Source organism: Choloepus didactylus, chromosome 3 (genome assembly GCF_015220235.1).
Source record: "Choloepus didactylus isolate mChoDid1 chromosome 3, mChoDid1.pri, whole genome shotgun sequence".
In the NCBI taxonomy this organism is placed as follows: domain Eukaryota; kingdom Metazoa; phylum Chordata; class Mammalia; order Pilosa; family Megalonychidae; genus Choloepus; species Choloepus didactylus.
In genome coordinates, this window is record NC_051309.1 from 72,209,096 (window position 1) to 72,320,351 (window position 111,256).

At 37.3% G+C, this 111,256-nt stretch overlaps 1 protein-coding gene, 1 long non-coding RNA gene and 1 pseudogene across 5 annotated transcripts; 1 reads left to right on the forward strand and 2 right to left on the reverse strand.

Annotated features, from left to right (window-relative positions):
• Nucleotides 1–4,563: 4,563 nt before the first annotated feature.
• LOC119530295 lies at nt 4,564–6,549 on the reverse strand (annotated as a pseudogene).
• Nucleotides 6,550–11,087: 4,538 nt separating this feature from the next.
• On the forward strand, nt 11,088–31,274 carry LOC119529465 (UDP-glucuronosyltransferase 2B31-like). Of its 4 annotated transcripts, XM_037829905.1 has the most exons (7): nt 11,109–11,929; nt 13,457–13,605; nt 23,938–24,069; nt 25,602–25,689; nt 26,545–26,764; nt 28,770–29,080; nt 31,055–31,274. In XM_037829905.1, the coding sequence occupies exons 1-6, from the start codon at nt 11,209–11,211 to the stop codon at nt 29,047–29,049; spliced, it is 1,590 nt and encodes a 529-aa protein (XP_037685833.1). In that variant the 5' UTR covers nt 11,109–11,208; the 3' UTR covers nt 29,050–29,080; nt 31,055–31,274. The 4 variants fall into 4 exon arrangements, with proteins under 4 accessions (XP_037685836.1, XP_037685833.1, XP_037685832.1 ...); XM_037829904.1 differs by lacking the exon at nt 31,055–31,274 and having other exon boundaries at nt 11,111–11,929; nt 28,770–29,191; XM_037829907.1 differs by lacking the exon at nt 31,055–31,274 and having other exon boundaries at nt 11,112–11,677; nt 28,770–29,191.
• Nucleotides 31,275–34,662: 3,388 nt separating this feature from the next.
• Nucleotides 34,663–107,184, reverse strand: LOC119529468. Its single transcript, XR_005215871.1, has 3 exons — nt 107,055–107,184; nt 75,634–75,718; nt 34,663–35,296 (listed from the first exon to the last, which is right to left on the reverse strand). It is a non-coding gene; the product is annotated as an uncharacterized LOC119529468 (long non-coding RNA).
• Between the last annotated feature and the right edge of the window lie 4,072 nt (nt 107,185–111,256).

Consider the following 111,256-nt stretch of genomic DNA (forward strand, 5'->3'; position numbering starts at 1 on the left):
TTTACCAGACTGCTGCTTTTACAGCCTGAACATGGCTGGTGGTCTTGTTAGATTCATTTGGGCTCAACGAAAAGCATATCAGAGGGAAAATATCATAATGGGACCCCTTTGCTGCATGTTGCATGGCATGGAATTGCTGATTGTCTGGATACGAAACTGAAGAAATAAAAGCCTACTATCAACCTGTTTCATAAATTTAGATTTTGTAAATTGTTACTTATCGTCTAGAGACACAACATTCAAGCGATCTAGACCGTTATGAAGTTAAGACCAGTGCCATTACATGTGGTCATTTTAATGGCAAGATTTCACTGAATCTTTCCATTATCCTTTTATCATTGTATAAAGTTACCCATGCAAGTTCTGTGTTTTATAATAACCACTTTAAAAATTAAAATTGGTAGGACATATTTCCTTTTAATTGACCCAAATAAAATTTGCTTTTTAAAAAATGCAATTTTATTGAGATACAGTCACACACCATTCAATCCATCCAAAGTATACTTTTGGTGGCTCACAGTATCATCATGTAGTTGTGCATTCATCATCACAATCAATTTTAGAACATTTTCATTACTCCAAAAAAACAGGGGGGGGGGGATAGAAAACCTGAAGCATCCCATATCCCTTATCCCTCCCACCCCCATCACTGATCCCTAGGATTGGCATGGAACATTTTTTACTGTTGATGAAAAATATTAAGATATGACTGCTAATTATATTCCATAGTTTGCAGTAGGTGCTTTTTTACCCATATACTACTGTATTATTATCTCCTTGCAATAGTTTCATGTGCTTGTTCTAGTTCATGGAAGAACTTTTTTCTATTTGTATGTTTGCACAAGTCTCCATCAACTGTGAGAGTTACTGAGTTAAACAGTCCCAAGCTTTAACCTCTGGCTTTCCTTCTGGTGACATATATGACTCTAAACTTACCTGATCAACCACATTCATACAGAATTCATAACTAAAATTTGCATTTCAGCTGATAAAATTTAGAAGCTTGGCTAAAATAAGATATGAAAACTGACGTGAATGGCCAGTGTCAAATATTTTGCATAAGCCATTTTTGTTCCATTTAATGAAAGGCTTTGGGAAAAGAAACAAGACAGAAAAGTGATGAATTTTAACTCTCAAATTAAATTATGTTTAGTGTTCAACTAAACAGTGTTCAACTAAAAAATGATTCCCCTTTTCTCAGTGCATTCTGCAGTTGGGCCGCCAAGCTGTAAATAGCAACCTATTTCAGGAAGGATGTCTGGATCTTCAAGTAATACTAAGAACTATAGTAGAACATCTATATTAGGGTCTTAAAAAAACAAAGGTATACAAATCATATTTGCAAAGGATTTAACAATTAATTCATATAATTTGATATCACCATTAGTATTTTCTAGATATCTGGCAGTTAAATTCCAAACCAAAATAAAATTTTTTGATGTGCATGATTTGGGGAATTCTTTTTGCAACATACTCAAAGAAATTTAAATTGAGGAGAAATTTTATCAGTTTTAAGTTTACAATGGCATCATTTTCTTCAGAGAAATAGTTTTGATATCTCCTTTGCAAAAGATTTGAGATATAGAGGTTTGGCTCAGTGAAAATATGAGCAATAGTTAAATTTATGTGCACAGAGAAATAGATAATATATTATCATACTTTTAAAATGACAAGTCCTTTTCAAAAATTATGTAGGAGGTGTTTCAGCATTCTTGGGCATGTATATCTATGTTAGCCATTTAATTAGAGAAAGTTAAGAAGTCATGACTATAATGATGCTTCTTAATTATACAAAGAGAGCAGGTTGTTCGTCTTCCACATCTTTTCTCTCTCTTCTCACAGCACTATGTAAAGTGTTCTGTATATAATAGTCTCTCCATAAATGTTGTTGAATGGCTCTTCTATTTTTGTATTATGCAGAAAGCACATCTCTATTTTTGTTTACACATTCTTTTTAAGAAGTAATCCCAGCTTTCACACCAAACTTCATTTAAGCAAGTTATTTAAACACTGTAACCTCAATTTATTCACCGATAATAAGTCAAGGATAACAGTATTTACCTCAAATGATTGATGCTTTTCATAGTTTTTGGAACACAGTAGATGTAGAGAAATGACAGCTATTATAACTGTTGCTGTAATACAACAGTTTAAAAAATTTTGTTTTAAACAATATGGTTCTGGATCACAATAGGTTGAATAAACAGTTTTAAAATGAGAGAAATCAAAGGTTCAGCAGGTTTCTTGTTTATTTCTGAGTCTACAAAGCTTTTATTAGAGTTATTAACAAGCATGTTATTTATCCAAGTGTTTTGTATGACTGTGAAGGCTTATTCTAATTTTTCATTTCAATATTTAAAAACTCATAATCCTTATAATCACATAGCATTGGAGTCATATCAGGATTTCCAGTTTAGTTCAAATGAATCTCCTTAATAAAACTTTCACTGATTGCTTCAAATGGATGGAACATTGTCTTTTCTGAAATTCCTTAACAGTATAAAAATATTTTATTTTGAGATAATTATAGTTCACATCAGTTGTAAGATATACAGAGATGTTATGTTCTCTTTAACCAGTTTCTCCAGTGATATAGCCTGCTTGATAGTCCATATCACTACCAGAAAACCGACATTGAGAAAGTCCATCAACCTTATTCAGATTTCACCAGTTTAAAAAACATGTACCTATTTGTATGTATGTGGATGTGTGTGTGCATATATTTAGTTATATAATTTGATCAGATGTGTAGATTTATGTGACCACCATCACCATCAAGATACAGAACAGTTCCCTCACAATTGCCCCTCATGCCACAATCACCATCTTTCTTCATCTTTCCTTAGTGCCTGACAACCACTAATCAGTTCTCCAACTCTATAATCTTGTCATTTCAAGATGGTATGTAAATTGACACATATAATATGTAACCTTTTGAGATTGGCTTTTGTCAGTCAGCATAATTCTCTTGAGATCTATTCAATCTGTTGCATATTTCAATAGTTCATATCTTTTTTAATTGTTGGGTAGCAGTTCATGGAATGGATGTGCTATAGTTTGTTTAGCCACTGACCTGTTGAAGGGCATTTGAATTGTTTTCAGTTTTTGCCTATTACCAATAAAGCTGCTAGGAACATTCATGTACAGGTTTCTGTGTGAATCTGAGCTCTCATTTCTTTGCATAAATGTCTGAGTGCAATTGCTGAGTCATATGGTAAGCACATTTTAGTTAATTTTTTTACTTAGACTAACCAGTTTTTACAGTCTCTGTCATTATCACTTTCTACTAATGTGTTTTTGTCTTCAACTTCTTTATTAAGTTGGTTGCATAAAACACATACATTCTCTTATTGACAATTTTTATCATGATCAAAAGCAGCAAAATAAGGTAATGGCAAGATTTGCTTCACGTATAAACAATCATACTATAAGAATAGGAAATATGGATCCCTGTACAAGAAAAAGGTTAGGAAACTTGCTGATAACCCTGTACTCAGAATCTATGCAAATATATTTGCCTGGACTGCACACACATAATATAGTTCACTTAGGTGCTTTTGTGTATGATGCAGAATTCCTTAATCACCCATTTGTGAAATAAGAATGAACATTAAGAAAATGAAATCTGATCAGCATTTATTTTCACAATATCAATGCTAAACTCAAAATCATAACTTTATTGATTGCAAATATTAATCTTAATTTTTTTAACTCTCTGGGATCTGCCAAGAAAGGTAGACTATTTCACTCTACTTGCAAGGAGACTAGACAGCCTGTGCTTTTGTAGCATGAACAACAAAGGATAACGAACAAGTATCACCAAGAATAATGCCCATACATATCAAGATGCCTAGTTGAGCCACGTTCTTTCTACTTATATAGCTAGACTGTTAAGCAACCAGTATAAGGAAAGCTTATACAATAGACTTTTACAGATGTGTAAATTAATTACACATCTACCTGAAATTTCTAAACCCCTGCTCTCAAAACAATTTTAGTACACCTATTAAGCAATACAGGTCATTTAGAAAAGCAGAAATTAAATATTCACACAGTCTTGCAATTTAAAATCCTTCATAACATATGAACAATGTTCAGATATAAATTTTGAACTAATTATACTTTTTAAAATCTGATTCATGTAACCAAGGCTTCCTAAACAAAGATCTTAGGTATATGGTTTATACACACTTAGAGAAATGTATATTTTAAGTAAAGATTTTGTTCCTACTATGATATTACAATACAACTATTTTCTGAGTAAATATTTATGCTAAGGCTTAAGAAGTAAACTTGTTGGAAGGCAAACAATTTGTGAAGAAATTACCAGTCATTTAAAAATGTGTATTGTCTCAAAATAGGCCCCTAGACGTTCAAATTTATACTGATAATATATTTACATCTCAAATTTCTAGGAAAAGCATAGGCTTTATTTAAAGAAGCAACAAAATTTTAAATCTACCAATTTCTTGAGAAAGTTATTACTTTTACTAGAAACAATCAGTGCTTCTTAAGGTGTTGGCAGCAGGTCATATATTTCACACAGGGTATTTTTCTGTTTGATTATAATCCAGCAGGAGGGGGAATATCTCTTTCACCATGGGCAGAAATATTTGTTGGACTGTGTGAGCTCGTCTCCTTGTACACAAACCAAGCATTTCCTCTCTAAATTATCATTTTCAGAAAGTCAAATATCACAGACACAGGGATCCCATACCAGTGACAGAGCCAAAATAACACATCACTTCTTGATGCTTGGTACAAGGCAGAAGTTCTTGAACAATACTGTGACCAGTAACTCTTTTAATATCTGTAAGAGCTTTAGCCCAGGCTGAAGTACTAACCAACCACCAAAAAGTGGCAGCAAGGGTAATAATGAAGTCAACCATGGGCAGTTTTCAACTATCCCAACATAGGTTCATGTAACCAACATAAAGGAGTAACACAGCAATGCAATACAGGAAAACAAAGACAGCAAATGTAACATAAAATTGCAAAGAGGAAGAGTAATCTCTTATGAGGATATGACTTTTCCAATTTACATGACACACATTTACTGGAGCTGACTGAAATGATGCCTGATTCAACCTGAATGGATAACTGGAAGTGGCTATAGCAGTTCTCTTTTCACTAATTTTAAGAGCACAGGTCACTAGAATTTCCGTTTTACTCTTTAAACTGCCACAGTTGGCAAAAGATGGAAGCAATCCACTCGAGGACCTTGATGAAGCCAAGTGACTCCTCGAGTGGGTTGAGGTTGATCTGGAAAGCGGATGTCCTCTAAGAGAAGGAAGGTGAGTCAGGCTGGCAGGCTGGAGTTGGGTGTGGGTGGAAGGTCAGCCAAATATTTTTCTACATGTGTTAATAAATCTGATTCGAATAATTAAATTTTAAGCTCCTTGGGTTCATAAGACATTATTTTTTTTTATCTTTTGTGGTTCATTAAAAGACTTTATTAATTATAGGAGCTCAATTGATATTTGTTGAATTTAGAGAGACAATAGTGGCAAAAGCAAGCAAACAAGGTAAAATAAAAAAATGGAAAAACTTTAAGCACAAAAGAATTAACATTTTTTCTTTGGTAAATGTATTAAGGCTCGTTTTCTGCAATACTGGGCTTTGCCACATGTACCTCCAAATATCTTATGTTGCTTGATATAAAATCATTCCTACATGGCACACAATCAAACACAGACTAAAATCATGGTTTGGGAGTGAAACTATGCCAATGTCTGAATATATTTCCTGACATGGAATCAACCTAATAGGTTTGTAACATATCTGTATCTGTATCAGCTTCTACACTGTACCTGCAGAATAAATAAGGGTATGATCAATAAAAATTTGTTGGCCTTAATTTAATTTTTATAACCATGACTCTGTAATTTGTTTGTTCTAACATACTTTTTATTATACAACTCTTAAGTTGTAGTGAAAGACAGAGGCTTCTGGCATGCAATCAAAAGTCTCCTTTAGTTGTGACTGATCCATTAATTGGTAACTCTGGTATAGCTGTTTGCAGCTTAACTTCCATAGCCAATCATTAAAAACACTGCTCTGCCTGCACAATTCACTCCTTTGCCTCTTTCTTGCTTTGCACTCTATAATGCTCTCTTTTTGCCACAACCCTTGTAAAATCCAATTCTCCACCAACCCTTCCCTATATCCATAAAGCCAAACATGGTTTTAGAAAAATATACAACCACACTGACCAGTCTAATTTCAAAATCATGATCATTAACATTGTGGGAGATTGACTCGTGTCCCAAAAAACATATTCAAGTCCTAACCTTAGGCCCTGTGGTTTGGACTCATTTGTGAATAGGATCTCTGAAGATCCTATTTCGATGAGGCCAAATTGAATAACAATGGGTCTCAATACACATGCCTGGAGTGCTTACAAGCAGAAGAAATTCATACACAGTCAGCAGAAGCCAGAAGTCAGTGGAAACCAGGGGAGCAGATGAAAGGAGGAGAGAGAGATCACCATGTGATGGATGATTGCCAGAACACTACAGAGTCTGATAGAAAACCCTGCCAAACCTTCATGTTGGAGTTCTAGCATCAAAAACCATGAGACAATACGGTACAAGCCAACCCATTTTGTGGTAGTTGTAATAGCAGTCCTGTCAGACTAATGCAGCCCATCTTCGTCTGAGGAGACTTACTCTGTTTTGCCCGATGAACCAAATCTGTAGTTATTTTCCCAGTTTGAGAACACATAATTGGAATATACATAATCAGCAGCTTGAAGAATCCCACATTGGTTCCCTGACCTGTGTGATGAGGGTTATTATGGTAGGAAAGACCAAGTGGAAATGTCTAGAACTGCTATTACTGAGCAAAATAATAACCCAAAAGCAATATCATATTCCTTCAGGAACAGCAGAGATTAATGCCATCACCAAGGACATGAAGAATGTAGGAGTGATGATTCCCACCACATTCCCATTTAACTCTTCTATTTGGCCTCTTCAGAGAGCAAATCAGTCATGGAGAATGACAGTGGGTTATTGCAAACTTAACCAGGTAGTGACTCCAGTTGCTGCTGTTCCACATGTGGTATCATTGTTTGAATGAATTAATACATCTCCTGCTGTTGATCTGCCAAATGCTTTTCCTCAATACCTTTTAATACAGATCACCAGAAACAGTTTGCTTTCAGCTGACAAGGGCAGAAATATGCCTTCACTGTCCTACTTCAAGGCTATATCAACTCTCCAGGCCCATATCATAATTTAGTCAATAGGGATCTTGATCACCTTTTCCTCCCACAACACATCACACTGGTCCATTACATCAATGACATTAGGCGAATTAGACCTAGTGAGCAAGATGTAGCAACCACTCTAAACTCGTTGGTGGGAAATAACCAACAAAAATTTAGGGGCTGTCCACATCAGGGAAACCTCTAGGTGTTGAATGGTGTGGAGGTATGTTGAGATATCCCCACTAAGGTGAAAGATAAGCTGTTTCATCTTGCCCCTCTTACAACCAAAAAAGAGCCATGACATCTAGTTAACCACTTTAGATTTTAAGGTAACATATTCTTCCTTTGAGTGTGCTACACTGGCCTATTTTTGAAAAGATGCTAGTTTTGAGTGGGGACTGGAGCAAGAGGAGGCTCTGTAATAAGTCCAGGCTACCTTTCAAGTTGCTCTGCAAGTTGGGCCATATGATGTTGCAGATCCAATGGTCCTTGAAATGTCAGTGGCCAATAGAATCTTCAGCAGGAGAATCACAGCACAGATCCTTATGATTTTGGAGCAAAGGCCCATCATCCTCTGCAAATAGCTAATCTCCTTTTGAGAAACAGCTTTTGGCTTGCTACTGAGCTTCAGAAGAGACCAAACTTTTAACCAGGGGTCAGCAAGTTACCATGTGAAGTCAGCTTCCCACCAAGCCATGAGTTTGGATGTGCACAGCAGAACTCCATCATCAAAAGGAAGTGGGTTATACAGGATCAGGCTTGAGTAGGCCCTGAAAGCACAAGTCATTTACACAAGGAAGTGGCCCAAAGACCAAGGCCGCCACTCCTGCCAAATTATTTCTCTCAGCACACAGCCCCTTAAGAGACTGCCGACAATCAATGGATTGAAGAAGGAAACATGCAGGCCTAGTTTACAGATGTTTCTGCATGATATATAAGTACTGCCTGAAAGTGGACAGCTACAGAACTACAACCCTCTCTGGGACATCCCTGAAGGAAAGTTGTGAATGAAAATCCTCCCAGTAGGCAGGATTTTGAGCAGTGCACCTGGTGGTTTATTTTTCTTGGAGGACAAATGCTTAGAGGATATGCATTTATATATCAATTAATGGATTGGCTGGATGGTCAGGAACTTCGAAGGGAAATGATTGGAAAATTGGTGACAAGGAGGTCTAGTAGAGAGGTATATGGAAAGACATTTATGAATAAGCAAAAAACATGAAGGCATTTGTATCCCAAACACAACAATGATTTCGTTGAACTGGAAGCTTACACTGCCACCCACCACTTTGGGCTCTTCATGCCTCTGAATTAAAGTCAAAGAAGGTGTTCCTCTACTGGCTTGGGGATTTTTTTTGTTTGTTTTTTCACTTTTACAACCCAATAATTTATTGATTTTTAGAAATTGTTGGTGTGAACATTTTTATTTCTTCATGCATGTCTTTATTTTATTACTTTTGTACCTATACACTGGATAAAGGGAATGTCAGTCACAAGGATTTACAGTCACACAGTCACACAATAGAAGCTATTTAGTTCTACAATCATTATCAAAGTGAAGGCTACTAGATTACATTTCCACAATTTCAGGTGTTTCCTTCTGGCTATTCTAATACACTAGAAGCTAAAGAGAAGTAGCTGTATAATGAGACTCTAGTCATAATCATTTGCTAAATCCTAATTTCTTGGTTACACCTCCTCCCTCTCTTTTGATCATTGTGTCAAACTTCAGGGATCTGGGCAATGGACGTTTTAACTTCTTCATGCTAGAAAGGGGTGTAGACCTTATAGGGTGATGGAATGACACTGGTTGATGTTCTTGGAATGACTGATGCCTCCGGGATTCAGGGCTTACCTGGTCTGGGATCAATCTGGAGGCTTTTAGTTTCTGAAGAAATAACTTACCAAGAAAAACTTTTATAGAGGCTTATATTAGGGTTTTCAGGAATACTGTTGATTGGGAGTGGCATACTGTGGCCATTTGCAATATCTGGCTGAAGTTTGCCTATGAGTGACCTCCAGAATGTCCTCTCAACTCTATTTGAAATCCTTAGCCACTGAAACTTTATTTCATCATTTCCTATTGCACTTTTGGTCAAGAAGACATTCTCAATCCCATGATGACAGGGCCATATTCATCCCCAGGAATCATATCCCTTGTTGCCAGGAAAACTTATGTCCAACAGAGGGGAGAGGGTGGAGAGTTTATCTGCAGAGTTAGCTTAGAGAGAAAGGCCACATCTGAGCAGTAAGAGAGGTTCTCTGAGGGTGAATCTTAGGGACAATTATAGGTAGGCTTAGTTTCCTGGCTGGAGTGATTTACCTTGATTTCCAAGAGGAAACAAGACTGCTGCTACACAATGGAGGTAAGAAAGAGTATACTTGGAATATAGGATATCTTAGTACTGCCATTCTCTGTGATTAACATCAGTGAGAAAGTACAACAACCCAATCCAGACAGAATTATTAATGTCCCAGACCCTTCAGGAACAAAGTTTGTGTCAGTCCACCAGGCAAATAACCAAGACCAGCAGAGGTGCTTGCTGAGGGTAAAGAGAATGTGTAATGGGAAGCAGAAGAAAGTAGTTACAAATACCAGCTATGGCCACATGAACAGTTGCAGAAATGAGGGCTGTAATTGTTATGAATATTTCTTCCTTAATTTGTTATGAATATGTTTGTTTGTGTGTGTTCATATTTGGAAAATGTCCAAATCAAGGCATCATTGAGGCAATGGTCTCTTCTTGTTGACTGGCTGCCAGTTATCCTTGGCTCTCCTGTCACATGCAAGGCACAAAGGGGGCATTTGATGCTCTCTCCCTTCCCTTCAAGGTTTCATTGATTTTAGCTTCTTGCTTCTATGGCTTTCTCTCTCTCTCTCTGTCTGAATTTCATTCTCTTTTAAAGGACTCCATGTATAGGATTAAGGCCCATCCAGATTGAAGTGGGTCACGTCTTAACTGAAGTAGCCTCATGAAAAAGTCCTATTTATAATGGGTTTGCATCCATAAGAATGGACTAAATTTCAGAACATGGTTCTCTGGGGTACATGCAGCTACAAATTACCACATTGTCTTGTTCCCTTATCACATAAGTTGCTTTAACTTCTTGTCCTAGTACTTACACTAAAAGATACCAAAGATAAGAGTGAATATTACCCAAGGACTTGCATTCTATTCTGGGAAAAGTGTTATTGCATTTTCATTTGTATGCAGGACTTTTTGTAGGCAAAAATATGTCAATGTTATTGTATTTATTTGGAGATTAGGTATTTTTTAAAGAGATGTGTATGGTTGCCAAGTTGACAAGTGGACTGTGATGATGAAGTTCATGAGTTAATTTGGCTAGGTTATGGTGTCTAGTTGTTTGGTCAAGCAAGCACTGACCTGATTTTTATTGTGAGATATTTCTTACATATATTCAAATCTATAATCAGTTTTGTTTTTGTTTTTTGTTTTTTTTTTTGCATTTACAATCAACAAAGGTGATAGTCCTCAGTAATGTGAGAATTCTCCTCATCCAATCAGTTGGACATCTGAAAAGCCAGAAGTGATGACTTCAGCCAGCCAACATCTTCTGGGAAATTCAACATTAATTTCATCAGAGTTTCTAGATTGTGGCATGCCCTATGGAATTTGGACTTTTGGACTTGCCAATCCCCATGGTTGCTTAAGCTGTATCTTATCATCAATCCATCCATCTTTTTATACTCTGTTGTGTTTATCTGAAGAACACTGACTAATACAGTTGTTGATTATTAACTGGGTGATAGTACTTATGATGACAAATGAGACCTTACATGCACTCATTTAAACCCAAAGTTATCTGCCTATTGCTTCTTCCACTTGCAATCTTCATGCTCTGACTAGTCATATAATCTGTTTACTTTGACATGTAAGAGTTATATTTTCACTTCTTGATTGATTTTTACATCAATATAAGCATGAGCAATTACAAACGGAAGAGCAATTTGAAAGGAAGCAGCACATTTAACCAGGATGCCAATGAAATGGGCTTCAGTTCTTGTGCTGATACTTCTGAGTTGTTCCTTTACCTCTGGGAGTTGTGGAAAGGTGCTGGTGTGGCCAACAGAATTCAGCCATTGGATCAATATGAAGACAATACTGGATGAACTTGTTCAGAGGGGACATGAGGTCACTGTTCTGGCATCTTCAGCTTCCATTCTTGTTGATCCCAATGAATCTTCTGCTATTAAATTTGAGGTTTATCCTACGCGTCTTATTAAAGATGCTTTTGAAAGGCTTTTCATGCAATCGGTGAAGAAATTGACATATTATCCAAGAGATACATTTTGGACATATTATTCACTAATGCAAGAAACTGCTTGGGAATATTCTGCTAGTATTAAAAAGTTGTGTGAAGATGTAGTTTCAAATAAGCAACTTATGAGAAAACTACAAGAATCAAAGTTTGATATTGTTCTTGCAGATGCCATTGGTCCCTGTGGTGAGCTGCTGGCTGAGCTTCTTAAAATACCATTTGTGTATAGTATCCGGAACACTGCTGGCTATAACTTTGAAAGATATAGTGGAGGACTTCTATGCCCTCCTTCCTATGTTCCTGTTATTTTTTCAGAATTAAGTGATAAAATGACATTTATGGAGAGGGTAAAAAATATGTTATATATGCTTTATTTTGACTTTTGGTTCCAAACATTTAATGTGAAGACTTGGAATCAGTTTTACAGTGAAGTACTAGGTGAGTCATATTTTTGATTGGTAGCATGAAGTACTAACTTTCCTTGTGCCTTTGAAGAGGAGCTTGTAAAGATATAAAATCAGATTAACTGATTTTTTGTTAAGTACAATGATGAAATTAAAATATAAATTGATCTATCAAACTGATATTATGGAAAGGCTTATACTGTATGGTCACTTAGAACCATGTGCCCAAATACAAGGACAGGAAGTTCCAGGGAGCCATAATCTGTCAAATTAAGGCACTTAAGATTTCTTTAAACTGTTGCATATAATTTTACTATACCACATTTTTCATTCATGGGTTTTATTTGTTTCCATAGCAGGACTTCTGTGGCAATGTACAATTGATGGGATCCAAAGGTAGTTTAAATATAAAATGTTGAAATATTTTATAGAATAATTCATCAGTGAGTTAAGACTATTTACTTTTTTAAAAATATTTTTCTTTTGTATTGGGTGAGGGGAGAGTGATGGGGCAAGGTGTTAGCAGCTAAAGGAGGTTCAATATAATGTTGTTTCATGTTTTAAAAAGTCATTAGAATCTTCACTAAATGTTTTGATGAACATAGGCATGTAGACTGAGGAGTCACACACATATTTCTAGCATAACTATCTATGTAGTACAGGAAAATTGTTTCCCCTGGTGTAGCTCAGTTTTCTTATTTAGAAATCAAAATCTCCTGCTATATGACCTGAAGGATTCCTTCTCAGTGAGGGATAGGGCAGTTCTATCTCAGACTCAGAAACCTATAATTTGTGTCTAAAATATCTTATTGATCTGTTAGCTTAACAGCACCAATTAAAATAAATCCGTATAATTAGTACTTAGTGAAACTTGATGTTATTAATGATTTCACTTTCTTTCCCTAAATGCTTCAAACCATACGTTTTAGTGATCTAAAGTCTTACTGTAGGATTAGCATACAAGTTATCACTATGTATTTTTGGAAAACTATGTGTTTCCATCAAAAAATAAAGAGCCAAAATATAAAAGTGAGCCCATATCTCTATTTCCATAGATTCTGAAAATCCCCAGCTGCTATTTCCATATATTTTTAATTAATAAACTAATGTTATTAAGCTCCTAACATGTACCAAAGGCAGTAGTTGATATAAGGAATTCAGTCATACTCTCCAGAAACTCATAGTTTAGTTGAAGAATCTGTGACCATTGACCATCTTACTAAATGGTGGAAACTAGTCCAAGTACTCCTTGGAAAGGTGTTACAAAGGGTCTGATTGGATTAATTGATTGTGGAGGTCAAAATTCAGTTGTTTACCTTTGCATCTGTTAATTTTGCAGCTTTGGAGAGAAAACAAATGCATGTTAAATTCTGTGGTGGCTAAGGCTTCATAATTGTTTATGGTTGTGAATGTATATATAAATTGTGGTTTTATCAAAGCAAAGGTACTTTTAAACATCTTTGGTTATATTGTTCAAACTTCTTTCAAAAAATTACCTGGTAAATTCAGATGACAATTTTATCAAGTTTTCTCCATTTTTTTCCCACTCTTTTCCTTTCAGGAAGACCCACCACATTATATGAGATGATGGGAAAAGCTGAAATGTGGTTCATTCGAACCTACTGGGATGTTGAATTTCCTCGCCCACTCTTACCACATTTTGAGTTTGTTGGAGGACTCCACTGCAAACCTGCCAAACCCCTGCCTAAGGTAAATCTACTATGGTTTATTCTCTTTGATTTGTTTTGGATTTCCAGTTGGAATGATTCTGCATTCTTCATTCAGAGTGCTTTACTAAGAGAGAGATATTTGAAGTGGGGTAAAGTGACCTGTAAATTAGAAATGCATCACTTTCTAACCACAATATCAAGTATTTAAATTTCATTATTGCTATAGAATTAGGTGAGATTCCCGAGAGACTGAAAATAGGGGAGTTATCCAACACATAGGAAAGAATCAGTCTTTGTATTAGGGTTCTCTAGGGAAACAGAATCAACAAGAGATATTTATGAATATAAGCTATTATAAAAGTGTCTCATGCAAATGTGGGAATGCATGATTCCAAATTCTATTGGACAGGATGCACAAGTCCAAATTCCATATGGCAGGCAGTGAACTGGCAACTCCAATGAAAGTGTTTGATGAACACCTCAGGAAACACTTCACTGGCTAGCCAAAGAAGTGAAGGTTCTCTCTCTCTCTGTCTCTCCCTCTCTCCCCCTTAAAATCTTCACCAGGTTGGATTAAATCCAGCTGACTGAATTCTCTCTTTGAGGAAGACACAGCCTTTGTTGATGTAATCACTCACAGGTGCAGTCAATTGACTGATGATTTAATAAATCATTCTTCTGGTTATTCTTCTGCAGTAATTGTTAGGCTAGTGCTTGCTTGACTAGACACCATCACCTGGCCAAGTTGACACATAAACCTAACCATTACAGTCCACCCCTTGACAACTTGGTGGTTATACACCTTACCTTAAATCATACTTCATCACTAAGTTGAGAACAATAACAAGCATATATTTCACCTAACAATACCCAGTTGCCCATGTAAAACCAGAAATTAACTAAATCTCTCCAGGATAGGGTGCAAATCCTTGGGTGACATTGACTCTTTATTTATTTATTTATTTATTTATTTATTATTAATGCAATTTTATTGAGATAGATATATCCACATACCATACAATCATCCAAAGTGTACGTTCAGTTGTTCACAGTATCATCATATAGTTGTGCATCATCATCACAATAAATATTTGAACATTTTCATTACTCCAAAAAAATAAAAATAAGAATAAAAAGGAAAGTAAAAAGAACACCCAAAACATCTCATTCCCCATCCCCTCTTCTATGGTTTTTTTTTTTTTTAATTCAGTCTTATTGAAATACTTTCACACAGCATACAATCATCCATGGTATACAATCCACTGTCCACAGTATGATAACATAGTTATGTGTTCATCACCACAATCTATCTCTGAACATTTTCCTTACATCAGAAAGAACCAGAACAAGAATAAAAAATAAAAGTGAAAAAAGAACACCCAAATCATCCCCCCATCCCACCCCATTTGTCCTTTAGTTTTTATCCCCATTCCTCCACTAATCCATACACTAGATAAAGGGGGTGTGGTCCACAAGGTGTTCACAATCACACTGTCACCCCTTGTAATCTACATTATTATATAATTGTCTTCAGGAGTCCAGACTGCTGGGTTGGAGTTTGGTAGTTTCAGGTATTTACTTCTAGGTATTCCAATATATTAAAACCTAAGAGGTATTATCTACACAGTGCAAAAGAATGTCCACCAGAGTGACCTCTAGACTCCATTTGAAATCTCTCAGCCACTGAAACTATTTTGTCTCATTTTGCATCTCCCTTTTGGTCACGAAGATACTCTCAGTCCCACGATGCTGGGTCCACATTCATCCCTGGGAGCCATATGCTGCATTAGCTGGGAGATTTACAATCCTGGGAGTCAGGTTCCATGTATGGGGGAGGGCAGCGAGTTCACCTGTCGAGATGGCTCAGGTAGAGAGAGAAAGGGCCACATCTGAGCAACAAAGAGGTACTCAGGGGGAGACTCTTAGGCACAACTACATGCAAGTTTAGATTCTCCTTTGCCGTAACGAGCTTCATAAGGGCAAGTCCCATGATCGAGGGCTCAGCACATAAAACCGCGAGTCCCAAAGTTTGTGACAACATCAATGCCAGTGCAGGTGAGGATGTCCAACACATCCGCACCTTCCCCCAGATCCTTGGGGCTGGGGAGGGGGAGGCTGCGAATATATTTTTTATTATCTGCCCAAATTACTCTGGGATGTGACATTGACTCTTAAAATTGATTTCTTTTAGATTAAATACTGTGAAATGAACAATACAGTTTATATCATACGATAAAGGGATAAGATAGAGGAGAAAACAAAAATATTTGCTCTCTGGGCAAATACAAACATACTCATAACAAAACAAGGAGGAAAATTTCATGCCATCGTAGTCCTTGTTCCTGTAACTGGTCATATGGTCATAGTTCATATTTATCACTACCTTCCTCCACTACCCATTCCATGTTCCCTTTACCCTCAGCAAGCAATTCAGCTGGCTGTGTTTCTTTGCCCAGTCAGGTGACCCAAACTTTCATTCCTGAAGTTTCTTGGGCATTGGTGGTCCTGCCTGGATTGAGTTTTTGCAGTTTTCCATCGACTTTAATCACAGGGCATGGTAGTACTAAGAGACACCCTGGGGATCTCCTGTATTCTAGGAAAGCTCTTCTTTACCTCCATTGTGTAGTTGCAGTGCCACTTCCCCTTGATAGTCAGGATCAATCACCTCAGCCAGTATAGTAATTCCCTTCCTTGTCTGTTGATTCAGAGGCATGTGAAGCCCAAAGTGGCCAAGTGGCAGTCTGAACTTCCAGTTCAATGGAATTATTGTGTCTCCTGGTGGAAGCACTCCTCCTTTTGGAACTGAGACTTGAAGACCAGCAGAGCTTAAGGTTGCAGGGACAGGAAGCAAAAATTTTCATAGTGAATCACTAGGAGAAATAGTGAGTGATGCCATTCCTATTTCCACCCCATGATTCCTGGACCCATGAATCCTGGCTATGGGAAAAACAGCTCCATAGAATGGATGCTGATTGAGAGCATACACAGCTTCCTGGAGTACACTGCCCTATCCCTGCAGGTTATTGCCATCTAGTTGGAACCATAATTGAGTCTTCAACAGGCCACTCCACCATTCTATCAACCCAGCTGCCTCTGGATGATGGGGAACATGGTATGAACAGGGAATTCTGTGCACATGTGCCCATTCTCTCACTTCATTCACTGTGAAGTGGGTTCCTTGTTGAGAAGCAATGTTGTGTGGAATACCAAGAGTGTGGATAAGGCATTCTGTAAGTCCATGGATGGTAGTTTTGCTAGAAGCATTGTGTGCAGGAATGGCAAACCCATATCTGAATATTGTGTCTATTTCAATGAGAACAAATTGCTGCCCTTTTCATGATGGAAGTGGTCCAATATAATCAACCTGCCACCAGGTTGATCACCTCAGGGAATTGAGCCATACTCAGGACTGAGTGTGGTTCTCTGCTGTTGGCAGATTGGGCACTCAGGAGTGGCTATGGCCAGGTCAGCCTTGGTGAGAGGAAGTCTACTTTGCTGAGCCCATGCATAACCATTCTGCCATGACCACTTTGTTCATGCAATGACAGGAGTGGCTGGGGAAAGAGTCTGAATATTATACACTGAAAGGGGCATCTTATCCACTAGATTATTAAAATCTTCCTCTGCAGAAGTCACCTCTGGTGAACATTCAGATGGCAAAAAAATACCTTCATGTTTTTTTCTCAGAGAGTTCTACACACATAAATTTTCCCCAGACTTCTTTGTCACCGATTTTCCAACCATGTTATTTCCAACTCCCTGACCATCCAACCAAACCATTAGCAAAAGCCCATGAATCAGTATACAAACACCCCTCTGGCCAGTTCTCCTCCAGGCAAAATGAACAACCAGGTGCACTGTTCAAAGTTCTGTCCACTGGGAGGATTTCCCCTCACAAGTGTCCTTTAGGGACATCCCAGAAGAGGACTGCAGTGCTACAGCAGTCCGCTTTCTGTTTGTGCCTGCATGATATGCAGAACCATCTGCAAACCAGGCCCAAGTTTCCTATTCCTCAGACAACTGATTGTAAGGAACTCCCCAAGATGCCATGCCTGTGGGCTGGGAAAGAGTAGGTAATGTGGAAGGATTGAGGGCTGTGGGCATTTGGACCGCTTCCTCATGTAACTTACTTGTGCCTTCAGGACCCACTCAAGCTCTATCTCATGCATACTATTTCCATTTCATGATGCAGTGCTGCTGTGCACACCCAACTTTATGGCTTGGTGGGTAGTACAGCACCCAGCTCATGATAGGTAACTCAGGTCTCATGGTAACTTGGTGGCCCAAGGTTAAGCATTCTGTCTCTAGTAAGGCCCAATAGTAGGCCAAAAGTTGTTTCTTAAATGGAGAATAGTTATCTGCCAAGTGTGGTAAGGCTTTACTCTAAAATCCTAAGGTTCTTCATGGTGATTCTCCTATAGGAGCCTGCCAAAGACTCCAAACAGCATCTCTATTTGCCACTGATACTTGGAGTACCGTTGGATCAGCTGAATCATATGGTCTAAGTGGCAGAGCAGCTTGCACAACAGGCTGAACCTGTTAAAGAGCCTCATCTTGTTCCTGTCACCACTCAAAACTAGAAGCTTTTCTGATCACTCAGTAAATGGGCTGGAGTGGCACACCCAAATGAGGAATAGGTTGTCTCCAAAATCCTAAGAGGCTGATTAGGCATTGTGCCTCTTTTTTGGTTATAGGAGGGGCCAGATGCAACAGCTTATCCTTCACATTAGCAGGGATATCAACATGCCCCACACCACTGGACACCTAGAAATTTCACTTAGATGGAAGGCCCCTATATTATTGTTGGATTCATCTCCCAATGTCTAACATGCAAATACCTTACCAAAAAATCAAGAGTAGTTGCTACTTCTTGCTGCCTAGGTCCAATGAACATGATTATCATCAATATAATTTTTCACTGTGATGTTTTGTGGGAGGCAGAAATGATCAAGATCTCTATGGACAATATTATGACATAGGGCTGGAGAGTTGATATACCCCTGAGTTAGGACAGTGAACATATACTACTGTCCTTCCCAGCTGAATGCAAATTATTTCTGGTGGTCCTTGGTAACAGCTTATGAGAAAAAAGCATTTGCCAGATCAGCAGATGCATACCAGGTACCAGGGGATGTTTGGATTTGCTGAAGCAATGATAACACATCTGAAACAGCAGCTGCAATTGGAGTCACCAAATGGCTAATCTTATGATAATCCACTGTCACCCTCAAAGAACCATCTTTTTTTCTGCACAGACTGCATATGACAGTTGAATGGGGATGCATACTTCAAGACCTTAAGTGTGGCATTAATCTCTGAAATCCCTCCATGAATCTGGTATTGTGTCTGGTTTACTATTTTGCTAGTCAGGGGCAGTTCTACTGGCTTCCACTTGGCCTTTCCTACCATTATAGCCCTCACTCCACAAGTCAGGGAACTAATGTGGGGATTCTGCCAGTTGCTGAGTATATCTATTCCAATTATGCATCCCAGAACTGGGGAAATAAACAGAGAATAGGTCCAGTGACCCATTGGATCCACTGTGAGATGGACTTGAGCTAAAACTCCATTGGTAACCTGACCTCCATAAGCCACAACTCTGAATGGTGGACCAGAGGATTGTTTGGGGTCTCCTGGAATTAATGTCACATTTGAGCCAGTGTCTAATAATCTGCCAAATACCTGATCATTTCCTTTTCCCCAGTGCACAGTTACCTTGGTAAAAGTTGTAGATCCCCCTGGGGAAGGCTGGGAGGAAAATTAACAGTATAAACTTTGGCAGTGTAATAGGGTCCTTCTCCAATGTTACACAACCTTCCCCTCATTCAAGGGGCTCTGAGTCTGTAAACTGTCTCAAGTCTGGGAATTGATTAAGGGGCTGTGACTCTCTTTTTTTATAATTCAAGGTAGACTTTTGTACACTTGACCTAGAATTCTTCTGCTTATACAGATCAAACAAGCATTTAGTAGACTGTCCACCCATTTTGCTTCTAGGTACTCCATGATCTACTAGCCAATGCCATAATTTTCTTTGAATCAGATTATCTTGACTGCTGCTTTGAGCCTGTTTTCCATTATGATAGACACTCTCACCTTGTCTTTGGTGATTAACTGTTGCCCCAGGGCTTCTGCCAATTCAGTATCCAATTATCCCCATTTGTTTAAGAATTCCAGCTCAGTGACAGCAGTTCTAACAGTAATACCTGACTTATGTAGAAGGGTGACTACAGAGCTCTTCAGGGGTGATGGAGGAGTTTCACAAATTTATTCCTCACAGTCTGGGTAAAAGGTGTATCCTCTGGACATTTCAGGGGTATGTGAGCAGATCTTCCATGATAAATACATTCTAACATTCCAAACTCTCTAAGTCATTGAATACCCTCCTCTACATTATACCAGGGTAGTTCTGGCAATTTGACTACAGATAATGTTGGCCACCTTTTGATCCACGTGGCAGGCAACTACCCAAATAAACCTTTAACACCATTTCTAAGCACTCAAGCTACAACACTGAATGCAGAATCTCTGCTTAGCGGGCCCGTATCAATACATTCAGGCTGATCCAACTTTATATTCCTTCTATTATTATCTCATAGCCTTAGTATCCATTCCACACATATTCTGATTTCTGTCTATAAAAGCAGGAAAACTCATTCAGTTCTTTTGAAGCATTGTGTACATCCTCATGGGTCGCACCTTTTACCTCACCCTTCAGGGCCTTTTGGGACTTTAGTCTAGTTATAGCTCTTGAAGAAAGACTAATGCTGGGGGTGGGTCATGAAAATAATTAGAAATATCCCACTAAACCATTTACCTCAACACATTCCATTGCAGTTTCATTTCTTGAAAAAATGATTAATCTCTCCAGACAGAGGAATGAGGGCTGCTTCCTCAGGGGAAGTGATTATAGGTTTAGCAGGCACCGAAGGGCTAATCTCTTTTGGTGGAGATTGGGTGACAGGCTCCTCATGGCACATTGGAGGTGGCAAGCTGTTTCCTCAAAGCAGGCTGGAGATTAGGTAGCTGTATCCTCAGGGCAGACTGGAGGTGGGGAAGCTGTTTCCTCAGTGCAGACCATTACATGTACATCTAGCAAAGACTCAGCAGAATCAAGGGTTCCAATGCCCTCACTGCCATTATTATCAAACCATATGTCCCTATACCAAGTTTCAGGATCCCATTCTTTTCCAATCAATGCCTTTACCTTTACAGCAGACACCCTGTGAGGTTGTGATTTTAGTTTACCTTGTAAATATGTTACTGACACAATGAGATGCTGGGTCTGGTTTTCAGAAATCTCAAGTCTGTGACAATAGGATTTCCTTTCTGGGCACACATAAAAGCCTTTACATTTCTCATACAGCACTTAAGTTTCAAACATGAAGCCTTTAACTCATCCTTGTGTCTTATAACTTCATTCAGCGTATGTAAGAGCAACCAGCCAACATCATTATACCTCTTAACCCTTCAAAACTCTGTTAAGGTGTCAAAAACACTGTCACCCAGAGCCTTGCTTCATACAAGAGTATAATTAAAAGAATAAAATGGTGATATTTTGCATATCTCCATTGCCAGCTCAGGCCATGGACTGTTAGTGCAATCTTGATTATTGGAAATGTAGTCAATAGTGACTTTGACTCTAATCAGAGTAGAAAACCAACTGTAATAGCCCATTTTAAGATCCTGTTTCACAAGAACCACCCCACTTCTTGTACCAAGTTGCATTAGTTAAGGTTCTCTCGGGAAACAGAATCAACAAGAGATATCTGTAAATATAAGGTTTTTTAAAAGTGCCTCATGTAACTGTAGGGGTGCATGTGTCCAAATACCATAGGGCAGGCAGCAAACTGGAAACTCCAGTGAAGGTGTTCAGTGAACACCTCAGGAAATGCTTTGCTGACTAGCTGAAGAAGAAGTGACGGTCCTCTCTCTCTCTCCCTTAAATGTCTTCAAATGATTGGATTAAATCAAGATGACTGAATTCTCTCATCGAGGAAGACATGCCCTGTGTTGGTGTAATCAGTTACAGGGGCAGTCACTTGACTGATGATTTAATAAACCATTCTTCTGGTTTATTAAGTAGCCACAAATATCCTTGCAGTAATGGTTAGGCCAGAGTTTGCTTGACCAGATACCTGGACACCATCACCTGGCGAAGTTGACACATGAAACTAAACATTACACTCATTCATTCAAAGAATGTGAGAAGAGCAGTTTCCATATTCCAGGTGAGCTAAGTGCTGGATATGCAGAGAGACAAAGTAGAGATAATTCTGTCAGCACATATCATATACTTCTACTTGAAAAGATAGACAATAAGCAAGTAACAAAAATGAAGAGTGAGATACGTTATAATAAGGAAATAACACTTTACTAAGGAAAAAGTTCATTAGGGACCACAAAAAGTAACCCAGAGTCATTGATAATTAAGGTGACTCCTGCAGCATGTGTAAGAATAAGCAGAAGAGGTGGGGCAAAGAAGGAGACACAAAAGAAAAACAGCAAGAACTGTAATGACAGATCTCAAGAACTCCAAGGTTAAGCTAGTAGAAAGAGGATGAGTAAAGGGGCACCTGACTCTAGAGAGGTAAGTTGGAGCCAGATAATATTAAGGAGATAAAACATCTATTAAAGGCATCAGGGAACCCATGAAAAGAGTTAAACAAGGGAGCACTGTTATTAGCTTTCTTTTTGTGAGTACCCCTCAACTGAATGGTAGAGAAGCAAGACTTGAAATGGAGATCAGATAGGAGGTTGGTACAGGAGTTTAGACAACAGATAATGGGAGATTAGAGTAGGAAGTTCACAAAAGGAAGACCAAATCTACTTCTAAAATAGTACCAACTTCATGTTGTTGTTGCATGGGAAAAAATAGTAAATACATGTAAAGTATTTAAAATGTCTCTGGCATATAGTAGTGACCCAAAAGCAATCTTAACTGTTGTCATAACTATTTTCATTGTTGTTATTTTTTGTTACATTAATAATACTATCATTATCTAATATGTACAAGGCACTTTAGATATAATTCCTCATTTAATAACTGGATATCCAACTGATAAAGAGAGTTCTATTCTCTGCTCCTAGAAACCCGGTGTCCTCTGCAGTTGTTTAAAAGTAGATGTGTTGCTGAGTGAAATAAGTAATGCACATAAGGGCAAATATTGTATGACTTCATTTATATGAAATCTCTAGAAATTGCAAATTCATAGAGACACAGAGTAGATTGGAGGTTACCACAATCCAGGGGAGGAGAGAATGAAGAATGGTTGCTTGGTGGATATAGAGGGTTAGAAATTTTAGAAAGTTTAAAATAAAATGGCAAAAATAATGTAGATGTATAAATTGTGGCAACCAGATGAGCAAATTGAAATGTTAAAATTTTAGTTGACTAGTATTCTAGGTTAGATGAAAGACCATCCCTCAACAGTATAAATGTGTCCCCAACAATATTGGCAGCCAAATCCAGAATTTACTCTTTTACCCCAGCATTTAAACAATTCCTCCTTTAGGATCCCAGAGTTACACATTTTAGAGCATAAAAAAGACCTTGTAGTCTATCGGAGCAGGGTTTTTCTGCCATACACCAAGTGTATATGTAAACCTCAGTAAATTTCCTTTGGGAAACATGGATCTTTTCTACATTATAGCTGTCTGACAGAATAAACACCAAGAAAATAAACCCTATGTATGCAATAAAGACCATAAATTCTGTGTATTTATAAATAAATACCAAATAATTTCTACCATTTATGTTGTTTCTAAGCTCCTAGAACAAGTACCATACAACGGATTTGAATTAAAAGGAATTTATTGGCTCATGGTTTCAGGAAGAAGAAGGCTTGCTTCCTTGTGGGGTTGGCATCTTTTGGCGGACCAGCAATTTTGGGGTTAATGGCTTTTGTGTCACACAGCAATGCACATGGTAGCACCTTCTTTCTCTTCCTGGTTCTATTGACTTTCAGCTTCTGGCTGTTCCTCATGGCTTCCTTTTCTGTGGCCTTCTCTATAAAGCTTCCAGCAACAGGATTAACACCCATCCTGATTCAATTTAGCCATACCTTAACTGATTCACTTCATCAAAAGGTCCTATTTACAATGGGTTCACACCCATCAGTAAGGAAAAAGATCGAGAGCATGTTTTTCTGGGGTACACACCTCTAAGTCAACACAATTTGTATCTGAAACTGTCCTTACTTTGGCACTGCAAAAGAATTCTGTCAGCACATAGGATACTATTCTTTATGAATGAAATCAAGACTCTAATATATTCTAAGGTATTATCACACCTTTAAGACAAATAAAAGCAACCATTCTTTACTGCATTATTATATGTTGCTCTTTTGTTATGGATCACATTCTTTCTTCACAGGAAATGGAAGAGTTTGTCCAGAGCTCTGGAGAAAATGGCATTGTAGTGTTTACTCTTGGGTCAATGATCAGTAACATGACAGAAGAAGCAGCCAATGTGATTGCATCAGCCCTTGCCCAGATTCCACAAAAGGTTAGATAAAGGCTTACTGGTGAACAATCAGTGAATAAGTTTGTCAAAATGTATAATGTATCTGATTATGGAAATTTTCTGCAGGAAGATAAACTGTTATGGTAGTTTCAATTTATCCCAGAATACAGGTTGAAAATAAAAATATAGACTTTAGGGGCTAAAATAATACACAGAGCATTTTTTATTGGTAATTACTGTAGCTTGACATTATGTAGTCAGAAAGAAATATAAGAGGTGTAGTGTTTAGTTTGTGTATTGTAATGGTATCATGGCCAAGTACCCAGAAATCACTGAAGTCTGTCCTTTCATTTGCTCCTTTCCCTTGCAAGATTCCTTAAGACAGTGCACACACTGCAGGCATTATCAGAAAGGAATAAAATTTAAAATCATAATTGCACCAGCACATCTGAGCAACAAACAGGCACTCAGGAGTAGACAATTAGGGACAAATATAAGCAGGGTTACTTTTGAACTTAACTTTACATTTTTATATGATCTAGCCTTTTCCTAATCATCTATGTTAGTTTTTTGCTAAGACGCTGAAATCACTTTAACATGCACATATCAAATTCAAGTGAACCACTGGTAAATAATACTCCAATTCAAGAGGATTGTTTGAGAATTCCACAATCAGCATCGTATTGAGCATGGAAGTGATTTGGATATGGGAGGCAATGTCGGTCACTGTTGGCAATGCTTTGTGGTGCTACTACTCCTATTATCGTAATGGTCAGTTTGTTAATCGGATCAGCTAAACAAAATTTTATGTAATCACAATTTTGGACTTTTTCCCAATACCCAAACTGTTATTTATGAATTACCAATGGGCTTTTCTTTTCCACATTTAAATAACTTCCAGAGCAGCCTAGCAATAGTGATAATACTTTGGATTCATGTCAAATATTGCCACTTGAAATTTACTTGGAAGTAGTGCTTTATAATTTGTGATGCAAAAGAAATCATACTTACTTCCTCAGCATAATTTAACTTACTTCTCACAAATAGCTGATTGCATAGATTTGCTAACTTTGTATATCAAATGATGTAGAAAGCTAACAAAATTGTTTATGTAACGAGTGCCTATAAGTAAATTCCCTTGATATCACTCAAAATGAAAACAAAAAGACCCACCAGTTTAATACTAAATTTGGAAGATGATAGCTAATATAATAAAATAGATAAGACAAAATAAATGTGTAGATCATTAGGAATTCACTATTTTTTTTGCACTAGAATTATAATGACGGCCTAACAGTTTCTTAAATACTTGAATTTCTTACTGATAATATCATTTATCTTAGTTTCATAATTATGTACCAGATCAGATACAAAAATAAATAGATTGAGTGTGCATATTCCCATTTACTTCAGTGTTTTATTAGTTCCAATTTCTGAACATCTCTTGACCTCGTTTCTTTATCTGTCACATGGAAGGGGTTTGACAAGATGATTGCTTAATCTACTTAGAAGTAAAATTTGCTATAACTTTGTGGTTCTACTCATGGAATAAAGCATTTTCTTCATCTTAATAGGTTCTGTGGAGATTCAATGGCAAGAAACCAGATACCTTAGGACCCAATACTCGTCTCTTTAAGTGGATCCCCCAAAATGACCTCCTTGGTAAGAATGAATAACAAACACTGAAAAGATAAGTAACAGCCAATCAGATGATAATAGTTTAACAGAAAATGAATTTATCAGATATTCATTATTGCAAACCCTAAAAGTAAAACATAATTTCTTTATATTCATTTTCCAGTCTTAGCAGGGGGAAAGGAAGAAATATCGGATCTAAAATTTTATTATACACAGTCACATTCCTTAAAGTCAGAATCAAAGTATCATTATTTCAGGTGTAATTACTTCTTATTTGGAATTTTTTAATAACTTCTTAGATGATCTTGCTCTCCTTATTCATTCTTATCACACCTATCCTATCCCCTATGTAGTATTTCAAGTGCCAGTGGACATTAGCAGCCATTCTTTTAGAATCAGTGGCTCTCCATTTTCCATAGGAAAACATTCAAATTCATTATCATGAAGTGATAAAACATTTTATGATGAAGTGTTACCTTACCTCCTTCTGATTACAGCACCAACACCTCACACTTCCTGCTGTCTTGGACACCCTAAATGTCAGACTCAGTGACTACTCCATCTTTAAGAGGTTATGCTCTAACATGACCCCTTTTTGCACATGATGTTACATTTATCCTGAATGTTCTTCAACTTGTCCACCTTCCCTTCATCTTTCAAGTCTCAAGGCACACAACATTTCTTTCATGAAGCCTTCACTTACCTCTCTAACATGCTTAGTTACTTCTTGCTCTGGGATCTGAAAACAATTTAAAAACAGTTTCATGGGACAATAGTCTATTATCTAGAAAATACTGCCTCACGCACTGCCTTATATTGCCCACTTCCCATTTAATTTGTAAGATATAATTAATTTTGCTAAATTTTACCCAATCCTAGGTCACCCAAAAACCAAAGCTTTTATAACTCATGGTGGAACCAATGGCATGTACGAAGCTATCTACCATGGGATCCCTATGGTGGGCATTCCTTTGTTTTGGGATCAATTCCATAACATCGCTCACATGAAGTTCAAGGGGGCAGCAGTGAGTCTGGACTTTGTCACATTGACAAGCACAGATCTACTTAATGCTTTGAAGACAGTCATCAATGACCCAGTGTAAGTTGTCCCCAAAAAGGTTTACTTCCTGTTTTTAGGAGAAAGATTTGTCAGAGGTTTGAGGAAAGTGGAGATGTTTTGGAACACTCAGTAGGGAGAATGAAAAGAATCACTGAAGAAGGTAACATTCAGAACAAAGTTGAAGCAGGGAACCACAAATGTTATAACAATACTAATCTTCACAACCAATTGACTTTCAACATTGAGAATTCATCAAATGTTTTAAACAATTCTAAAGTAGGTCCTCTCCCCAGTAAATCAGCAAGATATAATCAACCTCAAATTCCCAGTACATTTAACAATTCCAAAAATTTCTATTTTAGTTTTTTTAATCCCATTAATGATAAATGGTAAACACCTTGGATCTAAAATTTATCCAATAAAACTTTTGAAAAAAGGGATACTACTTATAAATGCATGCAAATTCTTAGGTGTTTTGGTTGTGTTTTTTTCTGTCTCATATGGAGGAATTATAAAATAAAACAGTGATTGACTTGGAAGAAATATATTGGAATATTTCAGTTCAAAAGCCAAAATTCCTGAAAACAGAAATATTTGGTGCCCAATTAATCTGAAGTTATACATTGATTTAAGTTTTATTGTTACTATTATTATTATTATAGTATTATAATTCATCAGGTATTTTGCTTTGAAATAACTTTAGATGAAATAAAACATTTTATTTGAGAATATATTGATAATAATGTTTGAGAATATATTGATAAGAATAGTGTAGTAGACACTTATATTTTCAAAGAAGTGTTATATTTGTTTCAACCACAACTATTGCCCATCCTAAAGGGCACCACATAAATCAGTTCTATTTTTCATTATTATATAAAGGAATATACCTTTCATTTGATGGGTTCACTCATGTAAAAGTACATTTTTCCAGTATAGATGTTTTTCTGTTTTTTGATTTTTAAAAAACTTAAAGCTGTCAGTGAAAAATGAAGATAATTTCTACATTTGCTGATATTTATGGTATGCTAGGCATGATACTAGTTCTTTGCATGTATTAAGACACTTCTTCATTACAGTCTTTCTATATTGTATTACAAAAATGTTTCTGGACTGGTGCCACCCTCTCAATAACTCAACCCTCCCACTGTGATTTTAAAAAGCAGGGAGACAAGTCATGTCCATAGCTGTTGATACAATGCTATGCTGTTACAACACTTTGGGATTCAAAGTTCATAAGTGATGTAGCTGTATGGCTTCTTTCTCATCTATTAGTCCATAATCATTTTCAACAGTAGAAACAAATGAACTGCAATGCCTCAAAGTAAAATGTTTAGCAATCTTCAGATTGTAAATAGTAATACTAAGAAGGACAACTAAACTAATAGTAGCAAACATTTACTGAGTAAACTACATGATAGGAACAATTCTAAGAATTCTAAGAATTAATCCATTATGCCTCACAATAATCATATAAGAAAGATACTGTTCCTATCAATTCCTTTTATCAATGAGAAAAGTGAGGCATAGAGAAAATGAAAAAGCAGATAGCAAATACCAGAGTTAAGAGTCAAACCCAGGCAACCCACTTTCACTGTTCTAACCACTAAATCACTGACCCAAGGTCAATTCCAATTTTGGGCAATACCAACCCTTGACCAGCTCTGTATAAACATGTCCCTGGACCTCATCAGGGATCTGCCTCCTCTCTCCGGCTTATACTATCCTGCACTGTGTCACCAAGTCCATTAGTAACTCTCCTGGATAATTCAAGTTCTGAATTCTCAAGTGATTTCTTTCTTCTTTTTTCCCTTTTGGTATTTAGCTCATTCTATTCCTCCCCGATATTCTCTCTTTCTATACTTCTTGAAATCCTATGCAATCAAAAAATTTGAACCCACAATCTGTGATCTGTATAATCATCTTTGAAGAAAACAATATATTTTCTTATGTAGCCCTCATTTTTACCCTCTGCATGAATATTTCACTTGTTTACATTTTCTAGTTCTTTCTCTAATTTCAGATCTGTTTCATTTTCCTTCAGCTATAAGGAGAATGCCATGAAGTTATCAAGAATCCACCATGACCAGCCCATGAAGCCCCTGGACCGAGTGGTCTTCTGGATTGAGTTTATTATGCACCACAAAGGAGCCAAGCACCTCAGGCCAGCTGCCCTTGACTTGACCTGGGCACAATACTACTCTCTGGATGTAACTGGATTCCTGCTGGCCTGTGTGGCAACTGTCACTTTCCTTATCATAAAGTGTTGCTTGTTTGGCTACCGAAAATTTGTGAAGACAGGGAAGAGGGAAAAGAAGGAGTAGAGTTCCTTGAGACCTAAGGCTATTAGGCATGGTAGGTAGGCTCACTCTCTTTAATTCAACCACTATGGCTCAAGTTGTGAGTTATTCTACTTTCACAGGGGAATAAATATGAGTGTTGTTGTTGTTGTTTTTTGATAAATTATTCCTCAATATTCATCAATTTTATTCATCAAACTTAAGAGGCAATTGTTGCTGGGGTCGTAAAGACAGATTATATTCAAGGTTTGATTCATGTTTTGTAAATCCTCAAAAGATTCTACTTTGGTGCTGATTTATGTATAATTTCATAACTTTTAAACAAAATGAGACTCATTGGAGTCTCAGACTACTGATTTGAGAAATCAAAAAGCCTAAAGATTTTACTGTGCATTTTCAAAAATTTCTTCTATATAAGTCAGATGCACTCAAATAGAATGCAGTTGTTCCTCAAGAAGCATAAAACATTTCTTCATGGAAATTTTCTTTATTTCTCATATTTTGATTGGTCCTAACTGACCTTCTATGTAGAATTACAAAACCTGAATTAAGTCTTTGGTTAAAAGAATGGAAGATATTCTCTACACAAGAGTTTAAATATGCTGGAGTTACTGTCCTTGCTTTCTTGAACAACACTTCCTAATTGGATAGTATCACAAAACTCTTAAAATCAAACAATCACAATTACTGAATAGAAGGGTAATACCTGGGAAGGGATGTGTCTTCCTGCCATTGCCACCTTCCAGGGTTATTCCAGTCACCTCTATTGATGAAACTTTCCTATTCAGCTAGTTAGTAAAGGAGAAATGTTTACAATGTCCAGATTCAATACCACAAAGCTAAATTTGGAGGTGAGAGGCATTAAATTGCAAACTGACGCAGCAGACGACAGTGTGCCAAAATTTCTCATTTGCTGGAATCCCAAAGTGTTTGTACCTTTGGGCCCTGCCTTACAGTAAGATTCAGATGAGCAAACGGCATGGCTTTCTTTTAAAAATGAAGTTTATGAAAGCAGGGTATGTGGAGGGAAGGCAATGAATAGAGAGTCCTGACAAAGATCAACATATAGTAGGTCCACTGGGTCTGCAGCACCACCGGTGGTCATTTCCTTGGTCCCAAAATGCATAATCAGAATAGACATAGTTGCAGATTGGGTTTTTGGTTGCAGTAGTAGCTGGCTTAGTCTTGGTTGGGCTCATGTGTAGACTTCATCTCTGCCTTGAGCCCCACTCTGCTCATGTACTGTCAAGCAGCACTGGAGGAGTTAGTTATTTGATGTCTCTCTATTGTGGGTATTAATTTTTACCAATCCAAAGTATATGAAAATTATCTCATTGGTTTAGTAGTCAAACTCCTAGTTCTTTATATGGTTAACCAGCTTTTCACATCTTTTTTGTATGTTTATTACTCTGTGTTCATGACTTATACTCATTTTCTATTGTGATGTTATTCTACTGATTCTTCTTTGATGTAGAGAAGTAATAAAGAGTATATTTGCATATTTGCTATTTATCGAAAAAAAAGAAAAAAAAAACACACTAGCATCCTGGGTCACGTATTCATGGATGACAGTGACTCAGTGTAACTGTCAAAGAAGTGAGATCAATGAAGGTAAGGTGAACTCTGATAAAAATTAATCTGAACCCCAAGGTCAGAGAAGATGAGCCTCTGGAACTGAGTATAGCAATCATAGGGAGGTCATGGAAGTTGCGAGAGCCAGGGTAAAAAAAAAAAAAAAATGATGCAAACACATTGAATCAGATCACATATGTTGCAACAAGTGGTGGTTTAACAACAGAAAAACAATTAGAAGCAAGAGAGCTTTGCTAGGGCTCTAATATCAGATGTTAATGAATAACATTTTATATTTATATCAGTTAGCTGTTAATTCCTAGAGCCTTTATTTGATTCATATTGGAAGCTGTATCAGTCTTAAGGTCAATCAGGAAAACAGAAACCATCTACATATTTTAAGTAGAAAAAGATTTAATATAAGATATTAAATGCTTACAATTCCAATTTTCTATAGGCTAGAAGAGAAAAAAACAGGAAAGGCTACCATGGACTTTCAGATTTGCCTGTTCTACAAAATATCGGGATGTTGTTAATGATGCCTAAATAAGGAAAATGGAGGAAGCTATCTTGAAGAGTCAGAGCTATCCCACAGCCTCAGGGAGGGCAGTGGTGTTCATAGTCACGGAAAACTTCACATGGGAGATAGCACATCTGCTAAAGTTCACTCATCTTCCCATTTCTGCTAGAGGAAGAATAAAATGACTTCTTTCTTACATATGCCTTCTCACATATGACAGCACATAACACAAATCCAGAAATTTGAAGGCAAGAGAGTCGAGAACACATACTTCCAAGTAAAAAAACAAGAGAGCCTAAAGGTGGTGGTACATGCTGGTGCCAAAAACAGAGAACAAACCATATCGAACACAGGGGCAGAGCTCAATTTCAGGATTTGTGGCTAGACTAGATAGGTAGAAATAGTTTATAAAGAGTCTCTATTTAAGGTATGGTAGACATGCAAGAAGCTTTTTGATAGCAGATCTACCCTGGACACTCTTTTGTTTCAGGTGAGTGCATAGTTGCAGAATCAAAGTTTGTTCAAATATTAGAAAACTAATTTGGCCGTGACACGTAGCTCATGGGCAAAGTCATGGGAAATAACCTAAGGTTTGCATTTTTCCTAACCAATGAACAGGACCCATCTTTGAAGCTTTTTCAACTTCATTTATTTATCCAAAAACAGACAGCATATCTGCAATCTCATATATTACGGAAAATATTAATGTGAGTAAGTAGAGCACCTACTCTCAAATATCTTAAAATTTAGAAGGGAAGAGAAGCATATATAGATTACAGTAGCAAAAATCCTCTGCAAATAACTACACTCCTTTTGAGAAACAGCTTTTGGCTTGCTACTGAGCTTTAGAAGAGACCAAACATTAGCCATGGTGCCAGCAAGTTACAATGAGACCTCAGCTGCCCATCATGAACTGGGTGTTGTCTGACCCACCAAGCCATGAAATTGGGTGTGTGCAACATAACTCTGACATCAAATGAAAGTGGTATATACAAGATCAAGCTTGAGCAGGCCCTGAAAGCACAAGTCATTTACAGAGGACGTGGCCCAATGCCCGAGCCCCTACTCTTGCCACTTTATATTCTCTCTCTCAGCATACAGCTATGGCCACCTGGAGAGCTGCCTCCAATCAGTTGACTGAAGAAGGAAAAACTTGGGCCTAGTTTACAGACATTTCTGCATGATATATATGTACCACCTCAAAGTGGACAGCTACAGTCCTACAACCCCTTCTGTGACATCCCTGAAGGACAGTGGTGAAAGTAAATAATCTCAGTGGGCAGGCCTTGAGCAGGCCACCTGATTGTTCATTTTGTTTGGAAGGACAAATGCCTGGAGGTCCATTTCTGTACTGTTTCATGGGGTATGGCCAACAGTTTGGAAAATTTTTAATGCTCACCAGAGGGTGACCTTGGCAGAGGAGGACCTTAATAATCAAGTAGATAGAATGATCTGTTCTGTGGATACCAGATGGCCTCATTCTCCAGCCACTCCTGTAATTGCCCAATGGACTCATTAAGAAATTGACTATTGTGGTAGGGATGTAGTTTATGCAGGTGCTTAGCAACATGAACTTTAACTCACCAAGGCTGACCTGGCTACAGCCACTGCTGAGTGCCCAATCTGCCAGCAGCAGAGACCAGCACTGAGTCCCCAGTTTGGCATCATTCCCCAAGGTGATGGTGGCAGGTTAATTACAATGGGTTGCTGCTTTTGGCATGTGGCAGAGAAATGTGACAGAGGAACCCTGATGCTGACAGCCTTTCCTCAGAAAAGGTATTCTTTTGTTGATGCCTTAATTTGGACATTTTTCATGGCCTTAGAATTGTACCTTGTAACCTAATAAACCCCCCTTGCTAAAAGCCTGCCCATTTCTGGTATAATGTGTTTCAGCATTATATCAAATACAGTATGTCTAAAACTGAACTCTTGACCTTTCCTCTGAAACCTACCATCCCCACTGTCTTCTCCATGACAGTCCATACCATTCTTCCAGTTGTTCATGCCCCAAACCTTGACACCATCTCAACTCCTCTCTTTCTCTTACATCCCACATCTAAAATGTTTCTAACATACCAATATCCTAATGTACTAACCTTTTCTATAATTTTGCCTAAACTCAACCTCACTTGTAAATTGTTTGTAAACTAATATTCACCTCCCTTTGGAAAAGAATATCATTTTCCACTTCCCTCATTTTTGGATTCTGTATAACTCCAGAAACATTAGTTTAGGTAGTTCACAGTAATCATTTGCAAGTTTTGTTGGTACCTTGGGATATGGTTCATTCTGGGCCGAGAAATGTGAAAGCATTTGTAATAGTGGAGTAGCTTCCTAAAATCTTTGAATTCCTCTTGAGCTTCTGCTATCTAAAATTCAGCCTCCTTTGCAGAGGTTGTAAGGCACCTCAGTCAGCCTACAACTTAATCTTTTTAGGCTTCAGTTGGAATAATCACCTGAGCATTTAGTGACAAGAATAGTTCTCCAGTTTCCTCACCCCCTACATTTACATTTCCGTTCACATTTTCAATGAGTCATAATCCCACATATGCAACTACCTATTGAAAAGCTCCACATAATTATCTAAAAGGCCTTTTAAATAGAGCATGTCTTTAAAAAACAGCCATGATTTCCAAAATTCACTCTCTGCTTTTCCATGAGTGATGTCATCTCAGTTAATGGCATTACCACATACCCCATTGCTCAAGCCCTGAATCTCCCACCACATTCAATCCATTAGCAAATCCTGCCAGATCTCACTTCAAAATGTACTACCTCTGCAGTCCAAACCAACATCCTTTCTCATCCTGGCAACTGCAATAGCTTCTTAATTCCCTGCCTCCCGTTCCTACTCAGCCCAGCCAGTTCTTTTTTCACACAGCAGCCCTTGGGAACCATTAGAAATGTAAATTTGACCGTGCCATTTTTATGCTTTAAAACCTTTCAACCCTTTTCCACTAAACTTAAAATAAAATCCAAAGTTCTTATTACTTCCTAAAAGGTCCAATAAGAATGGCTCCTCTTTGCCCATTAACTCTTTAACATCTTATCTTTCTACTGTTTTTTTAGTTTTCTGTACCCCAAATATTTTGGCCATGTTGTTGTCCCCTCAAGCATCTCACAAATTCTCCTGCTTCAGCATTTTTGCTTTTGTCACCTTCTCTGCCTGGAGAGCTATTTCCCCAGATAATCATGTGATTTTTTTCCTCTTGCTTCATTCAAGACTCTACTCAAATGTCAACATCTCAGAAAGACCTTCTTTTACCACCCTATCTCTCATAGAAGCCCTTGTTATTCATATTCCTTTCATCTTACTATATTTTTCTTTGTAGTAATCATCTCTGCCATACACTATGCATACATATACATATACATATAAATCTATACATATATATTTGCTTGTCTGTCTCCTCCACTAAAATGTAAGTTCCATGAAGGCAGAGAGCTTTTCTCTCTTTGTTTGGTATTTTCAGGCTGCCTGGCAAAGAGTAAGCATCAATTATTATCAAGCAAATGAATCAAAGAATGAAACAGTGCTTCCCGGTCCTGAAGTCTTCTAAGAAGGAAACTGAATTTGTCAGTCAGGGCTCAGGATGCTTGCCTGAGACAAGTGGTATTGTTTCCCTTTGTATTAAAAATTACATTGTTACTATTATTCAAGTAATGTTCCAATTAGTTTTCTTAACAACATTGAGACCAGGAAGTGGTTACATGATTAACGAACATAATACAGATATATTTTGGCCTTTGTTCCAATGTATATTTTGTGTATGAACACATGGGTGTGTGTTCCCTCACCAATCCCAGGGTTAGAAGGGTTTTGTCTTCAGAAGGAACACTAGCTTTATTAGCCCCTCCCCTAAGACTGGAGAGGGTCACCATTCTCCTTCTTCACATCAGGCTGCCAATAGTTCTTGACTTTCATAGTGGGACATTATGTTAGTTATCTATTGCTGAATGACAAATTACTTCCAAGTTACCACTTAAAACAACAAAATAATATCTCAAGTTTTCTGTAGTTCAGAAATCTTGGTGCAGCTTAAATGGATGGGTCTGGTTCAGGTTGTCTCATAAAACTGCAGGCAAGGTGCTGTCTGGGGCAGCAGTCATCTCCAGGCTTGACTGGGGGAAGATCTTGCATGCAGATAGCTTCCTGGAGGTGATCTCAAGAGTGAAGGACTAGGCAGAAAGAAATAAGGAAGAAGAAAAAGGCAAAACTAGGGTGAGTTATTGAATTGTGCCTCTTTTAGGTTATAGTGTTCTATTCCACTGGAACTTTCTGAGGAGCCTATAGTATTTCTCAGAAACATCCACCTGAGGAATGAAAGGACAAGCATTTTACACTTCTGCTCAAATTATTGAGGGTTTCCCCAGGGTGTATAGTCTGTTTGCTCTACTGGGTTGCACAAATGTGAGAGCTGAACAGGCTTTCACAGGCATGTCCCTCTCTGAGGTTTGAGAAAAACCCTGGGACACTCTGAAATGAGATAATGTCACACTGAAGGTGGTCAAAGCTGGTGCAGAATTGTTCTCCATAGCAGTGTCTGGAATTGAGGTGAGGCTGAGAGGATAAGAAGTGATGTATAAGAGATTTATGATGCAATGGGAGAGGACAGGAATACTGGAAGCTCAGTGATGAAAGAGTCTGCCTCCAGAAAGCCAGGATAATTCACCCACATGCTGTCCCATGCCTCCTCATCTAGTCCTCAAGACTAGAACATTCCCCCACTCCTGTTTAAGACCCAAGTATTTTCCTGCTTTAGAATGACTAGTGATCAGATTAACCATGGCCTTATCCCCATGGCTGCCAGCACATATTCACACACACACAAATATGAGTCTTGTTATAAAGGCACTGTTCCTAAGGTCTTGTCTATTAATTTTTGTCAGTCATCTTTTTATGTATGTGCACTAAAAAGGAGAGAAATTGTTAAAAGTAGTCAATGCTAGATTAGTGCTAATACAAACATAATGTAAGCCATGTGTACAATTTTAATATATTAGTAGCCACATTAAAGTAAAAAGAAACTAATTTTCATCATATATTTTGTTTAAACCAATGTATCCAAAATATTGTCATTTCAATATGTAATTGATAGAAACATTTAAAATATATTTAACATTATTTTTTCATACTACACCTTTCAAATCATACTAAGACATGTTAATATGGACTAGCCACATTTCAAGTGCTCAATAGACACATGTGTGGCTTGTGGTTTGGCATAGTGGGTGCTGTAGCTCTGGATGGTGGGATTAAGAGTGTTTGCTATTATAATACCAGCTATGCCTACAATGCAATGTATGGCAAATTGAACTGGCCATATCAAGTCATGTGGTACTATGCTAGTTAGCACACATCGAGTAAATACTTGTGGAATGAGTTAATGAATTATTAATGGAAACTAATCATTTTCATTCTGTGAAACAGTGAGGAAGAAACACTGAAAAAACAATTCTTGTTCCATTTGCTCTTTATATCTTTTATTGAAACTTTTCACCATAAAACTTCTCTTCATTTCAACAAATTTTTGTACCATAATTTCAAAGTTTACACTTCTTTTTTTTTAAGATTTAGAGAAGTGTTAGTTATGTATATAATAAAATTTTATGGTGGGATAGCTGAGCAATTCAGTTTATTTGTTTAGATACCTACAAAGTACTTAAGTTCACCTATAGAATTATATTTTTGGATGGGTCATTTCTCAGAAGTTCCTTCTACATAGCTACCTGTAGTCTACAAATCTGTTCTATCATATTTCTATTGCTATAGTAAACATACTTATTATCAGAGGAAAATTTGGCATTAGGCTTGGTGAGTTTGTTCTATTAGCTTTTCTTTTTTAAAAATGTCACAGAAATATCTGGATTAAATCACATTTATGGACACCACCTGAAATTGTTTTTTGCTATTGCCTTTCAATCCTACTATGCTTTTCTAGTAGGCATATTTTCTCCCCATGTCACCTTTCCAAACCTTTTCTTCTCTTCTTGTACCTTCCACAACCCCTTCTTCAGTTTCACTTTCAGCTGATGATCTTGCTTCATATTTCATTGAGAGAAGAGACACTGGCAGATATGAATGCTCACATCTTCCTTCATCAAACCCAAACACCTTTATGCATCTGTAACCAACTTCTTTTCTCTTGATATAATGGAGAAGCGTCCCTGATTCTAAGAGTTGTGCTCGGTTTGTTACCTCTTCTCCAAGACTGCACATTCTCTTGTCTTCTATGACATTATACTCACTTGATTTTTTAAATGAAGTTTTATTGAGATATATTCCACATCATACAATCCATCCAAATTATACAATCAATGGCTCAGAGTATCATCACAGAGTTATGCTTTCAGCACCACAATCAATTTTAGAACCCTTTCATTACTCCAGACAAAAAGGGAAAAACAAAACATCCTATACACTTTTTCCCCCATCATTTACCCTGGCATTGGTGTGGTACATTTGTTACTGTTGATGAAAGAAAATTAAGATATTACTGTTAACTGTAGTTCATAGTTTGCATTAGGTGTGTTTTTCCCCACATACCACTCTGTTATTAACTTCCTGTAAGAGTTTTCTACATTTGCTCTAGTTCATGAAAGAGATTTTTTTTATATTATACTGTTAATCACAGTCATCATCTAACACAAGATTTGCTGAGTTACACATTCCCATATTTTAGCATGTGGCTTTCCTTCCAGTGACATATATGACTCTAAACTTCCCCTATCAACCACATTCACACACCATTCAGCACTGTTAATTATTCTCACAATAACATGCTACTGTCACCTCTATCCATTTCCAAACGTTTAAGTTCAACCTAGTCAAACATTCTGCACATATTAAGCAACCACTCCCCATTCTCTAGTTTTATTCCATCCCCTGGTAACCTATATTCTAAATTCTCTATCTATGAGTTTACATAATATAATCAGTTCATATTAATGAGATCATACAATATTTGTCCTTTCATGTCTGACTTATTTCACTCAACATAATGTCCTCAAGGTTCATCCATGTCGTTGCATGCTTCAGGACTTCCTTCCTATTGCTGAATAATATTTAATTGTATGTATATACCACATTTGTTTATCCATTCATGGGTTGATAGATCCTTGGGTTGTTTCTATCTTTTGGCATTTGTGAATAATGTTGCTAGGAACATTGCTGTGCAAATGTCTGTTTGTGTCCCTGCTTTCAGCTCTTCAGGGCACATACTGAGTTGTGGGATTGCTGGATTATAGGGCAACTCTATACTTAGCTTTTTGAGGAACCACCACCCTGTTTTCCACAGTGTCTGTACCACTTTACATTCCCACCTCACTTGATTTTTCTCCTCCCCCACCATCTCCAGTATTATAGACCACAGGTAAGAACAGAAAACAAAATTATTAGAAAATAAGTTTGGATGGGGCAGTATAGATTTAGGATGTGATGGTATTGAAAATCCAGAATGATTCCACGACTGGCCATGAACCTACAGAACAGATTTGGCCAACATTGATGAGCCCTTAAGGCCCAATAATGACGCAGGCTACTCCATATGGCAAAATAGTAACAGTTTATTTGAGAAATTACAGACCAGGTAGCTGGTCTTTGGCAGCTACAGGATGTTCAGAGCAGCACTCTGTGCCACCCAGGGGATTACAGGGCATTATAGAGATAAGGACAAGGAAGTCACAGAGCCAAGTTGGGATTGCAAGATCATAAACATGTTTCTTTGAAGTTACTGATATGTAACCAAAGTTGTCCTACACAGATAGCTATTGTGCTTAGGAATATGCACAAGCACATTAAGATGCACCTACAGGTTTTGTTATTTGTCTTATCTAGGAATTTACGGTTTTTCTGGTTTCTGGTCTCACATTCCACCCCTCTTCTATAAATATCCCTGTGCAGTAATTGAGGGGCACATCGGGAGGCAAAATCCACACAAGACACATAGACTAATAACTATGCCTGCTAATGTCAAGAGGAAAATTATTAAAGCAGATCTGCAAAACCTACTCTGTTAGGTTAAATAGTGATACTGCCCAAAGTGTTTGTGATGGTTAGGTTCATGTGTCAACTTGGCCAGGTGATGGTGTCCAGGAGTCTGGTCAGGTAAGCACTAACCTAACCATTACTGCAAGGACATTTGTGGCTGGTTAACGAACCAGAAGGCTGGTTTCTTAAGTCATCAGTCAATTGGCTGCAGGTGTGACTGATTACATCCATGAAGGGGGTGTCTTCCACAATGAAAGGATTCAGTCAGCTGAATTTAATCCAATCAGCTGAAGACTTTTAAGCAAGACAGGTAGAGGACTTCATTTCTTCGGCTGACCAGTGAAGTGTTTCCTGAGGAGTTCATCGAAGTTGCCAGTTCGTTGCCTGAGGAGTTCATTGAACACATTCATGGGAGTTGCCAGTTTGCTGCCTGCCCTACAGTATTTGGACTCATGCATACCCACAGTTGTGTGAGACACTTTTATAAATGTTATATTTATAGATATCTCTTGCTGATTCTGTTTCCCTAGAGAACCCTAACTAATACAGCGTTCCATTCCTGGTGCAAGATGGCAACTGTTCACAGGCCCAAGTCAGACTGGTTGTGAGTTGCAGCTACTTTGGTTGCCCATTTCAGGAATTCATTTCCTTCTTTCTGCTCTGAAGATTAGAAACATTGACCTAAGGACAAAATACATGACTCTTTAGTAGGAACTAACTTGGGGAGGTCATGACTGTTTAGTAATATGCAGGTCACAGGCCCATCTCCTGACAAGATGGTTCCAAACAATGGCTTCTTCAGAAAGGTGTACCAAGGTTTCTACAGTATTGGGTAGGACATTATAAAAAGGAGCCTGTGTATTAAGACATAATGAGAGTGAACTTCTGCTCCAGCTCCTATAGAGGACACTGTAGACTAGAGCAATGTGGGACCCTCACTATATAAAATAGGAGTCAGAGTTATTGTTAATTCCTTTCCCTGTCCCTAAAGAATAGGAATACCTATCCACTTGGAAGGTGTTTACCAGTGTAAGCTCTACCAAATTTTATGGGTGCCTTTGGGTATGGCCTGTGGCAATCTCAATACAAATTCCTGTTCTATCTGGAGAAATACCTTGTTCAGGTGTTACTTCTATTCTTATCGCAGATGGAGAGAACATTGGAGTCCTGAAAGGTTTAAATGCTGAGATTTGTCCAGTCATTGGTGCACTATTTTTTAGCCCAGTTCCTTCCTGTAAAGAAGGTGCCCACCCGTGCAATGAGTGGTTTGGGGATAGCTGCTGTAGCTGTTATTTAAAATACTGTTCTTCCTCTCTCTCAGGACAGATGAAAATAACAGGTTCTTTCTCTTTTTTGCATCCAGTGCTGGACTCGTAAAATTGGTGCCTTGGTCACTGTCAATGTGTTGTGGGTACCCACACATGTAGGAAATTTTCTGAAGTCCTTGTATTGTTGAAAGTTGATTTGCTCATTGACATCTAAAAGTCTGCAGAATGCCTGAAGCAATATCTATATATGTTAGTGCATAGTTTTGTCTATTTGATAGAGGAAAGGGTTCTATATAGACTATTTGCCAGCATTGCCCAGCCTGGATTCCCTGTGCTATCTGCCCCATACTATGAGGTAGTGGGCACCTTTGTTGAGCACATGTGGGAAAGTCCTCACATGCTGTAAGCACATTGCTATGTTTCAAAGGGGAATTTAACCTTTTACATAATTCCCAGTCATAAGACCCTTGTGTTCTAATTTGTGGTGAGGCCAGTATGCTTGGTCCTGATTTTCATCAAACAATCTAATTTTTTTAATCATCCTGTTTCTTTATTTGGCTTGTAATTTTTTGCTGTTATCTGAGCAGCTGATTATCTTGATGAATTTACTTGAAGGTCTTCTTCTTCCTCCTGCCTAGGGTTTTTTGTCAAGGATCTTCTTTGTTGTTTACTCCATATTATTCTAGAACTTTGTAACAGACCATATTTAATTGTTCATAATTTTGCATATTTTCTTCATCTGATTCTTACCCTGGATATGTGGTACAATGTTTGAGATAGCACCTTTTTTAAAATTAAATTCAGTTTTATTGAAATATATTCACATACCATACAGTCATCTATGGTGTAGAATCAACTGTTCACAGTACCACCGTAGAGTTGTGCATTCATCACCCCAATCTATTTTTGCACATTTTCCTTACACCAGAAAGAATCAGAATAAGAATAAAAAATAAAATTAAAAAAATAACACCGAAATCATTTCCTCCATCACACCTTATTTTTCATTTAGTTTTTGTCCCCATTTTTCTACTCTTCCATCCATACACTTGATAAAGGGAGTGTGATACACAAGATTTTCACAATCACACTGTCACCCCCTGTCTTCAAGAGTCAAGGCTACTGGGTCAAGGCTACTGGGTTGGAGTTTGATAGTTTCAGGTATTTACTTCTAGCTATTCCAATACATTGAAACCTAAAAAGTGTTATCTATGTGGTGTGTACGAATGTCCACTAGAGTGACCTCTCAAGTCCATTTGAAATCTCTCAGCCACTGAAGCTTAATTTTATTTCATTTTACATTCACCTTTTGGCCAAGAAGATATACTCTATCCCATGATGCTGGGTCCAGGTTCATTTCTGTGAGTCATATCCTGCATTGCCAGGGAGATATACACCCCTGGGGCTCAGGTCCCATGTGGGGGGTCAGTTAGTTCACCCACTGAGTTGGCTTAGCTAGAGAGAGAGTGCCATATCTGAGAAACAAGGAGGCACTCGGGGTAGACTCTTAGGCACAATTATAAGGAGGTTTAGCCTCTCCTTTGCAGTAAAGAGCTTCATAATGGCAAGCCCCAGGACAGAGAGCTCAGCATACCAAGCTGTCAGTCCTCAATGTTTGTGAGTATATCAGCAACAATCCAGGTGAGGAAATCCAGCACTTCTGCATTTTCCCCCAGCTTCTCAGGGGGCCCCGAATATATATTTTTATTCTCCACCCAAATTACTTTGGGATGTGTTGCTGTTTCACTAAAACCTATAAAAACCAACCATATCACACTTCCTATTCAAAGTTCAATGTAAATTTGGTGTTAGAACAAACTGACTGTAGAAGTTATATTGTTTAGAAAGAATAGATCCTACACCAAATAAACATCTCTTCTCTTGCTTTCACATGTATGTTGAAGTTTTAACACACAATCAGTGTCAACCTTTACCCTTTGACCTGATTTTCCTTAGTCTTAACCAGATCTGCTTCATTCATATCTCTAATTGAAGTCTGGGCACTTTTTCAGCTTTTTTTTTTTTTTTTCAAGCAGTTGCTGCATGCATTAATACTGACATGCATATCTACAGAGCTCTAGCTCTGAGTTTCAGGTGTCTCACAGATATCCAATGTTCCAGAGATCAATCAGGTTATACACAAAGGGATCAGCATTGCAGAGTTTGGAGATAGCCATTACAATTCAGGAATAGATTTGATATCTGTAAGAGCCTACAATCTTGGGACCATTACAGTAATCATTTCCCTGTTAGGCTAAGATTCAATTCTGAATTTACACATTGTAGTTAGTCCATATTAATGAGGCATTATAGTGTTTGCCTTTGTTTCTGGTGTACTTCACCCAAAATGCTGTCTACAGGATCCATTCACCTCACTGTGTGTTTCACAGCTTCGCTCTTTCTGGTAGTTGCTCAATATTCCATTGTGTGCATACACCACAGTTCACCATTATTTTCCTCAGTTTGTGTACCCTTAGACCACCTCCAGCCATTGCAAATCATGGATACTGATTCCATAAACACCAGTGTGCAAATGTCTATTCATGTCTCTGTTCTCAGATCTTCCAAATATATACCCCATAATGAGGTTGCAGGACCTTATGGCACCCACATACTTAGCTTCTTGTGGAACCATCACACTGTCTTCCAGATAGGCTACACCATTCTACTTCACCAACAACAATAAATAGGTACATCCCTCTCTCCATGATTTCTCCAGCACTTGCATCCCTCAGCTTATATTTTTCCTTGCAATTTTATAGAGATATATTCACATACCATACAATCATCCATAGTATACAATCAGTTGTTCATATCATCATATAATTCTGCATTCATCACCACAATCAGCACTTGAACATATTCATTACACCAAAAAAAAGATTTTAAAAAAAATTAAAAAGATAAAAGATTTAAAATACAATACTACACAAAACATTAATAAGGTCAAACAATGACACCACTACCAAGAATCACATACCTCTCCTTATATACCCCTCTCATAAACATTTGGTTTTGGTGTATTGCCTTTGTTATATTTAACGGAAGCACTTACAATGTAACTGTTAATCATAGACTCCAGCTTGCATTGATTACGTCCTTCCCCAATGCCATCCATTTTCAACACCTTGCAAGGCTGATATTTGGTCTCCAACATGTAGTAACATTTCCATATTTGTACACTTAGTCAACATCACTGATCACTCTAGGTTTCACTGAGTTATACAGTCCCAGTCTTTATTGTCTTTCTTTCCTTCTGGTGTCATACATGCTCTAGCCCTCCTCTTTCACCTTTACTCACAGACATCTTTATTTAGTGTACTTACAATATTGTGCTACCATCACACAGTATTATGCTATCCATTTCTGGAACTATACAATCAATATTGTCAAACATTCTATGCTCCTTCAACATCAAATGCACAATCTCTATATCTCCTGATAACCTGTGTTCTCAGCTTTTACTCTCAAAGATTGCTCATTAATGTTAGTTCATATAAGTGAGACCATACAGTATCTGTCTTTTGTTTCTGGCTAACTTTGCTCAACATAACATCCTTAAGGTTCATTCACACTTATATATTCCATGAGTTCATCCTGTCTTACAGCTGTGTAATATTCCATTGTGTCTTTATACTACACTTTATTTACTCATTCATTGATGGACATTTTGGCAATCATGAATAATGCTGCAATAAACATTGATTTAAAATGTCTGTTTGGGTCTTAACTTTCAGTTTCCTTGAGTTTACACCTAGAAATGGAATAGCTGGGTCATATGCAAATCTATGCTTAACTTCCTGAGGAAACTCCACACTGTTTCCAGAGTGGTTGTACCATTCTACAATCCCACCACCAGAGAAGACATGTGCCTCTTTCTCCACATCCTCTCCAGCACTCATAATTTTCTGTTTTTTGGATAATGGCTATTCTGGTAGGTGTTGGATGATATCTCATTGTGGCTTTGATTTGCATTTCCCTAATAGCTAGTGAACTTGAGCATTTCTTCATATGTTTTTGAGCCATTTGTAATTCCTCTTCAGAAAAGTGTCTGTCCAAGTCTTTTGCCCATTTTTTAATTGGTTTGTTTGTCTTTCTGTTGTTGAGTTGTAGGATCACTGTATATGTTCAGGATATTAAACCCTTATCTGATATGTGGTTTGCAAATATTGTCTCCCATTGTGTAGGCTTCCTTTTTAATTTTGTAACAAAGTGCTTTGATGTATAAAAGTGTTTGATTTTGAGGAGAACCCATTTGTCTATTCGTTGTATGGTTGCTGGCACTTTGGGTGTAAGGTCTAGGATACCACCTCCTATCACAAAATCTTTAAGATATTGCCCTATGTTTTCTTCTAAGAGTGTTACGGTTTTAATACTTATGTTTAGGTCTTTGATCCAGTTGGAGTTAATTTTGTTATAAGGTGTGAGGTAGGAGTCCTCTTTCTTTCTTTTGGAAATGGATATCCAGTTCTCCAAACACCATTTATTGAAGAGGCTGCTCTCTCCCAGTTGCTTTCACTTGACTGCTTTATCAAAGATCAAGTGTCTGTAGAAGTGTGAGTCAATTTCTGAACACTCAATTTGATTCCATTGGTCAGTATCTCTGTCCTTATGCCAGTACCATGCTGTTTTGAGCACTGTAGCCTTGTAATATGCTTCAAAGTCAGGTGTTGTGAGACATCCCACTTCATTCTTCTTTCTCAAGGTATTTTTCACTATTCAGGGCAACCTGCCCTTCCAAATTAATTTGGTTATTGGTTTTTCTATTTCTGCAAAGCAAGTCATTGGGATTTTAATTGGTATTGCATTGGATCCATAAATCAGTTTATGTAGAGTTTACATCTTAATTATATTTAGTCTTCTAAACCATGAACACGGTATGTTCTTCCATTTTTATAGGTCCTGTTTGATTTCTTTTAGCTGTTTCTTGTAGTTTTCTTTAAATAGGTCTTTTGTGGCCTTGGTTAAGTTTGTTTCTAAATATTTTATTCTTTTGGTTGCTATTGTAAATAGAATTTTTTTTTAAATTTTTTCCTCTTGTTGCACATTACTTATGTGTAAGAACACTACAGACTTTTCTGTGTTGACCTTGTTATCTGCCACTTTGTTTTATTCATTGATTAGCTCTCATAGCTTTGCTGTAGATTTTTCTGGATTTTCTACATATAGAATCATGCCATATGCAAACTGTGAAAGTTTTACTTCTTCCTCTCCAATTTGGATGCCTTTTGTTTCTTTTTTTTGGCTGATTGCTCTAGCTAGCTCTTCCAGTAGAATGTTGAATAACAATGGTGACAGTGGGCATCCCTGTTTTATTTGTGATCCTAGAGGGAAAGCTTTCAGTCTCTCCCCATTGAGTATGATGTTACCCATGAGTTTTTCATATATTGCCTTTATCATATTGAGAAAATTCCCTTCTATTCCTATCTTTTGATGTGTTTTCATCAAGAAAGGATGACGAATTTTATCAAATGCCTTTTCTGCATTGATCGAGATGATCATGCAGTTCTTTTGCTTTGATTTACTGATATAGTGTATTACATTAATTGATTTTCTTGAGTTGAACCAGCCTTGCAAACCTGGAATAAATCCCACTTGGTCATGATGTATAATTCTTTTAACTTGCTGCTGGATTCAATTTGAGAGTATTTTGTTGAGGATTTCCGCATCTATGTTCATTAAAGAGATTGGTCTATAATTTTCTTTTTTTTGTAGTATCTTTGATTTTGGTATTAGGGTGATATTGGCTACATAGAATGAGTTGGGTAGCTTTCCCTCCTCTTGCATTTTTTTGAAGAGTTTGAGCATGATTGGTATTAATTCTTTCTTGAATGCTTAGTAGAATTGGCATGTGAAACCATCTGGTCCTGGGCTTTTCATTTTGGGCTGCTTTTTCATGTCTGACTCAATCTCTTTACTTGTGATTGGTTTGTTGAGGTCATCTATTTCTTCTTGGGTCAATGTTTGTTGTTTATGCTTTTCTAGGAAGTTGTCCATTTTCAATAAGTTGTCTGGTTTATTAACATATAATTGCTCATATTGTTGTTATCTCCTTTATTACTGCATTGTCAGTAGTTATGCTTCTTTTCACATTTCTGAGTGAATGTATTTCAATCTGCTCTCTTGCTCTCTGTTTTTTTTTTTTGGTTAGCCTACCTAGGGAGTCCATCAATTTTGTTGATTTTCTCAAAGAGCCAGCTTCTGGTTATGTTGATTCTCTCCATTATTTTCCTGTTTTCAGTTTCATTTATTTCTTCTTTTTTTTTTTTTTTTTTCTTTTTGGCTTTTATAAAGGGAGTTTATTTGAGTACAAAGTTACAGTCCGAAGGCCATAAAATGGCCAAGGTAAGGCATCAAAAACCCAAAACCCTGGCACCTTCACTGGGGGATGGCTAATGGCATCTGGAAAACCTCTGTTAGCTGGGTAGGCACATGACTGGTGTCTGCTTGCTCCCAGGTTGCATTGAAAAATGGCTTTCTCCAAATTGTCTGTATCAGCTTCCAACAGCCATCTTCAAAATGTGATTCTCAGCTACAGCTCTGAGGTCCTTCTGTTTGTGAGCCCCCCTTTTATTTATTTATTTATTTAGTTAGTTAGTTAGTTAGTTAGTTAGTTAGTTTAAATTCAGTTTTAATGATATATATTCACATACCGTACAATCATCCATGGTATACAATCAACTGTTCACAGTATGATCATATAGTTATGCATTCATCACCACAGTCTATTTCTGAATGTTTTCCTTACATCAGAGAAAATCAGAGTAAAAATAAAAAATAAAAGTAAAAAAGGAACACCCAAACCATCCCCCCGTCCCACCCTATTTGTCATTTACTTTTTGTCCCCATTTTTCTACTCATCCATCCATACACTAGATAAAGGGAATGTGATCTACAAGGTTTTCACAATCACAGTGTCACTCCTTGTAATCTACATTATTATATAATCATCTTCAGGAGTCCAAACTACTGGCTTGGAGTTTGGTAGTTTCAAGTATTTACTTCTAGCTATTCTTATACATTAAAACGTAAGAGGTGTTATCTATATAGTGCATAAGAATGTCCACCCGAGTGACCTCTCAACTCCATCTGAAATCTCTCAGCCACTGAAACTATTTCATCTCATTTTGCATCCCCCTTTTGGTCAAGAAGGTACTCTCAATTCCATGATGCCAGGTCCAGATTCATCCCCGGGAGTCATATCGTGTGTTGCCAGGGAGATTTACACCCCTAGGAGTCTGGTCCCACATAGGGGGAGTGCAGTGAGTTCACCCACCGAGGTGGCTTAGAGAGAGAGAGGGCCCCATCTGAGCAACAAAGAGGTACTCAGGGGGAGATGCTTAGGCAAAATTATATGCAAGTTTAGCTTCTCCTTTGCAGTAACGAGCTTCATAAGGGCAAGTCCCATGATAGAGGACTCAGCACATCAAACCGCCAGTCCCAATGTTTGTGACAACATAGACACCAGTCCAGGTGAGGAAGTCCAACACTTCTGCACCTTCCCCCAGCTCCTTGAGGTGGGGCAGAAGGAGTGGCTGTAACTATATTTTTTGTTCTCTGCCCAAATTACTTTGGGGTGTATCACTATTTCACTCTAACCTATACTAACCTAACATACCTCACTTCCTATTCAAAGTTCCATGTAATTGTGGTGTTTGAACAAACTGACTGTAGAGTTATACAGTTTAGAAAATATAGATCCTGCACCAAATAGACATCTCTTCCCTTGGTCTCACATGGAAGTTTAAGTTTTAAAACACAGTCAGTTTCATTACCCTTTGGCCTGGTTTGCCCTAGTCTTAACCAGATCTGCTTCATTCATATCACTAATTGAAGTCTGGTCTTTTTTCACCTTTTTTTTAACAGTTGCTGCATGCATTAATACTAACATTCATATCTGCAAGCTCTAGCTCTGATTTTCAGGTGTCTCAGAGATGCGCATTGTTCCAGGGACCAATCAGGTTATACACTAAGGGATCAGCATCTCAAAGTTTAGAGATAGGCATTACAGTTCAAGAATAGAGTTGACTGCTGTAAGAGCTTACAATCTAGGAACTATTACAGTAATCATGTCCATGTTAGGCTATGCTCTAAGATTCAATTCTGAGTTTAAAAATTGTAGCTTGTCCATATGGGTGAGGCACTATATTGTTTGCCTTTATTTCTGGTGTACTTCACTCAAATACTGTGTACAGGATTCATTCACCTCATTGTGTGTCTCACAGCTTCACTCCTTCTCATAGTTGCTCAATATTCCATTGTATGCATATGCCACAGTTCACCATTCTGTTCCTCAGTCTGTGGACCCTTAGGTCACCCCACCCATTGCAAATCATGATTACCATTGCCATGAACAACAGTTTGCAAATGTCCATTCATGTCTCTGATCTCAGATCTTCAAATGACATACCCCATAATGAGGTTGCAGGACCCTATGGTCCCCACATACTTGAATTTTTGTGGAACCACCACACTGAACTTCAGAAAGGCTACACCATTCTACCTGTTCATCAACAGTAGATAGGTACATCCTTCTCACCATGTTTTCTTCAACACTTTTACTCCTATATATATTTTTTCCTATAATTTTATAGAGTTATATTCACATACCATACATTTATCCACAGTGTACAATCAGTTCTTCATGGTATGATCATAAAGTTGTGTATTTATCACCAGACTCAGCACTTGAACATATTGATTACTACAAGAACCCATCAATTTTTTTGATTTTCTTGAAGAGCCAGCTTCTGGTTTTGCTGATTCTCTCTATTGTTTTCCTGTACTCAGTTTCATTTATTTCTGCTCTAATCTTTGTTATTTCTTTCCTTCTGTTTGCTTTGCAGTTACTTTGCACTTCTTTCTCAAGTTCCTCAAGGTGGACAGTTAATTCCTCAATTTTTCTGTCTTTTCTTTTAATATAGGCATTTAGGGCAATAAATTTTCCTCTCAGCACCGCCTTTCCTGCATCCCATAAGTTTTGACATGTTGTGTTTTCATTGTCATTTGCCTCAAGATATTCACTAATTTCTCTTTTAATTTTTTCCTTTAGCTACTGGTTTTCTAACAGTGTGTTCTTTAGTCTCCATATATTTGTGAATTTTACAATCTTCTGCCTGTTATTTATTCCCACCTTCATTCCATTGTGATCCATGATAGTGTTTTTTATAATATCAATATTTTTAAATTTGTTGAGTCTTGCTTTGTGACACAACATGTGGTCTATCCTGGAGAACATTCCATGAGTACTTGAGAAAAATGTGTATCCTGCTGTTGTGCAGTGCAGTTTTCTATAAATGATTGTCAAGTCTAGTTCATTTACCATACAATTCAACATATCTGTTTCCTTGTTGATCTTCTCTCTAGATATTCTATCCATTGATGAGAGTGGTGTATTGAAATCTCCAGCTATTATTGTGGAGTTATCTACTTCTTCTTTCAGTATTGTCAGTGCTTGCCTCATGAATTGGTGCATAAATATTTATGATCTTTATGTTTCCTTGATGAATTGACCCCTTTATTAAGATATAGTGTCCTTCTTTGTCTCTTTTAATTGTTTTACTTTTGAAGTCTACTTTGTCTGATATTAATATAACTACTCCCACTTTTTTTCTGGTTGCTGTTTGCATAAAATATCCTTTTCCAACCTTTCACTTGTAGCCTATTTTTGTCCTTCAGTCTAAAGTGAGTTTCTTTTAGACAGCATATAGATGGTTCCTGTTCTTTTAATCTATTCTGCTGGTCTGTGTCTTTTTATTGTGGAATTTAATCCATTAGCATTTAGTATTATTACTATAAGGTCAGTACTTTCTTCTACTCTTTTGTCTTCTGGATTTTATATATCATGTCTTATTTTTCCTTCTTTCTCTTTTTACACTTCCTGAAAATCTTCATTTCTACACTTTTCTCCAAACCTCTTTCTCCTGTCTTTTCCTACCAGCCTGTAGAACTCCCTTTAGAGTTCTTGTAGCACTGTTCTCTTATTCACAGATTCTCTCAGTGTCTGTTTGTCTGAAAATATTTTAATCTCTCCCTCATTTTTGAAAGACAGTTTTTCCAGATACAGAATTCTTGGTTGACATTTCTTCTGTTTCAGCATCTTAAATATATCAGACCATTGTCTTCTCACCTCTATGGTTTCTGTGGAAAAAACTATACATAGTCTTATCGAGCTTCCTTGTATTTAATGGATTGCATTTCTCTTGCTGCTTTCAGAATTCTCTCTTAGTATTTCATATTGGACAATCTGATCAGTAAGTGTCTTGGAGTAGGTTTATTGTTATATATTCTGTTTGGTGTGCACTGTACTTCTTGAAACTCTAAGTTTCTGTCTTTCATAAGAGTTGGGAAATTTTTGGTGTTTATTTCTTCTATTATTCTTTCTGCCCCTTTTCCCATCTCTTCTCCCTCTGGGATGTCCATAACATGTATAGTTCTGTGTTTCTTACTGTCACTCAGCTCCCTAAGATCCTGCTAATATTTTTTCATTCCTTTTACCATCTGTTCTTTCATGTGTGTGAATTCAGATGTCTGGTCTTCCTATTCAATAATCCTTTCTTCTGCCTATTCAAATCTACTTTGTATCCCTCCATTTGTATCCAGTGGAGGGATACATTATGCCCTTCATTCCCGTAAGTTCTGCCCTTTGTTCTTTCAAGTTTATGAATTCTTCCTTATAGTCATCCAGTGTCCACCTTGTATCCTTCATCTCTTTTGCTATGTCTTCCCTTAGTTCATTGACTTGATTTTTGAATTGATTTAGATATGTTTGAACATCTCCAATTAGTTTTTCCTTCAGTTCATTGAACTGATTTAGCAATAACTGCTTCAACTCCTGTATCTCAGTTGAACTATTAGCTTTTTCCTTTGGCTGGTCCATATTTCATGTTTCCTATTATGGCTCATTATCTTAAGCTGTCTAGGCATCTGACTTTCTTGATTAGTTTGTTCTGGAGCTTGTTTTCACTCTTTTAACTAGGGTTTTCTTGTTGGTTGGCTTTGTTCTCTAGTTATGGGTGTTCAGTTCAGATTATTCCAGAATTTTAGCTTAGATTCTGTCTAGTTGATCAGAGTTTTTCTCCTCTTGCTTTTCTATTTCTTCCCCTGCCTCTATGTATAATTTTTGTGTAATTGTCTCTTCATATATGGTGAATCCCAGTTAGGATTTCCCTGTCCAAAGAGGTTCAGGTCTCAGGAGGAGTGTATGGAGTTTCCTTGAGAATGAGACCCTCATGTGAGGCCTTTAGATTCTATGCTTCTCTTATGCTCTCCAGCAGGTGGCACTTGCTAGCCCACAGTTCCCCCACCAGTGTAAGGAGGTGTGGAGCCTTTAGTTACTCCAGGTCACCCTGACCCTGTCAGGGGTGTGGCTGACTGGAACTGATAACTGGTGGCACAGATTTAGACATAGGCAGAGACTGATACATAGGCAGAGACTGATACATTTTCTGCTTAGGCAGCTTTTGCCTAGGTCCTCCTGGTATAGCATTAGGTTGTTTATCTATTTTTTTATTGAGGTGCCTGTGGCAATTAAGTCAGCCCATAATTGTTTACAGATTACATGTACAGGCTCCCTCTGCCCTTTCCCTTGTGAGGTCTCTTTGGTTACTTTCCTTACTCCTTTTTCCAAATTCTATCTCACCCCAGTCTGCTATTGCCTTTGGCATTCAGTAAACATCCTGACCAACAAGGGCTTAGAATAGCTATTCATATCCCATACCAGGCTGGAGGTGCAGTGTGCAGCATATGCTGTATTCTTCATTCCTTATTCGCTGACTGTATACTGTAATTGTTCCATAGATGACCATTTACTTAGTATGGATGGCATATCCACGCTATCCCATTCTCCCCCCACCCCTCACCCCAACAGGCCAGGCCAATTTTGCAACTAAAATGCACCAAACATTTTAAATGCTATCAGGTGTTTGCCATGCCTGGTAAAGACACTGACAAAGAGAGGGATGTATTGTTTTGCTAGCCATTTTTTTGCCATTTCCACTCCTGAAAGCATAATACTGTCTCCTCCTATATTCCATAATCTTAGCAACCAAGCACCTATGCACTCTCTGCCTTTTATTTAAACTTTTTTGTTAATTCTACCAATTCTGTGGGGGTATACTCCCTCATTACTGTTTGCTTCTTACCAGAGATCTCTTCCCTAGGGTCAGTGGGGTCCCTGGTTTCTTTCATTTTTTGTAGTTATTAACTGCCATGCATCTTTAGGCTTCCCATCTTCAATTTCAACTTCGTCCTCCCATTCTCCCTCTTATGCACTCCTCCAGAGATTCCTCGTCTTTAGATTGCAGCCTCCCTCTGGATAATCACTTGGACCTGCTTCACCTGTGCATTCTCACAGCTTTGCGTGTCATTGTTTCTAATTGTCCCTCTCAGGTTTGTATTTTTTTTTTTTTTTTTTTTTGGCTAATTCATTAGCATTGTTGGAACATGCTAACCTAATATGCTTTTCTAGAGCTAAAACCTCTACTAATCTCCTCACTTCAGCTTCTGCCTTTAACTGGGCTTCAGTAGAATTCCTAACTGCCCATAACAACAGCCATGCTGTGGCAGCAATTACTTCTTTTCCTGTGATTTCCATTTATCTCCCACATTTCCCTTCAGGACAAATAACACTCTAGCTGGTATTTTTGGGGTTTTCCTGTACTTACACACTGGGCCAAATTATTCCGAACAATTAGCTACATCCTCCCACGTACTGGAAGTTGGCCACTCAAGATTGCCCCTGCTGACCAAGACACTGTATCTGTGAATCCCATTTCCCTTGGCTTGTTTTGTTTTTGGTCTCCTGGCTGTCTCACCATTTGTCTGGTTGTGAACATACAGAATAATTTCTGCCAAATTCTGAAGGGCAGTTAAGACTGAAAAGAGAAACAGGCCTCTCCATACAGCAAAATAGTAACAGTTCAGTAGGGAACAGTTCAGATTGGAAAGCTGGTTCTGGGCAACCACAGGATGTTCAGAGTAGTGCTCCATGCCTCCCAGGGGGTTTCATGGGGTTATATGGGGTAAGAACAAGGACAGCACAGAGCCAAGTCAGAATTTGCAAGATTGTAAGCATGTTTCTTTGAAGTAACTGATTTGTAGCAGGAGTGGTTCTAGTACAGGTTGGTGTTTTTTGTTTTTTGTTTTTTTGTCTGTTTGTTTTTTGGTCTTATCTAGGAATTTATGGCTTCTCTGGTTTATGGGCTCACATTCCATCTCAACTTGATTGCTCTTGGAAGGTAAGGGGAATGTTAAGATGAGAGGGGTCTGCATAGTGATAGGTAATACTTATACTGAAAACTGTATTTCTAGATTCCAAACTCTCCATTTTGGGAAGACTTATTCAGAAAATGTAGAGTAGCACAAAGCAGGAGAAAATACTTGGAAGTTCACTGCTCTAATACAGAATCAGATGTTTAGCAAATTCTATTAAAAAACTATCATTCTACCAAGCAAGATGGGTATAAAATTGGCTCTGAGAGTTACTAAGATTAAAATAATATCCAACAAGAATTTTTCAGTTTTTTTCCAATAATTGTTCATTTTGACATTTAATTGACATTTGATTTTATTGCACATATAAGCCATATTTAATAAGAATTGGAAAAATGAAGTTCATGGGGAGGAAATAACTAGAAAATTACTCAATTCCTTACCAGTCTGATTTCAATAGACATGGAATATTAAAATCAATATATACACACACCCACTCACATACATATATGTAAAATGATTTAACATGACTTTGATTAATGTAGACATAATGTTGGGTGAGTTGGAAAGGGGACCAGGGAAACCCAGAAAATCTGTAAACTGATTTGAGCATCTTTATGCCATTGTACACATGGCACAGCTTCTCAGGAACATCTTGCCAGTTTGGATAACAGTCCCCAGGATAGCTGGAGTGTTGACAGTCCTAGGAATAACTGTCTTCATTAATTTCCTGGCATTTAGTCAGTTTAGCTAGCTACTTTTCCTTCATTTTCTCCCATTTGCTACAAATTAAAAATAAAGTTGATATAAATTAGTATTGACAATGAATTCATTCTCAGAATATTTTTCTGTTAGCTTTGATACTAATTTAATGATATTATGTTCACATTTCTTACATCCCTGATTCTGGGTTATTACTTAGATAGTATACCAACAACAGTGAACAATGAGGTCCCTCTTTATTCAACTCTACTACTGTGGCTGAGGACAAAGAGGAGAAGAGGCTGCAATGTGAAATTTATTTATTTATTTTTTTTGCAAAGTTCATATAGCTTAATGTTCTTCAAAACTGGACTTCCCATTTAAGCCTGCTATTGATACTGCAATTATAAAATTTGCTATATTGATTCAACTTGTAATTATTTTCCTCCTCAAAAAACAATTGCTTCTTTGTTTTCAAAATGCTTATGCAAACAGCATCTCATTGGATCCTCACAATGACCTGGCGAGACTAAGAAGGAATATATTGCTATTCTCATTTTTATAAAAGAGGAAATTGAGGCTCAAGGAAAGTGAATAGTGTTACCCATGGTGATGCAGAAAATGTGTGGCTGATATGTTGTTAAAACCCAGCTCTCAGTATTTTAAATTTTGTATTCTTTCTATTATGATTTTAGTATTCAAAAAAGTAGCAAATATTTTTCACTCTCCACTAACAGTATATGAAAGTTTCCTGACATCAAGGTTAATGCTATTATTTAACTTGTTAAGCTTTGTCAATTTTATTGAAGCAACAAGATATCAAAGTGTTTGTTAATTTGCATTTAATGATAAATGGTTAACAACTCTCCTGTTAGGGACTCGTGTTATCAATTGAAAATCACTGATCACAGCCTAGCCTATTATATAGTATATTTATAGCAAGGTAGGTTTTTAAATTAATAGGTTCCTATAATAATTATCTAAAAATTAGAGTAATAATTAACTCAATATGACCCTTGAATCACTCAGAATATTTAGCTATGTAAGAGCTATACACAAAAAATCTGACTCTGGTTGTTAAATAAGCCTGCCTAATGTACACAGGCAAGTTCAATATACAGGCTGTAAAGCAAACTTGCTGGCCTCAAGGAATATTTGGTTTTCTACTCTGTGGTTATAATTACAGATAAGCAAGATCTCTAATTGGAATTATGGTCCTGGATTGGCCATCTTGAGGAAAATCAAGTAATCTTGAAGAAGCAGTTTTGAACAAGACCAAAGCTGAAAGACTTAAGACTTTCAGATATGTAAACTATAATAATTTAGAAGCTGTTGTATTGATGCAAAGATAGACAGATAAAACTAGGAACAAAGAATTAAGCCCAGGATTTGATACCTATGCATAGTCACCTGATTTTATGACAAAGGGACCACTACAATTTAGTGGGAAACCAACAAATTGTATGTCCACATCAAAAATATGAAACAACTGCTCTTCCTCATACCATACACCAAAAATATTCCAGGATAATAAAGCTTGAGGATAAAAACATCAGAGAATATCTTCATGGTTTCATGCTAGGCAAAGATTCCCTAAGCATAACCCAAGGAAATTAACAATAAAAGAAAAGATTGAGAGTTGAACTTTATTAAAATTAAGAACTTATGTCCATTAAGAGAGTGAAAAGGAAAGCCATCAACTGAGAAAACATCCAGAATCTGAATCATATCCAGAATATATAAATTTAAATCATAAGATTACATAATGTTAAAGATAGAAGGAAATTTGTAATGGATCTAGTTCAACCTGTTCTTTTGGTTCCTGAGAAAAAAGGCTGATGAGTAATATAACTGAAACTAGAATAAAAACCAGAGTAGTTCATAACACTGGGCTCATTTGTAATATCTGTAAGCAGGTCTACTAAGGATGGTTCAAAGACTTAAGTAGCTTTAAAAAGAAGTTATATTTTGAAATAATTTTACACTTACAGAAAAGTTGCAAAAATAGAACAAAGAATTCTCTTATATTCCTCACTCCACTTGCTTTATTGCTAGCATTTAGCATGTCCATAGCATAAATATCCAGAACAGGAAATTAACATTGGTACAATATTATTAACTCAACTACAGTCTATGTACTAAAACTATTAATAAAGTAATTATAACTATACAAAATAGTTCTTAAAAACTATTAAGCCACAGACAGTAACTAAACTACAGAGCAAAGTCTGAAACACATTGTTGTTTAACATTTGCCAGGGGTATCTGTTAAAATGCAGCATCTTGATCCTCATCTACAGATCCTTAAGTGACCCCTCTCAGGGAGCCCAGGAATCAGTATTTTAAACAGTCAACTGCTAGTCTGTCATTCATTTATAAACGTGGTCTTAGAGGGAGATTTGGTAGAAATTAAAGGGGGAGTACTGGAGAATTTTTATAGCCTGATGTCTTCAATTATCTTTTAACATCTACACTCACTCACACATTTACAAAGAATTGCTAATAGTTTCTTCAAAAGGTCTAATGTCAATCTTATATTTTACTATTAAAATGCACATGTGTTGTGATGTTGGAATGGTAATTAGGTTTATTAAAACTTAAACTCCCACTTTACTTAAGAAACTACAAAGAAGAAACAAGAAGCAACTGAGGCAGGCTGACTGCCAACAATCCATTTCAGTGCTGATAAAAATTCCCTTGCTGTAATAAAGCAAGTCAAACTGATGCCAACATGTCTGCTAATCTTCACTAGATATCCACAGACCTGGAGGTTGCTAATTAATGGACTATGACCCAAAGGCACCCGACTCACATTCCCCTCACAGTTCATGTGCAGCTCATGTAGTTCATGCTTCCCTCATAGTTCACAGCTTCCTTTCTCCACCCCCCACAGCATCCTCTCTTTATAAACTGCCTGCCTGTACTCAGCCCCTTGAGCAGAAACTTTTAGTTCTGCTCTGCATGCGTGCTATTTTAGCTCATTAAACGTCTTCTCTACTTTGGTTTTCAGGGTCTGTTTTCAGCATTAACTATGTTAATCAGTGGAACATATATAGTCCTTATTTTTTCTTGGCATAAATCGCCAGTTATCCTTCAGCTTATCAGGTCAAGCAGCTACATAATGCAAGAGAGAATGGGGACATGAGGCAGGATCGATACCAGTAGCCCTAAACCCTGTAAATTATTTTCAAGGAAGGAAAATCAGGCCTGTTGACAACCCAACTGCCAGAGGTAGGGAAGTGAATTGCTCACACATGAAAACAATGGAAACCACTCTTAATGCTGCCATGATCAGCTCTGATGAAAAGGTGGGTAGTCACTCACCTGGAAAAGCTTAGATCAGAAAGTGCTACTGAATTCTTCCCAAGTGCTGTTTCTGATCAACTAGTATTTGCTATTTCACAGCATAAACTGGAATTCAATAGGAAAGCTTGCTACGGAATGTTAGAAGTCTGTGAGGGTGTGGTAGGAGTAGAACATGCTAAGAACTTACTTGTTGGTAAGTGCTCAGTACTTACCATCTTTGTTGAATTAAACTTAAGGTTAAAAAATTGTAAGGAAATCCCAATATTTTTATGATCTTGGGAAAATTATGTTTGCTCTAATGACCAAGTACAAAAATATTTGTGGAAGCATTTTGCAAATAACTATGTGCTATAAAAATGCAAAGTTTTAGTTTCCCTATTAATAATTCCATGACAGCTCATTACCAGTGTTGTACTTACACTGGCTTTCTTTTTTTAATGAAATTTTATTGAGATATATTCACATACCATATAATCATCCAAAGTGTACAATCAACTGTTCACAGTATCATCATATAGTTATGCATTCATCACCATAATCAAGTTTTGTACATTTTCATACTGCTCCCAAAATAAAAATAAACATAAAAATAAAAAGAACACCCCCAAATCCCATCCCCCCAACACTGGATAAATGGAATATGATCCACAAGGTTTTCACAACCACATGTTCACACTGTACAAGTTATATAGTTAAACAAATGTCTTTAAAAATCAAGGCTACTGGGCTGCAGTTCAACAGTTTCCAGTACTTCCTTCTAGCTATTCTAATATACTAAAAACTAAAAAGGAATATCTATATAATGCATAATAATAACCTCCAGAATGACCTCTCGACTCCATTTGAAATCTCTCAGCCACTGAAACTTTTTTGTTTCATTTTTCTTCCCCTTTTTGGACAAGAAGTCTTTCTCAATCCCACGATGCTGGGTCCAGGCTCATCCCTGGGAGTCATGCCCCAGTTTGTCAGGGAGATTTACACCCCTGGGTTTCATGTCCTGTGTAGTGGGGAGGGCAGTGAACTTACCTGCAGTGTTGACTTAGAGAGAAAGGTCACAACTGAGCAACAAAAGGCATTCTCTGGGGGTGACTGTTAGGCACAATTGTAAGTAGGCTTAGCCTCTCCTTTGCAGTAACAAGCTTCAAAAGGGCAAGCCCCAAGTTGCGGTGCTCAGCCTTCTAACTGGTAGTCACCAATGCTTGAGAGAGTATCAGAAATTCACCAGGTGGAGAATTTTAATATTTCCACACTTTTCCCCAGTCTCTCAAGGGGGCTTTGCTAATACTTTCTTTTTTTTTTATTTTCTGCTCAAATTACTTTGAGATATATTGGGGCTTCACACCAACATGTACAAACCAACCAGATCTCACTCGCTATTTAAGGTTCTGTGTAATTATGGTGTTTGAGTAAACTGACCACAAGTGAAATTGAATACTGTGCTACAGAAAATATAAAGTTTGAACTAAATAAACATCTCTTCCTTTGGTCTCACAGAGAAATTGAACTTTTAAAACATAGTCAATATCATCCTTTACCCTTTAATCTGATTTATCTTTTCCTAAGCAAGTCCATTTTATTCCTATCTCTAGTTGAAGTCTGATCTCTTTTTCAGCTTCTTTAACAGTTGCTGTATGGGGTAATGTTGACATTCATAGCTGCCAAATTCTGGCTCTGAGTCACAGGTGTCACACAGATTAAGAGTTTACAATCTAGAGACCTTTACAATAAGCCTTCCCCTGATAACCTATGCTCTCAGATTCAATTCTCAAGGTTTGTACATTATAGTTAGTCCATATTAGTGAGACATTACAATGTTTGTCTTTTCATTTCTGGCTTATTTCACTCAACATAGTATCCTCAAGTCCACTCACCTAGTTGCATGCCTCACAATTTCATTTCTTCTTGCAGACCTGATTGTTTGCATCTCTTCCCAACTTCAAGTTCCATGATTTAATATTTCTACACTTTAAATGGGCCATTGCTGGTAGCTTTAAATGGGCCATTGTGGGAGCATTTACACCATGGAAATAAGCAAACACTACAAGTCAGGGCTTTGTCTTTCCATGAAGTGTTGGTTGTTAAATATTTGCCAGCTCACTACTGAACTTACCTATCCTCAATAAGAACTCTGGCAAGAAAATAACTCACCATAATTTTCTAAATATATCTAAAAATTTGGGTTTTATTTTCCTTCCAAGGATTTTTTAATGTATATATTTAAGGTTGACTTGCATTTTACACGTGTGTAGCAGAGCCATTTGCTGAAATAAAATTTTGAGTGGTTTTTTTTTTGCCCTTAGAAAACTGTTATGAAGGCGTTTTTCAAATATGTGCCATCACACACAATGATAGTTGTCAAAAAGCATTGTCATAGCTTTGAACAAATGTATTGAAGTTCTGTTAAGTGAGAATGTAGACTCATTTTTGTTCTCTGTTGACAGATGTATGATATGTTGAAAAATTTCTGGCACACATAGACAACATCAATGCTTAAGTCACAAAAATTATAGCAAGTCAAATTATATTTAAGACTACATAGTAAGGGGAGGTGCTAAGTCATTACAGCAGTCCTCTTTAGGACATTGCTGAGTTCATTTCTTTCTTTGTTCTTGGTGATATAGCTAAGCCACTTTGGGTGAATGAAGTAAAGAGTAGAGTTGGGGAAGAGAAGTATTGAAGGGTTGTCAGCTGTAGCCCTAACTCTGTTCTATGATGAGAAGTGGAACCCCTTGGAAATCAAAGACTAAGATTTTCTTTTTTTCTCTTTTTTTTTTTTTTTAGTTTTACTTTTTCTGTGAGTTTTGCAAAAATCAATTACAGAGACATATCACTGTAATTTCACTTTTAATTGAGTCATTAAAATGCTTATTAGGTGACAAGATCCGAGAGCATGACACCATAAGCAAATTAAAAAATATCACACTGTTTCCATCTCTGTTTTGTGGTAGCTGAATTCTGGTTGTTCCAAAGGGTAGAATGAATGACAGCTGCCCCTTAAACTTCTTCTGTCACAGAATGCAGACACATCATCAACTAACCTAGCCCCAGGAGGGACCTAGTGTCTAAAATTCCTTTGTGGACATGTGCTTGTAAAAAGAGCAGCAAAGGTTTTCTTCCATCTCTTCCCCTAAGGATTTTCTTTTTTTTTTTTTTTTCCCACTAGTTTCTGGTATCTCTTCCTTTGATCTTACTATCTCTATAAAACTCATATTAAAGAATCATAGCCAAAGAAAATTCTCACATCTTCTTTCAGACACCATCATCTTTTTCCTCAGTTTGTATACTCTTTTACAAGCAAATCCTTCGATTTTTATTTTCTATGACCTTATCCACCATCTAGTGGAAACGAGAAGTAATGTCTAAAACATGAAAGATAAAAGTAAAAAGGTCCAGATAAACAGATATTCAATTTCTGAATAATGAAATAATCAGAATCATTAAGCTTTTAAAACCAATACTTATATAATTAGAATGTAGGTTAAAATATTCCCATGCTTTCTCAAATTTCAGAAATGTTGCAAAGCCAATGTTGAAATGCTAATCAACAACTGTTAAGTTCAGAAATTTATGGTCCTCTAGAATTTTATGAAAGTACATCCTTTGCTGAAATTTACAATACGTATCTCTTCTCAAACAGTGATATCACAGGCTTTCTGGAGTCTTTTAGTCAAAGGCCTATATAACAAGGAAACGACTAGTTCTTAAGAAAATCAGAAGTGAAAGTTGTCATACCTGAATGAAATAAAATAAGGGGAGAAAAGAGGAGTTGAGAAGTTCAAGAAGATACACTATTACCCTTTATCAAAATATTTTAATAGATAAAAAGAAATTATTCTTGCAACTTTATAATGAATCCCCTATAGAGTATCATGCTGTTCATAATACATATGTACATGAGAGTCTGCTATGTATAAAGCACTGAAAAGGAACACAGAGTTGAATAGTACAAAGTCCCCAACCTCAATAACATTATTGTTACTCTATTAGGAAAGATAAGATAGTTAATTTTTCAGAAACTGCAATGGAAAACTGATTTTGTAACTCCAATGGAAGAATCTGGATTAAACAGAGAAGCTAGTAAATTCATGGTTTTGTTTTGTTTTGTTTTAAAATATGACTAAAAGGCTTATAACCTCCTTAGGCCCAAACCATTTTTCAAATGGGGATTAAGATTCTCTATAAAAGCAGGGGTGGGGGTGGGGAATGGGGCGCTAATGCTTAATTGGCACAGAGTTCCTATTTGGATAATGGAAGGTATCCATAGTAGTACAGCATTATAAACATAATTAACAGCATTGAATTGTATACTTCAAAGTGGTTAACATGGGAAATTTTATGTTGTATATGATACCACAATAAAAACCCATATAACTTTGTGTACAACACAAAGAGTGAACCCTAACATAAACTGTGGACCTTAGTTAATAATATATCTGTTCATGACTTGTAACAAATGTATCACACTAATGCAAAATATTAATAATAGGGAAAACTCTGTGGGTGAGGGATTGGTGTATGGTTTCTCTATACTTTCTGAATGATCTTTTCTGTAAATCTACACTTGTAAATTAAAAAGTAAAAAATAAAGAAGCTCGATAAGTCAAGTAATTTGGGAACTTCATACCTTCAGGTTATGAGATAGTGATGACCAAAAACACTGTTGAGAATGAAATGTTGAGTATTCTTTAATTAAATCTTTCCTCTAAGAAAAATAATTTGGAAAACTGGACTGCCAACTTTGGAACTGAAGTAAAGCAATCTTACATGACACAGAAACTCTGAAAAATTATTGTTCATGAAAATTATCGTCCAAGATAATTATTACCCTTGTATAGCTTGCTGAAGAAGTCTCCTTTTCTTATTTCTAGAGATATTGGTTTAGATATATAACACACCTATATTATAGAGTCTATACCACTGATCCTTTAAAAGAGTCTTCATGAAGACTCCTGCTCAGGGCAATGTACCCAGCAGTTTTGTGACCTTCGGAATATTTAAGATATTTTGGACCCCAATCAGGTCTGATTTGGCTTGGGTCCAGTTCAAACTTGAACAGGATATTATGGGCAACAGTTGACCTGGGAGATTTGGAAAAGCCCTGAGGAAAACTAATTTTCAAGAAACCTAAAGTGACTGTGTGGGTTCTAATTTCCCTAAGAATCCATCCAGGTACACTCTTTGTAAATTCTGTAAAAGAACATTCCTTGCCAAGACAAGAAACATTTTCTCTCCCTCTAAGGTGCACCTCTAGTTCACCCTGATGCTAGAAATATTTGGCACCTTGTTGGAAAAGCAAGCTGGCGTGAAGAGTGTGCTAAAAAGAATAAACCAAGTGTCCATATGCGGACTACTATCATGATTGGATTGCTTCTCATGGGGGATTCTAAAAGAAAAGTAACTTGCAGAGGAGAACATAATTACTATAGGTCATAATGATCTACAATTTAGAACAGTTCTTTAGCAGGTAGTCCCTTTTTATCTGGACAATAGTCAAACCATGAATAATTTTAAAGTCATGGTTTTCATTAATATTATTTTCATCTAAAAAGAATTTCAGTTTCACTTGTCTAGTTCACTAAAAGATTGGAGCAAAGAAAAGAGAAATCACGACTAATTCTATTGCTTTTCATCAAAGTGATAAAGTGTAAAAAAAAATTTCAGAGATCGTACCTCTTATCAAAAATAATTACAAACACCACAACTCCGCAGCAGCTGCCGCCAAGCCAAGGGCATTCTAGCGGGTTGGGGGGGGGGGCGGGGGAGGGGGCGGTGCAGCAGCTTCCCTTGCCCCAGGCAGTGACCCGCCGGGCCCTTCCGCCTTCAGTGTCCATCACCTAGGCTGCCATGTCTTCTGGAGCCAACGTGAAGGCCCTGCAGCGCCTGGTGGAGCCGCTGAAGCTCAAGGCTGCCATGAAGAGGATCCAATTTTCTTCCGGAGGGTGCAAAGCTTCAGCAGTTCTGCCTGCAGTTTGCCTACAAGCAGGTCCTGCTGGTGGATGTTGCAGCCCAGAGCAATGCGTTCCAGGAAGATCCTGCACTTTACTCTGACTATTCATTGAAGAATGCCTTCAAACCCAGTGATGAATGACTTGCCTCCAAGTTTCAAGAAAACACTTTTCACTAGCTGTTAAACAGCTGAAAACCAAAGCATAGAAATTTATTGAACTAAAGTAGCATTAATGCAGAACAACAAAAAAGTTACTGCTCAAAAGGCACGTTTTGGGCAGGCAGTTTATTCGGGTGCTAGGAACAAAAGGACAGCATGGGAATGGGGAGGAGGTGCAAGGGAGAGTGAGCTGCAGAGCTGCTTGAGGCGGGATATCCTTGGGCCAAGTTTCATCAGTTTTGCGATTTGGACAGGCAGGATGTCTCTGCAGGAGCAGGGCTATCTAGAGAAAGTAAGCAAGCTTGCTGCTGTCAGCATAACTGACTTCTTTTTGTAAAGGCAGAGGTCTTAGTTATTTTGGTGAAGGATTATTGGTATGTCAGCCTGACAGTTTTCTCTGTTGCTTCTTTTTTAGTTCCCTCGATAAAAAGAAAGTTGTCACTGCCCAAGAGGGCTTGTTACCATTTGAAAACATGATACTAAATAGTTAGGCCCACCTGATCCCGCATCAAACAGAGAAGCAGGTCTCTGTTTGGTGAGAAGGTGAGTTTATTGAAGATGCATCAACAAGGAACTGGAGGGAAAAAAAAGCTTTCCAAGATCATTTCAGAGTGAGAAGAATTATTTGGACTTTTATAACCTCAAACAAAGAAATGGCCAGAAGCCAGAAGAATGCAGAACAGAAAAAAAAAAAAAAAAAAATAGAAGACAGAAAGCTGTTTGGTCAGCATTTCCTTGATGTCTTCATGTTCTCCCCTGATTCAGGCTTGTTTTTCAAGGTCCTAATTATGAGACCATATGGTTACATCCCTCATATTTTACTGCAGACAATGCTAGGAAAGTTCCTCGGAGCAGAGAATAAGTTTTTGTTGTTGAGATTAGAGCAACAGCAAGTTATTTTAACAAGGGCTTTTCATGATCAGAATAACTTAAAGCTGCTTGAGTGATCTTAATAATCAGTGTTTTTTTTTCCCTCTATTGGCTATTGAAGACTATACTATCCATTTTCCAGCTAAAGAATTATATTGAATATTTTCTACTTACCCATCTGTCATCACTATAGTACACCAAGGTTTGGCATGGTGACAGGATGTTGTGGCTTCCAGAAATCAAACCAGCCTTGTTTGTGATTTTAGAGGAAAACCAAAAATGGTGTTCACTTAGATCTAGTTGTAAAACAAGCAGGACATCTTTTACAGCAATATTTTCAGAAATTCTGCAAAATATTTTTAGTGCCTCTACTGTACTAGGCATTGTGCTAAATGTTAGGGGAAAAAAAAGATGAATAAGAACAAAATTCTTTCCCTAAAAGAGAGTGCAATCTCAATTACCTTTTCCCTTCTTGGTAATCAAGATCATTTTATAAGGTCCAAAGAGGGAGGCAGATGTGCCAAACACAGCTTACAAGAATTTATTTAAATAACCATTACTAGGATATCCAGCTGAAGCACAATTAATTTAGCACCACTTAAACCTCATTTCATTTGTACACTTCTAGTATTAGAAAATATCTTTTATACTATCACCCTTCGAATAATTTTCTTTGTTAAAGAACCTCTTCTTTCTCCTCTCTTAGAATGAGGTGATGCAAAAAGTAATTGGTAAATAAATTAAAAAAGAAAGCAAGTAAGACTCTGTGTCTTTGGGTGTTGAACAGTGAAGACACCCCTCAGGCAATTTGGATAATTTACATATTTTCTCCCTCTATTTAGCTTTATAAATAGAAACAGGTGGTCTTTCAAGTCTTGAGTTTACTGACATCAAAATTACATTAAGACTGGAAAGCAACTAGTCTGGATATTAGAGGTGCAATATTACAGTGTGGTTATTAACAGGCCAGGCTTTAATCTAGAACTAGACTGCTGGGGTTCAATACCAGTTTAGCCATTTACCTGTTGATTAAGTCATGTAAATCTTTCTGTCTCTCTTTCCTCATCTGTAAAGTGGAGATAATAATAATGTCAATATCTAGTATCAAGAGTCACCTGAGATAGAACTAAATGTAGGGATTTAAGAGCAAACAGAAGGCCTATGCAGTACTGTAGAGTGAGAACTAGAGCTAGAGGAGGGGTAGTCAGATAATTTTGGGTTGATAATAGATACATTCAATAAATAAAAAGAAATACTTCAAGTAGTATAAAATCATAGAATTCAGGGGACATAAATAGATATGTTAATAATCAAGATTATAAGATGTTGAGTGGGATTTTTTCTGTTACATGTAATTGAAAAGTATGTTAACCAACCCCTCTTCTATGAAAAATTCCAAGGAGATGCCAAAAATTGGGTTATTATTATGTTTGTTAGTTGTAAAAACTGTATTTCTGGTTTTTACTATATTTATCAATATGTATTATTATTAGCAGAAGCTCACAATTGATGCCCAGAAATATTATCCCAAGCATCATGAAGTTATAGCAGTTGCAGAACTTCTAAGAGAGAGGTAGAGAAACAATCACATTTTAGCTAGGAAATCAAGACAAAGAGGAGGAGAGTCAGTGACAGAGCAGAGATAGCTTATACTCCAGTAGCACTTTTACATGATCTCCTCTTGTTGGGATAGACACAAGGATTCCTTAATTGTACTGATGCTCTGTTTTCTTAGCTTAAACAAATTAAGGTGCATCAGTACCTTCAAAATATTACATGATGGGAGGAAATGGGCCAACGAAATGAGCAGAGAAAAGACAACAGCTGTGTTTACCTAGACAACTAGTCCATTCACTAGTTTAACAACATTGGCCAGTCTGTAATGTACATCCCAAAAAACTGACCAATGAAATTAAGGGAATACAACCTAGCTATAACTTTGAATGTTTCCATAAATTAATCATGTTATGATTTATAGGCATCCATGTATTATCATATTCATAATTTCAATATTAGGCACATTTAAGGAAGGGAATACTTAAACAATGAGAAATGTCATCCCTGACTAGTCACCCTGGCAATGTACTATGCTTCCAGCCATCAGATGCCTATTGCTATGACATTGCAATGTCATTGCCAAGTGTAAGAACTGTGGGATAGTTTGTTGACTGGTAAAAATGCCTGTGGTCAAGTTGCTATTTTTCTAGTTATATCTATTGTGAGTTTCAAGTCCATAAATATATTCCTTCTGACTCTGCTTCCACCATTGTACAGAATGATATAGTAAAGTTAGCCTTTCCTGATTTCATGAGGAAAATTAACTTTTTGAATATATTTTCCTCACACCAAAGAGAATTGCAGAATAAATTTCATAATGTCACAAAAACAGCAAATAAGAAAATGGATACTTGAATGAAAGACAAACTTTTTGCTGTAAGTTCCTTTTTATCCCTTAAAGATCAATTAATTTAGAAATTATTGATTTTGCTTTTGCAGGGTACAACTCTATCAAATGATACTCAAATACATGAACTGCTTCACTCAGTGGATAGCTTAGGGTCTATTGTTTCATTCGCCCATGTTTTCCCCTTCAAATTTCTACAAAGAGTAAGCTATATCATGAAATTTGATTATAAACCCTATAATGCCCTTTGAGCAGGCTGAATGAATGCCATTAATATAGGAAGGATGTATTCATGACAAATTTTTGATATTCTTTAGGCCAATATCTGCTTTCCTTCTATTTGCAAACATATCCTTAATCTCTTGGTTTTCTATAAACTGTAGCTTATATACATAGCTTTTTTTCTTTTTTTTTAATTCATGAAAGCCCTCTAATTTTCTACATCTATATTGCTTAGGTATATATATTGTTAGGTTTACAGGACCATAGGACCATATAAAGGATGTATTTGAAATTGGAATCTGGATTTTCAGTGAGAAAAAATGTCATGAAATTCTATTAAAATTAGTCTGACAACTCTTGGCCTAAACTATTATTAAAGGCTGTATAATAGGAACAACTTAATCCCATAGCCTAGAAGTTTCTATTTCATTATTGTTGCCTCATTATTTTTTGTTTAAATTGTAACTTTAAACTGATGCTACATGTTGAATAAATTTAAATAAATATATATGCTATTCATTATTGTTAAGTGATCTATTGGCCAGAATAAAAAGGGTAAATGCAATTTTGATCTTTGGTGCACAGCATGACCTAGGCAGCTAAGTGTTTGGCCTATTGTCTTTGAAAGCCAGTAAAGAGAAAAAGGGTAAATTGATCTTAAAATGTAAATTCATGGGAAGCAGGCAGGAAGTGAGAGGCTCTTAGTCTCACAAAAAGAGCAAAATGTAATTGTTCAAGTGTTATTCTAGTCTTCCTATACCACCCCTCAGGTCAGAGTGACCTGTTCCTGCATCTATGCTCCCTCACCCTTAGGAATGTCCTTGTCTTAAGCCCTTATAAAATGCTTTTTGTCCTCTTTGCATTGCTTGGTCATCTTTCCTATGAACGCAATGCCTCCCTGGACTTAGAGAATCATCATGATCCCTCCACAATTTCTCACTCTGTAAGAAAGCCCTGAATAAAAGTTCATGTATCAGAAAATGCTCATTGTCTTCTTTGGCCTTTGGACTGGCATGGCCAGTTTACAGGCTTCTTAAGTCTCTGACTCTTGGTAGCCCTCCCGTGTGTCAACACAGATCCCATCCTCTGTATCTGTTCAGATGAGCCATGGGATAAATGGATGTGTAATAGCATTAAACAATATTTATTTGTTTTCTTTATGGAAATTTTTAGGACTAGACACAAATATACCACACCCTCTTCCCTCTTCCTTCTGGGCATATTTTTGAGAGCCCATAAATGCTACGCATGTGGTTCCTGTCTGTTAGAAAGTTTCAGTCTACTGAAGTGAGAGATACAAGAAAACATAAAATTCCAGTATAGTGTGGTAAATATTATGATACATCAGAGCACTGAGGAGACATACCTACTCTAGTTATGGGGATTAGGGTAGAACACACTATTTTTATAAAATATTTCTTTCCAGAAATAAGACAATTGTGGTTTGTTGTTGAGTGATATGCTTGCCTACAGTAACAATGAAGAAAATACTGTCTAAATTGGGAATTAACTTTTATAAACAACTTGACTTTTATTGAATAATATAATTTCAAGATATTAATGTTTTCTAATTCCTAGTATATTTTCAACAGCTGATTTATAGTCAATAACAAGAAAAAAAACTTTCTCTAGTTGTATGGTACAGTGCAGAGAATGTCAGATTAGGTAGAAAAATATATATGTGTTAGTAATAGCTTGGCAGTACATTAATTTTGATGAAGTTATTAAACTTAATTAAACCTCATTTTCTTTGCTAAAAACATGAGGAGCAGATGGTTTGTATGGTGTGTGAATATATCTTAATAAAACTGCATTAAAGATAAAAAAGAATAAGGCTCAAGGAAAAGACTCCACATTGGCAATGAAACTATGTTTTAATCCTTGCTATTTGTTGCCTCTGAAATACATGTAAAAGTCAATTAAGAGAGAGAAACTAAGATGGCAGCTAGGTAAGACAGGGCAAAAAAACACCATGAAAAATGCTAGATAAAAACCAGAAAGTGACCCAGAATACTGGTTTTAGCAATGCACCAGCTGGATGAGGTCTGCTAGTGCACAGCGGCCATATACTTGGTGAAACTGGGAGTCTGCATTCTGAAATGAGTGAGTAAGCTGGCTGGAAGACCCGCAGCCATGCTGAGGTGTGGGGAAGCCAGGGGTTGGCGTTTGGAGACCGACTGGTTCTTTTAAAAAAAAAGGGAAAAACCCAGGAGTGGCTGCAGTTGTGACAGTGGGAACCATGAGGTAAAACATGGCAGGAGAGGGCTGAGCCAACCTCTTGGTGTCTGGTCTGGAGGATAGCCCGCTGCAGACACCCTCAGGGCCAGGGCAGTGGAGGGGAGAGCCAGAAGCAGACAGAAACCCTGTGGCTTGCAGCTGGCTCCCTGGAGGGCTGGATAAACTCCTGCCCAGGGTAATGCTGACAACCCACAGCCATGCCAGTTGTCCCAGAGCTGGGAAGGAGGAACTGTGCAAGGAGGGGGGTTTGAGACACCCCATTTGGCCATCTTTGCATCAGGTTGAGAGCACCCCTGCATGTCCTGGTGGCTTGGGGCATCCCTTGAGGGATGGTGCTCACTGGTGACGTAGCACAGCATTCCCTCAGCAGAGGTCCTGGAAGAGCGCAGCTGAGAAAGGGGGTCTGCTCGGAAAACCCAGGAATGCTACACCAAGTCCAGTGGTTTGTGGGTCAGTGAGAGAGAGGGTCTAGGGCTGAACTGAAATGAAGGCTTAGACTCTTGTGGCAGCCTTGAATCTCTGGGAACACCTGGGGGGTTTGAATGTTAAAGCTGCCCTTCCTCCCTGGCCACCCGGACACATTTCCCACATTCAGGGCAGATGGCTCCAGCAACACACCCAAACTGAGTTCACCAACTGAACCCCACAAGAATCATTTCCCCACACACCGTGGGGACAAGTTTGAGGAGAACTGACTTGAGGGGTATAGGTGACTCACAGATGCTATCTGCTGGTTACTTAGAGAAAGTATACACCACCAACTTGTGCTTCTGAAAAATTAGATTGGTATCTTTTTTTACAACTTGAAAGAACCCTATCAAGCAAAGCAAATACCAAGAGGCCAAAAACAACAGAAAATCTTAATGCATATGATAAAATCAGATGATATGGAGAACCCAATTCCAAACACCCAAATCAAAATATGAGAAGAGACATAGTACTTGGCACAATTAATCAAAGAACTACAATCAAGGAATGAAAACATGGCAAAGGATTTAAAGGACATGAAGAAGACCATGGCCCAGGATGTAAGTGACATAAAGAAGACCCTAGAAGAGCATAAAGAAGATATTGCAAGAATAAATAAAAAAATAGAAGATCTTATGGAAATAAAAGAAACTGTTGACCAAATTAAAAAGACTCTGGATACTCATAATACATGATTAGAGGAAGTTGAACAATGTCTCAGTGTCCTATAAGTCCACAGAACAGAAAATGAAAGAACAAAAGAAAGAATGGAGAAAAAAATCAAAAAAATCAAAATGGATCTCAGGGATATGACAGATAAAATAAAACGTCCAAACTTAAGACTCATTGGTGTCCCAGAAGGGGAAGAGAAGGGTAAAGGTCTAGAAAGAGTATTCAAAGAAATTGTGGGGAAAACTTCCCCAACCTTCTACACAATATAAATATACAAGCATAAATGCCCAGTGAATTCCAAATAGAATAAATCCAAATAAACCCACTCTGAGAGATATTCTGATCAGACTCTTGAATACTGAAGACAAGGAGCAAGTTCTGAAAGCAGCAAGAGAAAAGCAATACACCACATACAAAGGAAACAACATAAGACTAAGTTGTGACTACTCAGTGGCCACCATGGAGGTGAGAAGGCAGTGGCATGACATATTTAAAATTCTGAGAGAGAAAAATTTCCAACCAAAAATACTTTATCCAGCAAAACTCTCCTTCAAATTTGAGGGAGAGCTTAAAATTTTCACAAACAAATGCTGAGAGAGTTTGCTAATAAAAGACCTGTCCTACTTCAGATACTAAAGGGAGCCCTACTGACACAGAAACAAAGAAAGGAGAAAGAGATATAGAGAATTTTAACAGACGTGTATAGAACCTTACATCCCAAATCACCAGAACACTCATTTTTCTCTAGTGATCATGGATCTTTCTCCAGAAAGGACCATAAGCTGGGACATAAAACAAGCCTCAATAAATTAAAAAAAAAAAAAAAATGAATATATTCAAAGTACATTCTCTGACCACAATGGAATACAAATAGAAGTCAATAATTTTTGAATTGTAACTCCACTGTTTACTTCCTACATGATATAAATTACACAAACTCTAATGACAAATCAGTGGTTTTGAACACAAAGTAAAATATGTAATTTTTGACAACTATATAAAGGTGGGGGAATGGAGGAGTATAGGAACATAGTTTATGTGTCCTATTGAAGTCAAGGTGGTATCAAAGAAAAACAAGATTGTTACGGATTTATGTCCGGCGCTGCCCCGCTCGGTCCCCGGTTCCCGGCCGGCGAGGGGAAACAGGGAAGGAGAGAGAGAGATGCAGACTGCGCGAACTAACCTGGTCATGAATCACGACTCGAACCACACGGCAGTTGTGAAAGCAAGCCCTTTACTACAGCTAGATGAACATTCTGTGTTACTGGTTCCCACACGGGGCACGGCGCCTCGTGGGAGAGCAGCCTCGATGTGGCCGTCAGGCACGGCTCCTTGTGGGCTGTCTCACCCTACCCCGTCCGGGTAAGACCTTTTATACACAATTAACAACCAATAAGCTTCTAGGCTAGTATCGCGTATACAGGATTTCGATTGGTAGGAGCGGGTGGCGGATACATGCGTCACTATGCGGAAACAGGATGCAGGCGCCATCTTGGCTCACTCGATGGGCGGGGGTAACTCTAGAGCAGGCTGCAGCGCATACGCTAGGCCCGATTCGGGAGGCGGCTTTCCACAGATTTAAGAGGTTAATTTTAAGCCCCACAGTAAACACAAAGAAATTATCAGAGAATATGACCACAGAGATGAAAAGTAGAGTATGGGTTAAGAAAAATGGGGGAAGGGGCAATGGGGAGTCAAGAAATGAGTGTAGGGTTGCTGTTTGAGGTGAAGGGAAATTTCTAGTAATGGATGGTGGGGAAGAGCATTACAACATTCTAAATGTGATTTATCCCACTAATGGAATGCTAGGGAGGGGGTGGAATGGGAAGATTTAGGCTATATATATGTTTCCACAATTGAAAAAAAAAAAAAAAAGTCTAAATAGATGACAATTGAATGCCAAGGATTACCCTGGATGGGATCTGAGGATGGAGGACAGGAGGCTCAAAGGGACACAGTTGAGACATAAGGAAAAGGAAATATAGAATGTAAGCTTTGTATCAATGTTGAATTTCTTGAACTTCTTAGCTGCGCTTAATGGGGTTGCATAAAAGAATGTTCTTGTTCATGGGAAATGTATATATGAATTATATTGTTTATTCAAGGATGTGTGCATCCTGCTCTCATATGTTCAGAAGACAGAGCAATAGATGATGGATGATAGGGAGGGAGGGAGGGAAAGAAATAGTGATGTGACAGAATGTTAAAGTTGGTGGATCGGGGCATTGGGGGAGGGGGGTCAGGGTATGCTGGAGTTCTGTGTATGGGATTAGTATTGTTTCTGCAACTGTTCCTATAACTTTGAATTTATTTCAAAATAAAAAAAAAAAGAATTGCAGGGACAAAAAGTCTTCACGTCTTTTAATTTATAAATTCATCCCTGGAAAAATTGTTTCAGACTTGATATCCTGTTGAGAATGTCCATTTCCTCCTTTCTTAACAATGCTGGGAATTACTTTTGTTGTTTTTATCAATTTGATAGGCCAAAAAAAAAAAAGTTATAGCATTATTGTTTTAATGGACATTTTTAAACTATTAGTAAGGCTTAATATATTTTAATGTTTTTATCTTTTGTGAATTATGTGTATGTCTCCATTGTCCATTTTTCTTTTAAATTATTTGTCATGGAGTGCCTTTTCTTCTACTTTACCAATGTTTAAAATGTTTAAAAATGTTTTAATTAACATTTCTTAAATGAGGAATAACTTGATTTTTCTCAAATTCCTTTAAAATATATATTAGAATGATCTTAACTTTTTTCTGTATTGACTATGATTTCATCTAAAGATTTCCTAGTATTGCACTACTCTAGAATTCTTGAAATAAACTACATGGGCTGTAAAACTTTTTTAGTACAGTATTGAATTTGATATGTATATATTTTATTGAGTATTTTAGTGACATCAGTTTTTATTTTCTATTCCAAACTAACTCCACCAGATTTTTAAATTACAGTTGTGCTACCCTCATTTACAGGGAAAAAAAAAAAAAAAGATTAGAAGCCATCTTTTTTCCTGATTTAAAAGCTTAAATGGCATAGTAATTATCTATTCCCTGAAGATATAAAGGAGTTTACTCATAAAATCCTATGAGCATATTCACCCTTCTTAAATATCTCTGACAGAGATTTCCTATTATTCAAGGTTACTCTGTTCAGATTTGCTTTTTGATTTTAGGTCAAGTTGAACAAATTCTATTTTTCTATACAATTTTCCCTCTCATTCAAATTGTCAATTAAAAAAATATTTTTATGAATAAATTCAAACATATGCACAAATAGTTTAATAAATCCCTCCATTACAATTCTACAATTAGATTTTGTCACGTAAACTTTATCTTTTCTTTTTCTTCCCTTGGCTGAAGTGTTTCAGAATAAATCTTGGAATTTTACTTCTTCAAATTTTGGTATGCAGCTCTAAAAATAATATTTTCTTACATAATTACAGTATCATTGTCACCTAACAAAAAGGGTAATATATCCTTGGTATAATCTAATACTCAATGTGCTGGTTTGCCTATATTATGTCCCCCAAAAGCCATATTTTTTAATTGCAATCTTGTGGGGGCAGATTGATTCTTTTTTATTATGGCGTGACCCCTTGATTGAATGATTCCATGGAGCTTTGGCCCCGCCCATTCAGGGTGGGTCTTGATTGGCTTACTGGAGTCCTTTAAAAGAGGGCTCTAGGCCCAGAAGCTTGCTGATGCTTTGAGATGCTACCCCAGAGTTTGCCCAGGAGAAGCTAAGAGAAACCTAGAGGCATTTTGGAGAATGCCATTTTGAAATATAGGAGCTGAAACATGACCCAGGACAAACAGACACCAGCCATGTTCCTTCCCAGCTGACAGAGGTGTTGCGGACGCCGTTGGCCATTCCTCAGTGAAGGTATCCTCTTGTTGATACCTTAGTTTGGACACTTTTATGGCCTTAGAACTGTAAGTTTGTTACCAAATAAGCCGCCTTTATAAAAGCCAATCCATTTTTGGTATTTTACCTAACCGCAGTACTAGCAAACTGAAACACCCAGCATAATCAGATTTATCCAGTAGTTTCAAAACTGGCTATTGGCAATTTGTTAAAATCAGAATCTAAATAAAATTCACATTTTTGGTAATAAAAAATGTCAATTAATTTAAAATATTTTTAATGTTGGTCAAAAGGAGAACACCAATTGAAACACCTAAGTATAAAATCAATAGCTGATCCAAAATGGCACATAGAAAATGTGAAGCCTGTTGTAAAAATGCCTAATCTTGCAACAGCACCAGTGTTTGCATTTGTTTGAAAAGGATTTTAACATATTGAGTACACCATGATAAATAAGGATCTATGGTAGTAAATAGGCTTAAGATGAAGATAATTAGATGACATACTTTCTAAGGTTCCTACCAGCTTTGAATTTTATCTTATAAGCCTTCTCAGTTATTAACCAATGTCCTTAAAGAGAAGTTGTCTGTGTATCTCCTGGTATTTTAATTACATCCTTCTTCAAAGAATTCTTGGTAGACTTACTCCAGCATATAAGATAGGTGGGAAAGTTTTTCAAATGGCATTTTCCTTCCTCTTTAGCCATATTTCTAATCACCCCTCCCCTACTCCACCTGTTCTAAATGAGGACCACTTTTTAAAATTTAGGGGTAAGAAGACAATTGGAACAGGTAGACATTATCTTCTTATGTTGCCATTTCCCCAAAACTAATATTTTATATTATTCTCTGAGTATGAACACGTGAATTTTTAAACACATACACACATACACAAACAAAGTAGAAGGTTAAAGACAACTTTACCAGAAATAAGTTTATGGAGAAGAGGTTTGGGAAGAGAAAAATAACTATTTATTTGTTATGGGGATGTAGGCTGACTAAAATCACCAGTAACCACTGGAAAGAATTAAAGGTAAACAGGCAGAATTGTAGGCATTAACTTCTACACACATTTAGATTGATGAAGATGTAATGAGTCATGCTGAAATGAAACAAAATGGACAACTTTGATTTTTACGTAATAGAGTATCTCTGGAAGTGTGGCCCATGAACCCCCTGCATTAGACTCACCTGAGTCCTTATTAAAAGTTGAGAAGCCTGGCTCCCATCGCAGAAATTCTGATACATCTTTGGTTGAGGCACGGGAATCATATTTCTGAAAGTGACATATGGTGATTCTTATTCACAGTAAAGTTAGAGTAGAAAACAGCTTGTAGGAATGAAAGAAACTAAGGCATCCATGAAATAGGTCAATTTTGAAAAGAGTTATTCCTTTGTTTTATTTAAATTATCATGATTATATCTTAAAGGGAGAAGAGTACTCATTTTAGCAACCTAGTGATGATTAAAGAGGAAAGGACAATTTCAAAATATATGGGAAACTGAAGAGAGGGTACAGACATTATTTGGGCAGTTTGTGCCAAACAAAGAAAGGTGGTCTTTTTGGATCTTAAAATCCATTTGTCCACAGGGAAAACCTTGAGCTAATATAAATCTAGCAATGTTACCCCCTGAGATCAGTCAGTAGATAGTGATGATGAAGGGTCACTCTACTTAGTTTTAGGCTCGATCAAAAGTATTTAACACTGGGTCTCACTTCTCCTTCAGCCAACATCAGTCCTAGTACATACAATATATTTTTTATCAAATTCTCATTGTGTACTAAGTCTTGGGTGGAAGGAATCTATCTGTTGAACACCTACTCTATAGTGTGAATTTTTTTTTAAAGTTATCTCATTTAATTTTGGCAATACCTAGAGAGTTATTATCAACACTACTTTAAAAGATGAAAATGGTTGTGGCTCAGATTGTCTAGGGTTTGTAAGTATTGGATCTGGAATTTGACTCTGGTTTTACTGACACTAAAGTCCATGTTCTTTCCACTATAACACATTGTCTACCATGCGTGGGTCTAAAAGAGGAGTCTTTTGGAAAGCTTACACTTTAATAGAGAAACGGAAAGCATATAGACAAAGAAACATCATCTACAGATTAATATGAAATAATGCACATATATGTTGAGGGAATAGGGCTGCTATATAATTTCAGTTCCATTTATAGGTTTTTAAAGCAATTTTAAAGCATGTACTGTTTGCACTTAATTCATTTTGTTAAAGCTGTCTTTGTATGTAAACAAAATAAGTGTGTAATCTAACTTTCCCACACTAACTCAAAGGTGATCAGTGACTTGAAGAGAATAGCACTTCAATTACAACAGCATTGTTTCTAAAGAGGATTATGTTTGCTATTGTTTTGAAAATCAAGTTCATTCAGGACAGAATTCCATGGAACTAATCCATTGATCTGTAATAACTATAACTGTAGTGGATCTTTGTTTTTCTTTCATTATTGTCTACTCTCTTCTGAAAACATGTTGTTGCTTCAACCAAAAGGAAATAAACAGAAACATTAAAGAAAAATAGTACCTTCCTGTGCTTTGACATCAGGACTGGGATTCCTAGCGTGCCTGATGGCTTTAGTCCTTGAGAATGGGGAGAGCTGAGCAATTAGGGGGCAGGTCTTCTGAGATGGTAGCTGGTGAAAGGGATGCTCTGGTTGTATTTCACAGCTTTGTCTAGATGTGGTTTAGAGGAACTATACTAAAAGTACTTAAATCATACTCCCTTGGAATACTCTCATTGAAGATAATGGGTGAGAGTCATGAAGAATTCCCTCACAGATTCAGGAGAAATTTAATAAGTTTGAAATGAGTGGGTTATAGAGCAGGGAGATTTCTGGGCTTCCAAGACACCAAGTCATGCCAGGACCTGCAAGCCCAATCATCTCCCAGGTGTATACATGCCCCGTGTGCTTGGGCAATTGCTGAGATTTTTAGAATAGTAATTTTAAGATGACAAAACTAACCTTAGGGGAATTCAAAGTGGTGTGCAGGTCCCATTAATCTTTATCCTACAACCATTTATCTGAAAATTCCAGATAAGTCTTTTTTGAAACTGCAAAAGCAGAGACACAGAAGAGGTTTGGTACTTTGCTTAAAGTCGAGCTATGAGTTACTACAAGACAAAATTATACTAGCTATCATTTGTTTCATATGTACTATGTGTCAGGTACTGTTCTAAAACATTATGGGCATTTAATCTTTCTAACAACCTCTAGTTTAATATTATGCCCAGTGTACTGATGAGGAAACTGAGGCTCAGACAGGTAACATTATTTGCCCAGGGCTAATAAATGACACAACTGGGAATTTACCCAGGCCTATTCTACTCCAAAGTCTGTGCTGCTAATCACATCCCTGTCCTGCCCTGCAACATCTTCTTTGTCTACTAGAGGATCCTACTATTACGTTAATTTAGCTGTCTTGTATTGAAAGATAAAATTTATATCTTCAAGGGACTATGTTATTTAATGGATAATTTTTGAAGTAGATCTTTGAGGCTGCTTGACAGGAAACATTGCTGTCTGCATTTATAAAGGAAAGGAATAAAATTTTCAAAGATTAGGTAATTTGCTTGTGATCACAGGAATGGGTGTGAGTCAATAATAGAGTGAAATCTGTCCTTCCAGTTGGCCCACATACTAAGTCACAGGCTGTTAAGTTGTAGAGTTAAATTAACACATTTGACTATATAACCCAATAAATAATATTATAACTATTATCATGTCAACTTATATAGAAATACATGATTCTTTAAAACTAGTTATTGCACATTTAAAGCCTTTCATGTCAAGTTAGTGAAATACAGAAAGGATATAAACTGTAGGAATAAAAAAATTCCTGAGATAAATACATACACACACACACATGCACATGCAGAAACATTATTCCAACATATATTTTCTTATTTGGTACTTGCCCACAACCCATTGAGGCAGATAATTTTAATATTATCATGATTTTACAGATAAAGAAACCAAAGATTAGGAAGCTTGATACTTCCAAATCTCTGAGTTAGTAATTGATAGAGTTGAGGTGTGAGCTATCTCCAGGCCCTATAACTTTCCAGTACTCCTGCTGTCCCCATACTATGATCATTGTAATCATTCATGCTCCTGTGATTAAGCAGAGCTAACTTTCCTTGACATTCAATTGGCTTAATCCTAGTGTCTCAATTTTCCTGATGAAGAAAATACCAGGGATAATAAATGGATATATCTAAAATATTTTGGACCAATCTTCCAAACCATGCAGCATATTCAGCTGTTATTAAGCTCTTGGGCATATATTACTGCAGTCAACAAAAAAGCTAGATATGGGCTCCATAAAAGAGTCCTAAATCCTTTTACTGACTTTGTGATGCACAATTGGAAGCTTCCTGATTTATATGTTCTTAGATCTCTATGGATCCAAAGATGAATGGTTTTCTACATTTTATTGATCAGTTTAATCCATTTTGCACAGAAGGTTAAAGGTGAACCCCTGAAGCAGAGAGGAGAGTTGCTGTGTTAGAGTGGGGCTGAGGCTTAGGTCCCTCACCTGCTCTGCTTTCTCCTTATCCTCTCAGGCACACATGAAGCATCTTTAGGGATTTTTTCATTACAATTTAAAAACAGATTAGTTACGCATTTTGAAGGATAAAATGATGACAATAGTCAACATTTGTTGATCATTTACCCTGTGTCTGGCATGTTTTAAATTGCATTACAAGTATTATTTCATGTAACTCTTAGAAGAACCCTCTGAGGTCCTATCATTACCCCCATTTATACGTGGGGAAATGAAGTCTTAAGAGAGGGTGAGTAACTTACTCCTAGCTAGTGAGAAGCAGGACTAAACCCACACTGTTTGGCCCAAAGCCCAGGCTTTAGATGACTAAACAAGAGAATGGCAGTTACCTGCTTAAACTCAGAGAACCTGTTACTAGGAAAGCCTGGATTAGAACCTTGGTCTTCTGATTTATTAGTATTAGATTTTTTACTTCTATAGCAAAATTACCCTGCCAGAGCAGATTAAGTATTTTATCATCTTTTTCTGATATGGAAACTACAAGAGAACAATATTTCTTAATTTCTTCTTTTACCAGAAATACTGGTATAAAAAATGGTAATTTAACTTGATTGCATCTACTTTGGATATTGTAGTAATACCAGATTTCATTGTGAGTGACTGGAAACCCAGAGTAACAATGACTTACATAAAATGGAAGTTTACTTCTGTTTAATGTAAAAGAGGATTGGAGGTAGGCAGGTAAAAGCTGATAGGGAGGTTCACATAGGAATCAGGTAGCTCCCAATTGTCCATCAGAAAGCCTGTGCAAGGATTTAGGACTCTTTTTATGAAGCCCACATCTAACATTTTGTTGACTGCAGTAATATATGCCCAAGAGCATACTAAGAATCTAGGCTCCTGCTATCTTGCTGTCCCACCATCATGAATATATGTCTTCCTAATTATGGTTCAGTATGCCTTCCTGAGCTCCTACTAACACATCTGTATCCTAGCTATGGAATGCACATCTGTATTCTAGCCACCAGATTAGAAATCCTATTCGCCAGAGCTTATCCCCAATGTGACTCCTATAGACAAAGGACGCTACTCTATTTTCCAGGTGACCACATACCCAACTAAAAAGCAAGGATTATATTATTAAGGAATAAGGGAAGCAACTCTCCAAGAAAGACATGCTGAGTTTGAATGATCAGTGCTACAACTCATTGTCAAGAACAGTAGGCAGGTGGATATATGGGTCTGAGGTTGAGCCAAGTGACCTGGGATGGAGTTATTGTGTTGGTAGACATCAGTGTCTAGATATGAAGTATAGTTATGGAAATTGGTAACTTAAAATATTTGGTTCTTTTGGATGAAATTATACTTTCCTTGTAATTTTATGGTATTAAATTGCACAATAAATTCTTACACCAATATGAACTTGAGCATATCTTACCATATGTTATTTTTAAAATTATAATATATTAAGGTATGATTAACTCAATTTCACAAATATTGTGCTCTACTCAAAAGTTAAGACTCAGTACTTCCACGTAATACTGGTCAGCAATTGGGGCTGAAAATCCACTAATTGAGGAAACTCACATTTGGAAGAATCATATACACATTAATAGGGTCCATGCATTTCCCAAGAGTCCTCATTGCTAACTTAATTTAGATGGAGTTTTACTATACACAGGCACTTCTGGATCATCTTAAAGATTGTTGGTGTATGGCTTACAATACTTGCCAGGGAAACAGAAACTTGGAGGACATTGTACGATCTTAGCATGGGTTCCATTGGCATGTTCTGATTTTAAGGGTCATCAGGGTCTAAGAATTTTGACTTAGGATGCAATGGTCTTGACCCCTTGAATTTCCTCATATGAGTGATACTTTAAATATTCCAAATGGCATGCTATCCCTTAGTTTGGCCATTCCAAATTATCTGGCATTGAAGCTACCAGAAAAAGTGATGCATTTGAACAATTATGTGAAAACTGATTGTTTAATGAAGGCTGAATTTTAATTATACTTAATATCAAGCACTTACTAGGTTAAAGCCTGAAACATTTGCCTTGGAGCATTAATATCAAGCCAAATATCCACTTTTTTTAAGAAATAAAGGAAAAGAGAGAACATTCAATGTCACAGAAGTTGGTGGATATTGGAACTTGTGCAATATTGAATATGAACTCAGAGTTAGTCTTTGTTGGAAGTAAGACCAAGTCAAAGGTCACCAGCCTTCCAGTTCAGAGATATTTCAACAGTATCATGCCAACTGTCACAGGAGGCCTCTAGAAAAAGTCATAATAAAGATTTGGCAGGAAGACATCTCATATAGCAAAAAGTTAGCAACTGCAAGCATGTATCTAGCCAAGGATTCTCAACCGTTTTTCTTCTGATACACCTGCCATGACTTACTCAACACTCTCCCTGTCAATTCTAATTCTTCTTTCATACTTTTAAGTGTGTACATTTCTCTATGTTTGGCTGCAATGGCATCCTTTCTCAACACTGCTGCTTTTAAAGTTGCTTATGCAGGGCATGCTAATTTGTTATCTCAAACTGCAAACTGTTTGAGGAAAAGAAAGCAAATACATCAGTGGAATGTAACGATTATAATAGATCAATTTATAAGTCTAGAAACCTATGCCTACTTACTTAACAAATTCACTGAACAGGTTAGCACTCATCTATTTGTGATTGTAAATTTCTAGAGGTCAGGCCAATTGTTAACCTAAAGCTTGGTTTGTAGCAAGTTAAGAACTTAATAAAGACCTTGATGATAACACAATGGAGATCAGAGACATTCTTTTCTGTTGAGTTGCCATTAATATTTATATAACATAAATATCTAACAAAATATGGTGATATGATATCAAATGCTCTCTTAATAGACTCCTTTTAAATTTGGGGAATGAAAGATACTATCTCTTGAGTTTTATGGTTTGTTAAAATATAGGCATGGTTAAGCTATCAGTTTTGCTTATGTTAACAGTTAATAAGCAGTAGGGTTTTCTGTGGCTAACAATAATTGCTAAAAGCTTACTGCTGAAGTTCTATAGTTGTAACACTATATTTTTAAATGGTTCAGTTTTTCTACCTACCATTTCAATAATTTTTTTATAATTGTAAGTGAAACTAGCTCCTAGAGCCATTTCAAAAATAAATACAGAAATGTCAGATATTTAAAAAATTATCACAGAGCTTGACATTTAAATGATTTCACACTACCTCCCCACCTCCCTCCACCTCCCATAAATTTGCTATTACTGAAATGTAAGTGATGCCATTTGCCAGTATTGTGGGACATACTATGAGTATTATGAAACTAATTTTTGTTTCAATACTAAGAATGCTGTTGAAAATATAGCTTATTGCATTTCATGGTATCTCTTTTTTGTGAGGACCTGAAAGAACTCTATTGCTGAAAGAAACTGGTCTTTTTTTATCTTATGGGTGCCATGAAAAATGTACCTGGGCAAGGTGTATTTCTTTGTTTTGCTTTGCTTAGTTTTGTTTTCGAGTTGGCTACTAGAAAGCTATCAAATTTGTGTTCTGACTTAAGGCAATTTGAAAGTGGGAATTATTTAAGATATGCTTTATTTGTACATTTATAAATTTATTTTAATATCATGTATTGCTAGTCTATATTTCTTCTAAGTCACCTTCAACAAATCTTGAAACAAGTAGCATTAAAGAAAAACCTGTATAATATAAACAATGTGTTGCGCATCATTTGTCTCAGTGCTGTGAAAAGAAAATGGAAACAGTTGTCTGATAATTAGACTACCACCTTGCTATAATTGTAACTTCTCTATGAGAACTATTCATAATTAACACTGTAAAGAATGCACACATTGTAATTTAGTTCAAGGACCTTGCTATGTTATCAGGCTCTTTATAGATGTGTTCTGTATATCATTGGACAAGATAGAAATATACTATTTGCATTTTATAGGAGCATTTTGCTAGCATTATTTATCTTTTTTAAAAACAGCAATGATCCATGCACACATTTACAAAATTTTAGTTCCAGCTTGGACATTTTCATATCCTTGTTCTCAAAAGTATGAAAAATACTGAAGGTCTGATGAATGCCTGCTGTTATGAGCTTTCCATAGAGGAGAAAGCATCCAAGTATTTGTGTGGATAGGACAAACCTGGATGATTCTATCAGCTAAAGAATATGCTAGTGCCAAACACAGAATAAATGCTGAATAAATATTTATTTATTCATGTTGTAGATCTTATGCACTGACTTAGGGAATTAGCAATGTCATGAGTTACTGTGCTGTGTTTTCTCTCTATATATGCCCAGATAGTATGTGTCTTCTGAAATTCATGTTTCCTTATTGGCACTTGTCTATTGGCACTGGGCTATGATAACAGCTGTATAGTAGACAGACCAAATACACAGTTGGAAATGCATGTATTTTCAACACAAGTGAAATAGGATTATTAACCACAAAACTGTATCATTATCTAAAGTATTTTCTTGGAAATCAGACTTTACTTTATTAGTAATCACAATGTCTGACTTGTCTTTCCTTGTGTGTGATATTCCCAGTTCTTTTCTAAGGACTAAGGTGGCCCAGAAGTGCTTTGAGAGAGATCAGCACCCACACTGGGGCACTGAGAGATGGTCTGTTGCATTTGGTTTGGACAACATCAATTCAGTTCACTCTGTGATCATTTCTTGAGCACATGGTCAGAGGATACAGAGATAAATAAGCCTTAGACCCTATGCCCAAGTTGTTCAGAAGCTGTACTTCAAAGTGATATGCAGGAATGAGCAGATCTGACAAGTAGACAGGACTCTTTGTACTTTGAACTGGCTCCTAGGTATACACAGGTTTTTATGATGCAAGCAAAGAGCAGACTCTTAAGTTACTCCACACAGGAGGCAGTATGAGCAAAGGCAGAGAGCTTGAAAGCTGGTGGGGAAGAAAGGGATTGTCAGGCTAAGGGAGGCAGACTTGGATTTCAAGTAGTCTGAGCCCGTGCTATACCAGATTTAGAAAGCTTACAGTAATGGCATGACTCATCAACTGGGGAAAACAGAAGAGAATCCTGTTATCAAGGTAAAGGACAAGTTTTAGTGAGAGTTGCCAGAACAAGGTCAGTGGCAATTAGATTGGAGACAGACTTCATGAGATTTGCCATATGGGTGAGTCTAGTAAATTAAAAGATCATTATAGTTTCCCAATGTCATTAGTATTGACTTGTAGGCTATTGTTTAAGTCAGAAGTTATAATTTATCGCCCGTGGACCATTTCTGGCCCACAACCTGTTTTTGTTTGGCCCTTGAACAAGAATGATTTTTTTTTCATTTTTAAATGGTTGAAAATAAATGAAAAGATGAAAAATATTTCACGACAATTGAAAATTATATGAAATTCAAATTTCAGTGTAGAGACATGAAATTTTATTGGAACACAGTCATGGTCATTTGTTTATGTATCGTCTTTGGCTGATTTTACACTTTTAAGATAGAGTTGAAGAGTTAGCGACAGAGTATATGGCCTATAAAGCCTAAAATATATACAATCTGTCCTTTCCATATGCAATCTCATCCTTTTTACAGAAAATGTTTGCTGATCCCTGGCTTAAATGTTTGATCACAATGATTCAGAACCACTAAGTTTACAGATACTGTGCACAGCTCATTCCAAAAAGCTGAGCTGGAATGAGCTGGTGAAACCTATCTGAGAGAATATCGGTTCCTTTTATGTCTATGAAGAATGAGCAGAGTTTGAGGCCCATTATTAATCAGCACATGGTGGTGGTGGTGTGTGTGGGTGCTCTCTCAGGTAAACTTTTCTTTGAAGGCACCGTGAGTCAATTTGTCACTCTCCAGTGCTTCCATGGGGTTCAATTATGTTAGTAACTTTTTTTCATTGCCTTTTTGTTGTTGTTGCTGCCTTCCTTTTTCAGCACTATTCTTTAAGATGACATGTTAAATGACAAAACAAATGGCTTCTCTATCATAATGCAACCCTGGACACATTACTTGTCTTTAATGATTTGGGGCTAATAAAGATGTACCCACACATTAACTGTAATATTCCTCTGATTTATCACTGTGTAACCACACATGTCTATGAATTGAAAAACATCATATAAAGAAAGTAATTTGATGTCACTGAAGCTATTAGAATTCATCCAGTCTGTCTGAAGGTGATTTTAAGTGAGGAGGTACAGATCAGTTTCAACAGGTGATAATGACTGGACACTGGTTTATGTGCAGGAGGGGGTTAATTACATACGTGTCTGTTGATTTAAAATGTTTTTATTCCTCCATTTACTAAGTTTAGAGCCATCCAGTTTTGAAATTTCTGAGATAACCCCTAAGAAAAGTAGTTAAGATACAGGGAGAATCAGTTTGAAGAACAATACCCTACAGACTGAGAGGGGAAAAGATAATGTTTCTAATGACAAACATCTCAGAAATGTGTTCCTTACAATATTATTAATAATTAAAACAATTATGATGATAATAATAGTCCTGCTATTTGTACAGTGATTTTTCTACTTGGGAGCTTGAAGTAGTAAAATACTTTATAATTTTTATCTCTACATAGCTTGTGAGGTGGTATACAGAATTACTATTGCTGTTATCCATAGAGAGAACATGAAAAGAAATTGAATTTACTGGTACAATACTATACTATAAAAAATTTGGTGTCAGCACCCAGAAGCATATTCTCTTAATTGTTTATTCAAAGTGTTTTTAACTGGATTTTTTTTCTCTCTTAGTCCCATACTACTCCCTTTGTCTCCAAAACCACCAAAGATTTAGGGTCACTAAAATAGTTGTGGGAAGGGGGGACCAAAAAGGAGGGTTGCACTGGTACATTGTACAGGATGATGATGGGATATCCATGAAATGACATACATAATCTTCCGTGATTATTTTTTTTTCCATTTTAAATCACTTTCTCTTTTCATTTAATTCAAAAGCTATGCACATTTTATTGTTTTAAAAAAATCTGCTTCAACAATATTTAAACAAAAACAAAAGTTTCTTGTTTCTTTCTGCCATTCCACTCTTTACTATTAATAATTTGGTGAATCCCCTTCTACGCATTTTTCTACATACATCATACAGAGTTTTATTGTTTACAAAAACTGGAACATAGAATGCACATTATTCTGAAATGTTTTTTCATTAAAATATATAATTGACATTTTTCCTGTTAATACATGTAGATCTGTATCAACATTTTTACTGGCTGCCTTTGTTTTACTTTTTGGTCTTGAAAAAAACTATTGCAGAACAATTAGAACTTCTACCTCATGTTTTGCAATTCTACATAGCAATTATGTACATTTGATACTTTGTCATGTTTCCAAAATTTACAAATTCATTTTCTTTAACCTGGTATGTTCTGCGATTAGTTGAGAGACGCCCCTACCCTCCCTGCATTCCCGCCCCCTCACCCCCACACCCACGGCAATTTTGCTTATGTCTGTTATACACGTTTCTTTTGAAACAGATGAACAGCAAGCATTCCGGGATCAAGAGATAGAAGTCAGGCTTTGAGCTTCTTAGCCACGTTTGCACAAAAAAAATACAACCTCCTCCTGGAGGAACCTTTTTATATTGCAGTAGTTGCCATTCTAGGAACAGGTGTTTGGAATCCTACTCCAGGGAGGATTGTGCATGGAGGAGGTTGGGGAGGGGAAGATATTGTTTCCCTGGCTACAGCCCAGTGGGAATATCAAAGAACAAAGGAGGATACCAAGTAGACTCCCCAGAGCCTTCAGCAGGGGAGAGTCATTTAGTGATAATGCCACCATTGTTTGTGACAATGTTCCCTGCAGATCCAGGGATGTGGCAATGATGTGGCAGGGACCAATATGATAATATCTTCACTTCCTGGTCCCTTGATTTTGATAAGTGGGGATTATTTATTGTGAAATACTTTGCAGTTTGCAAAAAGTTTTCATCTCTGTGATCTCATTCGGGGGTCTCAGAATCAACCATGTGCTTTAGAGAGGATGGCTATCCTGCCCCTATTTGACAGATGGAGAAACTTAGAGGATGGAAAAAAAAAAAAAAAAGCATCATCTTCAAACTCCTTAGCCAACTCAGATTTACTATTTCATTTTCTGGAGCTTTTGAGTTTTCTTAGCAACAAGGGAACAGCAACATTATCAATCAAAACCAGATTGATCAGCATTTTTTAGTAACATGTTTTTGGAGGCAGAATAATTGGGAGAGATTGAGGGAATCTCATGCAGAAAGTATTTTCTGTAGCTCAGAGGTAAATATTAGCTGCAAAACTCAGGCTCCTGAGAAGAGAGCCTCTGGTTATCTCTCTTTTTTATAAATAAGATTTATTCACACACAGTACAATCATCCAAGATATACCATCAATTGATCACATTACCATCATATAGTTGTTCATTGATCACCCATCTATTTTTGTAACATTTTCCTTGTACCAGAAAAAGTGACCATAAGGATAAAAAAATAGTGAAAAAAGTAGACCCAAATCATCCCCCACCTGCCGCCCTATTTTTCCTTTAGTTTTTTTTTTGCCCCCATTTTTCTAATCATCCATCCATACACTGTATAAAAGGAGTGTTATCTACAAGGTTTTCCAAATCACCCTGTCACCCCTTGTAATCTACATTGTCATACAATCATCTTCAAGAGTCAAGGCCACTGGGTAGCGGTTTGATAGTTTCAGGCATTTACTACTAGCTATTCCAATACATTAAAACCTAAAAAGTGTTATCTATATACTGTGTCAGAATGTCCACCAGAGTGACCTCTTGACTCCATTTGAATTCTGTCAGCCACTGAAGCTTTATTTCATTTCATTTTGTGTCCCCCTTTTGGTCAAGAAGATGTTCTCAGTCCCACAGTGCTGGGTCCAGATTCATCCACAGGAGTCACATCCTGTGTTTCCAGGGAGATTTACATCCCTGGGAGTTAGGTCCCACATAGTGGGGAGGGCAGTGAGATCACCTGCCGGCGTGGCTTTTTTAGTGAGAGAGGGCCACATCTGAGCAACAAAGAGGGATTCAGGGGGAGAATCTTAGGTACAATTATAAGCAGGCCTAGCTTCTCCTTTGCAGTAACTGGCTACCTAAAGACAGGTCCCATAATAGAGGGTTTGGCACATCAACCCTCCAGTCCTCAATGTTAGTGAGAACATCAGCAACCATCCAGGTGAGGAAGCCCAAACCTCTGCATTTTCCTCCAGCTCCTCAGGGGGGGTTTGCATATTTTTTTCATTGTTTCTTTCTTTTAAATTAACTTTCTCAAACAGTAAAAAAAGACAATAAAAAACCATTTCAAACAAAACCACAAAATAAGAAATAAGAAAAAACAAATAACCAGATAACTATATTACTTCCTACATGTTCCTGCTCTACACCAAGAAAATATACAGACTATTACCCAGGAAAGGAATAAAAAAAACAGACAACCTAAGATAACTACATTCCTGTGAACTTGTTCCTACCATACCCACCAGAAATTAACAAACCATAGTCATTCCTGAGCACTCCTAGAATGGTAAATTTACCCACAATAACATAATATCATTTAATTAGCATCAAAGGTAACAGAAAAATGTTCCGAGAATGAGTTCATTGTCAATACTGCTTTTTATCAACTTTATTTTTAATTTGTAGCAAATGGGAGAGAATGACATAAAAGTAGCTAGCAAAACTGACTAAATGCCAAGAATTAATGAACACAGTTATTCTTAGGACTATCAACATTCGAGCTATGCTGGGGACTGTCACCCAAACTGACAAGATACAACCTGAGAAGCTGTGCCAGGTGTGCAATGGCATAAAGATGTTTAAATCAGTTTATAGATTTTCTGGGGTTCCCTGTCCCCTTTCCAACTCACCCAACATTATTTCTAAATTAATCAAAGTCATGTTAAATCATTTTACATATGTATATGTGAATGGGTATGTGTATATGCTGATTTTTATATTCCATGTCTATTGAAATCAGACTGGTAAGGAATTAAGTAATTTTCTAGTTATTTCCTCCCCATGAACTTCATTTTTCCAATTCTTATTAAATATGGCTTATATATGCAATAAAATCAAATGTCAATTAAATGTCAAAATAAACAATTATTGGAAAAAAACTGAAAAATTCTTGTTTGACATTATTTGAATCTTAGTAACTCTCAGAACCAATTTTATTCCCATCTTTGCTTGGTAGAATGACAGTTTTTTAATAGAATTTGCTTAACATCTGATTCTGTATTAGAGCAGTGAACTTCCAAGTATTTTCTCCTGCTTTGTGCTACTCTGCATTTTCTGAATAAGTCTTCCCTAAAAGGAGAGTTTGGAATCTAGAAATACAGTTTTCAGTATAAGTATTGCCTATCAATATGAGGACCCCTCTCATCTTAACATTCCCCTTGCCTTCCAAGAGCAATCAAGTTGAGATGGAATGTGAGCCCATAAACCAGAGAAGCCATAAGTTCCTGGATAAGACCAAAAAAGAAAAACAAAAAAACAAAAAAACGAAAAACAAAAAACACCAACCTGTACTAGTAGAACCGCTCCTGCTACAAATCAGTAACTTCCAAGAAACATGCTTACAATCTTGCAAATTCTGACTTGGCTCCATGCCGTCCTTGTTCTTACCCCATATAACCCCGTGAATCACCCTGGGGGACACGGAGCACTGCTCTGAACATCCTGTGGTCGCCCAGAACCAGCTTTCCAGTCTGTAAATTCCCTAATAAACTGTTACTATTTTGCTGTATGGAGAGGCCTGCTTCTCTTTTCAGTCTCAACTGCCCTTCAAAATTTGGCAGGAATTATTCTGTAGGTTCACAACCAGACAAATGGTGGACAGCCAGGAGACCAAAAACAGAGCAAGCCAAGGTAAATGGGATCCAAAAACACAGTCTTGGTCAACAGGGGCAATCCAGGGGTGGCCAACTTCCAGTATGTGAGGGGATGTAGCTGATTTTTTGGAATAGCTTGACCCAGTGCGTGAGTACAGGAACACCCCAAAAATGCCAGCTAGAGTGTTATTTGTCCTGAAGGGAAATGTGGGAGACAAATGGAAATCAGAGGAAAAGAAGCAATTGCTACCACAGCATGGCTGTTGTTATGGGCAGTTAGGAATTCTACTGAAGCCCAGTTAAAAGCAGAAGCTGAAGTGAGGGGACTAGTAGAGGTTTTAGCTCTAGGAAAGCATATTAGGTTAGCATGTTCCAATAATGTTAATGAATAAGTAAAAAAATACAAACCTGAGAGGGACAATTAGAAATAATGATATGTAAAGCTGTGAGAATGCACAGGTGAAGCAGGTCCAAGTGGTTATCCAGAGGATAGGCTGCAATCTGAAGATGGGAGATGTCTGGAGGAGTGCAGAGAGGGAGAATGGGAGGACAAAGTTGAAATTGAAGATGGCAAACCTAAACAAGCATGGCAGTTAATAACAACAAAAATAAAAGAAACCAAGGACCCCCACTGACCCTAGGGAAGAGATCCCTGCTAAGAAGCAAGTAGTAATGAGGGAGTATATCCCCACAGAATTAGTAGAATTAACAGAAAAGTTTAAATAAAAGGCAGAGAGTGCATAGGTGCTTGATTGCTAAGATTATGGGATATAGGAGGAGACAGTATTATGCTTTCAGGAGTGGAAATGGCAAAAAATGGCTAGCATAACAACACATCCCTCTCTTTGTCAGTGTCTTTACCAGGTATGGTAAACACCTGATGACATTTAAAATGTTTGTTTGGTGCACTTGAGCTGCAAAATTGGTCTGGCTTATTGGGGGGAGTGGTGGGGGAGAAGGGGAGAGGCTGGATATGCCATCCACGCTAAGTAAATGATCATCTATGGAAGAATTACAGGATATAGTCAGAGAATAAGGAATGAAGAATGCAGCATATGCTACACACTGCACCTCCAGCTTGGTATGGGATATGAGTAGTTATTCTAAGCCCTAGTTGGTCAGGCTGATTACTGAATGGCACAGGCAATAGCAGACTGGGGTGAGATAGAAAGAATATGGACAAAGGAGGTAAGTAAAGTAACCAAAGAGACCTTGCAAGGGAAAGGGCAGAGGGAGCCTGTACATGTAATCTGTAAACAATTATGAGCTGACTTAATTGCCACAGGCACCCCAATAAAAAAATAGATAAACAACCTAATGCTATACCAGGAGGACCCAGGCAAAAGCTGCCTAAGGAGAAAATGTATCAGCCTCTGCCTATTTCTAAATCTGTGTCACCAGTTATCAGTCCCATGTGCTGGAATTCAGAAATGAGCTTCAGTCAGCCACATCCCTGACAGGGTCAGGGTGACCTAGAGAACTAAAGGCTCCACATCTCCTTACACTGGTGGCGGAACTGTGGGCTAGCAAGTGCCACCTGCTGGAGAGCAAAAGAGAAGCATAGAATCTAAAGGCCTCACAGGAGGGTCTCATTCTCAAGGAAACTCCATACTCTCCTCCTGAGAACTGGGCCTCTCTGGACAGGGAAATCCTGACTGGGATTGACCATATCTGAAGAGACCATCACACAAAAATTATACATAGAGGCAGGGCAAGAAATAGAAAAACAAGAGGTGAAAAACTCTGATCAACTAGACAGAATCTAAGCTAAAATTCTAGAATAATGTGAACTGAACACCAAGGGTTAGAGAACAAAGCCAACCAACAAGAAAACCCTAGTTAAAAGAGTGAAAACAAGCTCCAGAACAAACCAATCAAGAAATTCAGATGCATAGACAGCTTAAGATAATAAGCCATACTAGGAAACATGAAATATGGAGCAGCCAAAGGAAAAAGCTAATAGTTCAACCAAGATACAGGAGTTGAAGCAATTATTGCTAAATCAATTCAATGAACTGAAGGAATAACTAATTGGAGATGTTCAAACAAATCTAAACCAATTCAAAAATCAAGTCAATGAACTAAGGGAAGACATAGCAAAAGAGATGAAGGATACAGGGAGGACACTGGATGACTATAAGGAAGAATTCATAAACTTGAAAGAATAAAGGGCAGAACTTATGGGATTGAAGGGCATAATGTTGTATCCCTCCACTGGATACAAATGGAGGGATATAAAGTAGATTTGAACAGGCAGAAGAAAGAATTATTGAATTGGAAGGCCACACATCTGAATTCACACACATGAAAGAACAGATGGTGAAAAGAATGGAAAAATATTAGCAGGGTTTTAGGGAGCTAAGTGACAATAAGAAACATACAAATATACATGTTATGGGTGTCCCAGAGGGAGAAGAGACAGGAAAATAGGCAGAAAGAATAATATAAGAAATAAACAATGAAAATTTCCCAACTTTTATGAAAGACAGAAACTTAGAGATTCAAGAAGTACAGTGCACACCAAACAGAATATACACCAAGAAACCTACTCTAAGACACTTACTGATCAGATTGTCCAATGTCAAAGACAGAGAATTCTGAAAGCAGCAAGTGAAATGCAATCCATTACATACAAGTGAAGCTCCATAAGACTATGTATACTTTTCTCCACAGAAACCATGATATATTTAAGATGCTGAAAAAGAAGAACTGCCAACCAAGAATTCTATATCTTACAAAACTGTCTTTCAAAAATGAGTGAGAGATTAAAATATTTTCAGAGAAACAGACACTGAGAGAGTTTGTGAATAAGAGACTGTCACTACAAGAAATCTAAAGGGAGTTCTGCAGGCTGATAAGACAAGACAGGAGAAAGAGGTTTGCAGGAGAGTGTAGAAATGAAAAATAACAGGAAGGGTAAAAAGAGAGAGAGGAAAAAATAAGAGATGACATATAAAATCCAAAAGACAAAATGGTGGATGAAAGTACTGACCTTACAGTAATAACACTAAATATTAATGGATTGAACTCCCCAATAAAATGACACAGACTGGCAGAATGGATTAAAAAAGCAGGACCCATCTATATGCTGTCTGGAAGAAACTCACTTTAGACACATGGACAAAAATAGGCTAAAAGTGAAAGTTTGGAACAGGATATTTCACACAAACAGCAACCATAAAAAAATGGGAGTAGTTATATTAATATCAAAGTAGACTGCGAAAGTAAAACAAAAGAGACAAAGAAGGACACTATATATTAATACAAGGGTCAACTCATCAAGAAAACATAGCAATCATAAATATTTATGCACCAATTCATGAGGCAAGCACTGACAACACTGAAAGGAGAAGTAGATAACTCCACAATAATATTTGGAGGTTTCAATACACCACTCACATCAATGGATAGAACATCTAGACAGAAGATCAGCAAGGAAATAGAGATGTTGAATTGTATGATAAATGAACTAGACTTGACAGTCATTTATAGAACACTACACCCCACAACGGCAGGATACACATTTTTCTCAAGTGCTCATGGAATGTTCTCCAGGATAGACCACATGCTGTTTCACAAAGCAAGACTCAACAAATTTAAAAATATTGATATTATAAAAAACACTATCTTGGATCATAATGCAATGAGGTTGGGAAAAACTAACAGGCAGAAGATTGTAAAATTCACAAATATATGGAGACTAAATAACATACTCTTAGAAAACCAGTAGGTAAAGGAAAAAATTAAAACAGAATAGTGAGTACCTCGAGGCAAATGACAATGAAAACACAACATATCAAAAGTTATGGGATGAAGAAAAGGCAGTCCTGAGAGGGAAATTTATTGCCCTAATGCCTATATTAAAAGAGAAGAGAGAGCAAAAATTGAAGAATTAACTGTCCACCTGGAGGAACTCGAGAAAGAAGAGCAAATTAACTGCAAAGCAAACAGAAGAAAAGAGATAACAAAGATTAGAGCAGAAATAAATGAAACTGAGAACAGGAAAACAATAGAGAGAATCAACAAAACCAGAAGCTGGCTCTTCAAGAAAATCAACAAAATTGATGGATTCTTAGCTAGGCTAACCAAAAAAAATAAATAAATAAATAAAGAGAGAGAGCAGATGTAAATACATGCAATCAGAAATGTGAAAGGAAATATAACTACTGACCCTGCAGTAATAAAGGATATAATGAAAGGATACTATGAGCAATTATATGCTAATAAACTGGACAACTTTCACAAAATGGACAACTTCCTAAAAAATCATAGACAGCCAACATTGACCTGAGAAGAAATAGATGACCTCAACAAATGTATCACAAGTAAAGAGATTGAGTCAGTCATGAAAAAGCTGCCCAAAATGAAAAGCCCAGGACCAGGTAGTTTCACATGTGAATTCTATCAAGCACTCAAGAAAGAATTAATACCAATCATGCTCAAACTCTTCAAAAAAACTGAAGAGGAGGGAAAGCTACCCAACTCATTCTATGTAGCCAATATCACCCTAATACCAAAATCAGACAAAGATACTACAAAAAAAAAAAAAAAAAGAAAATTATGGACCAATCTCTTTAATGAATATAGATGCAAAAATCATCAACAAAATACTCACAGATTGTATCCAGCAGCACATTAAAAGAATTATACACTATGACCAAGTGGGATTTATTCCAGGTATATGAGGATGGTTCAACACAAGAAAATCAATTAATGTAATAAACCATATCAATAAATCAAATTAAAAGAAACACATGATCATCCTGATTGATACAGAAAAAGCATTTGATAAAATACACTATCCTTTCTTGATGAAAACACTTCAAAAGATAGGAATAGAAGGGAATTTTCTTAATATGATAAAGGCAATATATGAAAAACCCATGGGTAACATCATACTCAATGGAAAGAGACTGGAAGCTTTCTCTCTAAGATCAGGAATAAGACAGGGATGCGCACTGTCACCATTGTTATTCAACATTGTGCTGGCAGTGCTAGCTAGAGCAACCAGGCAAGAAAAAGAAATACAAGGCATCCAAATTGGAGAGGAAGAAGTAAAACTTCCACAGTTTGCAGATGGCATGATTCCGTATGTAGAAAATCCATAAAAATCTACAGCAAAGCTATGAGAGCTAACCAATGAATACAGCAAAGTGGCAGGCTACAAGATCAACATGCAATAGTCTGTAGCATTCTTATACATAAGTAATGTGCAACAAGAGGAAGAGATAAAAAAAATTCTATTTAAAATAGAATCAAGTATTTAAAAATAAACTCAACCAAGGCCACAAAAGACCTATTTAAAGAAAACTACAAGAAAATGCTAAAAGAAATTGAACAGGACCTAAAAAAATGGAAGAACATACCATGTTCGTGGATTGGAAGACTAAATATAATTAAGATGTAAACTCTACATAAACTGGTTTATAGATTCAATGCAATACCAATTAAAATCCCAACAGCTTACTTTTCAGAAATAGAAAAATCAATAACCAAATTTATTTGGAAGGGCAAGGTGCCCTGAATAGCCAAAAATATCTTGAGAAAGAGGAATGAATTGAGAAGTCTCACATTACCTGACTTTGAAGCATATTGCAAAGCTGCAGTGCTCAAAACAGCCTGGTACTGGCATAAGCACAGAGATACTGACCAATGGAATCAAATTGAGTGTTCAGAAATAGACTCTCATATCTATGGACAATTGATCTTTGATAAGGCAGTCAAGCCAAAGCAACTGGGACAGAGCAGCCTCTTCAATAAATGGTGTTTGGAGAACTGGATATACATTTCCAAAAGAAAGAAAGAGGACTCCTACTTCACACCATATACAAAAATTAACTCCAGTTGGATCAAAGACCTAAACACAAGCACTAAAACCATAAGACTCTTAGAAGAAAATATAGGACAATATCTCAAAGATCTCGTGATAGGAGGTGGTTTCCTAGATCTTACACCCAAAGTGCCAGCAACCAAGCAACAAATAGACAAATGGGATCTCCTTAAAATCAAGCACTTTTGTACATCAGAGGACTCTGTTAGAAAATTAAAAAGGCAGCCTACACAATGGGAGACAATATTTGGAAAACACATATCAGATAAGGGTTTAATATCCCAAATGTATAAATTGATCCTACAACTCAACAATAGAAAGACAATCAAACCAATTAAAAAATGGGCAAAAGACATGGACAGACACTTTTCTGAAGAGGAAATACAAATGGCTGAAAAACATATGAAAAAATGCTCAAGTTCACTGGCTATTAGGGAAATGCAAATCAAAACCACAATGAGATATCATCTAACACCTACCAGAATGGCCATTATCCAAAAAACAGAAAATTACAAGTGCTGGAGAGGATGTGGAGAAAGAGGCACATGTCTTCTCTGGTGGTGGGATTGTAGAATGGTGCAACCACTCTGGAAACAGTGTGCACTTTCCTCAGGAAGTTAAGTATAGATTTGCCATATGACCCAGCTATTCCATTGCTAGGTATATACTCAAAGAAACTAAAAGTTAAGACCCAAAGAGACATTTTAAATCAACGTTTATTGTGGCATTATTCATGATTGCCAAAATGTCCATCAACAGATGAGTAGATAAACAAAGTTTGGTATACAGACACAATGGACTATTACACAACTGTAAGATGGGATGAACTCATGGAATATATAAATGTGAATGAACCTTAAGGATGTTATGTTGAGCAAAGTTAGCCAGAAACAAAAGACAGATACTGTATGGTCTCATTAATATGAACTAACATTAATGAGCAATCTTTGAGAGTTAAGGCTGAGAACACAGGTTATCAGGAGATATAGAGATTGTGCATTTGATGTTGAAGGAGCAATAGAATGTTCAACAATATTGATTGTATATATCCAGAAATGGATAGCATAATACTGTGTGATGGTAGCACAATATTGTAAGTACACTGAACAAAGATGTCTGTGAGTAAAGCTGAAAGAGGAATGCTAGAGCATGTATGACACCAGAAGGAAAGAAAGACAATAAAGACGGGGATTGTATAACTTAGTTAAACCCTAGAGTGGTCGATAATGGTGACTAAATGTACAAATATGCAAATGTTACTATGTGTTGGAAAACAAATAAATGTCAACCTTGCAAGGTGTTGAAAAAAGGATGGTATTGGGGAAAAATATAATCAATGCAAACTGGAGTCTATGATTAACAGTATTATTGTAGTATGCTTCCTTTAAATATAACACAAGCAATATACCAAAACCAAATGTTTATGAGAGGGGTATATAAGGGAGGGGTATGTGATTCTTGGTGGTGGTGTCATTGTTTGACCTTATTAATGTATTGTATATTATTGTATTGTATTTTAAATTTTTTGTCTTTCAATTTTTTTAAAATCTTTTTTTTTTTTGGTATAATGAATATGTTCAAGTGCTGACTGTGGTGATGAATGCAAAAGCATATGATGATAATGTGAACAATTGATTATATACTGTGGATGATTGTATGGTGTGTGAACATATCTCTATAAAATAGCAGGGAAAAATATAAGCTGAGGGATGCAATTGCTGGAGAAATCATGGAGAGAGGGACGTAGCTATTTATTGTTGTTGGCGAAGTAGAATGGTGTAGCCTACCTGGAAGACAGTGTGATGGTTCCACAAGAAGCTAAGTATGTGTGTGCCATAATGTCCGGCAACCTCATTATTGGATATATATTTGGAAGATCTGAGAACAGAGACATGAATGGACATTTGCACGCTGGTGTTTATGGAGGCAGTATTCACGGTTTGCAATGGCTGGAGGTGGTCTAAGGGTACACCAACTGAGGAAAATAATGGTGAACTGTGGTGTATGCATACAATGGAATATTGAACTACCAGAAAGAGCGAAACTGTGAAACACACAATGAGGTAAATGGATCCTGTAGAGAGCATTTTGAGTGAGGTATGCTAGAAACAAAGTCAAATACTACAATGCCTCACCAATATGGACTAACTACAATGTGTAAAATCAGAATTGAATCTTAGAGCACAGCCTAACAGAGAAATGATTATTGTAATTCTCCCGAGATTGTAAGTTCTTAGAGCCATCAAATCTATTCCCAAATTGTAATGGCTATCTTCAAACTCTGCAATGCTGATCCCTTTGTGTATAACCTGATTGGTCTCTGGAATATTGGGTATCTGTGTGACACCTGAAACTCAGAGATAGAGCTCTGCAGATATGAATGTCAGTATTAATGCATGCAGCAACTGTTTGAGAAGAAAAAAAAAAAAGCTGAAAAAGTGCCCAGACTTCAATTAGAGTTATGAATGAAGCAGAACTGGTTAAGACTAAGGCAAATCAGGTTAAAAGGTAAATGTTGACATTGACTGTGTGTTAAAACTTCAATGACCATGTGAGACCAAGGGAAGAGAAGTTTGCTTGGTGTAGGATCTATATTTTTTAAACAATATAACTTCTACCATCAGTATGTTCAAACACCACAATTACATTGAACTTTGAATAGAAAGTGAGATATGGTAGGTTTGTATTGTTTAGAGAGAAATAGTAACACATCCCAAAGTAACTTGGGCAGAGAATAAAAATTTATATGTAGGGTCCCCCTGAGGAGCTAGGGGGAAAATGCAGAAGTGCTTGATTTTCTCACCTGGATTGTTGTTGATGTTCTCACAAGCATTGCAGACTGACAGCTTGTTATGCTGAGCCTTCTGTCCTGAGGCTTGCCCTTTTCAAGCTCTTTACTTCAAAGGAGAGGCTAAACCTGCCTATAATTGTGCCTAAGAGTCTCCCCCTGAGTGCCTCTTTGTTGCTCAGATATGGCACTCTCTCCCTAGCTAAGCCAAATCAGCGGATGAACTCACTGCCCTCTCCCCTACGTGGACATGACTCCCAATGGTGTAAATATCCCTGGCAATGCAGGATATAACTCCCAGGGATGAATCTGGACTCAGCATCATAGGATTGAGAATATCTTCTTGGCCAAAAGGGGAATGTGAAATGAAATGAAATTAACCTTCAGTGGCTGAGAGATTTCAAATGGAGTTGAGAGGTCACTATAGTGGACATTCTTATGTACCATACAGATAACACTTTTTAGGTTTTAATGTATTGGAATAGCTAGAAGTAAATACCTGAAACTATCAAACTCCAACACAATAGCCTTGACTCTTGAAGACAATTGTATAACAATGTAGATTACAGGGGGTGACAGTGTGATTGTGTAAACCTTGTGGATCACACTCCCTTTATCAAGTGTATGGGTGGATGTGTGGAAAAATGGGGACAAAAACTAAATGAAAAATAGGGTGTGATGGAGGAAATTATTTGGGTGTTCTTTTCTACCTTCATTTTTTATTCTTATTCTGATTCTTTCTGGTGTAAGGAAAAAGTTCAAAAATAGATTGGGGTGATGGATGCATAACTCTATGATGGTACTGTGAACAGTTGATTGTACAGCATAGATGACTGTATGGTATGTGACTATCTCAATAAAACTGAATTTAATTTAAAAAAAGGTGCTGTCTCAAAAATTGTACCACATATCCAGGGTAAGAATCAGATGAAGGAAATATGTAAAATTATGAACAATTAAATATGAGCTGTTATAAAGGTCTAGAATAATATGGAGTAAGCATCAAAGAAGATCTTGACAAAAAACCATAGGCAGGAGGAAAAAGATGACCTTCAAACTAAACTCATCAAGATAATCAGATGCCCAGACATCAGCAAAAAATTATAAGCCAAATAAAGGAACAGGACAATTAAAAAAAAGTTAGATGGGTTGATGAAAATCAGGACCAAGCAGATTGGCCACACAAGGGTCTTATGACTAGGAATTATGCAAAAGGTTAAATCTCCCTTTGAAACATAACAATGTGCTTACAGCATGTGAGCCCTTTCCCACATGTACTCAACAAAAGTGCCCGCTACCTCATAGTATGGGGCAGATAGCACAGGGAATCCAGGCTGGGCAATGCTGGCCAATAGACTATATAGAACCCCTTCCTCTATCAAATAAACAAAAGTGTGCATTAACATATATAGATACTGCTTCAGGCATTCTGCAGACTTTTGGGTGTCAATGAGTAAGTCAATCTTCAACAATACAAGGACTTGAGAAAATTTCCTACATGTATGGGTACCTACAACACATTGACAGTGACCAAGGCACCGATTTTACAAGTCCACGACTCCATGCAAGAAACAGAAAGTAACTGTTATTTTCATCTGTCCTGATAGAGAAGAAGAACAGTATTTTAAACAACAGCTGCAGCAATAAACTCCAAACCACTCATTGCACGGGTGGGCACCTTGTTTACAGGAAGCAATTGGGCTAAAAATAGTGTACCAATGACTGGACAAATCTCAGCATTTAAATCTTTCAGGACTCCAATGTTCACTCCACTAGCAGTAAGAATAGAAGTAACACCTCAACAAGATATTTCTCCAGTTAGAATAGGAATTCGTATTGAGATTGCCACAGGCCATACCCAAAAGCACCCATAAAATTTGATGGAGCTTGCACTGGTAAACACCGTCCAAGTGGATAAGTATTCTTATTCTTTAGGGACAGGGAAAGGAATTAACAATAACTCTGACTCCTATTTTATATAGAGAGGGTCCCCCATTGCTCTAGTCTACAGTGTCCTCTATAGGAGCTGGAGCAGAAGTTCACTCTCATTATGTCTTAATACACAGGCTCCTTTTTATAATGTCCTACCCTATACCATAGAAAACTTGGTACACCTTCCTGGGGAAGAAGCCATTGTTTGGAACCATCTTGTCAGGAGATGGGCCTGTAACCTGCATATTATTGAACAGTCTATGACCTCCCCAAGTTAGTTCTTACTAAAAAATCATGTATTTTCCTTAGGTTAATATTTCTAATCTTTAGAGCAGAAGGAAATGAATTTCTGAAATGGGCAACCAAAGTAGCTGCAACCCACAACCAGACTGACTTGGGCATGTTAACAGTTGCCAACTTGAACCATAGATGGAACATGTCTTAGTTAGGGTTCTCTAGGGAAACAGAATCAACAAGAGATATCTATAAATATAAGATTTATAAAACTGTCTCACACAACTGTGGGTATGTATGAGTCCAAATTCTGTGGGGCAGGCAGCATACTTGCAACTCCAATGAAGATGTTCAATGAAATCCTCAGGCAGCAAACTGGCAACTCCAATGAAAGTGTCCAATGAACACCTCAGGCAACAAACTGGCTTCAATGAACTCCTCAGGAAACACTTTGCTGGTCAGCCAAAGCAGAAGTGAGGTCCTCTATCTGTCTCACTTAAAAGTCTTCAGCTGATGGGATTAAGTCCAGCTGACTGAATTCTCTCATTGTGGAAGACACCCCCTTCATGGATGTAATCAGTCACAGCTGCAGCCAATTGACTGATGACTTAAGAAACCAGCCTTCTGGTTCATTAACCAGCCACAAATGTCCTTGCAGTAATGGTTAGGTTAGTGCTTACCTGACCAGACACCTAGACGCCATCACCTGGCCAAGTTGACACATGAACCTAACCATCACAAACACTTTGGGCTGTATCACTTTTTAACGTAACAGAGTAGGTTTTGGAGATCTGCTTTATTAATTTTCCTTTTGACATTAGCTATAAGTGTATGTGTCTTGTGTGGATTCTGCCTCCAGATGTGCTCCTCAATTACTGCACAGGGATATTTATAGAAGAGGGGTGGAATGTGAGACCATAAACCAGAAAACTCATAAATTCCTAGATAAGACAAACAACAAAACCTGTAGGTGCATCTTAAGGTGCTTGTGCATATTCCTAAGCACAATAGCTATGTGTGTAGGACAACTCCTGTTACATATCAGTAACTTCAAAGAAACATGTTTATGATCTTGGAATCCCAACTTGGCTCTATGACTTCCTTGTCCTTATCTCTATAATGCCCTGTAATCCCCTGGGTGGCACAGAGTGCTGCTCTGAACATCCTGTAGCTGCCAAAGACCAGCTACCTGGTCTGTAATTTCTCAAATAAACTGTTATTATTTTGCCATATGGAGTAGCCTGCTTCACTTTTTGGCCTTAAGTGCCCATCATCTTTGGTGGAATCTATTTTGTAGGTTCATGGCCAGTCATAGAATCATTCTGGATTTTCAATACTGTCACATCTTAAATCTATACTGCCCTACCCAGTCCTATTTTCTAACAATTTTCTTTTCTGCTCTTACCTGTGGTCTATAATAGTGGCGATGGTGGGGGAGGAGAAAAATCAAGTGAGGTGGGAATGTAAAATGGTACAGCTGCTGTGGAAGATGGTGTGGTGGTTCCTCAGAAAGCTAAGTATAGGGTTACCCTATGATCCAGCAATCCCACAACTCAGTATATTCCCTGAAGAACTGAAAACAGGGACACAAACACATTTGCACAGCAATGTTCCTAGCAATATTATTCACAATTGCCAAAAGATAGAAACAACCCAAAGATCTATCAACCCACGAATGGATAAACAAAATGTGGTATATACATACAATTAAATATTATTCAGCAATAAGAAGGAAGGAAGTCCTGAAGCAGGTGGCAACATGGATGGACCCTGAGGACACTATGTTGATTGTAATAAGTCAGACACAAAAGGACAAATCTTGTATGAACTCACTAATATGAACTGATTATGTTATGTAAACTCATAGATAGAGAATCTACAATATAGGTTGCCAGGGGATGGAATAAAGCAAGAGAATGGGGAGTGGTTGCTTAATATGTGCAGAATCTTTAACTAGGTTGAACTTAAATGTTTGGAAATGGATAGAGGTGACAGTAGCATGTTATTGTGAGAATAATTAGCAGTGCTGAATGGTGTGTGAATGTGGTTGATAGGGGAAGTTTAGAGTCATATACATCACTGGAAGGAAAGCCACATGCTAAAATATGGAAATGTATAAGTTAGTTAATCTTGTGGTAGATGATGACTTTGATTAACAGTACAAACATAAAAATTTTCTTCCATGAACTAGAGCAAATGTAGAAAACTCTTACAAGAAGTTAATAATAGAGTGGTATCTGGGGAAAAACACACCTATTGCAAACTATGGACTATAGTTAACAGTAATATCTTAATATTCTTTCATCAACAGTAACAAATGTACCACACCAATGCTAGGGTAAATCATGTTGGAAAAAGTGTATAGGATGTTTTGTTTTTCCCTTTTTGTCTGGAGTAATGAAAGGGTTCTAAAATTCATCGTGGTGCTGAAAGCATAACTCTGTGATGACACTGTGAGCCATTGATTGTATAATTTGGATGGATTGTACGGTGTGGAATATATCTCAATAAAACTTCATTTAAAAAATCAAGTGAGTATAATGTCATAGAAGACAAGAGATGTGCAGTCTTGGAGAAGAGGTAACAAACCAAGCACAACTCTTAGAATCAGGGAAGTTTCTCCATTATAACAAGAGAAAAGAAGTTGGTTACAGATGCATAAAGGTGTTTGGGTTTGATGAAGGAAGATGTGCGCATTCATATCTGACAGTGACTCTTCTCTCAATGAAATATGAAGCAAGATCATCAGCTGGAAGTGAAGCTGAAGAAGGGGTTGTGGAACGTACAAGAAGAGAAGAAAAGGTTTGGAAAGGTGACACAGGGAGAAAATATGCCTACTAGAAAGGCATAGTAGGATTGAAAGGCAATAGCAAAAAACAATTTCAGGTGGTGTGATAAATGTGATTTAATCCAGATATTTCTGTGACATTTTTTAAAAAGAAAAGCTAATAGAACAAACCCACCAAACCTAATGCCAAATTTTCCTCTGATAATAAGTATGTTTACTATAGCAATAGAAATATGATATAACAGATTTGTAGACTGCAGGTAGCTATGTAGAAGGAACTTCTGAGAAATGACCCATCCAAAAATATAATTGTAAGACATTCTATAGGTGAACTTAAGTACTTTGTAGGTATCTAAATAAATAAACTGAATTGCTCAGCTATCCCACCATAAAATTTTATTATATACATAACTAACACTTCTCTAAATCTTAAAAAAAAAGAAAAGTGTAAACTTTGAAATTATGGTACAAAAATTTGTTGAAATGAAGAGCAGTTTTATGGTGAAAAGTTTCAATAAAAGATATAAAGAGCAAATGGAACAAGAATTGTTTTTTCAGTGTTTCTTCCTCACTGTTTTACAGAATGAAAATGATTAGTTTCTATTAATAATTCATTAATCATTCCACAAGTATTTACCCGATGTGTGCTAACTAGCATAGTACCACATGACTTGATATGGCCAGTTCAATTTGCCATACATTGCATTGTAGGCATAGCTGGTATTACAATAGCAAACACTCTTAACCCCACCATCCAGAGCTACAGCACCCACTATGCCAACCACAAGCCACATGTGTCTACTGAGCACTTGAAATGTGGCTAGTCCATATTAACATGTTTTAGTATGATTTCAAAGATGTATTATGAAAAAATGTTAAATATCTTCTAAATTTTTACATCAACTACATATTAAAATGACAATATTTTGGATATATTGGTTTGAACAAAATATATCATGAAAATTAGCTTCTTTTTACTTTTCTTAGTGTGACTATTACTATATTAAAATTGCACATGTGGCTTACATTATATTTCTATTAGGCAGCACTAATTTAGTGATAACTACTTTTAACATTTTCTCTACTTTTAAGTGCACATACATAAAAAGATGACATAAAGTAATATCCAAGACCTTCGGAACAATGCCTTTATAACAAGACTTTATTTTTGTGTGTGTGAATATATACTGGGAGCCATGGGGATGAGGCCATGGTTAATCTGATCACCAGTCATTCTAAAGCAGGAAAATAGTTGGGCCTTAAACAGGAGTGGGGAGACTGTTCTTGTCTTGAGGACTAGATGAGGAGGCATAGGATAGTGTGTCAGTTTGAATGTATTGTGTCCCCCAAACACCCTTATCTTTGATGTAGTCTTGTGGGGCAGACATTTTGGAGCTGATTAGATTTGCTTGGAATGTGCCCCACCCAGCTGTGGGTGATGGCTCTGATGAGATATTCCCATGGAGTCATGGCCCCACCCATTCAGGGTGGGCCTTGATCAGTGGAGCCATATAAATGAATTGACTCAAAGAGAAGGAACTCAGTGCAGCTGTGAGTGATGTTTTGAAGAGGAGCAAGCTTGCTAGAGAGGAACGTCCTGGGAGAAAGCCATTTTGAAACCAGGACTTTGGAGCAGACGCCAGCCATGTGCCTTCCCAGCTAACAGAGGTTTTCTGGATGCCACTGGCCATCCTCCAGTGAAGGTACCCAATTACTGATGTGTTACCTTGGACACTTTATGGCCTTAAGACTGTAACTATGTAGCCAAGTAAACCTCCTTTTTATAAAAGCCAATCCATCTCTGGTGTTTTGCATTCTACAGCGTTAGCAAACTAGAACAGATAGTATGTGGGTGAATTATCCTGGCTCTATGAAGGCAGACTCTTTCATTACCAAGCTTCCAGTTTTTTCTAGCCTCTCCTTTGCATCATAAGTCTCTTGGACATCACTTCTTATCCTCTCAGCCTCACCTCAATTCCAGACACTGCTATGGAGAACAATTCTGTACCGACTTTGACCTCCATCAGTTGGACATCGTCTTTCTTCAGGTTGGCCTAGGGTTTTTCTCAAACCTCAGTGAGGGACTTGCCTGTGGAAGTCTGTCCATCTCTCACATTTGTGCAACCCAGTAGAGCAAACAGACTATACACCCTGGGGAAACCCTCAATAAATTGAGCAGAAGTGTAAAATGCTTGTCCTTTCATTCCTCAGGTGGATGTTTCTGAGAAATACTATAGGCTCCTCAGAAAGTTCCAGCGGGATAGAACACTATACCCTAACAGAGGCACCAATTCAATAACTCATCCTAGTTTTGCCTTTTTCTTCTTCCTTATTTCTTTCTGCCTAGTCCCTTACTCCTGAGATCACCTCCAGGAAACAATCTGCATGCAAGACATTGTCTGCATGCAGTCTAACAGCCACAGGAGTGAACTGGGTAGCAGATCTTCCCCCAGTCAAGCCTAGAGATGACTGCTGTCCCAGACAGCACCTTGGCTGCAGTTTTATGAGATGCCCTGAACAAGAGGCATCCATTTAAGCTGCACCAAGATTCCTGAACTACAGATACCTTGAGATATTACTTTTGTTGTTTTAAGTGCTGACTTTGAAGTAAACTGTGACTCAGCAATTGGTAACTAACACAATGACCCACTGTGAAAGTCAAGAACTATTGGCAGCCTGATGTGAAAAAGGAGAATGGTGACCCTCTCCAGTCTTAGGGGAGTAGCTAATAAAGCTAGAATTCCTTCCAAAGACAAAGCCATTCTAACCCTGGGATTGGTGAGGAAACACTTGCCCATGTGTTCATAGACCAAAAATACACTGGAACAAAGGCCAAAATATATCTGTATTACATTCATTAACCATGGAACCACTTCCTGGTCTCAATGTTGTTGAGAAAACTAATTGAAACATTACTTGAATAATAGTAACTATGTAATTTTTAATACAAAGGGAAACAATGCCACTTGTCTTAGTCAAGCATCCTGAATCCTGACTGACAAACTCAGTTTCCCTCTTAGAAGACTTCAGGACCTGGAAGCACTGTTTCATTCATTTATTCATTTGCTGGATAATAATTGATGCTTACTCTGTGCCAGGCACACTGGAAATACAAAACAAAGACAGAAAAGCTTTCTGCCTTCATGGAGCTTACATTTTAGTGGAGGAGACAGACAATAAGCAAACATACATGTATACATTTATATGTATATGTATACGTATATGTATATATAGTGTGTGGCAGAGATGATTACTGTAAAGAAAAATATAAGATGAAAGGAAAGTGAATAACAAGGGTTTCTATGAGAGATAGGGTGGTAAAAGAAGGTCTTTCTGAGATGTTGCTATTGGAATAGAGTCTTGAATGAAGTAAGATGAAAAAAAATCACATGATTATCTGGGGAAATAGCTTTCCAGGCAGAGAAGGTGACAAAAGTAAACATGCTGAAGCAGGAGAATTTGTGAGATGCTTGAGGGGACAACAACATGGCCAAAATATTTGGGGTACAGAAAACGTACAGAAAACTAAAGAAACAGTAGAAAGATAAGATGTTATAGAGTTAATGTGAAAAGAGAAGCCATTCTTCCTGGACCTTTTAGGATGTAATAAGAACTTTGGATTTTATTTTAAGTTTAGTGGAAAAGGGTTGAAAGGTTTTAAAGCATAAAAATGACGTGGTCAAACTTACATTTCTAAAGGCTCCCAAGGGCTGCTGTGTGAAAAAAGAACTGGCTGGACGGAGTAGGAACGGGAGGCAGGGAATTAAGAAGGTATTGCAGTTGCCCAGATGAGAAAGGACGTTGGTTTGGATTGCAGAGGTGGTACATTTTGAAGTTAGAGCTGGCAGGATTTGCTGCTGGATTGAATGTGGTGGGAGGTTCAGGGCTTGAGCAATGAGGTATGTGGTAATGCCATTAACTGAGATGGCAACACTCAGGGAAAAGCAGAGAGTGAATTTTGGAAACCATGACTTTTTTTAAAGACATGCTCTATTTGAAAGGCCTTTTAGATAATTACGTGGAGCTTTTGAATAGGTAGTTGGGTATATGGGATTATGGTTTGTTGAAAATGTTGTGGATGGAAATGGAACTGTAGGGGGTGAGGAAACTGGAGAACTATTCTTGTCACTAAATACTCAGGTGATTATTCCAACTAATACCTAAAAAGATTAAGTTGTAGGCTGACTGAGGTGCCTTACAACCTCTGCAGAGGGGGCTGAATTGTAGATAGCAGAAGCTCAAGAGGAATTCAAAGATTTTAGGAAGCTACTTCACTATTATAAATGCTTTCAAATTTCTTTGCCCAGAATGAACCATATCCAAGGGTACCAACAGGACTTGTAAATGATCACTTTGAAATACCTAAACTAAGGTTTCTGGATTCTTGGATAAAGAATCCAAAAATGAGAGAAGTGGAAAATGACATTCTTTACAAAAGAGGGATGAATATTAGTTTACAAACAATTTACAGGTGAGCTTAAGTTTAGGGAAAATTCTAGAAACATTAATACATTAGGATACTAGTATGTTAGAAACATTTTAGATGTGGGATGTAAGAGAAAGAGAGTTGAGATGGCATCAAGGTTTGGGGCATGAACAACTGGAAGAATGGTATTGACCATCATGGGGAAGACAGTGGGGATAATAGGTTTCAAAGAAAAGATCAAGAGTTCAGTTTTGGACATATTGTATTTGATATAATGCTGAAATGCATTATACCAGAAATGGAGTGACTTTTAGCAATGGGGATTCATTAGATTACAAGGTACAAATTTAAGGCCATGAAAAATGTCCACATTAAGGCATCAACAAAAGGATACATTCTCTGAGGAAAGGCTGTCAGCATCAGGGTTCCTCTGCCACATTTCTCTGCCACATGCCAAAAGCAGCAACCCATTGTAATCAACCTGCCACCAGTCTGTTGGTCCCTCTTTCCCAGGTTAAGCTTCTGTTTTCAGTGGCTTTCTCTCTGAGTACCTGTGTGCATTTTTCTCTCTCTTGTCTTCATAAAGGACACTAGTAAAGGGATTAAGAAACACACTGAATGGGCTGGATAGCATCTCAAGTGAACCAAAAGGTCCCACCTACAATATGTCTGCCCTCACAGGGATGGATTAAAAGAACATGACCATCTGTGGAATACATAACAGCTCCAAACCAGCACAGTAGCCCTGCCTGGGTTGGGTTGTTGTAGTTTTCCGCTGAATCACAGGACATGGTAGTACTATGACATGCCCTAAGTGCATTCTATATATACTCTTCCTTACCTCTATTGTGCAGTAGAAGTCCAATTTCTCCTGAATAACCAAGACCAATCACCCCAGGCCAGTAAGTAACTCCCTTCTTTGCCTGTTGGTTCAGAGACATGAGGAGTCCTAAATAGCTGGATGGCAATTTTAACTTTCAATTCAATGGAATCATTGTTGGGTCTCCTGTTAGAAGCCCTACTCACTTTAGAACTGGGGCCTCTAGGCCAGCAGAGCATAAGGGGGCAGTAACAGGAAGCGAAAATCTTGCTGGTGGATCACTATGGGTAATAGGATATAGTGACACTCCTGTCTTCACCCACTGATTCCTGGACCTGTGAATCCTGGCTACAGGAATAAGAGAAACATAGATCAGAAACTGGTTTAGAGCATATGCAACACACTAAAGAACACTGCCCAAGACCATCAAGGCATTGCCACCAAGTTGGTGCCATAATTGAGTCTTCAAAAGGCCATTCTACAATTCTATCAATTCAGCTGCATCAGGATGATGGACAAATGCTAAGAACCAGTAAATTCCATGAGCATGTGCCCACTCCAACATGTCACTTGCTGTGAAGTGAGTTCCTTGATCAGAAGCAATGCTGTGTGGAATTCCATGACAGTGGATAAGGCATTCTGTAGGTCCATGGATGGTAGTTTTGTCAGAAGTATTGCATGCAGGGAATATAAATCTATATGTAGAGTATGTGTTTATTCCAATATGAACAAAATTCTGCCCCTTTGATGATAGAAGCAGTAACCTGATGTAATCAACCTGTTACCATCACCTTGGGGAATGATGCCAAACTGGGGGCTGAGTGTTGGTCTCTGCTGCTGGCAGATTGGGCACTCAGCAGTGGCTGTAGCCAGATCAGCCTTGGTGAGTTAAAGTTCATGTTGCTAAGCACATGCATAAACTACATCCCTACCACCATAGATACTTTGTTAATGAGCTCATTGGGCAATTACAGGAGTGGCTGGAGAATGAGGCCATCTGGTATCCACAGAACAGGTCATCCTATCTACTTGATTATTAAGGTCCTCCTCTGCCAAGGTCACCCTCTGGTGAGCATTGAAAATTTTCCAAACTGTTGGCCATACCACATGAAACAGTACACAAATGCACCTCCAGGCATTTGTCCTTCCAAGCAAAATGAACAAGAGGTGGCCTGCTCAAGGTTCTGCCCACTGAGAGTATTTTCTTTCACCACTGTCCTACAGGGAAGTCACAGAGGGGTTGTAGGGCTGCAGCTGTCCACTTTGAGGTGGTACATATATATCATGCAGAAATGTCTGTAAACTAGGCCCAAGTTTTCCCTTCTTCAGTCAACTGATTGTAGGCAGCTCCCCAAGTGGTCACAGGTATGTGCTGAGAGAGAGAAGGTAATGTAGCAGGAGAAGGGGCCTTGGGCTTTGGGCCACTTCCTTGTGTAAATGACTTGTGATTTTACTTAAGGTCACTTAAGGTCAGAGTTATGTTGTGCACACCCAAATTCATGGCTTGGTGGGTCAGACAACATCCAGTTCATGATGGCAACTGAGGCCTCATTGTAACTTGCTGGCACCATGGCTGTTTGGTCTCTTCTAAAGCTCAGAAGCAAGCCAAAAGCTGTTTCTCAAAAGCAGAGTAGTGACTTGCAGAGGATTTTTGCTATTCTAATCTATATATGCTTCTCTTCCCTAGTAAATTTTAAGATATTTGAGAGTACATGCTGTATTTTATTCACATTAATGTTTTCCATAATATATGAGATGGCAGATATGCTGTCTGTTTTTGGATAAATAAATGAAGTTGAAAAAGCTTCAAAGATGGGTCTTGTTCATTGGTTAGGAAAAATGCAAACCTTAGGTTATATCCCTTGACTTTGACCATGAGCTATGTGTCATGGCCAAATTAGTTTTCTACTTCTTGAACAAACTTTGATTCTGCAACTATGCACTCACCTGAAACAAAAGAGTGTCCAGGCTGGATCTGCTATCAAAAAGCTTCTTGCATGTCTACCATACCTTAAATAGAGACTCTTTATAAACAATTTCTACCTGTCTAGTCTAGCCATGAATCCTGAAATTGAGCTCTGCCCATGTGTTGGATGTGATTTGGTCTCTGTTTTTGGCACCAGCATGTACCACCACCTTTATGCTCTCTTGTGCTTTACTTGGAATTACATTTTCTAGACTCTCTTGCCTTCAAAGTTGTGGAAGTGAGTTATGTGCTGTCATATGTGAGAGGGCGTCTCTAAGAAAGAAGTCATTTTTTTCTTCCTCTAGCAGAAGTGGGAAGATGAGTGAACTTGAGCAGATGTGACACCTCCCATGTGAGGTTTTCCATGACTATCAACACCACAGCCCCCCACCCTCAGGCTGTGACTTTTGAAGATAGCTACCTCCATTTTCCTTATATAGACAGCATTAGCAACATCCTGATATTTTGTACAACAGGGAAATCTGAAAGTACATGATAGCCTTTCCTGTCTTTTGCTCTCTAGCCTATTGGAAATTGGAATTGTAAGCACTTAATATCTTATATTAAATCTTTTTCTACTTAAAATATGTAGATGGTTTCTGGTTTCCTCATTGAACTTAAGACTGATACAGCTTTCCATAGGAATCAAATAAAGCTTCTAGGAATTACCAGATGACTA

Excerpts from the sequence above, each read along its gene's own strand:
- LOC119529465 (XM_037829905.1), top strand. The coding sequence starts at position 11,209 with ATGCCAATGAAATGGGCTTCAGTTCTTGTGCTGATACTTCTGAGTTGT. Across the intron at positions 13,606-23,937 it reads CTGCCAAACCCCTGCCTAAG|GAAATGGAAGAGTTTGTCCA; the intron begins GTAAATCTACTA and ends CTTTCTTCACAG. Across the intron at positions 24,070-25,601 it reads TTGCCCAGATTCCACAAAAG|GTTCTGTGGAGATTCAATGG; the intron begins GTTAGATAAAGG and ends TCATCTTAATAG.